The 142,708-nt window shown below is 47.3% G+C and overlaps 2 protein-coding genes and 2 long non-coding RNA genes across 18 annotated transcripts; 2 read left to right on the forward strand and 2 right to left on the reverse strand.

Moving 5' to 3' along the window:
• Positions 1-32,794: 32,794 nt before the first annotated feature.
• On the forward strand, positions 32,795-33,523 carry LOC102528916 (neuroendocrine secretory protein 55). The gene has a single exon (XM_072944489.1). The coding sequence runs from the start codon at positions 32,795-32,797 to the stop codon at positions 33,521-33,523; it is 729 nt and encodes a 242-aa protein (XP_072800590.1).
• Positions 33,434-98,939, forward strand: LOC102533381 (guanine nucleotide-binding protein G(s) subunit alpha). Of its 14 annotated transcripts, XM_072944476.1 has the most exons (14): positions 45,987-47,895; positions 48,117-48,251; positions 84,858-84,930; positions 87,970-88,014; positions 92,172-92,226; positions 92,312-92,431; positions 94,154-94,251; positions 96,912-96,966; positions 97,093-97,166; positions 97,291-97,349; positions 97,455-97,575; positions 97,765-97,895; positions 98,117-98,184; positions 98,434-98,939. In XM_072944476.1, the coding sequence occupies exons 1-14, from the start codon at positions 45,987-45,989 to the stop codon at positions 98,578-98,580; spliced, it is 3,090 nt and encodes a 1,029-aa protein (XP_072800577.1). In that variant the 3' UTR covers positions 98,581-98,939. The 14 variants fall into 14 exon arrangements, with proteins under 14 accessions (XP_072800584.1, XP_072800583.1, XP_072800585.1 ...); XM_072944483.1 differs by lacking the exons at positions 45,987-47,895; positions 48,117-48,251 and adding an exon at positions 33,434-33,565; XM_072944482.1 differs by lacking the exons at positions 45,987-47,895; positions 48,117-48,251 and adding an exon at positions 33,434-33,565 and having other exon boundaries at positions 87,970-88,013; positions 92,168-92,226.
• On the reverse strand, positions 76,536-78,169 carry LOC140687476 (uncharacterized). 2 transcript variants are annotated; one of them, XR_012061860.1, is made up of 2 exons: positions 78,023-78,169; positions 76,536-77,060 (listed from the first exon to the last, which is right to left on the reverse strand). It is a non-coding gene; the product is annotated as an uncharacterized lncRNA (long non-coding RNA). The 2 variants fall into 2 exon arrangements; XR_012061861.1 differs by lacking the exon at positions 78,023-78,169 and adding an exon at positions 77,804-78,012.
• Positions 98,940-109,585: 10,646 nt separating the features above from the next.
• Positions 109,586-111,428, reverse strand: LOC140687477 (uncharacterized). Its single transcript, XR_012061862.1, has 2 exons — positions 111,342-111,428; positions 109,586-110,564 (listed from the first exon to the last, which is right to left on the reverse strand). It is a non-coding gene; the product is annotated as an uncharacterized lncRNA (long non-coding RNA).
• Positions 111,429-142,708: the final 31,280 nt, after the last annotated feature.

Below are 142,708 nucleotides of genomic sequence, written 5' to 3' on the forward strand. Positions count from 1 at the left end.
CCCACACCCTCTCCCCCCAGGCATCTGGCCCCGGCTCCCATGCATGTCAGGACTAAGCCATCCCCATGTGGCCCACACACCCTCCCTGGCACCTCCTCTGCTGCTGCACCGGGCATTGCACTGGGTGAAGAATGACCATAATCCTGTGCCTGGGAACGTGTGTGGGAGGGATCCCTCAGGAACCGTGGACCAGCTGCTCCCCCAGCCCTGCAGGGCAGCCAGAGCACCTTCAGAGTCTGGAGGGTTCTCCCCAGAGTCCAGTCTGCTTCTGGGGCTGACGGCCCAGGGGGGTCGGCAGCCCAGGCCCCAGTACGGCCACCAGTGTGCCCACGCCGGTCGTGGCAGGTGCTGTTGTAGGTGTGGACCAGAACCAAGGATGCCCGTCCCTGTAGAACTCGCCCAGCGAAGTGGCCAGGATTCTGTGATCTTTGACCTACAAGGCCAGCCCTGAGCTCCACGTGGCTCCCTGGCCTTGTCCGTCCTCAAGCCCATTTAGGGGGACCTTGGCTCGCCTGGCCCCACTCCCTCTTCACACCTATCAGGGTGGCTCCCGCCTCTGGAGTCATAACTGGATTTGAGGCTGGTCCCTGGCATTCTTGGTCTCTGTGGTGGGGGCCAAGCCACCAGCTTCTCTGAGCTTCTGTCTGCCCATCGGGGAGAGAGGTGGACACCAGCTGTTCCCTCGTTAGATCTAGTGGGTGCTGGGTGCAGTCAGCCCTCAGCCACGGCACCCCATGGGGGTTACTTGTTTGTTCCCACCGGAGAGCTGCAGGCTCCTTCACACAACATATACTCATGTCCATTCTGTGCCTAGTGGCCTCCAGCACCGTTTCCAGGATTGTCTTAAAAATGCAAAGAGAAACCTTCCAGAAACTTCTCCACAGACCAGCCAGAAACTCTAGTTCTCCAGGAACCTGCCTTTCCCAAACTCAAGCCTAACTCAAAGCGGGGCAGAGGGATTAACTAGGCTTTCTAGAGGAACATACTAACCAGTGGGGGAGATGACCCGCGCTCATGTGCAGGAACCCGGGCTGTCCCCAGCTCCAAATGAGCGGGCACTTTGGGTATTTTGAGGGCAAACCGGAGAGCTGGGGGCCTGTGAGATGCTGCCTCTGTGTAGTAGTGAGCCCACTGGGCACCCTCAGCCCCCTCTGCTGGAATTCCCTTTGCCCAAGGTAGGACAAACCATTCTGAACTTCTTCAGAACCCTTGAAGTGTTCCCGCCATGTGCGTTAGAGCTCACTTACATTTAAATAGCCCGCCAAACCATATTGTCATCTCGTTTGTTAACCAGGTTTTAGAGCTTCTGAGGGGAGGTTTATCCCAGGACCCGTCTCTGGCCCTATCTGTCTACAAGCTCTCTGAGAATGGGCTGCAGGCAAATGTTGATCCAGCCAAATCCTGGAGCTCTTCAGGCTTTCCTCATCAGCTTACGATTTGTGGGTCTTCAGGCATAACTGACATCAGAGAATGGACAACACATTCTGAAACAGAACAGAAAATACATTCTAGGATGGAATAGATAGTGAAGGTCTTCGTCTCTGAACAGAGGTGGGCAGACCCAGCAAAGGAGCAGGGCGAACTTGGGGAGCCTCCCCCACCCACCTAATTATAGGACACCTGGACTTGCTTTTCAGTGTGGTATTTGAAAGCTCACTGCAAATACCTTTTTGGTTTTTTTTTTTTTTAATCTTTCCTTGATCATATCGAGTGAGGGAGTCCAACAGGTCAGGTCTTGAACGTAAAGTGGATTTGCAGAGGAGAAGGGGAGATGCTGTGCAGAGCTGGGCATTCCAAACTCCAGCCCTCAGGGTTCTAGCTCTGTGGTTTGTACACACCTGCAGGCTTAGCTGTGCGCTTATGTACTTAATATTGTTTTGCTCTTGCATTGTTGAAATCAGTTGTTTGAAAGGGAACTTCCACACCACCACAGCGAAGGGAAAAGTCTTTATCACTTGCCACACATAGGAAATATCCCTAAAAACAAGGCCATGCTTACCAGCGCATGACCAACCACGTATCAGCCAGAATTCCCACCGCTTTGCTTGGGGAGGGGCTTCGGGGACAAGAGCTCTGGAAGCAGCTGTGGCCCTCGACTGGAGGGGGTCGTCCGCATGTTCTGATTCGGAAGACACCAAAGGATCACAGAGTTTGTTAGCAAAGCAAAGAATCTCAGAAAACAGTTGCAAAATGGAAAATCCCAAGACCCAGAGAGGGGCCCAGGTGATACAGCGGAGTCTGTTTCACAGGAACTCATCATCCTTCCCCCGGGCAGTGTTTTCCACAGCACATTGGCACGGCGTGGGTGTGGGTGGGGGTGCTGCGTGTGGGGGGGTGCTGCTTTTAAGGAAATTTAATTGTATATACTTACTCCTGAGCACTCATTTCTGGTTCAAAAATCAAAACAGAGAAAAGGGTGTGCAGGGAGGTGTCCTGTGGCCACTCTCTCCGCCCCCGCCCCCGTCCCCCTCTCAGGAACCAGTCCGCCCAGGGACGCACTAGGTATATACGAGCCAATGCACACGTGTCTATTTCTTCCTTTTTTTTTTTTTTTAATAAATACAGATGGCAGCATACTATAAACATTGTTCTCCACCGTGATTCAACAATGCGGTGTGGATGACGCATCTCCTCCCACTATACAGTAAGCCTCCCGGCCTGGTTTTGGCGCTACGTGGTAATTGCAAGGAAGGGATGGGGTTATTTAACCGGTCCTCTATGGCCGGTAGCTACGTTGTTTCCAGTCTGTTGCTATTACCAACCACTCCTCGATGAATAAACCTGTATATTCATCACTGCCAGCCAAAGCCAGGACAGCAGCAGGACAAATTCCTGGCAGTGCAATTAGCATGTCTTTTAGAATGCTGTTTCACAGGTGTTCGCCATGTTCCGGTCCCCGTGGGATGGAGGCCTGGGCCGAGGGGGTCAAGACTGGGGACATGAGCTCCCAAGAGCTGCTTTTTGTTTTCTTCATTTCAAGAAAATACCTCTCCCAGCCTCAGTCTTTAGGGGAATTGGGGGGGGAAAAAAAAAGAGTATCAGTCAATTTGAGCTGCACACCCCCTGACTGGGTTCTTTATGAATTATGGATTTTTAAAAAGACAGGAAGGGAGGTGAGATACTGAATTTCCAAACTGGTTTTATCATACTCAATTTAAAGTTCATCTTCTGACGCTGATTTAGGCGCAGGAGAGCAACGTGCCCGTGGTCCCGCACCTCAGGGCCCCCTCCCAGTCAGCGGTGGGGGGGTGTTTGTGCAAGCTCGGCTTCGCTCTGCGGTCGTTCTGCTGGAGCACAGCCTGCCTGCCCATCAGGATTTGTAGGGAAACCGCAGCCCCCGGCCTCACCACCTCCTAGTGGGACTTGTCCAGAGGACTCAGGGGCTCCCAGACCACCACGGGTCCTGCCTGGGTGAAGGGAGGCCACAAAGGGAAGTCTTTTGAGGATGGAAAACATAGACAGTGACTCAGAAATGCAGCAGATCAGCGTCCTGAGTCGGGAGCCTACGCTATGGCTCTGAGGCCCTCTGGTTAAGGCCACCAGGTGTGCCCAGCCAGTGGCTCTGCACCAGCCGTGATCTTGACACTCCCCCACTGGACCACTTGGCCTTGACTGGAGACCTTTTGGCTTGTCATGACTTGGGGAAGGACGGTGCTTTTAGCATCCCATGGATGGAGGCTGGGGAGATTGCTAGCCATCCTACAGTGTCTCTGCCGCCCCCAGCAGACAATTACCCCACCCCAAATGTCCATAGGGCCCTGGCTGAGAAACCCAGCCTTAGCCCGGCCTTGAGATGAAATCAAAATGACCGGGCTAAATGCTCTCTTTGAAAGGAGGACGCACCTATTTGCCCAGCCTGCAGGTGGGAGGCATGCTGGACCCAGCCCTGGCTCCCAGTCTCTGGCACTTAGGAGACCCTCTCTGAATCCCAGTCTCCTAAATTTCTATGCTGCGAGAAGGTACATATCCCCTCGGAGGGGAAATATATGGGAGAAGCAACATCTCGGTATTCGCAGCAGTTTTCCTCCTCTGAGCTGAGACAGTGCTCTCCTGGACAGCGTTCCTTTATGTTCCTATAATATCATGCAAGAAGGACTGCTCGTCTCACTTTCCAGATAGACGTATTTTCCAGAGAGCTGTTCCTGACAGCTTCTTAGGGAGGGAACTGGATCAGAATCGATAAGTCCTGAATCCCCCTTTTTTTTTTTATTTTTACAAAATGAAAACAGCTCTTTTTCTCTGATTATTAAAATGATACCTGCACCTTGTTCCCTAAAAAATTCAACAGCACAAAAAAACATAAGGAGAAGAAAAATAAAAAATTACCCAAATCCTGTTCACCAAGAGAGAAACACATGCAGATACCTTGGTGCGTGTCTTCGCAGCCCTTCCTCCGCGTGTGAGCACACACGTACACTGTGCGCACACGGGGCCTCTCGACCCAAGCACCTTCGATTGGATTCTGGGCTGGATCACTCCCTGCTGTGGGGGGTCCTGTGCTTTGTGCGATGCTGAGCAGTGCCCCTGGCTTCCACCCATTAGAGGCTATGGCATCTCATCATGACTGAGCTGTGACGACTAAAAATGTCCCCAGACATTACCCCCTCCCCGAGAGGTGGAGGCAAAGCTGCCCCTAGCTGAGAACTATGGAGATAAATGGCATCCTGTATCCATGTTCTATCTGTATCCACCCTAGTGTTTGGAGAGAGAGAAGGGTGAGGCTTATGACTTTTGTGTCCTTTGGTTTTCAGCGTCAGAGTCGGGCATCAACGCCCAGTTCTGGAATTTACAAGGTAAGAGCTCTAGGAAGTCAGCTGACTTCTCTGAGCCTCAGTTTCTGGTCCACGGACGGGGACGGTGATGGCACATTGGTGCCAGGAATGAGCCCGGGAGCCCATCCGGAGACCACGCCCGCTGGGTCCCGCATAGGTTCTGTGCTTCCAGCAGCAGGGACCCCAGGGCGGGAAGGAGGCTGGCCCCCTCCCAGGCAGGAGAGGCAGGCTGCAGGGTGCTTCATGCCAGGCACCGAGGCGAGAGCAGCGGTCAGGGGACTGGCGCAGACGGCGGCGGCGTGAGGTTCTGTTCGTGGGCTTTGTTTCTTAATTCAGTTCTTTTGGGAAGCAGATCAGCACACGTCTGCTTCAATCTAGTATGCTAGTTTTTTTTCTTTTTGTGTAAACGTTGGTTTCTCTTGAGCTTCAGATATTACAAGAAAAAAAAGACAAATGTACCAGATCAGTGGAGGTTTTAAGCAAATTGGTTTAGTCCATTGCCGGGGGAACTGAGGTGGATGAGTCATAATCCTGGGTTTATCGGATTTTTACCAAGAAGCGTGTGGTTTCAACACTGGTGAAAAAGAAGAGGCGGGCAGCCTCATGTTGGACAGGGGAGTCTGGCCCCTGGGCCCACTGACCCACTAAGGGCCAAGTCCACACATAGAAGGGACCCTCCCTTCACCCACCTGCCGGGGTCTTGGCTTATGTTTCCTCATCCATCAGATGATGCTCAGAGACAGACCTGATTCTGTCCCACCCCTCCTTAGAGCACCAGCGCACCCCCTCGCTCTCAGGACGATAAGCAAAGTTCTTTCGGGGCCGCACAAGCCCCGAGCTCTGAGCCCCGCCCGCTCCTCCTCGGCATCGCCCCCAGCTCTCCTGGCCTCCCTTGGGCCCCGCCTGCCCCCGGGGTTCTCTTCTGCAGGCCCTTTGCACCTGCTGTTCCATCCCTCTGCCCGGCCGTGCCTCCCCACCCTCAGCTTTCAGCCCCGCAGCCCCTCCTCAGGGGTGCACCAGCTTGGCTTGGACTTCTGGGATCATCCAGTTCCTGTCTGTCCCCTCTGTTCAGCCACCAGCATCAAGGGGTGGGCCGCATCGAGCTCTGTTCACTATGGTACAGCCAGTGTTTCACACCATGCCCGGGATGGGCAATAGACAAACAGTCCATAGACAAATGGTCCATAAAGCTGGAGGGAGGGAAGGAGGGAAGGAAGGAAGAGGACCCTCCCGTCTTTGAAACGGCGGTTTATTTTTTAACCTTCAACCTCCCACTCCCCCAAAGTCAAGTGGTGCGTAGATATGAGCTCTCCCTGCCCTCTCCCCTCCGCCTCCCATGGGCCCAGGTGAGCATCTCCCATTAGCGGACTGGGGAGCCGAATCCATTAAACCACCTGCGATGGCCTGTGGCCCGTGCCAGGCAGTGCAGGGGAGAAGCCATGACTCAGCGCTTCCCCAGCCCGGGTGACCAAGAGCCCCGCTCCAGCCCTCCCAGGGAGCCGTCCTCACCAGTAATGGAGAAATTATGTGAGGCGTAATTTATAGTAAAAATCAAATGAACATTAATTCTGGTGAGTCACCCATGCAGAAAGGGCACCCGGCGGCTGTGGACGTGGGCTGCAGCTGAGGACGGCCACACGTTTAATCAAAGTGGGGGAGGACCTCGCTGCCGTCGTGGTCCCTGAAGTTTGGGGCGGTGGGGTGTGTACTGGCTTTCAGGCCCCCTCTGTGACCGCAGTCACACGTCCACACCAGCTCCCAAGATGGGAGGGCACTTGGCCAATCACCCATCCAGCTCCCTTATGTTACAGATGAGGACTTAAGACCAGAGGGGGACATCAGACTCAACAGATGTCTGGCCCCCAAAGCACCCCTCCCCCAAGCTCGTCCATCGCTGCCCACGTCCGTCCGGGGTGGGGGGAGCCCCTCTGCGCCCCCCTCAGCAGCCAGGATGTGAGCCCCTCCGGGTTCCTGCACCCCGCTCTCCTCCCCTCCTCTCCAACTGCTACCTGTTCCCTGGCCCAGTGTTGTCACCCCCAAGGGGTGACTCCAATGGCCTCCTCCACTACTTGTGTCCCCACTTCCATGCTGGCAAAGTGCAAACAGATTGTCACTTGTCTGAAACACTTCTATGGCACTTCCTTGCCCCTGCAGTAAAGTCCAAGCTGGGGGCAGGAGTTAGGGGTGTTCTGCAGGGTCAAGGCCTTCCCACTCACTGCCCCTTCCCCCGTGAGCACACTTCCCTTCTACCTAGCCTCCTGGCTACTTCCTTCTCGTTCCACGTACATGCTGCCTCCTCCAAGAAGCCCTCCTTGCTTCTCCTGGCTGGGACCCTTCTATTCACATGGCCAGAGTCTGTCTCAGGCATGAGCTCTGTGCTCCGAGAGGACAGGCCCGTGTCCATCTTGTCCTCCCCCGTGTCCCTGGGGCCCACCGCAGGGCCTGGCCTGCAGTAGGTGCCCACAGGTCTTTCCAGACAGTCTGCAGGGAGGGATGGGGAGTGACAGCCCAGGGAGCTGGTGGAGGCGCTGGGGTGCCTCTGCTCTTCCTCTTCTTCCCCCAGTCTTTCCAGGGCTCTTTCTGGAAGGGAGCTGGCCCTCGCTCCCAGCCACTTGCCCTCCACAGATCTCTGACGGCCCCATCCCACCCCACCGGCCCTGGGCCACATCCTTCCTCCCAGCCCTGGCCTTGGACCACAGGCCCAGACATCGCACTTAGATGTGAAGGATCAGGCCACAGATGGGTCCTGTTCACAGGTAGGTGCGAGTGTCTGGAACATGGCTCATCCTTTTTTTTGAGACCACGTCTTCCCCAGATTCCAGGAACATCCTGACTTTTGAGAAAGTGCAGCACATCGGGGAGGGTGGGGGAGACGTCTAGGGGCAGACAGGGCCTCCCTGGGTCTCCTGCCAACGGTGTGCTCTGAGTTTTCTTCGCCTTGTGGAAACCACGGCCAGCAGCCGGGTAGGCTGGGCCCAACAGCACCTCGGGGCCGGGGGAAGGCTGGCCAGGTACGAGCTGGCCAGGGAGACTCTAGAATGAGAGGTCCCAGCCCGTGGAGGCCAGGCCTTTCCCCTAGGGTGCCCCTAGGGTGTCCTTGGTGTGCACATTGGGAAAATGTGGTGGCTTCCAGGGTGTGAAAACCAGCCACCCCTGCCTTATGCCTCAAACTCAGACCAAATGTCCACCCCCTCACCTGCCCAAGCCCATCTTTGGTCCCAAGGCCCCTGGTGCCTCCTGTACACTGACTTCCTCATTCCTGCCCAGACACCCCTCGTCAGGGACTGTGCTTCACCTCTTCTTTCTGGATGTCGGCTGTGCACCTACTGGGTGCCAGCGCACCTAGGGCTTGGGAGAACCAATGGGCAGGGCAGAGCCCCACCAGGCAGCCTACGTCCTGGCAGAAGAGGAACCCCGAGCCCTGTAAATATGCAAACGTGGCGGGGAGACGGGGCATTGGAGGCTGCGTGGGGCGGGGGCCAGCGTTCTCTCTGCTTTGCTGAGCTCCGCCTAGCCAGGCCCGCTGCCTTTGTTTTTGTTTCTCACGGGGCTGGGCCCCAGCTGCTTACATACGTGTACACCTATGTTTTCAATAAACTTAGTACTTTGCAAGTTTTAGATTTACAGAGCAGTTTCAGGCAGCAGCTTGTGTGCCCAGCACCCGGTTCTCCCATGGTCACACTGCATGCAATTTGTCACAACTAATGAGCCAACACTGATGCATTATTATATTTCTAATTTTTTATTGACGTATAGTTGATATACAGTGTGTTAGTTTCAGGTGTACAGACAGTGATTCAGTTATACATATGCATAAACACATATTTATTCTTTTTCAGATTCTTTTCCACGTTAGGCTATTACAAGATATTGAACACATTTCTCTGTGCTGGGCAACAGGTCCTTGTTTACCTGTTTGACATGGTGTGTATCTGTCAATAACAGACTCCTAATTTATATACCCCCCCCTTCCGCTTTGGTAACCATAAGATTTTTTTCTTTGTCTGTGAGGCTTTTTCTGTTTTTAAGTTCATTGGTCTCATTTTTTTAGACGCCACATGTAAGCATCATGATATTTGCCTTTCTCTGTCTCATTTACTTCACTTAGCATGACCACCCTAGGTGCACCCCTGCTGCTGCAGGTTAGGGTATTATTTCACTCTATTCTGTGGCTGAGTAACATTTCATTGTATATATGCACCACATCTCATTCTTTTTGTCCTCATATCATATTTATTTTTCTTAACTAAAGTATAGTCAATTTACAATGTTGTGTTAGTTTCTAGTGTACAACATAGTGATTCACTTGTATATATAAGTACGTGTATATATGTATATATATATTCCTTTTCATATTCTTTTTTGTTATAGGCTATTATAAGGTATTGAATATACTTCCCTGTGCTATACAGTAGGAACTTATCTATTTTATATACAGTAGTATGTATCTGCAAATCTTGAAGTCCCAGTTTATCCCTTCCCACTCCCTTTCCCCCAGGAGAGCGTAAGTGTGTTTTCTATATCTGTGAGTCTGTTTCTGTTTTGTAAATAAGTTCATTTGTCTCATTTTTTTAGATTCCACATATAAGTGATACCATACGGTCTTTTTCTTTCTCTTTCTGGCTGATTTCACTTAGCATGACGATCTCCAGGTCCACCCATGTCTCTTCTTTTAATGGCCGAGTAGTATTCCATTGTATAAAGACACCACAGCTTCTTTATCCAGTCCTCTGTTCGTGGGCATTTAGGTTTTTTCTGTGTTTTGACTGTTGTGTATAGTACTGCTGTGAACACTGGGGTGCATGTCTTTTTGAACTACAGTTTCCTCTGGATATATGCCCAGGAGTGGGATTCCTGGATCACACGGTAGCTCTATTTTTAGTTTTTTGAGGGCTCTCCAATACTATTTTCCATGATGGCTGCGCCAAACAGTGTAGGAGGGTTCCCTTTTCTCCATACCCCCTCCAGCATTTATCGTTTGTGGACTTTTTAATGGTGACCGTTCTGACCAGTGTGAAGTGGTAATTCATTGTAGTTTTGATTTGCATTTCTCTGATTATCAGCGATACTGAGCATTTTTCCCTGTACCTACTGGTGCTATTTGTATGTCTTCATTGGAGAAATGTTTGTTTAGGTCTTCTGCCCATTTTTTGATTGGGTTGTTTGTTTTTTTGTTACTGAGTTGTATGAGATGCTTGTATGTTCTGGAAATTAAGCCCTTATCAGTTGCTTTGTTTGCAAATATTTACTCCCATTCTGTAAGTTGTCTTTTTGTTTTGTTTATAGTTTCCTTTGCCGTGCAAATGCTTATCAATGTAATTAGGTCCCATTTGTTTGTTTTTGCTTTTGTTTCTATTGCCTCAGTATCAAGGAATGTTCTGCCTCTGTTCTCTTCTAGAAGGTTTATGGAATCTTGTTTTATATTTAATTATTTGAGCCGTTTTGAGTTTACTTTTGTGTATATTGTGAAGGAATATACCACGTCTTTATCCAGTGGTCTGTTGATGGACACTCAGGCTGCTTCCACGTCTTGGCTGTGAATAGCGCTGCTGTGAACACTGGAGTACATGCGTCTTTTCTAACTAGAGTTTTTGTCTTTTCTGGATTTATGCCCAGGAATGGGATTACTTGAACATATATAACTCTATTTTTAGTTTTTCAAGGAACCGCCGTACTATTCTCCATGATACCTTATTATTAAGTGAATTCCACCCATTATTCTGGTCTCACTAGTTTTTATCTGATGCCCCTTTTCTGTTGCAGAATCCCATCCTGGACACCATGTGACACTTAGCTGCTCCCTCTCCTTCGTTCCTCTGGGCCTTGACAGTTTCTCACATATTCTGTTTCCCATGACCATTTTAAGGAATGCTGGTATTTTGTCTGGGTCATGGGTTTGGGGAAAGCCCACGGACATGAAGGCCTTCTCATCACATTCTTTCAGGTCCACACTCATAACGTGGCTCCATCACTGCCGGTGAACCTGGTCCTCGGCTGTGACGTTCACTCTACCTCTTGTCTACACTGGGCTCTAGAAGCAGGTGGCCACGGGCTGCCCAGACGTCAGGGCTGGGAGTCATGGCGCCCCCGTGAACGGGATCTACATGAATTCTTCCAAGTTACTGACACTGGTGTGGTTTCATGGATATTGTACACACTGGATTGGGATCCAGTGCTGCTTGGTTAGTCAGATCGTCCCAGTCTGGGGCACTGGGGCTCTTTCAGTGGCTCCTGTCCTTTGCCCCTGGTTTGTTCTGAGGGCACTTCTTCCCTTTCTGTTGCTGCACCATACTCCAGACTCCCCCTGCAGCCCTTGTCCCAGCCCAGGAATAAGCTCTTCCGCAAGGAGCCTGTTTCCTTTTATTGGAAAATGGTATTAGAAACCAAACTCTGAGTGTGGGGGGTGCTTGCTGCTCCTGGGCGTCGTTGCTCCTCCGCCTTCTTTCCTGGACAGAGCTAGGAAACCAATGCGTGTACATTAGCCCGCGAAGACACACTGGCCATGCAGACATGTGGCCTGGTAGATGCATTAGTCTGTGTAGACGCACTACCCATGTAGATACACTACCCGTGTAGACGTGCTGCTCTGGAACCATTTCTTCATCCATCCATCAGTCTCTATATGAAGCAACCTCTTGAGGGCTGGGCACCAGAGGTCCCCCTCAGGCCACCCCCAGCCTGTTGAGCATCTGCCGCCCCCGTACCTCCTGCCCGTGCCCAGAGTGTCCCATGAATTGTCAAGAAGTGGCTCTGCATTTGTGATAGATGTTTCAACTATTGAAGTGTCTGAATCTTTTTGTTCTGTCCACCCATTTGTCTGCCCATCCACCCACCCACCCAGCCAGCCAGCCATCCACCCACCCATCCGTCCATCCTCCCATCCATCCATCCAGCAATCACTTGAATGCCCATTCTGTTCTTCATGCGCAAGAAAGATAGGCCCTGCTCCTTGGGGTTCAGTGCAGTAGGAAGATGGGCATTAAGAAAACAAGCACATGGTTCCGTGCTGTGATAAATACCATGAAGGAAGAGAGCAAACTGTAATGAGAGAAAGGGCAGTGGGGGCCTGACTTGGTCTCGGGTGGAGGAAGCAGGTGTCAGGGGACCCCCAAAGTATCAACCGTGAGTTAGAAGCAAACTGGGAAGGGCGGATGAGCCCAAATGCACACACACATGCTTCTAGGGTTTGCACAAGTGGAGCAGAGAAAGCTCTACAGGGAATGAACAGAGAGAAAGATGGCCACTTACTCGTTCTACAGATTTATTAGGCACCTACTGTGTGCCCCGCATGGAGACAGAAGCTGGAGAACAGAGCACTCTGCAGAGCGGGCAGCAAACAAGCATCCAGCACAGGGACCTGGATGAGGGGCTTGTGATGCCTGGTGAGGAGGGCTGCACGTTGAGGGGCTTCCTAAAGGTGGGGAGGGCTGGCCAGGCCAAGTGGGCCACCAGGGTGACGGTGAGAAGGCCCCCAGAAGGGGAGGAGCAGGCCCAGGTGCAGGCTGCAGACAGCTGCGGGCCGAAGAACGGCGGGGGCCTCTTGGGGGTGGCAGACGCCCGAGGCCAGAGTTGAGGTGGGCTGTACTCCAGGCGGTGGGAGACACTGCGGCCCGGAGCAGCGGCGCGACCAGGCCGAGCTGGGCGGCCTTTCCCTGTCCCACGTCCTGCCCTGACACAGCCTGTGGGCGCAGCGCTTCTCAGAGCCTTCAGGAAAGCCTCCACCCAACCCTCTGAATCAAGCACAACAGGATTGGGGGGGGCCCTCCGGAAGGGTCCTTCATTGTCACTTCCCACAGGGCTGTGCCTAACGCCCCCTCCCAGCCCCACCCCCCACAGAGGCCGAGGGTGGCCCCAGACCAACATGGATGTCAAGGTGCTGGCACCCCCTCTCTGCACCCTAGCATCTTCCAGGACCATAAACCAAAGAGCCTCCCTCCGCCGCCCTTCCCGCCCCATTCAAGCACGTGCCTGCTTCCCCAGCCCAAAGGCAGCGCCGTCCACTGAGGGAGGGAACAGCCTCTGGACGTGGGCCGGTGGGGTCTTGGCGCAGGCTCGGGGCACGTGAGGGAGAACTCGGTCCCAGCTCTGCTGCGGCCTCACGCGTGACGTGGGCCTGACATTCCATCTTCCGAAGGCTTCTCTGAAAGGATGTCGCTGCCCTGACCTGTGCGCAGGTCAGCCGCCCCAGTTCTCGTCGAAGGCTGCAGATCAGAAAGGCGCTGGCAGCTCACCCCTAAGCAAAGCAGAAGGCGAGGCCTCCGTGGTCACAGGCATCACTGGGGCGGCCGCCTCACGCCCTGTCGCCTGTGCTCTGGCCACGTCCTACCTCGTGGCAGGCCTCCACAACAGGGCCACACGCACGACTGACCCTGGGGAGTCCAGGCTGGCAGGACCGGCCCTTCTGCCTTGACACAATCGCTGCGGCCTGAGGGAGAGAGAGAAAATCGACGAACCAGCCAGAGCTAGGAGAGGAGTCTGTGCGGCCAGGGTGGGAGGGGTGCCAGGGGCTCGGGTGGCTCTGACCCCCAGGGAGACCCCAGGCCCAGGCAGCCAGGCCCGGGGAGGGGGCGCAGGTCCGCACCCGCCTCCACCAAGGCCGCGGCCCTCGCTGGGCTTGTCACTACGCAGCAGCACAAGGTGTTCGCTCTACAGCTGCTCCGCTGCTCATTTTTTACTTTTTATTTTTATTTTTCAAACAGATGGTCTGGAGTATCCTGCTTATCAACTGACATGGCCTGGCAGTAAGCTGGTACAGTAAATCCTTTTGTCTCGGGTGGCGATGGGCGGTGGGTGGCCACCATGAATTAATCAGACCATCTTAAAGAAGCCCAGTGGTGAATCCGAGGTAAGCTGTGACCAGGTATTTCTAAGAGGCACCTTGCTGGGCCTTTATTCAAAGCTGGACGTGACTCAGCCCTGACATTTGCAGATAACGCAATATCGAAGCCCTTCAGAACAGATAGGCTCTGGTGAAGGGCTGAAATCAGTCCCCGCCTCCCAGGACTTTGCTCTCAAATCTCCATTTGCTTAGCAAACGTTTCCCTCAGAAAGCAGGTTTAGACTCCCATCAAGAAGAGGCTGAAGCACTAAGATTTCAAAGCAAGGAGGTGGCATTAATGAGGCTTGATGGTACCACAAAAAGTAGCGTCAGAGCTTCAGAGGGGACGCAGCAGCTGAAGGTTCCAAGGGCACTTGGAAGCAGAAACGCTTGGGGTAGAGAGAAGGAGAAAAGGGGGAAAGGGTTAACAGGATAAACACCCCACACACACATACAAGACACCCCAAGGTCACGCTCGGATGGCTCTTCAACCTGGTGTCCCTCTTCCAATGGCCAAGACAGCCATCAGTGCAACTCAGATTGGTGGGCAATTTTTAGGCTGTTGTCTATTGTCGATTTAAGAGGAGCAGTCATGGATGTGAAAATGTGGCCCCTCTTCGGATGAAGGAGAGCAGGTTGTTAACGAAATGGGGTGGGTCGGGAGCTCCAAGGCCTTCTTCTGCGATGTGAGACAGGTCACCGGCCCAGAGCTGACTCCCTCAGGTCCCTCAGCCGGGCCAGGGCAGGACGCAGGAAGCAGGCTTAGAGGGGACTTCTGTGAAGCCTTCCCATTGGCAGAGGAGGGGGCCCGAGCGGCGGCGCCCCCGCTGACCCCGCAGAGCCGGGAGGGGGTGGGGAGCCTCGCCGTGGCTGGGACGACAGGGCTGGAGGGGAGCCTTGCACTGTCTCTGTACCCACCACACGGACAAGGAGCCCACATGGGTGATGTCACTCACCTGTGACCACGTGGCCAAGTCCAAGAGCAGGTCCAAGAGCTGTCCAGGCGGAGGGCCATGGGAACCCTCGCCCCAGGGATTCTCCTGAGAAAGGGGCACCACCAGTGTCATTACTACAGCTGCGCCACCTAGTGGCGAGGGGCTGGGGCACTTTGTGCCATGGCTCGAGCCCCTGGGAGTGTCAATCACCCAAAAAAAGAGGCCTGGAGGGGCTCCAATGGGCACCTGGGGGTGTCCAGGAGACCCCTTCACGGTAGACCTGCAGTGAGCACCGGGCACCCACCCAGCCCGCCTGGCTGAGCCCCAGGGCCAGCTGCTTCTGCTGGGGGTTGAGTGGCTGGAGAGGTGGCTCCGGGCAGTGACCTCTCCCAAGGATCACTCTCCTCACTGGCCAAAAACCCCAGAAAACCCAGAACACCCTGTCAGGAGGATGGAGATGAGCGGCCCCTCCAGAAGGGCCAGTGGGAGGGAGGGTACTGCCGAGGTCAGGTCACCACGCACCCAGCGTCTGCACACAGCCTGCTGTCCCCACAGCTGGACACCCCGCCACCACTGCTGCCTCGCCCTGGGACTCGCAGGCTTTGGGCCAGGAGGAAGCAGTTCTGAGGACAGGCTGAGCCCCAAAGGGATGAGGAAGGGTCCAGAAGAACTGGGGTCCTCTTCTACACCATCAAGAATAAGGCCTCAGAGGGAAATCCTACCCTAGACAGGCCGCCTCAGGAGGCAGACCCCAGCCACTGCAGCCACGACGGCACGTCAGTCACCTCTGACCCCTGTGACGCACCCATTAGCAGTGCTGCCAACCTCCCAAATCATCTCATCCTCTCCATCCACTGGGATCCAGCCAGGCCTCGCCTGAACCCACTGGGCCCTCCACTGCTCCTTCCTGCCTCCAACAATCTCTCCTCCACTGCAGCAGAGAAACTAGAAGACAGGGTTCAGGCACGGCTCAGACCCCGCACCGCTTCTGCCACCCCCTCCCCATCACTCCCTGCAGCCAGGCTGGCCTCCCGCTGTCCGACAGCCCTCAGTAGGCTCTTCCCACGGCAGGCTCCTGACTCAGCCCAAGCACCAGCTTGGACCCCTCCCTGGGGCCCCCACCCCCATCCACAGGCAGCACTCAGAGGCCGTGGTTTGGAAGGTGGGCTCTGGAGCTTGACCCACCACCTGAGTTCAAATCTGGACTCCACCACTTTCCAGCTGTGTGGCCTTGGGCAAATTGTTTGACCTCTCTGTGCCTCCGTTTCCCTGTGAGGTTACTGTATAGATTAAGTGAATTCATGTATTCACCTAGTGTCTGGGATAGGGCAGGTACCACGAGACAGATCACGTAAAGAAGGAGCAAACACATCAGGAAGAGGGCTTCTCTGTGCCAAGATGGAGTCTGGGGCCCATGGGAGAAGACTCAGTTCTTCAAAAGAGGAGGGAGTTCATGCAGGTGGCCCTGAAGGCCCGGCCACGGTCATGGCTCCTTCCCAGGGGCCGGACAAGCAACAGAGAAGTCCGAGTTGCAGAGGACGAGAAGGAGATTCTGCATAGGAACAGGAATTAACTCAAGGGCTGCCTGCTGCCAGTCAAGGGTCTCAAGGGCCCCTAGAGAATCCTCACCACAGACCCGCCTCCCCTCCCCTCCTTGTGCTGAGGGGCCATGCCCAAGTCTCCGACCTGCCCTGGCCTCCTTGGAGCCTTCCTAAGCCCCATCCAGGCATGGCTGAGAGGCCCAGAGAGGCCCAGAGAGGCTGGCGTTACCACAGTCATGGCCCTAACCCTGCTGCGTTTCTGTTCAGGCCACTAAACGGCTGCAGGGGGAAAACTGGGCCACCCCGCTAGCCCTATGGGCCCGGCCAAGGCCTTGGTGAAGGCTGGCTGCCCCTTCCTGGTCCAGGAGCCCAGGTCTCCCAGACCAATGTCACAGCAAAGTCAAGGAGGCCCCGTCCAGCAGCTCAGACGCTAATTCCGATGGCCCTCGTTCCCTCTGAGATAATAGCTGCGCTTGAGTGCCGGGACAGCGAGTGCCAGGCCCTGCCCAGGGGTGAGGGGCGGGCCAGGTGGCAGCGCGGTGGCAGCGTGGTGGCAGCACGGTGGCAGGTCTGCGGCTCCCCAACAGCGGGCGGCCGCCTCTCGGCTTCTGGGGACTGGCGGGCCCAGACACCTGGAGGTTCCTTCCCATGGGCCAGGAGAAGCCAAATCTCCAAAGCTTTTGCTAAAATCTGCTCACACCTAAACGTTGGCCGCTATCATAAGTCAGAACTAAAAAATAAAATCAAACACTGCCCGTGTCTGGGTGGGATCAGCCCCAGCACCTTCCAACGCCACACGCAAGGGTGTGTCCACAAGTGAGTTTTTGTGTTAACCACAGTGGCGATGCTGAGGGGCCTAACCTCCAGGAGCCTGTCCCTTCCAGGGAGGGGAGGACCTGCCCGGCAGATAAGCGGCCGCCCCAGGGGCACGGGAAGGACAGCGGGGTGCCGAGGCTGGCCAGCAGTTCTGTTCTGCACCAAACCCCAGGGCCTGAGCCACAGGCTGCATCCCCACCCTGTCCCTCTGGGCTGGGGGCTCGGCCCTGCTGACCTCCAACTCCAGACCTGCCCTTGGCGTGGCCCCGGCCCCGGGCACCTGCTCAGAGCCCTCACCTGCCCTCCTGGCCACCCTCCGCACCTCCGGCTCACTCAGGTGGCCCCCCCGTGCCTCCTCATTGGGCTTCACACGCTGGGCTTCTTCCCAGACGCTAATCCTGCCCAGCGCTCCTGACCATCCTAGCCCTCTAAATCCCCCTGCCCCTCGATCCTGCGCCAACTCAGCTTCTACTCGTCCTGTGACATTTAAAAATATCTGTCCAGCCTTGGCATATAGAAACCAATACCCCCAGCTGTTTAAATACCACTGCCTCGCGCGGCCCTCACATGCCTCCACTTCCAGTAGAAGCGTAAGCTGACCCAGCACGCAGGGCCGGCTGAAGCCTCTGCTCCATCCCGCCACTCTGAATTTGGCTCCTTCATCAAGTGTCCTGTCAGCGCAGGCCCGCTCCCCACCCTGCAAGGTGAAGGCAGGCGTGGGCTCAGGGCCTCTGAGCAGCAGGGCAAGGCGCGGGTCGTCTGTGTGCCCGGGACACGGGAGCATGTGTCTGGAGCATGGTGTGGTGTTCGCCACAGCTGTCCCTCTGCTCTCCCAGCTCTGACCCCAATGGGCCCCATGGACCTGCTCTTAATATAGCGCTGAGAGGCCCAGCAGCTGGCTGCGGCAACATCTTTCCACACGAACGGTGACAACTGACATCACACTGACTTGGGTCCTGGATGTTCCAAATGTGCATTCTCCTAGGAAGACCATAGCTGAGGTCTGCCTGGTCACTACAAACACATCCACTTTGCTTTGGGAACGGGGGAAATCGCCAATGATCAACGCGGGAGACTTTAAAAGGGGGCCCGAATGATGGATGGTGGCTTGAAGAGACTCCTGGGGCTCATGAAGTAAGGGGCTACTCCCCCAGCAAGGGTCCCCTGGGTCTGTGCGGTGACTAACTGCTTCGTGGGTAAGAGGAAGGGAGAGCAGGGACCATGACTGTGACTTGCTCTCCCCGGGGCGGGGGATGAGGGCAGCTTCAACAGATCCCAAAGAACTCAGAAAAAGTGGGGGTAAAATGATATGATTTTGGGGATTTAGATGCTTCAAAGGACACCCAGAGAAAAGGTGGGGATGACAGAGGGAAACAGAGTGCAGGGGCTGATGTGCTGGGGCCCTTGGCCTCATCTCACCTCCACGTGCTTGGAAATTTCCCTAACAACAAGTTTAAAAATATACACATGGGAAAAAATATTCAGCAGAAATTTGCTGAGGGCCTAGTGTGTGCTAGAACTCTTCTGGGCACTTGTCGGTTTACACAAAAACAAGAGACAAGAGCAGAGCCCGGCGGCCGGCAGTAGTGGCGTGGCCAGAAATCCATCCCCTTTGGCCACGGCACAGCAGGTCCAAGCCCCACACGCCCTGGATTTGTGTTAAATGTCCCATTCCACTGACCCCTGGAGATAGTCTGAACACATACCTTTAAAATGTAGAATTTAAAATTACTACAAGGAGCCCTGTAACTCCCCAGCCAACCCAAGAAAGCACAGAGCCAATAACCTCACCGCCCAGAACACCCCGCTCCCCTCCTGGCCCGCCTTCTCCACCAGAGGTGAAAAAGACATCCCCGGGCTTCGTCCTGCGCTCGTCGTGAACCTCAGTGTAGCTGCTCGTGTACATCACGGCTCAGTTCTGCGTGCTTCTGAACTTTCGGAAAAGCGTATCCTACCGCCCGTCTGAATACATACTTTTAGGCACAGGCTCTTTTCTGGAAATTTCTAGCAACCAATCAAGGACAGAGAGCATGATGGAAGGCCCACTCCCCCAGCGAATCCCTGGAAAAGCCCCGCATGAGGAAAGGCTGCAGCGGGAGCGGGAGGCGTGCCCGCCAGAAGTGAGTGGCCTGGGCTCGGCCTCTGCTGCGGGGGACAAGGCCCTGCTGAGGCCAAGGGCACGGAGGGTGGGCAGGGAGCATCGCTGATAAGCCTGTTTCTTGGCTGCGTCTGCACACAGAAACATGTGAAGTGATGGCAAATGTCATGGTAAAGGCAGATCAAGACCGGGGGAGTGTATAGTGCAGTGGTAGAGTGCATGCTTAGCATGCACGAGGTCCTGGGTTCAATCCCCAGTACCTCTGTTAAAAAAATAAATAAAACTTATAAGGCAGATCAAGACAACTACATCTGTCGATTTATTATTAGAAGGCAAATAGCAGGGAAAGAAAATACGCCCCAAGTAATTCAGGCCTGTTGGACACCCCAGGCCGCAGCCGGCTGGAGCCGGAGGCCTTGCAGCCACACCTCAGCTAGGAGCGCCTCGCCAGACACTGCGGTCGGAGTCTGACTGGTCCCCTCCGATGGAAAAGAATCAAAGGGAGGAGGACGGGGCTCTGCACATAAAGGGGAACCTGTCGCGGCATCCCCCGGGGCCCACATGAGCATCTCCCCCGGGGGTGCCGAGACGGGGCCCCTCACCATCCGCTGCGGAGGAGGGGCAGCTGGACCAGGTCAAGGTGATGCCCAAGGCAATTCCAAGGGGCCGCACTGTCTGTTTTAAGAGCTACATCTATTTTCTTGTGTATTTAAAACTCCGTAGCTGACGGGGGAGGTCCAGCTCGGGGGCGGAGCGCGTGCCTAGCACGCCCAAGGCCCTGGGTTAGATCCCCAGCACCTCCAGTAAATAAAAAACGATAATAAAAATAAATAAATAATCCTAAGCCCCCCCCCAAAAGCCTCCACAAACATACATAAAAAATACTTAGCTGAGAGCCAAGTGATCCGGGATAATCTTCCTTTAAAACCAAGTTCATTTACGTGAAGAAAACAAGTCAATTCAAAGAGAACTATTAAGCGGCTGTGTGCGGGAGCATGGCAGAACCGTGAGGGCAGCGCAGGAGCACCTCAAGTCTGAACAGAGATGAGCTCCGTATTTCTAAGAGCCAGTAACTTTTTTCCCCCTAATTTCTGTACCTTTTAGCTCAGGAAGTTTTGACTTTATTCTCTGCGTAAAACAGGCCCTTCCGCACCCTAGGCCACCCACCCCCAGCCCAGCCCACGTCCTCCCTGCTCCCTAAGGCCATGTGTTTCCAGGCGCTTCGAAGGCTCTGCCGGCCCAGGGCCCCCGCCGCAGCTGCTGCTGAAGAATGCCCCCAAACATAGGGGCTGCTGGGCTCAGCTCTCTGGTCAGGAACCCCCGGGGAGGTCTCAGGAAAGCTCCCGCCTTCTCTCCTGACTTGGCTCTTTTCCTGGAGTTTCCACGATGCTTCAGAAAGAAGCGCAGCGGCGCAAACGGCCCTCTCCAGGCGGGTGGCTCACCCGCCGTCAAGGTGCCCCACCGGAGACCCTGCCCTCATCACACGGGAGTCCACTCTAAAAGTCCTTGGACATGGGGAGCTACTCTCTTTTAAACATACTAAAAATAATACTTATATGAACGTTAATTGCATTATCTCATTTACTTACATATTTCTAGTGTCATATTACTACTAACAGTATTATTTTTATTATTAAGGAAAAGCCAAGGTGCCCAGACAGCCAGTTTGCCAGCAAAGTCCTGGTTTACCTGCCATCCCAGCATCCCCTCCAGTTAGCACTGCCTTCCACACTCACAGTGTCCCGGCTGGAGGACATATTCTGCGGCAATTCTCGTCACACATCATGACTACCTCGTCTGCGCCTGCGGAGTAGGGCGGGGAGCAGGGGAGGACAGGGACCGCGATTTCCAAGGCTGGGCGGCATTCCTTCAATTGCGGCCATTCCCAACTTAAACCGCCCAGACCCGGGGTTGGAACAACAGGAGGTCTACCACCTGGCTTCAGAACGGTCAAATGATGAGGGAGTGCCGAGCTCTCGGACGGGCACCTGCAGCAGCAGCTTCAATGGTGCTGTTTCTACAAGAGCTCGGTTACCTTCATGAAGAACCAAAAAAAAGCTCTTCAGTTCACACTCAGCCTCTTCTCAGATCTTTCAGTGGTTTTCCCACCACCTGTCTTCACGACAGAGCTCTGAAACGCACTTCACTGAAGTTTACCTTCTATTCTTGACCAGTTGGAGATAAGGATGATGAAGCCAAGGTAACGGCCCCACAGACCCAGCCGCCGGGCTCTCTGCTCCCAGCCTGAGGAGGTCTGGGTGCTGGCAGGGCTCCCGCTCTTGGCCAGAGGAACAGGGTGGTGTAGCGGGTGGGGGACACTCACGTACTGCTGGTGAAGACAAACTGGTGGCCTTGTATCGAAGGGCAGCAGAGCCAAAGCCCCTTGTGTACCTGTGACCCACCTGACATCGACCCGTGAGGAACGCCTGTACACAGGTACACAGAGGCACGAGCCCGGACAGGGGCCAAGCGGGGGAGTGACTGTCAGTGGTCTTCTGTTCACACCACAGACGACAGGTGGCAATTCAGAGGAGCCCAGCAGAGCACATGTGAACCGGCACAGAAGGGTCTCCAAGATACGCAGCCGAGTGAAAAACCATTAACTACTTGTGTTTTTCAAAGAAACATTTTTCTGTGGAAACTGGCCAGTAGTTGAGGTCGGTGGCCGCGGGGGAGGTGAAGATGCAGACAGGCTGGTGGCGGGTCGTGAAAGCAGACCTCGGCCTTAAGCTCTGGTCAGTGCTTTTAACTTCTGATGTAATGTAGCTACTTCCTTGATTCCACGTGTAGTTCTACATTACATTTTTTAAAGTAATGGACGGACAAGCTGATGGTGTGCCCTTGGTCTCATGGAGCAGACACCTTGAGAAAGAGGCTTTCTCTTTCTTGTACCTAATTCCCATATTTTGGGGAAAAACTTTAAGTAGTAAATGGTGCTTTTGGAGTCAGCTGGATTTTTGAATAACTGGCAGAAAAAGCGAGTGTCGCCAAACTATCTTAGCTTCCCCCTCGCCTGAGCCTGTCCTGGCCGCGGGTGGCTCTGCCAGGCCTGGCTGTTCAGGGCAAGGTATGGTTCTATTTCCAGCTCCCCAGACACTCCTGGCCAGCTTCTGCTCTGCTCTTTCTTTAATAAGGAGCCGCAGAATGTCAGTTCTAAAGTGATCAAGAAAAGAATGTGAAGCTGTGAGCTGCCCATTTGGATGCTGACAAAAAATAGATCTGACATCCAGGAGGTGACATCTGAGCCCTTGGCTCAAGTTCTGTGCCTCCACAAAGATTGTCCACTTGGTGGAATGAAAAAGGCACTGATCTGGGACCACAGAAAATTCAGTCTCAGAGATGGTTTGAGCCACTGACTAGCAAGCCCAACCCCTCCTCTGAGCCTCAGTTTCCTCCTCGTACAGTGAAGGAGCCAAGACTCCATCTCCCAAATCCCTTCCAGCTCTGGGATGACCGATCCACAAGGATGTGGGTCAGAAACTCAACTTGGTGTCCCTCCCTTGGACCTTCCTTACTGCTAGACCTTTTCTGCTTCCCCTGAAGCCACCCAGTGACCTCTAGACCCATAACCTCATTCTGCCAGTCGATTCTTCCTCATGCATGGTCCAAAGGCACTTCCAACCCAGCCCTCAGGTGCAGGGCAGGACTCACGGTCGCCTCTCATTCTGCTCACCGCATCGGAACTCACGGTCTCCCGCCCCCCGCCCTCCTCGAGCCCTGTGAAAGGCACTGACTTCATCCAGTCCCGCCTGGCTCTCGCCCACCACCAGCCAAGGCCCCACATCCACCGTGTCACCGGGCCTTGTTAGTCAATCTCAGTAACACTCAAAGCCACTCTCACCACCACCAGTTTTATGTATTTCTAGAACCAACCACTTCCCTAGACCCAGCCACCACCATCTCCATTCCCTTCAAATTCCATCCCCCTACCCTGCGGCCAGAGAGAATTTTGAAGTGGACAACTTGATGATGGAACCGAGTGCCCGTGAGGACAGGGCTCCCAGTGTACCAGACACAATACAGTCTACATTTGGTCGAGGCCCTCCGTGGCAGCCCCTCCAGACTCATCTCGCCCGGTTCTGCTGGCCCTCTGCTGCTGGCATCATCGCTTTCTGCCACAGGGCCTGCGAACACACTATTCCTGCGCCTGGAGAGGTGCCGCTGTCCTCCCCCGCCCCCGGCGCCACAAGCTCATCCTTCAGTTCACAGCTCAAGTGTGCACATATCACTTTCTCAGGAAAGTATTCCCTGACATGCCCCAACCCAGGGCAGCTTCCTTCGCAGTATACTCTGGAAAAAAACCCTTTCTTTTCCAATGCCCTTAGCTCAGATTGTAATGAGAACCTCCTTCATGTGATGATTCATTATTTCCAGATTCCCCCACTGAATGCTCTGAGTGGAGAGACACAGTCTGATTTAGCTCATCCTCACATTCCTGGTGCCTGGCACAACGTATGGCCCATGGCAGGGATCAGCGCACTTCTCGAGATCTAACCATGGCTTCTAAGACCACCAAGAGACGTCAAAAGGCCACTAAGAGATAAAACCCAACTTGACCAGCCTCTCCAACTTATCGTTAGGTTCTTTCTGCCCACTTGGGCTCTTCCCAATCCTCCCCATCACTCTCCTGCTCCTTGGCCTTTACCACCACCGCCACCATCAATGACCACCGCCATCAGTGGAGCTACCATTTTAATAGCTCAGGACCAGTTTGTTTGTGTCCAACCATTGCTAGGCACTTCCTGTTCCTTTCCTCATTTGATCACCTCCACAAGTCTGGAAGGCAGTTTTAAGCCCCAGAAGGGCTTTATTTTGCAATTGCAGAGGCAGGAGACCAGACAGGTAATGCCACTGGGTAGCTATGAAGCAGAAGGAAGCAAAGACGCATGTCCAGGCCCACTGGGCCCGTAACTGGCTTTTCCCCTCTCATCCCAGCCTTTTCGTGAGTTCCTCTCACAGGGTATCATCTTGTTTCCTTTTAAAACCCACCAAAATACTGTCAGAGAAGAGACAGTAAGAGAAAATCCCTTTGAAGAAAAGAAACGCAGTGCAGGTCCCCACATGCATCCGTCTCACTGAGAAAAGGAGCAGACTCCCGTCCCTCACATTCCAGAGAACACGGCGGGCGGCGCACGAGGAACGGGGAGGAAGCCAGAACAGGATGAAAGAAGGAATAAAACACCAGCCTGACTAAGCCGTAAGGCCACCTAGAAGAGTGCCAAAGGATAAACAGACAATTATTTTAAAATAAAAGAAGCCCAGAATTACCAACTATCACAAGACTGGGACGTCCAAAAGGACATGAGTTAGAAGTTTCCGATTTGGGGATTTCAGACGATGCTAAAGCTTCCAGATGGGTGTGGAGTAACAGCCTGGGCTGCCAAACAGCTTAACACGTGAAGTCAAGCTGTTTAAAAAACTAAATAAAAATCAAATTTTAAGAAATCCTTTTAAAATCCTCTAAAACCTTAAAACAAAACAAAAATTCCAAATTACTATCTATTGTCATTGAAAGAGAAATGATGCTGAAATACTAAAAAGCAGGGAGCTTTTACAGCCTCCATATCAAGACAGGTCCCTTCCTGAAATAAATTTAACCTGATGAAAACCCCACGGCATCATCTTTATTTTTCCCATTTCACTGCAAGTTGGCATTTGGCAACCACTGACTTAGCTCAGCCCTCTCCCTTGGGCAGGACTTCCACAGCCTCCACTGAGTCCTCCCACAGCCTCCACTGAGTGTCTGCCTGCCCAGGCTACCAGCTGTCTCATAAACCAACCAATTCCAAAGGTGGCAGAATATGATTTAAAAAAAAACACAAAAATCAATACCATTCAGATAAACACATAATAAACAGCCTGAAAATACAACGAAAAAGGAGGGCTCATCCCCAACTGCAACCAATGTATCAAATACTTGGGAAACATATGATATATATTCACATACCAAACTCCATATATTATATATCTGAATTATATAAAGAAAACTAAATCCTTAATGGGACAAATAGAAACGCCAATAAATGGAGAGTGCATGCTTCTGGATGAAGGCTAAACACAGGGGAAAAAAATTTAAAAAGACAGTATTTCACAACTTAATTTGTAGATTGGATGCAGTTCCACTCTAGGCATCACCAAGGTCATTACAGAACTTGATGAGAATGATTCTTAAATTGTATAGAAAAATAAATGGGCAAAACTATCAGAGAGTTTTGAGATGATATGCAGTTAAGAAGGCTCTGGGGCCAGCAGATCTTAGAACAGAGTATGAAACCATGATCGTTAAAGCTGGAAACCAACCAGAACACTGGGGAGGATGCCACCACTTAACAGAAAGAGCAGGAATGAACCAGCCATCAGCTAAAACCGCACATGACCCACGCTGAGCCACACCAGGCTGAGGACAGACAGATGTTTTTCAAAACCTTCTTGTCTCAGTTGTGAATGGGAAGTTTTGCAGTTTTTTCAGACTAATTAAGCAACATCAGAAAATTGTAAAGTGACAAAGATGGCACTTTCTTGACAATCTGAAAAAGCCTTTCTAATTCCTGTGTATTTTTCTAGTCATCCCAAGTCCTACCACCTCACTCCTGGGCTGCTCAGAGCCCAGAGCACAGTTTGGAATTCATCAGTTTCATCTTGTTCTCTAACTGTGGGGTGAGGGAGAGTGGGGCGAGGGAGGTGCTGGGAGCGGGTGTGCGAGAATCTTCTGGGCTCCCTGGTCAGGAGCCCCAGCCCCCATGCCCGGCAGCCAGCAGGCCCCACGCAGATGTCTTGATGGTCTGGCTCCCTAACTACATGGATTGTTCTCGACGGCAGTTACAACCAAGGTCCTCACTTGCCACGAAGCCAATCAGACCACAATGATCTGGAAACACAAGTCTCCTCTCACTCTTCCTCCTTCCCTCGCAGGTAAAGAGCTGGGAGGGAGGTAACAGCTGTTTTAGAAATTTCTAGACCCTCAAAGGGAAAAACTCCCAATTTAAAATGATTTGTAGTCAAAACAAAAAAACAAAAAACGGATGGAGGTGAGAGGGTCCTAGAGTCATCACTAGCCAAGAATGAGCTTTCATTTCTGACTTGAGAAGACCTGTCCTTTTATTCTCACAGTTGCATGACAACTTCTTTGTTCTGGGCGGTTCGTGTCTGCCCCTGAGCCCTAGTGGGCTCTGCGTTATCCTGGCCCTGGCGGTGACCTGTTCATCATCTGACCCAACATCTCAGGAACCTCATGCACAAGGGAAGAAGGGAGGAGGCCACCTCTGGACACAGGAAGCAGAGGTGGCCGTGGAACTGCTGACTGTGAGCTGTCTTGGAGCATACCCCACCCCTGCCTGGCTGGCTGACAGGTCCCACAGCCTCGGGGAGGGGTGGGCACAGACCCTCACACCTGTGCGGGCAGGAGGGACCATCCCCGCCTGCCTTCTGGAAAAACAAAGCCGAGTGCAAATAACAAACAAATACCTTAGAATCCTCTAAATGCAAAGCAAAGCTACAGTGAATGTGGCTGATTCCCCCAGTTATGAGGATGGACTGATTACACAGCCCAGAGTCATTTGCCTGAAGATAATTGCCTCAATTCTCCACTTCACTTTGCACACATAGAAATAGTCCCAATCTACCAGAGCCTCAGTGACTAGACACGTAAAATTGGTCTAATCATATCTTGAAGAGCTGGAGCTGAAAGGATTTCTATGAACACGAGTCTGAACCATGACACCAGTCAGACTCTCCCTCCAGGCCCGCTGCTACCCTGCTCCCCCACCAAGTCTGAAGGGGTGAGTCAGCCCCTCGGCAGACAAGATCAAAACAACTCGGAGGCCCTCTGTCAGTGCTGGCGGTGGGAGGACAAGGTGGGACGGCCAGGATTGCTGGCCGAGAGGGAAAGCATGAGCTGGAGGACTGTCCCGAGGGCCGAGTCGTCCTCTGCAATCAGCCGTGTTCTCGCCCATGGCCCAGCGTACAGGAGGGGCTGCTGCGCCTGGCACAGGGCACATCTGAGACCAGGATCACCTAGGCTGTGGGCAGCTTTGGACACTGACGTCCCCATGGGCCATGGAAAGCAACAGATAGTCTCAGTGTAAGCTGGGCAGGCTACAGAACCCAGTCCCCATTTCTCCAGGGCAAAGCTAGGCAGATACCAGGGTCCAGACTGTAGACCAGGGGCCACATGAAAGCTGAGAGTTGAGGTCAAAGCGAGAAAGGGAGGCGTCATGCCCGAGGAGGACCTGTATGCCCACGCTCACGCTTTGCCTGAGGGAGGGGCCTTCCAGGTGCTTCCTGTTGGATCGGGAGCCTAGAGATGCTCCTCCCATGACAGAGTAGGTAGGTAGGCAGGCAGGCAGATGTTGGGGTGCTGGGAGAACCTCAGCAGAGCACAGAGCCAAGGGAAAGGAAGGGCCACTCCTGAGAAGACGGCCTCGAGCAGCTCTGTGTGCAGGAACAGGGTCACTTCTGATCCAATCTCCCTTTAGAAATGAAGGGCAAAATGGTGCGTGGTGAGCCCCACAATGGCCTGGACAGAATCCAGCCATGCCAAAAAGATGATTATTTCCCCCTTTTAGTTGCTGCTGGCTCCAGATGGCAGGCCCCCCAAATCACAGAATCAAAAGCTCATGAGTGTCACCGTCTATACTGGTCAGAGCCAGTCGAAACCAGCACAGTCTGAGTAACAGCGCCGCGGTGCCCCAGAGCAATGAGCCAAATGTTTTTCTTTGTACCCAAACCTCTTTAGGGATGGGCAGGAGGGGCAATGCCAAATTCTCAGTGGGGTTGAGCCTTTCTGGCTGATTGTCATAGTCAGGGGTAGGGTGCACTTCAAACTCCCTGAATTCATTTTTACCCAAAGGAAAGTTTGAAAAGCTCTCCATCTCCAAAAATAGTCCCATCCAACAACTGTCCAAAAAATATTTTCAAGAATGATTGTACCCACTTGCCTCATGGAGCAGAATCTATCTTTTATCTTGTGTCTCATCTCAGAAAATGTGTTGGTGTCTCGGGGACCCAGACAATGGCCTGGCAAACTTTTTGAGAACTCGTGTGACTCATCTCATCTCTGTCTCCTCCCGAGGGACTAGAACAGGGCTTTGCACACAGTAGGCATGCAGAAATAGGTGGATTGAAAGCAATCCTCTAATGGGCTATAAAAAAATAAAAGAAAATCTCAAAGTCAGACTAGGTAAAAACCCCAAATTGGTAAAGACATAGTAGAGCTGTCAGTGTTAGCAGATGACATGATGATATATGTAGAAAATCCTAAAGATGCCACCAGAAAACTACAAGAGCTCATCGGTGAATTCGGTAAAGCTGCAGGATACAGAATTAGTACATGGAAATCTGTTGCATTTCTGTACAGAAACAACAAAATATCAGAAAGAGTATAAGAAGCATCAGAAATTAAGGAAGCAATTCCACTTACCATCACATCAAAAAGAATAAAATACCTAGGAATAAACCTACCTAAGGAGGCAAAGGACCTGTACTCTGAAAACTAAGACACTGATGAAACAAATTGAAGACAACACAGATAAAAAGATACTGTGTTCTTGGATTGGAAGAATCAATATTGTTAAAATGGCCATACTACCCAAGGCAATCTACAGATTCAGTGCAATCCCTATCAAACTACCAATGACATTTTTCACAGAACTGGGACAAAAAAAATTAAAAATTTGTATGGAAACACAAAATAGCCAACACAATTCTGAGAAAGAATGGAGCTGGAGGAATCAGGCTCCCTGACTTCAGACTATACTACAAAGCTACATTAGTTCAAAACAGTAAGGTACTGGCATAAAAACAAACATACAGATCAATGGAACAGGAGAGAAAGTCTAGAAATAAACCTGCCCACTTATGATCGGACTAGGTAAAAATCCACCTCTTCCAGGAAAACCACCAGATGAATGCCCTCTGATTGTAACCAGTCAGGCAGCTTCCATCCCCAGGCTATCCACCTGGGTAAGATTTAGTGTGTGGCACCTTTTGGTAACCCCTCTTTTAATATTGGGGAGCATCTCACATTGATGTGCATGTTGTTGGGTGGAAGCAGGAGTTGGCCACCTCTCAATCCCCTCCATCTTCCCACGATGCCTGGAAGAGCGTCTTGGTTACAGAAGTGAGTCAACACACCATTGCTAGATATCCAATTTCATTTTTAATGTCCAAGACAGCTCAGGGAGGGGAGCAAAGAGGCCCAATATAGTTAGTAGACAGATTTGACTAATTTTGTTGCTTCAGCCATTGAGTTGTGGAGCAAAGAGCTGCAGAGCCCTACCCTGGTTACGAGAGCCTCCAGCCACTAGTTCCATCACATACACCTATATGCTCATGTCCTGAAACTGCCCCCCAAACATTCCTTTCTGCCACTGGGCCACTTGCACTTTCAAATGCTTCTAAAATAGAAGTAGCATTGGAAGACCATGTCCATCAATAGAGACCCAGCCCCTCTCCCAAGGCCTCCAGATACCTTCATTGTCTCAGAATCTGACTTGAAAAGAACTTGGTGAGCAGAGTTCCAACTCTAATGGGCTCAGGAGTCCCATGGAAGACATCTCCAATAGGTGGTCATCTGTCCTTTGATTTGACACTGCTTCTGACCAAGAGCCAATCACCTCCTGAAAGCCATTCCATTTCAGAGCCCTAATTGTTAGACTATTCTTCCTTGGGCTGAGCTGAAATCTACCTGTTGTAACTGCCACCCATAGGTTCTAATTTTGCCCTCTCAAGCCACATAAAATACATCTTAATGCCTCTTCCACAGGGCAATCCTTCAAAGGGCTGAAGACAGCAGTCTTCACCATTCATCTAAATAAGAACTTTATTGTGTGACACTCAGACAAACTGGTAGCTGTGCTTTCTTGTCCAACTGGTTTAGGAGCTTCCCTCCAGTGGAGCGCCGCAGGTGATATACGTCCACACATTATTTACCGCAGACAGACAGAGCCCCTTGTTTCTTTGCCCGGTAACAACCCCAGGTTGTCCATCACGCACTTGCTCCTCTTTGAAATTCACTCTGCAGCAAGCACTTTTAAAGTCATGCACATAATGCATTTTAAAGAGCATTTTCTGCACAGAGCCATTTGCTCGGCCTCGGCACTAAGTGTGAGATGGAACAGTATTTCAGGGCAGTCCTCCGGCTCTTGGAGCCGTGTCGAATGTACACCAGGATGTATTTGTAACTATACATGACTCAGGCTCTAAATGCGGTGCTTTGTTAAATGTTCATTTGCTGATTAAAATGCATCTTGCAAAGCAAGAGCATTACTAATGCAGAACCCAGTCCAAAAATATGTATTATGTAATGCACATTTTTTAATAATGCAAGCAATCTCGGTGTATCTGTATTAGTGGACCTGCTTTGGGCTGCCATCTCCACTACAGGCATAAAGCACTCCTTCTGAAAAACGAAGTACTTTCCTGTGTATACTGAAGAATCATAATCTACCTCGCTGCTGACAGCTGGCATTTGTCTCCATTGAAAGGGCATTCACCGGTACCCACATAGTCCTGATTTTTTCCCAGTGTGCCCTAAAAACCATGGGAATGATGTTTTTGTGTTCCCTACCCTGTCCATGGGACTGCGCTGATGGAAAGAAAGAAAGCAGGCAGGTGACTGTGAGCAGACACTTTAGAAATGTCCCCCCTCGGTTGCGGTTGAGAGATCAGGATTTGGGATATACAGTTCCACACGGCCTTGTCCCATGTTCCAGAATAATGTCCACACAGTGAGTGGAGCCATCCAGGCACTTGTGATAATAAAACCCTGTCAGTTTCTCTGGAAAGTGTTAAGAAGGACTTGGAATACAGACGTTTGTCCTTTTATGAAGTTTGCCAAATCAATCCCACTTTATTAAGCCAATCAGTATATTAATGCTATGAACTAACTCCAAAAACACAAGATGCAAGACAGACACAGCCAAGAAGCCAGGTCAGGAACATTCAAGACCATCCACATGCTGAGAAACAGCTGTGGGTGTAGGACGCTTTAGACCCTGGAAGGAGTACCAGCAAGGAAGGCCTGGCGGACCACCTCAGAAGGAAAGGAATTATAAGACGTCACACCTCCTCAAGTTTCCCCCATGTTGACTCAAAGATAAAAACCCCCACCTGTGCAACCTGTTGATCCTTCCATGGATTCTGGGAAGGTGGTTTTGCTGAGTTATACCACCTGTGGACTTGTCACTGTGGTAAAAGGGACACTCCATGTTTAACCAACCCAGACACAGTGGTCAGGTTACAGCTGGAACTCAGGAGATGCCAAAGTACTGTCCTTTCCTGAGCAAGGACCACTCCCGGGATCCCCTACAGGAGGGCACAGAGCTCATTCGATTTTCTAGGGCTAAAAAAGACATGTACCTTTGGGGTTCAACAGCATGATCTAGGGATGTCCAGCTGCCCCCTAACCCTAACACCCTGGTTGTCCCTGTAATTTCCTCCTGTCGAACGCACGCTGGATTACACAATGATGGCGGGTAAGGGGGGATTCTGAGTAGTTTAATGCTCTGATTAACAGCAGATTAATCTTAAATATCCTTTCCTTAATGTACAATTTTCTTCTCTTTTCCCACTCCTCTACCTTTAGCACCTAGAACAGAGTGCTAGGCACTTGATAATTGTTGAATGTACAAACTTTGCTGAAAATCTACTTCTGAAAGGAGATTTGAGCGGTACCCGGTGAGGTTTCCTTGATAGCTGATCGCCCTGAAGTGCCCCCCAGGGGCAGAGAACTGGTTGTACCTACTGAATATTAGCATGGAAAGACTTCGTTAGCGGTTCCAGCTAATTAAAGCGTTTCAGCACATGTTCTCAGCTAGAGCTCAGGGAGGTCCACCGATGGGTTTAGGGAGGTGGAAACCATCACCCCGTCCGTCTGTGGGGGCCCTTCTTAAGGAAGATGCTTATTCGTCCACAAGGTAATTAGGCGATTGAGGCTGCATTGGGGGGGGGGGCTCTCAAATTATAGTCACTGTAACAGATCTGTCAAAGGTGGTTTCGGGATTAATGATTGCTTGGGGTTACTATCCTCAAACTGTTCAGCGCTTGGAAAATGCCCGGAATTGGATCGTCAGTACTGACGTACAGAACCTTCATTCCTCTGGAATATCTGCAATTTCGTGGTTTGCTTTTTAGCTGCTTCGGACTTTCTTCATTTTATCGATAACCTTGGAGAAGGTGGGGAGGGGTACGGACACCACGGAGAACCAACGCCCAGCTGCGCAACTATTCTAACCTGTGGCTGGCTGGCTGGCTTGCTCCTTGGCACCCGCCAGGCCCCCCGCCCCTCGCATCGCCCAAATGATTTCAAACAAGGTTCCCTCCTGCCACCTGCCGGCCCACTAGGGTCTGCGCCTCCGGCTCCGCGCCACCGCGCTGCTCGCGGGGAGACGCCCCCGCCTCCTTACTGCACATGCCCGGCAGAAGTCCGGGCGCGCAACTTTGCAAAACGGTCTCTCCTCGCCTCAGTCTCCTCTTTCCTCTCCCAGGCGAGAGGACCAGCGGAGGCACCTCTCCCGGGTCTTAGACTGCGGAGTCTAAGACTTAGAGGAGCCGAGAGGAGATAGACTTTTCCTCCCCTTTTCCCATCCCCTCTTTTTGCTCAGAGAGGAATGCAGAGGCGCGGAGCTTTAGAAAGTTGAGTGGTCAGGAAGGTAGGTGCTTCCCTTTTCCTCCTCCCACCGAGGTGGGGCTGGGACCTCCGGACCCAGCTTCTTACCTCGCCGGGAGCACCTTTTCCGGCTCCAGCAGCCGATGCATATCGGAGCCACTCTCTGCAGAGCCAGAGGGTGGGTCGGCTTCGCAGTGTGCGCGTGAGAATGGATCGTAGGTCCCGAGCTCAGCAGTGGCGCCGAGCTCGCCACAATTACAACGATCTGTGCCCACCCATAGGCCGCCGGGCAGCCACCGCACTCCTCTGGCTCTCCTGCTCCATTGCGCTCCTCCGCGCCCTTGCCACCTCCAGCGCCCGCGCCCAGCAGCGTGCGGCTGCCCAGCGCCGGAGCTTTCTTAACGCCCACCACCGCTCCGCCGCCCAGGTGTTCCCCGGGCCCCCTGAATCTGACCACGAGCAAGAGGAGGCCGACCTCGAGCTCTCCCTCCCCGAGTGCCTAGAGTACGAGGAAGAGTTTGACTACGAATCAGAGACCGAGACAGAGTCTGAAATCGAGTCCGAGACCGACTTCGAGACCGAACCCGAGACCGCCCCCGCCACTGAGCCTGAGACCGAGCCCGAGGACGAGCGTGGCCCCGTGGTGCCCAAGCGCCCCACCTTCGCCCAATCCCTCACCGAGCGTCTCAACGCTCTGAGGTTGCGGAGCCCCGACGCCTCCCCAAGTCGCGCACAGCCCAGCACTCAGGAGTCCCAGAGACCCGGAGAAGGGGAGGAGACCGAGCCCGAGGACAAGGATCCGAGGGACCCCAAAGAGTCCGAGGAGCCAAAGGAGAAGAAGCAGCAGCGCCGCTGCAAGCCGAAGCAGCCCACCCGCCGCGACCCATCCCCAGAGTCCCCTTCCAAAAGGGGACCTATCCCCATCCGGCGTCACTAATGGAGGACGCGCCCCAGATTCTCCTTGTTTTTCTGGACCCAGGTTGGTTGCCCACCGCTTAACTGGGGAGTCTGGGGTCGGTGTGGGAGCGGCGGGAGAAAGGGAGGGAGAAAGAAAGACAGGTTAAGAGGAAAGCGGGGAGAGAGCGGGCTCCGCTAGCTAGCCCAAAGAGGCGGGGGCCCAAGATGAGCTGGGAAGAGCTCCCCAAATTCTCCCCAAGGCTCCGGCGGGCGCCCCAGTGGCCAAAGGCTCACTGGACAGCGGGGCGCTCCCCGCGTCCTCCTGGAGACAGCCTGAGGTCTCGGAGCCGGTGCCCAGGATGCGCGCCTGAATCCCGGGGCGCCCCAGGTTTCAAGCTGCACACCCCAAAGGCACGGGTAAGTCACTTGCTTTACATGCTTTTTTTCCCTCCTGGAGAAACTAGTCTCTAACTAGTTGCCCTTGGCGGGTGCCAGAAACATGGTTCAGAGGTGTTCGCGCCAACTTTCAGGAAGCGAGAGCCGCCGCGCTGTAACGACACTGTTGCAATGTGCGTAAAGTAACCAGACTGAGACTGAGCAAGAACTCCGGAGACTGCCGGCCTCGGGAAAGCCTCGCGCGCGGTACTTAAGACACTCAGAGCCTGGAGCCCAGGTCCCGTCGCTGCCAATTTGGATCTGCGGGACCTCGGCACCAGTGTCCCCGGCGGCTGTGCGCCAGTCCTGGCCGCCACCACACGTCTCCAGGCGCTCGCGGGGCTGGACACCGCGCCAAAGAGCGTGCGCACCTGCCCGCGGGCCCCAGAGCCGACCTTTCCGAGCCGGCCGGCAGTTTCCCACGAGTCACCCATACTTGGAGGGCAGGCAGAGGAGGTACGGGAGTCTTGTGAGGCTACCAAGGTTGGTGGCGCGAACTTGGTCACGTCGGGCATCGCCAACCTCTTGGCGCAGCTGGTCTGGCGGCGGAGCTCGGTGCAGCTTTGCTAGGAGGTCCCGGGCTGTTTGCGCAAAGGCCTGGGGATGTAAGAGAGAGGCTGAGAGGTCAGCGAGGTGATTGCGAGCGGAAAGGTAAAGCAGAACAAGGTACAGGCTGGAGAGGGAGTTGCGCCTATCATCAGGGAACCCTACAACGCGTCTCCAAAGAGCGCGACACCCGCCGAGCCGGAGAAAAGGTGTTGGATCCGACGCAAGTCCTTGGGCGTGCGGTCGAGAGGGGGCAGGGGCCGGCGGCTTTGGCAGCCGAGGGGAGGGGAGGCGGCGCGCGTCAGCCATTTTCAGCTCAGTTGGAGTTAAGTTTGGAATCTGTAACCTGGAGGTGAAACTGTCCCGGTGCATGGGCACAAATACGGACGCAATCCGGTAACGCATCTTCGGCACGTAGTGTGCCTTTCTTGGCAGTCCTGGGGGGAAAGACTGATTAGCGATATGTATTTACAAAATCGCACCCGATTTGGAAACTGATCTTTTTGGTGCGCGCGCGTCTCGTTTTTGCGCCGGTTTGAGCTATTCTGATGCGAATGATGGGGGGGGGGTGAAGCGTTTGGAGACTTGAAATGAAAAAACGGGTCAGATTCTTAGACTCCTAAGATTGCGGCCGGAAGGAACACACGGGGTCTTCCTTCCAGGACTCTCCCCTAGGAAAGGAGTCGCGGCGCCCCAGAACTTGGTTATGCCGGGATGTGGCGCTGACTAATGGCTGTTGGGTGCCGGTCTGGTCTTCACTAGTAAATTCGGGAAGGGAGCTTCCCTGGGCAGCAGGGGAGTGTCCTGAAGCCTGGAGGCTGCAGAGGACTTGAAGAAGGGTCCAGAGTGACCTGCCTGTGGCTTGAAAGCATGAAACTGCCTAAGTGAAATGGGGGCTCCCCAAAGCTGACATTTCTACTTAGTGTAAAAACAGCGATGCTGTGTTTCCTTCCGTGGCATTAAATGTTTGTTTTTTTTCCCCCCTCTGGTAACGTCTCTGCAGCCTGAGTTCACCCAGTAAAATGCCTCTTGTGAATAAGCAAAAGCAGTCAGGGTGTGGTAGGCTTTTTTGGTATGCTTTCCAGTGTGTGGGCTGCCTTCACAAACTGGGGAGCCTGGGGGACCCGCTTTCCCACAGAGCTAGGTTTTTGCATTAAAGAAATTAGCATGTCGCCTTGTTGCAGGATGAATAAACAAGTTAAAAAAAAAAAAAGTCCTCAGCGCCTAGCCCATACCTCTGCCCCTGAGTCTTGGGCTGTTTTTTAAACAGAAGCCTGTATAGGGAGGGGCTGGCTCTTTTAACTGTAAGAAATAATACCAGGTTAGTTATTGGGGAGGGGGTCCCCATTTAGGAACACACACTTTGCCATCTTTCAGACATTCCTCCAAAAACGACTTGATTGTGAAAACCTGTTAACCACCCACACCCCCTCCCTGACTCCGCTCCCCTCCCCCACCCTCTCCTCCATCCTGGCTGCAGGGTGGGTGGAAGAGCTATTGGGAGCATACCAAACACCTGAGGAATATACCAGCCCTCCTAGGAAAGTGCCTGGGACCTGCCCCAAGGAGAGTGGATTTTGCTACTCAGACCCTGCAAAGCCTCTTTCTACCTAAGGCAATAGTGTTCAGCTGCCTTTCTTTTCCAGGGGCGTTTCTGGCAAGTTCTCCTAGCATTCCCAACTCACTAGTCTCCCAACTAGCCCTTTGTCTTGCCCTGCCCAACTGGGGTGTTAGCATTTGAATGGGTTTACTTTACCCTTCCAGCTTTGGAAATGGCCTCAAAAAAAAAAAAAAAAAAAAAGCAGACCTTGTAATTGACCACTTGGGTGAATTACCATATTTCAGACTGGGAGAGAAAGAGGTAGAGAAGGAGGTGGAGAATGAAGCTAGTTAAGTGTGATGGTATGCTCCAATATTCAGGACTGTTTACTCTGCTACATTGATCATTTGCTTAATAGAAATCTGCTTTTACTTGGACCATTTTAACTAAACTTGTTGAGTTGGAAAATCATGCAGCATGTTCAAATATTGTGTGTTGTCAACAGTCTGGCTTAGGTTTACTTCTGAAGTTTGGCAAACAAAACTTTTCATCTATGTTTATCAGAATTCAAGAAATGGGAATTTGAAAGTTTGGAGTTGTTTTAAGATCATGTTTCTTTAACGCACTAGAAACTGTCCCCTCCCTGGAATTGCTTACCGCCCTTTACTCTTAGCCCTCATTTTTAGCAGCTGTGATAGAAGGTTTAATGAGGAAGAAAGCTGCAACTTCAGTGTTGGGAAGAATGAGGTCTTTTTTTGTTTGTTTAATAACCGGTCTGGATTTTACTTAATTTGTCTGTATTATCACTGATCTTCAAGCAAAGGGAAGCTATTGAGAGGAAACTGAGTAGAAACCATGGTGTTGGGGAAAGTATGTCTCTTAACAGAAAAGTGACCTATCACAAGAAACAAATCACTAGAATCAGATTAAGCTTCCAGGAGCGAGTGAAGTCTCCTCTTAAAATTGCCGGGCAAAGGGGGATAAGAATCTCAAGTTACATCTTTAATCCCCACGCTCCAGAGCAGGGGCAGGAGTCCCTTGTCCTGCTCTGCCAGGTTAACGATGCTGTTTTCTGAGTCCTGATGCCCCAGAGATGGGCAACGGGATCTAAGGAGCTTCCAGCCCTGGTCCTGCCCAGCAGCCTTGGGGCAGACCCAGCACCCTCTGCCTCCGTTAGTTCATGTGGAACATGAAGGAGATGGAGATGGTCCTCCCATCCCTTTCAGCTCCAATGATATGCGGTTAATTAGTTTAAGCAGCCCTGAGTTGTGCAATTTGACTCTCCCAAATGATTTGAATGCTAATGGCTCCAGAAAAGTTCTAAAGTTGATAAAATTGAAGCACCAGTTGTGAAGAAATCTGTTTTGTGTTGATCTGATTTGGTGTTCTCAAATCTGGTTTTGAACTGGGGGCAAAAATGGTTTAGAGGCAGGTTAGAAGATACACAGACAGACAGGTAAGTTAGAAATTACAGAATTCCACTGTGTCCTATTACTCGCCTGAGGAAAAACCTGGCCCTCCTTAAGAGCAGGTATTTAGTGGTTTTCTTAGGTCTGCAGGTGTTTCCCCACCTGCTCTCCCTGATTTCAGCATCAGAAAACAAGCTTTTAGGGGGTTGGGGGAGGGGCACAGCATGGAGCCAACTTCGCCCGGAGCAGCCTGGAGATGCTGGCTGCTTTGGGAGGGAGATGAATGAGTGCCAGCCCCGCTGGTTAACTGACCACAAGTGCTGAATGTGTTACTTGGTAGCACTTTCAAAAGTCCTGATTAGGCTAGACCTGAGGAAATGGCTCAGAGGATGCAGCCAGTTAATAAACTAGTTTTCCCAACCTTTTTTTTTTGGTTTGGTTTTTTCATTCTCATCCCCGCCCAGGAGCTTTTTCAGATTCTTTTTTCTTTAATTGGTCCTCTCCCATGAAATGTTAATGGCACAGATATACAGATGTGCTGTGGTTCTGTTTCTGTACTGCGGGACCTGGCACTAGCTAAGATTTTTTTGCACTCCCCTCAAACCAATTTTGCCTCTCCTGCAAATGCATGAGATAAAGAAAGCAAATGTCTAAAACAAAACAAAAAAAAACTGGCTTATGTCAAATTAAGTGATTAAACATCCCATTTTTGTTTTATATTTTCCTTTGAGGGGTGCTGCATATTACAAGGCTCTATGTTAGGTGAATTTTACTGATGTTTCTCTTTTTTAAATCTCCTGCGGTTTTTGTCCCCCAAAGCCCCTAGTACCAGTGCTGGTGCCTCATTAATGCCAATGGCAGAGAAGCCAGAGGAAACAGCCTAGTAACTTAGTTCTCCCCAGGCCAAGAGTCTGCAGGGCCTGGCCACTGTCACCTGCTGACAGCACTCAGCCAGTAGAGGCCGGACATCTGAGAGGAGCTGGCACCCCCCCTCCAACTCCCTATTCCAGGGTAGAACTGGGGAGACTGCCTTCCTAGCTTCATGTGTGGACGCAGCCAGTTTTCATTCCATGGGCTTATTTCAGGGTGAACACGTTATAAATTAACAGGGGGCACAGCTATCAGAAAGGCAGGGTAAGACTGGGCTCCATGGAGAGAGGGCAGGAGGCAGCTGTGATGTGAGGGGAGATTTGAGGACAAGGGGAAAAGAAGGTTTGGGGGGAGTCAGGGAAATGGCAAGATGCAGGGAGATGAGGACACCTGAGAAGGGAGAAAAAATTGGGAGGTGGGAATCACAAAGCCTATAAACATCAGGGGTAGAGGTTGAAAAAGTAGAGATTTAGGGAGAAAAAGGTTTGGGGGAGACTCTATGGCAGGCCTTAAATACTTGGTGGCAGCAGGGGTGACGTCAGGTCGGCATTAAGAAGAGCATTTTTCACAGCCAGGGATGGCAGTGGACCGCACTGCTGGGCACCTCAGATTAGTCACCGTTACTGGCGCTTTCCCTCCGAGAGTCTCTTACTGGCCTGGCCCAGCAATTTCAATTTCATAGGTGCAGTAGAGTTGTCATACGCATGCCTCAAATGGAAAGATTAAAAACCTAGGAAATCTTGTTTTCTAGTTCACATCCTCAGTCTTGGACTTTGGTTTAGGAAGAGGCCTTGAATCTCAAATCTGAGGGGCTCAGGGCCCAGGATGCTGCCCCGCCCCCCAGCAGACAAATACATTTTTCCTCCCCCCAGGCAAGAGGTGGCTTCTGAGTGCCCGGCTTCTGAGTGCTCTGGCTTACTGGCTTATGTCCTGTCTCAATTAGGCTTCATTAGGAAAATTCGCTCTGGGTAATTGAGGTTGTGTGAGGAGGTGAAATATACCATTCCCCTTAAATTCAAATGACGTTGCCAAGAAGCCCCCAGGGTGCCTGGAATTTCCACCATGAATTACCGACATTTTAAATAGAGTTTCCACTAAAGCCAAATTTATCTTCCAGGATTCCCTTCTGCCATCCCAGCCCCCACTTTTGCCCCCCTCCTAGACCCCTTTCCCGTGGCGCTGTTAATTTTTTCTGCTTGAAATTCTCTGCTGCATCATCAGCCAGCCTGGAGGAGGAATCCACAGTCCCGTGACTGGAGGATGTCTGGACCCACCGTACAAGCGCAGGTGGTCAGGTGCCGGTCTCACGTCTGGCTGCAGCAGAATTGGGCAGCCCTCCCAAGATGAGGGCCACTGAGAACGTCTAGTGAACTGAACGAAGGGTCTGAATTCATGGTGGGGAACCCTTGGCCTCTGGGGGCTTTTTAATCTGAGCAGATCAAGTCTTTCATAAGTCTGGCTGCCACTGTCTTTAACATCAGCCTTGCATCTGCAACTAACGCACATCCACTGGAGGTATTTTCCGTGCAGTTGGCATTTGCCTGAAACAGCTTGGTCACACAGACCCTCCTGCAGACAGCAGTAGGCTGCTGCTGCCTCCACCGGCCAAGGCTGGCAGAGGAGATACTGGGAGGTAAAGGCATGGGTGCAGCAAGGCTTCACAGAACAGTAATTCATTGAACAGCTTCAAAGTCTCATTGCTACTCAGTAGTGCTCAGAAACCATTTGTCACTGGCAGCTGAAGAAATGTAAGCGTTGCCTGAATTCTCTTTCCTGGGTCCTCACCTTTCTGTTTTTGCCTTTTCCTCACAACTGGTGAAAAGATTTCTCCATCTTCTTATTTGGAAGCAACCCACTGACAACTAATGACATGAGGGGGCTGCAGGGAAAGCCCCTGCAAACTGCCTCCCTCCCAGCCCTGGAGAGGGAAAAATCCACCGCCCAGGAAGAGCACTTCCCCCTGATTTCTGCTCCCTTCTCTCCTGCCCACCTCCCCTCCATCTCAGGGACCCTCTTCCACTTTGCTTTCTCTTTCTTGGAAACAGGGATGAGCTAAGAAAGCAAGCTGACAGGCAGCTACTTAAAATTTGGATGGGCCTTGTGCCTTTGGCCATGAGTAAAAATCCCCACATGTAAGTACACTGACGCTCCTTGCTGATTATGCTGTGTGCCAGCATGGAGGCATCAACAGAGCCGTGAGACAGAGTTTGGGAGGCGGGGGGGGGGGGGGGGGGTCATGTCCCTGCAGGTGGCCTTGGTGCCATTCAGAGCGTCAGCAGTGAAGGAAATACCTTTCCATGGGGGTTACCTACTTACAGAAAGCCAGCTAGCTGATCACTACCTGTGGCTCTTGGGCCATTTGGCCTGGACAGGCTGACCTTAGAAATGCCACGTTTGGTGGGGAGAGTGTAGCTAAGTGGCAGAGCGCATGTTTAACATGCACAAGGTCCTGGGTACAATCCCTGTTACCTCTGTTTAAAAAAAAAAAAGAAATGCAGTGTATAACTGAAACATGAATAGTGTTTATCAGTTTAACTGAAACCAGAGCAATGCTTCCCATTCTATTGTTAATGCATCAAGTGTAGAAAATCTGTTCTTTTTAAGTAGCTACATATACAGATTTCAAGGAGCTTTAACCTGGATTCCACCAGCCAGTCCCTCCCTCCTCTCTTGGAGGTATCACCTCACTGCAGCCCCTCCCTGGTGCCCACCCCACTGGGACAGGGTCCAGACCCTGGCCCACAGGTTCACCACTGCTCAGCCTTCCCTCCAGCACCCTGCACCCTCTCCTGCCTTCCTCCTGGGCCGCGTGAACCCATTAGTTAATTTTCCTTCCTCCTTCCTGTTCATGCCTGTAAAATCTCTCTCTCTTTCCCTGATAGAAATCCATCCAGAGTTGAAAATCTATGCCCAAGATACTTTTCAATTCTAAAATTCTGATGGCAGATCCTAAAAGCTGTGCCCTGGTGCAGTGAGGTCCAGGCTAGGCTGCCCACCACCACTGGCCATCTCCATCTGGGTCAAGGCCACATTTTTCTCTTAGCCAACAAGATCAGCAGCCCTGAATTGGCTCACCAGATAGTCCCACCAATCAGGGTGGCCCCCCCAGTCAACCCACCAGTAACCCAACTCTTACCACACTGGGTCCTTGGATCCTTGGGGCCAGGCTACCCAGCTGCCTTTCGAGTGAGTCAGCTCTTCAAACATCTGGCCACACTTCTGGGGTCTTTCAAGTCCCACTGCTGATCTGAGGTAGAGTTTCAGCTCTGACCCCCAGTCACCCAAGTGATTTGGGGTTTTCAGATTCTGGTAGCCAGTCACTACAGGAAATTAACAAGAGTGGACAAAAGGGGAATGCTGGAGTTAAATGCTGGGATATTTTTCTTCCTGGCCCTAATCTATCTTTAAATCTTGGTGATTTCTACTCAAGTCTAAGGGTCCTTTCTCAGCCGAAAGCAGTGGTTTCAACTGGGGGCGATTTTGCCTCCCAGAGGACACTTGACAAAATCTAGAGACATTTTTGGCTGCTGCAACTAAGGGGATGCTACTGGCATCTAGTGGGTGGAGGCTAGATGCTGCTTAGCGCCCTTCAGGGCACAGGGCGGCCACAACCAGGAACACCTGGCCCCAGACGCCAACAGTGCAGAGGCCCAGAGCCCACCACCTAGACCAGACATCCTAACCCATTCTGAAATTCCTCCCTCTAGAGCACTCATGCCCTAGCCCCTCTGCTTTCTCCTGTAATGTCCCCCCTTTTCCTCTCCAGTCCTCCAAGTGTTTGAGATTCTATCACCAAATACGTTTCTCCCCCTGAAGGTTTTATCTGATCTAGTGATTTCACATCCTAATAAGGATGAATGGCACTTTGAATTTACCTTTCTTCTAAACTTCAATCCCATCCTCCTAAATAGGCTGTAAAAGAAATCTCCATCCAGACTGCCCGTCCTTCCTTCCCGTGTCACGTCTAAAACCAAACTGGCTCTGCCACATGCCGACTTCTCCCCAGATCTGCCCCAACATCCCTCACCCATGGATGTCGCATCACCCAGGTGCCAAACTCTGGCTCTTCCACCCTCTGTGCCTAGCACAGAAGTTGCTAGAGGGTCCCCTGGGAGCCGTCTGGAGTCCCCTCCCTCAGCCTTCCTGCTTCCTTCACTGTGGGTGGTTCTCCCTCCCTGAAAGGTCATGACTGGCCACAGCCTCCTTAATTCTTTTCATCAGGCCATCCTCCACACTGCCTCAACTTTTCCTAAAACTAAGCTCAAATCCTCATTTGCAAGACAAAATAACATAACAATAACAGTAACAAAGTTCAACATCTGATCCATTTCCTATCAAGATAGCCTCAGAACTGCTTGCCCTGACATTCCATGGTTTTCTCAGGGAGATCCTACCCAGGGTTTCCTGCCTTTCTCTCCCGGGGCTCCTCCAGGGCCCGGCAAGGTCCCCATTCTCTTTACCCAGCCACGTGTCAGGTTTCCTACTATTGGATCTTTGTTCATCATAGGCCAACATCTCCCACCCCCACCCCCCCTCTTCTGTTCATAGCCAAGACGTCTATCCCTCCACGGAGGCCCCTCTGAAACTCCATTTTCTCCGAGAAGACTTTCAAGGTCCTCCCAATTGGAGGGTTTTTTTTTTCTTTTCTTTTCTTTTTCATGTTGCCTCTGCTCCCCGAAGCAAGATTGCTCTCTACCCCATACTTATTCCGTCAGTGCGTGTGCTCTCCTGGCAAGCAAACAAGATGCCAGAGAGACTGTTTAACAAAGGGGTCCCACAGGCTCACGAGGATGCAGAACAGAAACCCTGTACCCATTCCTAGAGAAACAGTGCTTTGGGAAAGAGCCGAAGTGAAGTGGGCTGCGCGCGAGGCCTGGCGAGAGCAAACCGTCCCTTTGGAGCCCCCATCGCGGCCTCCCTGAGGCTCCAAATCCCGACATCTACTGACCTTCCACTTGGCAGGGCTCAGCATCCCCGGGCCCTCAACTCCTTATCCATCTGGGGCAGCTCCTCTGCATCGGGGGCACTGAGCCCCCTCTCTCCTCAGGGTCTTGGCCCTCTACCTCCAGGCCATGGAAATCCTCCTCGCCTCGCCCCCAGCGGCGGATCCCTGTGTTAGGGGGGGTTTGGCCACCGCCATCAGCGAGAACGAGGGTCGGCCCCTGACAGCCCCGACCCCCCCTTTCAGCCTTTGTGACTTGGGGCATCAGGAAGAGTGCCCCCACGGCATCAGCCAGCCTCGTGGCATCCCAGGCCTGGTCACCATACGCCGCCTACCAACCGCTTTCAACCACCCCAGCAGCACAGCCTCTTAGGGCGTTCCAACGCGGCGCCCCCTATTGGACCTCCCACTCATATCCGTTTTCCGGTCTGACGGCCCCTGCTCATTCGCCAGGCAGCCTTGATTGGCGTGACCCCAGCCCAATGGCTGACCCAGCGCTGGGGTCGGAGGGGATTGAGTTGACTGTGGCGACCCATCTGGACCATTCAGTGGATACCCAAATGGTTGAGCCATCGCGCGTGGCGATAGTTGTCCAAAGTTTGAACCAAAGTTCAGTATTGGCACTTGGAAGTGTGTAGACCCATACAGCTGAGATTATACGCGTTTAGGGGGGCTCCGAATGTTACCCAGGGTCCGATTTTGTCAGCTTCCCTCTGCACAGGGCGGCCACAGGGTTGGGGGATGTGAGGACAATGATGCGCAGTGGCTATGACCCCCTCTTTCTAAGAGCGATGTGTTAAGATTTAATGAGATTGGAGTGTGCGTGCGTAGTTCCCCCGCCTGCGGCTCCTAGACACAGCAAACCAGGCGGTGCGCTCCGTTTGCCGCAGCCCACCCTGTGTAACGCTCATCTCACCACTCCTCCCTGCCCTAAGGCCAGACGACCACCTGCGTCCTGCCCAGCTGCCTTGCACCTAAAAGTGACTCAGGTCCGTGTCATCCACAGCCGAGACAGATCTGATGCCCGTGTCCAGCGTTTTACGTGAACCACAAACAGCAGAATTTTTCCCGGAGCTCAAATCCCTCCGCAGACCCCAAACCCAGAGCAGTGTGTGTGCACGCACCAAGCCCACCCAGATGTGGACATCACTCTCAGCCGGCTCTGAGCCCACCACGCGCTATGGTGACAGGAGCGCAGCCCGGCCACTGCCGGGTTTATAGTCGGGCTTATTGCCGCCTCAGCGGGCTCAAGCTTCGGAAAAGTAAAGCGGCTGCTCTGGGAGACCCATAGCGAGAGGAGAGGGGCTGGACAGGGGGCTGGACAGGGGCTGGAGTGGGGTCGAAGAGGAGCTAGAGGAGCTGACCGACTAACCCTGCAGCCTGTACCTGAGGTAGGGAGCCGCGCACCGCGGCCGCAGCTGCCTGCACGGCACGGTGTGTATCTTTAGGTTCGGTGCGCACGGGGTTGTTCAGTCTCCGAGACCACCCTAAACCGGCCGTAAATATCAACTGAAATTCCATTTAGCCCTTCCCCAGAACAGTAGGGCCCCCCCGAAAGTCTGGGGCCCGCATTCTGAGGGGTCTCCTGTGCGTCCCGCGCCCCTGGTTCCATGCCGCGGCAGCTACCGCTTAGCGAGTCTCCGTAGTACATGAGCAAGACCCTCTTATTCCCCTGTATATATCGTCGTCCCCTTAAATGAGGGTGAACCCTGCCTGTGTCGTGCTAGGCTACTGTGGAGACCCCGAGTGTGGTGGGGATGGGGGACACTGAAGTGCTTTACAGGAGCCAGCCTTGGCAAAACAGCAAAGAAAACCTGCAGAAGACGCAGAAAGTACCCCAATGCGTTTTAAAAACAAATTACGTGCACATCTCGGCTGCCCCTTTGCCCCTCGCCTCCTGTCTGCTCCGCCGGTGGGCTCACGACCACCTGTCGCATTTCCGCGCGCGCTCGCACCCCCTTCTCACGCGCCCAAAGCCTTGGGCTCCAGACTTGGGGCTTGGGATTGGAGGCTGCCCAGGGGTGGGGGCTGCGGCTCTGGTGTTCAGGGGTATTTTGGGGTTATGAAACCCTCCTGCAGTCCCCCCTCCCCCTGAGGAGAATTATTTGGGTATGGGAGGGAGAGTTTCAGCTCCTGCGTTCAAGCAGCCCAGGGCCCACGTCTTGCGTCACGTGTCCCGCAACGCAGGAGAGCTCTCTCTCTGGCCAGGGGAGAAGAGAGGAGAAAGACTCCAAATCAGTCAGGGAGAGGAGTGGAAGGAGCCAAAACGTCCCTGCGAGGCCTGCGCTCATCAGCCCCCTTACCCAAAGTCCGGGGCTCCCGGCGCCTGGAACCGGCTCCAGGAGCCACCTAGGCACCAGGGCCGGCGTCCCCTGGTGGCAGAAGGAGAGCACTACGAGCGATTTTCGGACCGAATCGGCGCGCTCCTCTGATCCAAGCAGGCGGAGTTGGCCTGGAGCTGAGAGAAGAGAGGAGGGGACAAGGACAGGCCAAAGTGGGGAGGCCAGGGGCAACCTGGGGGGATAGAAAGTAGCCAGGAAGGAACCAAGACTCAACCAGCAACAATAGATTTGTTTCTGCCACGGTCTGGGGTTTGAGGCCCTGAACCCCCTGACCTCAGGAGGGTTGGAAAGTGGGATTGGAGAACTTTCTAGCTGATACTTTGATTTTTGTTTTTTTGGAAAATTTTTTTCACCCTAGTTTGGTTGGGTGCTCCGTCTCACGGGGCCCCAAGTTTATTTTAAGAAACCGCCACCGTGTTATGGGCGTGCGCAACTGCCTCGACGGCAATAATATGTCAGGACAACACAATATCCCCCTTGAACTCGGGCAACAGCCCGAGCAACCACCCTTGGAGGCCCCAGGGGCAGCTGCCCCCGGTGCTGGGCCTGGCGCAGCCGAAGAGATGGAGACCGAACCGCCTCACAGCGAGCCCATCACCGTTGAAGTTGAAGGTGAGACCTGTGGACTCCCAGAGGTCTCCAGGCCCAACTTCCAGGGCCTCTGCCAGGCTGTCGAGGAAGCTGGAGCCCATGGAGGCTACAGCCCACCTCCTGAGGAAACCATGCCCTTCGAGGTCGAGCAGTCCAGCATGGGAGACTACTGGCCTACCCTGGAGCACCCTGGAGACACCACTGGGACCTTTGCAGGCCTTGAGGCCTCCAGCCCAGCCATCGTGGAGCCCAGAGCCTTCGGTGAGGCCAGAGAAAGCTTGGGAAGCTACAGCCCTCCGCCCGAAGAAGCTATGCCCTTTGAGCTTGAGCAGCCTGACCAGGGAGGCTGCAGCCAACCTCTCTGCAGCCAACCTCTCTTGCAGGTCTCAGACCTTGCTCCAGGAGGTCCAGGTGCGGGGGTCTTCAGTGCTCCTCCCAAGGAGCCCCGAGCCCGCAGACCTGCAAACGCGGGGTTCAGAGGAGTCTGCAGTCCTCCCCCTGAGGAGGCTATGCCATTTGAGTTTGATGGAGCAGCCTTTGGGGACGACAGCCCACCCCCCGGGCTCCCCCGAGCTATCCCACAAATCGACGGCGGTGGCGGCAGCCAGATCGCGGCAGTCGCGATCCCGAGTGCGGTCCTCATCGCTCCCGCCACGAACGAGCCCCCCCCCTGGGTCCCAGGCATCAGCGGCAGCCCATCCCGAGAGGCTGTCAGACCTCCTCCACGCTTCGCGGGCGACAGCCCCCCGATGGAGATCTCCGGACCCCCGCGCGAGATTGGCAGCACCCCCGTTGGGGTCGACGACGCTCCCGTCAACATGGACAGCCCCCCAATCGCACTTGACGGCCCGCCCATCGAGATCTCTGGAGCCCCAGTTAAGAGAGAGCAAGCAGAGGGAGAGAGACCCCCAACTGAGGGAGAAGAAGCCGAGATGGAAGGAGGCTCAGCCACAGCTTTGGCGGAAGGAGGCAAAGCCCCCGATTCCGGGGACGGAACCCCTGCCTCTCCTGCTGCCGGGGCAGCCTCTAGCGCCCCTGCCTCTCCAGCCGCGGGAGCAGCCCCTGACGCTCCAGCCGCTGGGGCAGCCCCTGCCACCCCTGGCAGTCCAGCCGCCGGGGCAGCCGCTGCCGCCCCGGCCGCTCCTGCCGCCGGGGCAGCCCCTGCCGCTCCGGCCGCCCGAGCGGCCACAGCCGCTCCGGCTGCTTCTGCCGCCCGGGCCGCCCCTGCTGTCCCTGCCTCAGGAGCCCGACCCAAGATCCGGTTCCTTAGACCCCCCAGCCCCGAGATCCAGGCTGCCGATCCGCCTACTCCGCAGCCTCCTCGCGCATATGCCTGGCGGGGCAGGTCCGACCGCAGCTGCGACCGCGACGACGACGAAGTATCAGTCAGCAGCGACAGCGGAGACGAATCCGACGATGGGACCTTCGGATGCCGCCGCTGGTTGCAGTCCAGGCGAAGCCGCCGCCGCCGAAAGCCCCGGCGCAACTTGCTCCGCAACTTCCTTGTCCAGGCCTTCGGAGGCTGCTTCTGCCGATCTGAGAGCCCCCAGTCCAGGGGCTCCACCAGCCCCAAGGTCAAGAAGGTTCCCCTGGCGGAGAAGCGCAGACAGGTCCGCAAGGAAAGCCTGGAGAAGCGCGCCCAGAAGCGCGCAGAGAAGAAACGCAGCAAGCTCATCGACAAGCAACTCCAGAACGAGAAGATGGGCTACATGTGTACGCACCGCCTGCTGCTTCTAGGTAATGCGGCGGACTCTGCCAGTGGGGAGCAGGGCCGCCCGGGGACCCCGGGATGGGGTGGCAGGGCTGCCCGATGGGGCTCAGGGCCTGGTGGCGGGAGGAGGGCGGTCTGGGCAAAGGCGGAAAGAGCCTGCTAGAAAGTTCCAGCGAGGGGCCCTAACTTTGCCCTGGGAGCGGGAGGGTCTGGGGTGGGCTTGGGTGGCGAAGTCTATGCCCTCTAGGGAGAAAAATGGTGCCGGGAAAAGTGGTGCCGTACAACACTGAGGGTCGTTTCCAGCTGGACAAACCAGCGCCAGCGACCGTAAGACGTCCCCGAGTCGTGGGGTGGGGGCCGGCAAGAAAGGCGGGGGCTTCAGGTGAGCCAGGAACTGCTGGGGAGGGGTCTCGGGGTTGCCCAGGCTGGGCTGGCTGGGGCCGTGGTGGGTTGGGGTCACTGGGGAAGGTGCGTCCCCGCCTCGCCTGGCACGGCTGCTTAGACTCAGACAGCTTGTTGTTGGTGTGTGTTGGTGTCCATATTGTGTCCGCCTGTGCATGACATGCTCAAGTGTTCTCCAGTTCCCACCCTGGCACTCCCCAAATTACCCGCCGACTGTGGACTTGTACTGGGGAATGGGCTGTCTTGTGTTTTGCGCCATTGCGCGGGCAAAAACTTTCCGTGTTCGCACACTCCGGTGGTACCTGTGCGCGGGCGCTCTGCAGCCGGCGGCGCTAAAACTGCGGAGAAGGTAGTGGGAGCCCTCGGGCCACCCGCTGGGTGGGGGGAGGGGGCCGCCTCCGGCCGGCCTCCATAACCTGTTTTCTGTCTGTCTTTCTCTCTTTTTTCCCTTTGCGCTAAGCGTTTCCTCACTTCTCATTCGTTCGCCAAACCCTCCCGCCTTAACGGTTGAAAAACCAGACACTCAGGTATCTGGGGCGTCCGGGGCTGCGCGCATCAATTCGGTATTCCACACACACTCGGCTCACCCGGTGTGGGGATGGAGGGAGGAGGGAGGAAAAGAAAAACCCCACCTCACCCGCTGTAGGCAAGCCTGGGTCCAAAACCACAAAGGGCTGGTTCCAGGGCGGTGGGCGTGGCTATGTTGAAAAAACATGAAATCATTTTTTTCCTAGGGAAGAGCCAGAGGTAAGCCAATCATTTGCCCTTTTACAGAATACAGTAGGAGGGGCTTGATTTAAAAAGAGAGGGGTTATGCGTTGGGAGTGGAATGCCCATCTTGTGTTTGAAATGCAATGAAAATAAAACTTTTAAAAAAATGCTTCCAGTGTATTTTAAGTCTGTGAAAAAAAATTTGGGAAAACTGTGAATATCACTTGAGAGACATGTAAATGTTTACATGTGAATTTTTTCAAGCAGCCTTAGCTGGGGGCAAAGAGGCTCAAAGGTAAGATCCTCTCTGCATATGGGCTTGGTTCCAAAAAAATTAAGAAGGTCTTGTACTAATGATCCCACTGGAAGGGTACCTTTGGTGGCCCTGGCCTTCCCCTCCTCCCTTCATCTATGCCCACCTTTCAAGGCCCCTCCTCTCTCCAGGCCCCTCCCACCTCCTCCCCACAGCAAGACCCTCTCCAATATGTCCTTGCCTGGCCTGCCCCAATTCCCCCCTTTCTCATCTCCCCCTTCTCCAGATTCTCCTTAGCTCAAATCTGGGGCTCGACTCCCCTGCCCCATTTAATCAAAGTGGCAGTTAGCAATGGTCTGAATGTGTGGCTTAGGTGACAATTTCCAAAGTGAAACTCCACAATCTTAATTTATTTTGTCCTCTGAGACTTTTCAAGGGATTTCGAGACCACACTTTTTAAGGCTATGCTATCTCTGTTTGCTCAATATTTTACATGTGATGGTTTCTATTAATGGCTTTATGGGCATAACTGTATGCTATTGTGATGTGTGCCTCTCACGATTCAGTTTTAAATGTGATGGCCATTTTATGTATGCCCTCCCAAGGAAATAATGACAGCATCCTTTTCCCAAAAACATACAGAAGGGAGGTAGTTTGACATTTCAGATATCCCAGCTGCATGAAAGGTGTGAGCCTTAAAGGACAGTGCACTGTTTTCCTGCAGACAATTGATTTTTGCCACAACAGTCCCGTTTTAATATTCTAAGCATAGCCCTGTGATGGGGGAGGAGTCACAATTAGGGGCAGACAGGAGAGCCAAGTAACATTGTGCACTTGACTCCTAACTGGCAGGGTCCCTTACTTGCTGGGGCCTCAGTTGCCTCATTTGTGAAATGAAGCTTTCGAGCAGATCTTCACCAAATTCTCCTTTGCTCCACATTGTGAGTCCTCTATTCTGGGGATCTGGGGTCGGGGTAGGGAACACAGTCCACTTGAATCAGGACTGGAGACTTATACCATACAGTATGCAGACACCAACCCTGCAGTAAATAGTTCATGTCTCGGGCCAAGCCTTAAGAAAACTAGAAGTTTCTCTGGCTTACCCTTGTTTTATATCCAGGGGGAAGATTTCACCTTAATTAAAGGAAATTAGCTGGGGTCACCCTGCCATCATTCTGGCTCTCCCCCTAGGTCAGGCACATTCAGACACAGTGTAGACCTTGGGCCCCAGCGAGCACGAACCTGAACTCAGCCAGGTTGCCTGCTGTGGCAGTGCAGTTTGTTGGGGCAGGCTACAATCTGACGAGGCTTCCATTTGCCAAAGTGACAAGAGGTTCCCCACTGGGTCAGCATTGCTGATGGGGGCAAGGGAGAGGAGGAAGGGGGAGACGCAGTTACACTGAAGGCGAGACTTTTCACTAACGTTTTAATCCTAACATCTAAAACAGGACACTCATATATTCCCACCCCTGAAAATGCAGAGCAAATGACCATCCCTTGATATGGTTCCTAGTCTGTGACCTGCAGATTCGTCTGTTGCTTTAAAAATGTGTGTGTGTGTATATACCCTCTCCGTTTTTATTGCCCAAGCAGCTTAACCACATTATAGGGAATCTTAAAAAGGAAAAAGATAGATACTTAGATAATCAATAACATGACTCAAAGTCTAGAATAGCTAAAAAGTTGAAGCCTTTTTCTTACTCAACACTATCTAAGAACAGACCTATTCCCCTGTTTCTCTTGCCTTTTTGAATAATTTTGGAGGCTTAAACATGTTTTAGGAAACCTAATTTGGGTGAGTCCCTCATTTTTTTTAAGAATTGAAGGGGCTGCTAGATTAGAATTTCTTAGTACCTGCTGCATGTATTGAAATTGTGCAGGCAAATGCTGTATATAGTAATGGCTCTTCTGCTATGGCACTTTATTTATACAGTGAGCATCAATTATATGATCATTTATTTATGCCACCAGGTGCAACAGTGATGAATCCACCTCAACCTGCTGCGGTGCACCTCCCCCCCATTCTTTTCTTTTTTTTTTTTTCCAATTCAGCCATTTTTCAGTATTCAGACTGCTTCCACTGAGCCATGGCTGATCAAGCCAAGAATCTCTTCCTTGCCCTTAAAAATCCAATTTCCTATAGATTTTTTTCAAAAAAATAAAAGTTTTTCTATGCAGCTGTGCTAATTTTTATAATTTGCCTACATTATATATATATACATATATATATACACCATGGAAAACTGGTATTAAGCAAAAAAAAAAAAGTGGGGTTTGTCACTTTTTTGTATATTCCTACCCCAACTTCCCCCTCCCCTGGCTTGAAAGGCATAGCCTCACTGCCTTCAGAGTTATTAGTAACCAGTAATAGTAACAATGACACAGAATGACAGCACATTCTTACTGTATTTTCAAAAGCCCTTCATCCAGCCATATTTGTCCTTTGCAACAGCCTTGGGCAATAAAAACTGTGATGGGACCCCATTTCACAGGCAAATAAACCTAAAAGCTCAGGGATTAAATGTCAGGACTTTTGCTCAAAGACTGCAAGGTAAGTGAAGGGAATCAAAAGTTTCTGCTTCAGACAAGACCATGCTTCACCAGCCCTTCAAATGTGGCCATAAGCTATGAAGCATTATTTCCATGGAAAGCATGATCATTGTCACTGTGCTATGTGCTCTTCAAATCCCTCGTCAGATGACAGGTGTCCAGCCGTCTTCTGCTTCCTGAATTACAGCCAGACCCAGACAGATCCCTGGCTATAAATGTCCATTGAGTGTGTGTGAAACGGGAGCCTCCCCATTTCTGGGATACCTGTCATTGCAATGGTGATATTTAGTTTCCACATTTGCTTTAACTCATCTGCCAACACTGCAGTCTTAGTCTATTCGTTGGACTTTTTAAAATGCAGGTATTCTTTAAAGTCTTTTTAAAATCCCCCGGTAGTGTTCTTCAGCGGGGTCTAAAAGCTTTTCTCTTTACTCAGGTTTCCACGTTAAAAAATAATAAGAATAATTTTAAAATACAGTTGCTTTGATGCAGAGCCCACCTCCCCCTGCATTTTTAGTATTAAACTGTAATAGGCTGCTTAGAATCTCCTGGCCTGGATCTAATGACCCTATTAAAATAACTCTTGGTCAATATTCTTCATAGTGATTATATTTTAAAAAGTATCCCTTCCTTTTAGTCAAGGCTAATTCCATCTCAGTGAGAGTCAGTGCATAATCTTAGAAATCACCTTTGACTTTTATGGAGGAATGTTGGTATTAAGCAGAAAACTAAACTTCTTTTTTAGAGAAGGTAACCTGATTAACTAGATTTGAAACCCTCTACACCGGCCATGCGTCTTCTCTTTAGAGTCAATTTCCCCAACTAATAAAACTTACCCCTTGCTCCCAGCAAAATTGTGGCTCTTCACATCCCTCTGCATTAAGCAACTTCTAGGAAGCACATAAATAACAGGAAAATTGTACTGTGTTCCTTGGTTCCTTCAACCTGTGGCAAAGGTAGGGGTCTTCCCAACCCACCTTATGCCTCCTGGGGTTCCTAATGGAAAGTGACATCAACATACCAGTTGTCTTTGTTAAAATCAGATTTCCCAGGAAGTGTGGCAATTTGCAGAACAGAAAGGACAGGGCCCATTGATGGGACAGGGTTCCCACCACCCATTCAAACAACCCAGGAGAGAGGGTATAGCTCAAGTGTGATAGAGCACGTGCTTAGCATGCACGAGGTCCTGGGTTCAATCCCCAGTACCTCCACTAAAAATAAACAAACCTAATTACCTACCTCCCACCAAAATAAAATAATTAAATAATACAATAATAAATAAAATGTTAAAAGAAAAACAGCCCAGGAGGAAACAAAATATACTGGTCAGTCTCCAGCCCAGGTGCCCCCCAATAATTTGGATGCTGAGACTCTGGCCCTGCAAACATTAACCTTAAAAGACTTCACAGAAGTAGACAGAAAGAGTCTTTGCCCCGTGAGATTCCTATTCTGGCTTGCGGTCACCCTGGACTTAAGATCCTCATTTCTTCCGGGAGCAAGAGAAAGAGGGGCAGCTGAAGAATCAGCAAGTCCTAAGTGGCCTCTGTTGAACCGAGGAGGGCTGGTGGGACGCCCCAGACTCCAGCTGGCCCTGGCCAGGGAGCACCCATCCTGCCTGCCTTTCTGTCTCCACGTTTCAGAGTACACTCTCTGTACATGTTTTGTAAATAAAGGTCAAGCAGTAGACCGAGGACACCTTGCCAAAGTTATGATGCTGTGGAGTCGCTCTGAGGTGACGGACAAGATCTTTTTTTACTTGTCCTGAGACAGGGTCACCTACCCCCCCTTGCTGATCCCCCATCCCCACTCCCTCCTTCTCTTTGACTAGCTCTTTTCTATAAATCATCTCAAGACTGTGGTTGAGCCCGGGGGACCTGCGCCCAGATTGCTCTGTGCTTATTACACATGCAAAAAAAAAAAAAAAAAAAGATTGTCTCTAGTTTTCCTTCCCGACAGCCAGATGGTGAAACAGGCCAGCCACTGGGAATGGAAGATGAGGAGACCTCCAAGAATGAGGTAGGGAACAACACACAAAAAGCCACGTTTGAGTTTTCGTGATTGTTGCCTGTCATGCGCAGTTCAGACACAGGATGCTCTGGTCTCTGACAAACAGCAAACGTTTGAAGGTGTCCCCCTTGGCAGTCAGGACTCCTGGCGCAGTTTTACACAGGTGGCACCTGGGGGCTGTCAGTAACTGAGCTGTAACACAGCAGTGAAAAGCAAAGGAGTGTGCCTCTCCCGTATTCCTCAGAAGGAAAGTCCCACGTTGCTTTATAGGGTAATTTATTAAATCTCAGGAGAATTCCTGAGCACTTTGACTCGTGGGGTTCTGCCCACAGAAGTTGAATGTTAGCTTTCACTAAATGCTTCTTAATGATTCAATTTGGGGCGAGGAGAGAGGTGTAACGGTGTAAATTGTTATCCGATCCTGAATTTATTATGAGTCAGTCAGCGATTCTGAAGTTGTCACACATCATTGGTGTGTGGGACAGAGTGAGTGCCTTAAACTTCCTTTCGTGAGTTCATCATGGGAAGCGAAGCCTCTCGCACTCGCTTTCTCAGAAGTGCCAGTCAAGCCTTTGCGAGCTTGGTGCCGGCACTGGGCTCCTTAGAAGGAAATGAGAAAGTGGCAAACGCAGCTCTTGCTTCTCGCCTTCCTTCAAAGCACCACGCAACCTCTCTCCTCCCTCCTATTTGAACAGCTTTGCCTTTGCTCAAACTGACTGCTCATTTTTTTCTAGGGAACCTGCCTTCAGGTAAGTTTGCAGCTGTGGGATTTTTGAAAAGAAAGAATCATTTGTTTCATGACCCACAAAGACTAAAATCAGGCATTGCGCTCTAGTCCAGGACCAGAAAGGACTGCTGGCCCAGGCTGTGCCACAGAAAATAGGAAAAAGTGTCCATCCAGCTCCCCCCGACCTCTGGGACCACAAGCCCATGGCCTCTGTTTCTTTAGCTGTAAAAGTACCCCAGGGCCTCTGTTTCTTTACCTGTCCAGAATAGGTGGGGTTACTTAGAAAGCAAGCGGCTGCTGAAATCACTGGGGCCACTTGGACACACCCTCTTAGTGGAGGCCACTTTCTCTGTGGTTATATTAGGTAGCTCCCAAGTGTCCCAAGGTCCTCAGCAGAAGCCCACTGGGGTCCTCTGTCGCCAGCCCCTCGAGCTTCTTGGCTTTTGTGGGCTTCTGAAATTGTATCATAGAAAGTGTCCATCTTAATTCCCCATAGCCATTCTCTGTGTAGGTCTGTTAGGCCTGCAAGACGCCAAATTAACTGATTAATAAAATCATGTACGTCATTCAGGGGTCCTTCCACCCGCAGCCCCCCACCAATATGAGTTTTTTAAATGCCTGCGTCTAGAAGGGCCTGGAGACGGTGGAGGTGAGCTGGTGTTTCAGGTGGCCACTAGATGGTGAGACGGCACAGGCAGAAGAAAAGGTGTCACATCCACGGGAGGAATGAGCCGGGAAGGAGCCAGCCAGCGACAGCAGGGGAGGGTCCCTGTTCACCCCCACCCCCACCCCGGATTTAATAGGCCCCAAAGCTTTCAACAAACCTAGCCTTTTATTTTTAAGCCGTGACTTCTCCCTTTTGGCTCTGTGCTGAGATTTCAGTATTCTCAGGGGGCTCTGTCTAACACAGGGGTCTTCCGTAGTGGCTCCATTGACATTTTGTCCTGGGGACCATCCTGTGCACTGAGGGATGTATGCAGCAGCTCTGACCTCTACCCACCAGCTGCCAGTACCACGCATATGCACACGCACACACACCCTGTCCACCCCACCCACCACCACATACACATCCAGTGTCCAGCCAAGTGTCCCCTGTGGGGTGGGGCAGAAGTCATCCCCAGTTGAAAACTGCTGCCCCAAAATTAGCAACATCAAATTCTGGGAAAGGGTGGGACCATACAGGCCATAACTTGAACACTTTAAAAAGAAAAGTTACCTCTTGCCTTCAGTTACTAAGAACCAGTCAGAAATATTTATTCCCATGTCTGTGATCCCAAAACTTGGGCAGAATTCATTTCCAAAACTCTCTGAAAAGAAGGTGACCTGAGCAGAATAGAAAAGGGAATTATTCCAGGGAAGCAAATACTGAATTGATCGTTGACTCAGATTAACCAAGTCGGTCCCTTAGCTAATCAGTGGGCCAGGAGAAATCAGGGTCTCAGTGGATTTTAACCTTTAAACAATCCCGTCTACCGCTTAGGGGTTCTTTAGGGGGCCTTTGTGGGGAATTCCGCCTCTGTCTGGTGTGCAGGAATTAATTCACTCTGCACTGTAGAGACTTCTGGCTAAGATATCAAGGACTAGGACTCAGGTGGCTGCTGCTAACACAGCAGCCCCGTTGTGGCCGGGGCCCCACTCCACACGTGTCCCACGAAACACAGTTGGAGCCTGTGACCAGTAGTGTGTGCACACCAGCAACAAGGGTGTGGGCCCCGCGAGCTGGGTCACCTTAGTCCCAGCCCACGGGGAACCAGCCCACTGCATGGCAGTGACCCCTACCCTTTAGCAACTGACATTTCAAGACATGGAGTTAACGTTGTAGGGGTCGGGGGTGGGGGGGTGGTGAGCGGAAGGCAGGCCTCTGAGTGACGTACTGACAAAGTCAAAGAAGATTGTCCAGAAGGAGTAACCTCAGGGCATTTCCCAATCAAGACTGTTGCACTTGGTCTTTGATAAGATGGTTGACGAGGTCCCACCCCCTGCAGAACTCCACAAATGTGTCATAACAGGACTAAATCACTTTATTTAAATAGTGGCCTCATTCCCCCAACTTGCACCTAACCAGCCTCTCCCCAACCAGGGAGTCCTTATGGAGGGAGACTTTACTGCACCTTTATTATGTCCAGAACCTGAAACATGTATATTTTACCCTCTTCTGATCTCCCAACCAAGCTTTCAGATGCTACAGACTCATCAGAGATCCAGTTTTTTTAAATAGGTTTTTTTTCCTTAGAGAATTTAGAATTTGTGCCCTTTAAGTTAACTGCAAAGTCTAAAAGGAAAAGAAAAAACATTCTACTCTCTACTCCAGACAGCTCTATATATTTAAACTTTCCCTTTTACTATTAAGACTACTTAAGGGTTGGAGTGGAAACTCGTAGTGTAATAGATTATATATTGGAAAGGTTAAATTAAAAATATCATTTTTATTGGTTCCAAGTTTAATTAAGCAAAGTGCCCCCTTGCTCAGATCTTCGTATGCAGAATCCTCAAAATTACCCAAGGCATGTTTTTTGAATGTTGGTTTTGACTTTTTGCCTGGGACCAAGTACAACGTCTTTCCAAGGAAATGCTTCGAAGAGTCCAGGCAGAACCCAAAAACGAGTGCCAGACGTTAGGAGAAAAATTTTTTAAAGGTGGATTGCCAGAAAACGAATAGCTGTTTATAATTAAACATTTGATTTCATTTCCTCCTCCTTAGCTGCTGAAAGGGACGCATGTTAGATCATTTTTGTCTCACAAACAGATGGCCAGGGCTGGTTTTAGGATGGACACTTGAAGGGAGGGCGCCCCTTTCCAAATGGGAGTGTTTTGCTGATGGGACGTGGTCACTGAGGAGCGCTCCCAGGGAATCGCTTACCATAGGGCAGCTGGGTGTCTGGAGAGCTTGCGCTGGCTCCCCACCTCACCCTGATTGGGGAGGGGGCGGGCAGAGGAGCCCTAACTTCTCTGGAGGGTTCCAGGATCGTGGAAAGAGAGCACTGGGTAAGCACTAGAGGGGTCTCATTCCTGGGACCTGGGTTGATTCTAGGGCTGTGTTGAAGGATTCCATGAATTTGCCAAGTAACGTGCAGAAAAGGCCAAAGTTTGATTCTTAAAAGTATTGACAAGACCCCATGTTGGGATGATTCTGCCAAGGAGTCCTAGGTCCTGCCGGGGCCAGGGGAGGGGCGGCCCAAGAGAAAGCCAGGGGGCCTCCCTGTGTTCAGCTTTATGTATAAAGAGGTACAGACCCAAGGTGAGGCGCTGGGCAGGGCTTGAGGAAAGGGACTCTAGACGGAGACGTGCACCCCGCTGGCAGGGACAAGTCCAGACCCCTGCAGACACCTTATCATAAGGCTTGAGTTGACAGGTAGCAAACACTTCTCTTTCCTTTTTCTCTCTGGCCCTAAAACCTTGATTCCCTGGAGATCAGCTTTGACTCCCCACAGTGAGGCAGGCTTAAAACTGGGAGTTAATCTTTCATTCCACCAGGAGCAAGGTGAGTGGCCAGGAGGAAGACACCAGGGTTGCCTTCGATGGAGAAACAGGGTCTGACCCGTTCTCCCCAGTGGTCCACACAGCTCAGAACTGGGGAGGCAGAAATCAGTGTCTTAAGGAATCCCCTCATTTCTTTCTTTCTTCCCTTTTTTCTCTCTCTCTTTTTTGAGGTTTTGTTTTGTTTTGTTTAAATAAGATTCTTATCTGGGGGGACGGGATCCTGAGAAAGAAATATCTTTTTTTTTTTTCCTTAAGAGAAAGAGATGAGAACGCCAATTATTTAAGACTGGGAAGCAGAGACAATAAAGTAAAGCAAGGCTGCTCAGGACTGGCTGGCAGATGGCGCTCGGCTTTTACTATTGAGAGCCTGGCTTTTCAAAATTCGCCGAATGCTGGCGCCTGAGGCAGAGCTCAGCAGCCCCCTCCCCGCATCCTCTTGCTCAGGGACGCTCTCCTCACCCCCTCAGGCCCAGGGGGAGTTTTAAAGGGGTTCCAGTCAGACACTAGGTCTCTGAGGACAAATCTCGTCCCTTTTAACTCCTGGTGCTCTGTTGGACCTCGGCCAGCGTGGGAACGCTCTCACACGGGGACCTCCCAGCCCTCCGCCCGCGTGTGCCCTGGGTCTCCTGGGAACCGGTTCTGAGGCCTTGAGCAGATTGCCTCATCTTCTAGGTCCCAGTTTTCCTCCTCTGAAAAATGAGAGGGGTGTCCCTCTCACTTAAAACTTCCTTAAGTCTTTTATGAGCAGTTTTAATAGAACAGGTGTGCCGGCACCCCTTTCCCACCGGCGCGCGCGCGCACGCACGCGCACACCCCTCTTTAAAGTGCCCTTTCCACAATGGCAGACTGTACAGGAAGTCTTAGGCCTGTCCTTTGTCCTCTGCTCTACATAGCTAATGATTCCTGGGTGACTGTCGTTAGGAGAATCTTTGCAGGAACCAAAGGAGAGGGGCACATTCTTTCCTAGCCCAGTCAAGGGCTAGAAGAGAAGTTCAGAGGTGGGCAGAGGTCCCTTTTTCCATCAGGGAAACCCAGGGAGCCCTCCTGGAGGAGGTAGCATTTGAGACAATATGGGAAGATGCAGGGAGGTGAGGGGGTGGAATCTGGGGTGGCTGCTCAGTGCTGTTTTACAGAGACGGTAACTGGCTGAGGGTAAATCCTTATCGTTTTTTCATTCATGAGGGCATCATTGGGTTTCTCAGGGTCTCTAAGATTTGGGGGCTAGTTCTGCTTTTTCTCCTTTACAATTCCTCTCTGCCTCTCAGTGCTACAAACCCGCTGAGCACTGCGGGGCCCTCTTACTGAGAAGAGTCTTCCCTGTCTGAGGATAAGAGCCCCATCCTCCACGTCAGGCTCAGCCCTGGGCTTGGGGCAACGTCACCTCTCTCTTCTCTAGGTCAGGTTTCCAGTGGAGGGGAAGTTGGATCTGATGGGGCCAAGTTCCTTGGTTCCAAAAAGCATAGGCGCCCTTGCCATCCCTCCACGCCTCCCTCCCCTCCCTGCAGCAGAGACGGGCCGCGTGAACTTCCCGGCCAGGGACTTCTCAAGTCAAATCATGGGAACTTACTCCTTTCCTATGAAACTTGCCCCCGTACACCCTTCTTAAATACCCTCTTTCCTCTTCCTCTTTTAGACTTGAAAACTCAAAGGGAACTGAATAAAACTATACTAACTTCAGGCCAACGCTTCCCCCACCCTTCCTGTTAAAATCCTCTTCTTTAAGGTAACAAACTTTATTCCAACATTCTTAAGCTCATAATCTTCGCGGCCTTCTTTGAAAGCCTTTCTTACCTTTTTCCTCCCCACACCTCCCCACGTGTAGCCCTGAGCCTTGGCTGAAGCCGGTTAGCACAGCTCCCCCTCCCGGGGGCAGGGGCTGCTCTGGGTGTTGGGGTCCCCCAGGGCAGGGGGGCTGCCCCTGTTTCTGACACCTTTTCTGGGCCACCAGAGGTCAGCAGAGAGCTCCGAATGGCAGGGAAGCTCACAGGAAGTGGGATCACTTAGAATTTTCTAGATAAAATGTAGGAAGCCTAATGGGAAAAACATGTTTTGGGGGAGTCTCAGGTTGGGGTCTCATCCTATGCTGGGTCCCTGGGAGTTTAGTTTGAACACCAATCCTGCTGTTCTGTGTTTTAGGGGAACAGGGGGCTTCGGTCCATTCACCTGGTAGTTTTCTTTGCCAATTTCTCCCCTCTCAGCAACACACACATCTTTTCCTTCCAGGGGACCAGGCCCTCCTAGACTCAGAGTCTCCCATCTGGGGCCAAACTGCCCACTTTCGCTTCCCACAGGACTGGGAACCTGAGCCCCCTACCTTCCCTGGCCCCTTTCCCTTTTTCTTCCAGAAGTTGTTCTCATTGTTCAAGTGACATTATAATATTACAGGAACTTCCCCCCCACCCCCGCCCTTATCCTGCCAGGAGTTTCTATCTCCTTATCTCCTCCTGTTCTTTACCCAGATGTATGGATGTGTCTAAAGAGGGTACTGATCGTGATGTGCAAAACAATTTCAGGTTTAGCGCCCCACCGCCGCCCCCAGCACACACTGATTCCCTTAGAGCTTTTCCCATGTTCTCCACTGTGTCCTCTCCGCATTCCTTTACGTGCTCAGTCCTTCCCCTGGGGTGGGAAAAGGGGGATCAGGAATCTGAATTCCTTCCTTTCATTCCCCCCCCCCGAAACTTTTGTAAACGAATCTGAAGTTAAGAACAGCTCCCCCAGCCAGCTCTTTATTGTCGAAGGAGAGAGAAAGAAGGTACAAAAGGCGGGAAGGAGAGATACAAATACAGAGATGAAATTAAAAGTTTGAAAAGGAGAGAAAGAAAGAAACAATACTTTTGCTAAATTTAGCTCTAGACACTTGTTGTGGTCCCTGCCCTCTAGGGACTTCTAGTCTGGGAGGGAGAAGGGAGCTTCGGGTTACAAGCGATTAGAGTTGCACCAGGCAGGGGATGGAGAGCAGCCAGCACAGCTGAGGGCCTGGCTGGGCTTGACTGGAGGGCTGGGGAGGCAGGCTCAGGAGTCTAGGCCTGCAGGACATCGCCCCTCCCCACCCATGTGGGTCCTAGGAGCTCACTGAGTAGGGCGGGGCCTGGGGGGCTGGTGGTGCAAGTCGGGGCCGAGACCCCAGCCTCCCTTCCTCTCTGTCCCCCGAGCTCTAACCACTGTCCTCTCTTAGCCCTTTTTTGCTTCCCAGAGTGTTCCTCTCCTGATCCGAAAATGATTGTTCAGGCTTTGTTTTCTTTAAATTAGTAACAAGCCACCTTCTAGCCCAGCCTGACTTTCTGCATGTTTTCCCCAATCCTTAACCCCACTGGGTGGTTTGGTTTGGTTTGAAGAAATCTGGCACATGGTGGACCTTGTGGTCCTTTTAAAAAAAAAATCCAATCTTCATGAGATTTTTCGATAATGACTCCAAACAAAGCGAAGCACATCTTCAGGGTGAAAGCACACGCCCTGCACGTTGCGCGTACGTCTCAGACGCTGAGGAAATCCTCAGGGGTTTATAGGCTGGTGTCCTCGAGCAGTCGGCTCCGGCCAGGCCCGTGTAGGCATTGTGTGCTTTTTTGTCCTTCCTTCCTCCCTTCCTTCCTTTCTTCCTTCCCCACACTTTTGAAAAACAAGTTTTATTCTCCTGGGCACGTTCATTAGAGAGGGGGGGACAGTTCCATGCAGTCAGGAGGGGGAGGGGGCTTCTGTAGCAGGAGACAAGACTGACTGTTCTGTGCTGCGCCCCAAGAGCACATCACACCCAGATGCAAATCTCTCAGGCTGTTAAAAAACCAAAAGAACGGTGCAACACACGAGAGCAGGCTTCGGCTTCCTGGCATTAGCGGGGAAAATATTCCGTCAGCTGCCTCTGTGTCCTGTGCTTTATTCATTCGCGCAAGTGAAAAAACAAAATCAAAGTCTGGTCCTAATTTGTTGTAGTAGGGCCCCATTTTCCCAAGTTTGGGCCTTGAAAAAAAAGAAAAGGCATAGCACACAAGGCAGAAGAGGTTTGCTATGATGCAGTTTTGTTCTCAAGGCTTGACTTCCCTCCACCAGGGAAAGTTCCCACTCTTCCTGAATGCCAAGAGTTAGAAATGTGTTACTAATTGATTGGAGCTAAATTTGTATTGCTTTGAGACATAACAAAAAGGCCAATTAACGGCCCCTGGGGGGACAGACAATTGCTGTCATAGTAGCCAGGAACGGGGACTGGCCACCCCTGTGTTTACAGAATGGGCCTTCTGTGACCTTTAGGAATTGGGGGGAAAGAGGACTGGGACAGTTCTCTGGGGAAAAACAGGAAAGAAAAGGTTGTTGGGAGTGTTTAAGTGGGAATTTAGCATAAAATGACATGCCTCATTGAGGAAAATCGTGATTGCAAGTGAAAACAGTTGTCACGAATTAATTTTTCAAATTTTGGACTATTGGCAGATCTGAGGTTTACCTCATTTGTAGACTGCATCCAACTTGGCAAAGAGCATGGACTCCTGCCCCGTTCTCCGTGCACACGCACCCATTTTCCCTCCCTGATAAGTCACTCCCTCATCTGGGGTTCAATTGGATGCTGAATTGCCCTTGTTCCCTTTTTGCCTTTCCAGTAGCATCTCTCAGCAGGCAGTAGCCGCTTGTGTGTCTGCCCAGCCTCTCAAAAGGATGACATTCTTGCCGGGTTGGTGAGTTTGCCTTCATCTGGGCATTTTCATTTATTCATTCATTCATTCACTCAATCTAGCTGTGTTGAGCACCGGATGTGTGCCCTTCCCTGTGGGGAGGACTAAAGTCTAAGACATCGTGGCTCCCTTTGTTGGTCATACAATCAAAACAACCCCAGGAAGTTAACAACAGTGGGTGACAGTCTCCACTGGGTGATTAACTGGGGAACAGACATGGCAGCTAAGATGGAAGGCTGGTCAAAAAACAGACTTCAGCCAACTTCCATCACTTCCCCAACTTAGTGGAGCAAACTAAATCAGTGCGTCCACAAAATTATTGTTAAGTCTTGATAATGAGCACTGCAGAAAACCCAGAAGGTTCTGCTGGGGTCAAAACAAACAACTGTGTCTAGATATTGGGTGGGCACAACCGTTCAGATTTCCATGCCAGTTCAGGGCTGCGCACGTCTACACCATCGGCAGCAATGCGCCTGAGGCAGGCGCCGCGTGGGTCTCAGAGACGGTGCTCCAGGAAGTGAGGGCCAGGGCCTGCTGGTTGTGCAGAGGGGCGGTCTTGCTCTCAGAAGGGACTCCAGAGGCCTGGGCCGGGGGTGGTGAAGAGAGCTGCTGTGGGCCGCCTCCCTCTCCCTTTTCTGACCTGTCTGGAGCCTTGCTGTGCCTTCTGGGATCTTCTAGGACCCAAAGTTTTCTCGGGGGGTGGCCCCCGTCTCTTCCACCTAGCCTCCGACCCGTGTGTGTGTGGGACTGGTGTTCTGAGGGTGGGATGAGAAAGGGCTGGTAGGTGGCAGCCTGGGGTTCAGATGCGCTGGCTTTCATCTCAGCTCCCGTCCCCCATCTTAGCCTCTGGGCCGGCCTCCGCTGTGGTCCCGTCCTCCATCTTGGCGCCAAGCTCCGGGTCTCCCTCCTGTTCCCTAATGCCAGTAGAGGTACTCGATGTTCAAGTAGTATAACCAGTTACCAGTCACTGTGGAAAGAAAAATGCACTTTAATTCCAGAATTTAATTTCCAACTTTTCCTGTGAAGTAACTTATCTGTTACCCTTGGAAGAGGCATCTTATCTCGGCTTCCTGGAACGGTCAGCACAGGATATGTGATTTTTATAAAGTATGTGTGTGTGTGTGTCTGCAGGATAGGTAGATGGCAAATTTTTATTTTAGCCAGAGGACAAGGGAAGTGCTTTTGTGAAGATGACGGAAGGAACTCCCAGGTGGCAGGGGCTGGTTCGGTTTCATGAGTAAAATTCAGATTTACGGAATTGCTAGGTTGGGGCTTCTTGTTTGTGACGCTTTAATGCTCTTCACCTGAGAGGCACAGGAAGGAATCAATGTGAGTGAAAACCCGTTTTCAGGACATACACCAAAGCTTGTTTACCAGCTCAGGAAAAAAATCAGTTTGCCAAGTCTCTTTGAAAACGCCCTTTCTTACAAGTGGCTGCCTCTGTAAATGAATTAGTTATGTGCAATTACTTCCCCACCACCAGCCTGATGCTCCTCTCTTGAATCCCAGCCTCTGCTAGGATACCTTGAAAACTATGTCCACCCTAAGAGAAATGATTTGAAAGAGATGGGGCCACCAAGGTGCAGAGAATTACAGTGAGCAGACGATGGTACTGCTGGGACGCAGGCCCTGGCTCCACATTCCCCCTTTAAAACACATCGGAAGCAGGGAAGGCAGATTTTGCATGCTGCCGCATTAGGGGGTAAGCCTATGGCGAATCTGAGAAGGGGGGATTTGGCCCTTACCTCCCTGCAGGTGGCTGTGTTCTGTTCAGTTAATCCCATTAACGGGCAAAGGCTTATGGGCTACCCTTAAGGGACATTTGCATTTTAATAAAGAGCTCTCTGAGGCCACTGAAGCTAAGAGTCACATTTAATAGTGGAGTCGAATTCTAACTGGAGGCTGCATGGGGGAAGACAGGGGAGGGGGGCATTTGGGCAGTTGACTCCCCTACCCCAGCTCTGCGTGCCCCCAGTGAAGTGAATTCAGTGAATTGGCTTTCTTCTCCCTCACCCCCCCCCCCACCTTGAGCCCCCAGCCCTCCAGGTACCAGCACAGTCCCTTACTGGGTTCCGCTTGTGGTGGTGGTGGGAGGGAGGGCCCATCCGAGTGGCAGAGTCAGGTTCAGATCGAAGCTTCGGGAGCCTGACTCATTCCGGCTCAGGCTGGTAATAACAAGCCCCGTGTTTTTCTGCAGCATCCAGGGCTCTGACACTGAATAGTCGGGAAATAAAAGATTTGAGGACTATACAGCTGCTTGGCTTTCTTTAAAAAAGGAAAAAAGGAAAGAAAAGAGAAGTCCGTGTTGGGGGGTGGAGGGGGGGTAGAAAGGCTCAAGGGAGCAGGAGGCCAGGCCAGCAATCATGAGCCGCAGAAAGTGGTTTGTTGCTGGGGTGCAGCCCCTGACCAGCCGCCTTGCAGCCCGAGGGAACCGTGGTGCTTCCTGACACTTGGGTTGGTTTCACGCCTGAGCTTGGAGTTACTCCGAGATGCATTAACAGCTAGCAAGGCAGTCGAGGGGGGCCTGGATTGCTGTTTCCACTTCCCAGACTTGAGCCTCCCCGTCCAGAAACCCGGAAGCCTGCCTGTGAAGCTCCCCAGTGAAACTCAAAAGGGGGCCTTCCAAGAGGCATGAGAGTTCGAAAAAGGAAATTCAGCTAATTTTGAAAGCTCCTGACATGTTTCCTTAAAATCTAAGTCATTGAAGGCTGGGATGAATACTATGAATTCCCCACACGGCACATGTTTGGATATATGTCATGATTGCCAGCCACACAGCTCGAAACGGCTAGCAGCCCTGGGTTCCTCTTCTTTTCTTTCTTCTCTTTGTAATCTCCTCCCCTCCTTTTTTTCCCCTGTAAACATGAACGCATTCCCCACGTGAAATGTTGTCTTCAGAAAGTTCTGTGATAGCTCCCAGGACAGGGTGCCGTGTTCACAAAAATGAGAGGAGATGCCCCTGCCGGGTGAGAGCTCTGGGCACCGCGTGGCTGTGACAGGCAGGAGGGTCACCCGGGCCTCGGTGGCACTGGGTGGGGAGGAGGAGGGCATTTAACTCTGCGTGTAAGTTGCAGCTTTATTTCCAACACAAGCACGAAGGCCGCCGAGGGTATTAAATATGCAGCCACGCTTTCCCTCGCAGCGAGGAAGGCGCTTGGATTTTATCTTCCGCCATCCAGACCCATTTGCCTCCCTCCCAGCAGCTTCCTCCCGCCCCAGAGAGGAGTCAGCGGGGAGGATGGCCCCCCGCCCCCCAGGGGGCTGCGCTGCGCGCCGGGACAGCGGCCCGAGACGGGGGGCCTGGCACGGGTCGGGCCGAGGGGGCGCGCGTCCTCTCCGCGGGGTAAGATGGCTCCGAGGCACCGCGCCCGCCGCGGCGCGGAGGCCGGCTCCAGGACGCATCCATCCCCTCCGGCCCTCCCAAGGTTAGGATTCTGCCGAGAACTCTGCTTCCAGCTAAAATTTCCGTCACCAAAGGGGCCTGAATTCAGGCAGAGAAAGGACCACTTGAGCAAATGAGAGGCGAGGGAAGCCGAGGGTCATTTCAACGGCAGCAAAAAAAATCAGCGGTGCCATTTTCCCTGACAGCACTTTAATTATGATGAAAGAACAAGATGTTTTTTGGTTTTGACAGAAGAGGCTGGTGGGGGGTGGGGGGTGGGGGAAGGGGCCTCTGAAAGAGACGTTAGCTAGATGAGCCAGAGAGCACAAAGCCGGCTGTCAGCTCCGGGAGATGAGTGCACTGGGGAGGGAGCGAAGCCCCCTACCCACAGCCCTCGGCCCCTGTGCCAGTCTGGCAGGTCACACCCCGCTGTTTGCAGCCCGGGGTGAGCTGGGGAGAGGAAGGGCCCACAGGGCAGAACTTAGCCAGCTGTGGGGTGCTGGCTACTCCCTTCCCTTCTGCAGGGTGAGCTGTGACTTAAACCCCGAGGCAGGGAGTCGAGCTTGTGTTCTGCTCCACCAGCGTCAGCAGCCGTGGGTTTTCAGTGGTTATGCATCTCACTCTTGAAAACGGTGGTGGTTTTGTTTTGTTTTTTTGTTTGTTTGAAGTCAGGTGCAGGGTCCAAATGGTCCTTCAAGGACTTTGGAGCTGCAGAGAAGCTCAGAGAGAGCCCCGCAGGCCGGGGGCCAATGCTCTGAAGGGCAGAGGCTGTGTTGAAGCTGTGGAAGAGAGTTGGAAAGGCAGGTGTTGACCGGCTTCATTCAGCTCAGGCAAGAATCGGGGGAAGGGCCCCCTTTCCCTTTCCACCCTCCGGGGCTTGTCAGTCATCCCTGCCCTGACCTTAGACATGGAGCCCAAAGGAAGCCCTCGCCCCTGTGGGTCACTGTGACCCCTGAAGGTGGCCCTAGGTTGTGGGCTCGCAGTGTTTAGAGAAAAATAAAAGTGAATTCTAGACTCCCAGCTGATAAGAGCCTTAGCTCTGGGGATCGGGAACGTGAGGCAGGGAGCAGCAACATGCATCGAGGTCCGAGGGTCCCTAGGGATGGAGGGAGCGGGTGGGGGGGGGGACAGAAAGACACAGAAGGTGGCTTACTTCCCACGTTCGGTGCCCCTTCCATTTTAGGACCCTCATGATCTGTGAACAGCAGGTGCAGGCCGCTGGAGCACCTCTAGCACAGAATTACACAGAGCCGGAGGGGTGATCTGATCCTGCTCATCGCGGCCGCTTTCGTGTCCCTGAATTACCCGCTGTCTCTGTTAAAAGTGATGAGGCTGCCTGGCCCCCCCGCCCCCCTCCCGCATCCTTGCAGTAGTAACACCAGCAGGCATTGCTTCCCCCCAAAGGAGGCTCTCTAGGCAACAAGTTCTACCGAACAATTCGCGATTTTAGGGCCTCTTGCTCCCCTCACTGAATTGTCATGCTGCTTGGAGACACTTCTGATTTTGATGGTTATTCACCGGCAGCAGATAATGAAACAGCAGGGACTTAGAGCTTGGTGGTAGGTGGATTACGGACATTTCTGAGTCAAACCACCTTATTTCTTGCCCCTACCAGGAGGATTACCAAGCAAAAGGCAGCATGGGCAGGGTCTTATGGGAGGGGGCGGTGGTCTCGGTGTGCTGAGGCGGTGCTGCAGGGATGTTCTGAGATGCCTCCTTTCTCTGAAACCACTGCAGTGTCCCCATCTGAGCCAAGCCGAAAGGCACATTCTTCATCTAGAGACACAGTGGTTCTGCCTGCTGCAGAGACCGAGGAGCTGTGATCGTGCTGATTTCAATAGACTGGTTGAGGAGAAAACATGAGGGAAGAAAATATGTTTAAGCCTGTTTTCCCTTTTCTGCATAGAAAACAGTAGTAGAAGCTGGCAGTTGGGTCTGCAAGGAGAAGGTTGCATCCTGACTTACGACTATTAGGGTGCTTGAATATTTCAGAGAGATTTTAGTTTGGAGAGGGGAAAAAAAAAAAGACAAATAAGATATGGAAGCTTGCTGAATCCAGGGGTCAGAGCAGCCCACAGTAGGACGCTGTACCTTTTCAGTGTCAGAATAAGGAAAGTGTGCGAGGATTTTGTCCCTTCTCAGAAATCAATAGGCACTTTGAACAGGAAAATATCCCGTTCTTTGAGAAACAGTGAGGTGATCAGTTTATGTCAGGCGGCAGTAATCATAATCCTGTCTGAAGAATTGGTCTCATTTTTCATGTCAGAATGAATATTGGTTGAGATTAGATGGCTTCTTAATTTAGACCATTTACATTTTATAGAGTAGCTAAAAAGGAGGGCTCCAAGCTGCTTTCTGGCAGCAGCAAAGCCAAATAAATAGGAACAATATAACCTTTAAGGAAAAAAAAATCCATTCTTTCTGCTGTGGCTTCGCTCTGGCAAATTCTTAGTCATTTAGCACAACCTGAAAACTCGGCTTTTCCTGCTAGAAAATCATCCTGCTTCCTATCACGGTATGGCTTTTTGTCGCCCCCATATTTCCTCTTCCAGTGACCTTTTTGACATGAGTATTTGTCTTCTTGACACTGAAGCATCCAATCAATATGGTCAAAAGTTCAATCATGAAAAAGCATCTGGTGGTTTTGTCCACAGCCAGCCAGTTGGCCTGACTATTGGAGAGGATCAGCCTTATCCAGCCACCTACCCTGACATCCCAGCCCAAATGCCTTAGATCAACTTATTTTCAGGAATCAGAGGGGAACATACAGACCTAGAAGCCAGGCTCTGAGGTATGGTCTGGGGTGGTTGTGGGGGCATGAATAAGATGTGGACCCTCCTGCTTTCTCTGAAGTCTGCTGCAGAGGAGAGGTGAGGATGCAGTAGCAATCTGGTCCTTACAGGCAGGCACAAAGAAGGAGAACAGCACGGAGGGAAATCTTTATGGCTAGGCTCTGGGCAACATCATAATCAGGGTCAAGATCTGCCTGGCACTTGAGGCCATCTTAGAACGTGGAGGAGGCCGAAGCCACCTACCCTCATTTTGTCTTAGTTTACAACCAGCTCAGTGCAGCCAGTGAAAAATAAGGATGAGAAGTGTTTTTATAGAAAAAGAAAAAAGAAAAAGGGTCATGATTCGGTTTCTTGGAAAAGCGCACCTCTTGCCTCCTCACCGCCACCCAGCCCGCCCCATCCTTTTATCCCAGTCACCAAAACTGGGACCAGATCATCAATCTTTTCTCTTTCTTTTGTGGATAGCTAATTGAGACTCTCTGGGCTGCAGGTTTTCCTGATCTTTCCAGGCACTTAATAGGCAGGCAGGCGGGGGAGGAAGGGGGATGCTCGGAGGGACAGAGGAAGGGGCAGTGGCTCCTAGGCACACCTCCCTTCCGGTCTCGCGTCCCTTGCAGTTCCTTTCTGTTTGCAAACAGCTCAGCCCAAAGCCGAGCATTGCTATCACCCCCAGATGCTGTTCCTATCGATCTTACTCATTTTCCCTCTAGGGTGCAGGCAGGGCAGAGCCCACATGTGCTCAGACCTCAGAAGCCACCCAGCCTTGAACCTTGATTTTTATGTTACCCTCACAGAACCTTGAAAATGTGTTGTCAGTAGTTCTACCACATACCGAGAATTTCAGGGGAAAAAGGGTCAAGAATTGATGACTTACATTATTAGTAGACCTCAGAATTCTCATAATGATAAATCATTGTCACGTTTCTAAAAGGAAAAGAGTGACAGCTGGGTGACTTCACAGACTGATCAGGTATGGGGAGGACAATTAAGCAAGGATTCAATTATTATTAATTAGAGTGATTTTGTTTCCCTGGGGTTTTTGTGCTGCTAGTACTTTTTTTTTTTTTGGTAGATTTGCTGAAATTACTCATATTTTTTCTTTCAAAATCTCTTCAACCTTTGGCATCCATTTTACTTATTTTTAATTTTTTATTGAAGTATAGTCAGTTTACAATGTGTATCAATTTTAAGAATCCGTGTGTGGGTTTGAGTGTGTGTGTGTGAAGAGTTAATTAGGTACATTCATTTATGTTTAGAGGAGGTACCGGGGACTGAACCCAGAGTGCTAAGCACGCACTCTACCACTTGAGCTACATACCCTCTCCCTGGCATCCATTTTAGAAGCTGAGTTTTTGTTGTTCTGTTCTTGAGCCTTTTTCTTTTTTTTACAAACTTCCCCTCTCTGCCTCTGTACCCTCAGTAAATCTAGTGGACATGTTATGCCAGGCTGAGGAAAACGCATTTATTTAACACATTTAAGAATATGCAAGGTAAATGAAATATAAAAGTATCTTATATCTGAGACTGAAATATAAAGTGTCCTTGGGGATCACACAAGTTCGTCCACAGTTTAGTTTTTTCTCTTTTTTTCACATTTTGCATTCAGCTAACTTATGGAAACTCATTAAAATGATGTATTTAGACTAATTACTGATTTAATTAATGTAAAACCATTTAAGAAACTCATGTATAAGGCTGAGAGTGACTTTAAATTATCCTGCTGTGGGGCGCCCCCCTGAGGCATGGGTTAGTAATAACATCATGATAGAAGTTAAGGGTCAGGTAGATTTTTCTAGACTTTGGGATGCTTTTGCTTATGAGTAAATGAAGCATCCATTTAACTTGCAGATTAGATGTTTTGGAGTCCCAACTAAGTTTTATAGTGACTCCCTTTGAAAGGTTCCTTCCTGGTTAGGCTATTTGAAGCACTTCTGTGGAGTCTGATGGTGAAAAAAATCCTGGTACTCAGAAGGGAGAGATTTATCTTTTCAGAATAAGGAAGCAAAAAACCTAACACTGCTTTAAGTTGGTTGATACCTTCAACCATCATCTTAGTGAGAAGCATCCTTCTTGGAACCAGCCCCCGAATTGGGAGATTTGGCAACTTCTGGAGGTGGCTCTCTCTCCATCAGCCATCTGGCACCATCTTGCCAGAAAATAGGGACTTGCGGTCTTCGTGGTCAGCTGGATGGACCAAGGAAAGCTTCGTCTAGGACCCTTCTTGGCTCCTCCCAGGCTTTCTCTCCCTCTGCAGACGGGGACATGCTGTAGGCATTTTGCTCAGGCTGGTCTTTGACACTTCAGAGCTGTCCTCTTGCAGCATGCTGGCGTCACACCAGAGCTCCCGAGCCCCGCTGGCCTTCCTCCACTGTGGCTGACCCCCTGGAAGTTAACTGTCTTCATGGGTGGCTGCGGAGTTCTTATCCCAGGTCAGATGAAGGGGATCAGTGGAACTTCTGCCCCATGGCCCCTACCCGCAAGGTGTTCACGTCTCACATACGTGAAGGGCTAGTTTTCCAGAGTTTTTATTTCTTGGTGTTAGGTCACTGCAACCCAGGGATAAAAATAGGTATAATTAGTATGTTACAGATTAGACTCTGCATTTCTAGCTTTGTGCCACTTCCTCTAGTAATACCAATTTTGGTGACACATTTCCTCGAATCCCAAGCTGGCTTCAATTGCTGAACTCCTCCAAGAGCCGATCATGGGACAGCTCTATTGGCTTTAAAACCTGCAAGGGTCTGGTCCTGATCAGATATCTCAGCTCCCACTGTTTCCTTCCCCTGCCTTCTGAGGTCAGCCTGATTTCTTGTTTTATGTTCAGGGACCAGAGCCTCCTTTCTCCCCCAAGGCTGGTGTTTTTGTTGACGGCTGAGCACACATGGTCTTCTGTGGCAAAAGGCCCTTCCCTGGCTGGCTCCAGAGTCCCCACCAATTAATCAGGGGGAAAAACTTGAGTTAGGCATCACAATTTCAGCCAAGCTGGGCATACATGGAGTACACCTGTCACTTGAGCTGGTGTCCAAAATTCAGCCCTAAGGGTCACAGCTGTGGCATTATTTCAGCATGAGCAATTCAGTATGTAATGTTCCTTAGATAAATAAATCATTCCAAGCTGCTACTGTTCACCTATTAACCCTTAGAGGATTTCATGGCGGGGGCGGGGTGGGGGGCAGTCATTCCATAATTTGCTTGCCCAGCAGGGATAGCACACACTTCTCAATTCTTTTAAAAGACATTTTCTCACATAATGGAGAACAGGGGGCTGCAAACACAGCCTCTTTGAGTTCTGCTGCAGCCGCGGCCTTCCAGGGGGAGAAGTTAGTCTTTCTTTTCATTTCAGTTATATTTTTACCTGCGCAGTTTTTAGACTGCTTTCTACACATTGGCATTCCGTTTCTGCCCTTTTTTCATGGTGGCCTGCCACCATTGGCAAGTCGTAACTTACCATAGGTTCTGGGAGCGGGGGAAGTTCATCGTTCATCAGGATCTTCTCATTTTGCGTAAATACCCTGCCCCAAAGCAGCACGCATTCTAAATGTGCCCTCCCAACAGCCAGCCCTCTCCTGCCCTCCGGGGCTTAATAAATGAATTGTCCATCTGCAGTGAATCCACATAGTCCAGATCGCTTGAAAGCTGAGTTGTCTGCCTTCTGAAAGAAATTGGCTATATTTAGTTTTTTAAAGCAAGCCTGCTTTGTGTTCTTTGTAAAGTCAGCGACATTCTTTCAATTTTTTCAGTGTAATTAGCACAAAAGGAGCCGTAATCTGAGAAGGTAGTGGGGACGGAGAGACAGGAATGTTCAAGAAAGAGACAAGAATGTTCAAGAAAGCGGGCAGAGGCCGCTTTCCCAGTTCAGGGCAGCGTGCAGAGACCCTGGGATGGGGCTCTGGGCAGAGCTGAGATCTGCAGCTCATAAAAAAGTTTCCTTTTCATCTGATCCCCAGGTTGGTTGCAAATGCGTGGTGCTTTGGCTGGATAGTTTTCTCTTCCTCGTAACTTCCAGAGGTTGGTGAATACCTTAGAAAGCCACAGGGCCATCTGGGCTCTGCCGAGTTGAGTGGGCCCCTGACACATGGGGGTGGGGGGGCACTGTGAACCCTGCCAAGTCCTTCATAAACTGCTGAGTGAGGGAGCGGAGGGCACAGCCTCTGGGCTCCCTGGCAAACACTGAATTTGGACCAAACAGAGGCTAAATGGAAAATTGGGGTGGGAGTGAGGGGAGCTGGAGCTCATGTGTAACCACGTGCAAAGGAGGAGGCCACCTTCCTCCTCTGGGAGCCCAGCGTGTGTCCCCCCCTTGAAATAAAAACCCAGGGAAAGAGGTGGAGCAAAACTATAATTATACATTTTTTCAATTTCAATTTAAACATGTGTGGGCAAACACAAAAAGATGAAAAGGTACCTACATTTCTAGATAAATTAAACGTGTGACTAACTAGGTCACATTAATTGCTTCATTCTGGGTTTACCAGCAGCAGATGGAAGCGGGCTTGGAGAGGGGGCTTCAGCTATGAAGGCAAGCGACACCCACAGCCCCGTCATACCTCACTTGTCCCAAACTGAGGCTAGTAACTAACTCCAAGCCTGTCTGGAAACGGTCACCCACATTTAGTGGGTAGGTAAATAAAATAAAAACCCCAAGATGCAAAAGTTGTATTTAGCAGTAGTTTCATTGTACGTATGTATACACAAAGCAGCATTTAATGAAAGGAAATTTATTACCTGATTCATCCAGTGTGTTGAATGCTCTAAACTCTTAATTATATGGGGCTAAATTTGAAAACTTGAATGCAATGGGGGGGGGGACTGAATGTCTTTAAAATCAGAGCAATTAAAGGGCTTTTCTCTATGGAGATCTTATTAGGACTTCGGCGTTCTCTTGATTGCACCAACTTGATTTTTGTTTTGGTTTTTGCTGTTGTTGCTTGTTTAGGAAGATGTTGGATCAAACTGTCCTTTAAATAAGGCATCTTGTAAATGAAAACAACAGTTTGCTGGCTGGTCCCTATTTTTAACTAGTCCTCCCTGCATTATCCCAGCTCCTGGAGGAGTTTCTATCCTCAAGGCCAAATGAACAGTCCTAAGCGAGTCTTTCCCATTACTTTAGTCCTCATGAAATGTTACCCCCTCCCTTCCAAAGCAAGTGAAGTTAAAGATATTTAAATTTAGGAAAATTAACTTCCCTGCTATAGAGTGGTAACGCTTTTACATCATTTCCCCCCAGTTAAGCTTTCCAGTAAGTGGGTCCGCTGGGCTCTGTAGTTGATGTTAGTAAGCCCCTAGTCCAGCTGCTCCACCTAGAGTCTTCTCATGTGTGTCATCTTCTTGAGGGTTAAGCTTTTAAAAGGAACAGAGTAATGTGCATAGTCTCCATTGTTTCCCCCATTTAAGGTAGATGATGGCTTTGTTCAAAGTCTGGGGCTCCTAGGGATGTGGTGAGAAAGGCACTAATGACCTTGGAACTGGGCATCCAGTGAGACCAGGACCCTCCTCTCTTCCATGAGGTCCACCCATCTGGGTCAAGGAAGAGGCACAAAAGCCTCCTTTGCCCTCACATCGCACACGGTGATTACAAGTAGATGTTTGATTGGCATCTCAAAGCCACCAGCTCAAGAAACTGGGTCCAAAACACATTGGCTGATGTGCCCCCACAGTCTGTTTGGATTAGAGTATGTTCTGAATTTAAAACAATTTTGAAATTAGTTGATGGAAATTAAATAGGGAAGTGTCATATGGCCATGTAGTTAATTCTTTAACTTCAAGTCTTCTGAAATGAAGTTTTACTAACGAACATCATGTTTAGTTTGGAATGCAAGTTTAGGATTACTTTCTGGTTGACATTACTAACTAGTGAATATAACAAGAAAAAAAGTGCCCTAGGTGGTCACTACCTTAGAGGTTTGAGAACTGTACGGTCCTAAGTAACGGAACGTGCTCACCAGGGATTAACTGGGACTAGGAAAAGGCTGCTGCTGCTGCTTCCTTTTTTTTTTTTTTTTTTTTTACAAAACCTGCCTTCATCATCTGTACAGCACAGACTTCAAGTCACATTCATTTGCAACCACAATTTCAGTAATTCTGGTTAAGTAAAGAGCAAAATGTGCTCTACAGACAGAAAGCACCATTGAAGTGCTACACATTAGTATTAAAACCTTACAGCTAAGGTTTCTGTTTCAGTGGAAACCTATTTATTGTTTCCTAGGCTATTAAAATAATATTATAATTATGTTTTCTCTGGGCTCTTGGAAAATTATATATTTTCTGGGATCTTACAATGACCCCATCTAAGAAAAGGCCAAGAATACCCTTGTCCAAAAACCGAATTACATCATTAAGTGCAACAATGTTTTCAAGATTCTAAGCTGTAGCAAGTCCCTTGCTTCTAAAAGCAGATGCGGCGTTCTTACTCAGAGGAAAATGCAGACGAGCCAGGGAACACATCCACGCAGAAATACGAAGCTTACAAGACCACAAAATTCAAACCCCGACACGTGAATTCATCCCTTGTTGTAAAATAGGGATTGGAAAAAAAATGCAGCAAGCCCATCCCTTTGAGTAGCATGTGACACCGTCTGCTTAACCAAGTTCAAGTTTGATCGTTAGGTGACCTAGTGTTTTAGGTTAGCGGTGTGTTATTATCCTAACTTGCTGGCTTTGGCATGAAGCAAGTCACCTGAACCAGGGACCGTGTCCTCCGTAGGCATTTTACACCCGGGACATTCTGGCCCTTTGCCTCTCTCTGGAGCTTGAAGTTTCCACGACTTCCATCTCTCCCTGAGCCAAATGAGAGGCCCCTCCATTGGAAAACTCTCTGAGTCTGGACTGTTCCAAGAATTATGCTAATGGATTGCTCTACCTTCCAAGCATAAACCAGGCACTTAAAATGGTAACAACCTATTAAAATAAATTACTAATTCATATGAAAAGGTCACGCATGGTGGCATCCAAGCCTGAAAGACTTTTTTTTTTTTTTTTAATGAAAACTTTTAAGACCTGGGTAGGTCAAATGCGAGACAGAAACCTGTGGACGGTATCAGCTCACCACACCAATTAAGTCAAATCTCATCTTTCACTTTGTGTCGGGTGAACACAGAAAGCCCAAAAGACCACAAACGAGTTTGTGTTTCAGAGCTCTGGGTGTCATTTGCTTGCCTGTAAATCCTTGATTCCACATGCTGTCACTCATTTACAAAGTAAATGCTTTATTTGTCCACGAGTGGTTGGTCATAATACAATATAGGTGAAAACTATGCTTAAAATAATGTTTTTTCAAGGATAGCCTGCCAGGCTAGAAGTTGAAATGACTGAAGCCTGACCATGTTTTATACATTTCTAGGACAATAGTCCTGATTGTGCCTTGCATGGAATATGTCAGTATTTGACATGGGACAGCTTCACTCCTTTCAAAGTTCAGGTGTGCTGTATATCTAAAAGGGGTGAGATGGTAAGCCAGCTCAGGGATTTCCAAGTAAGGAGAGCCTTCATTATATTCAATGTAGTAATGTGTAGCTACTGGCCTAGGTATCAAGGTTGTGTTGGTTACTACTTACTTTGTTCCTCTTAAATACAATGTATTTGCACTTTGCCACATTAGAAGCAGGAAGGAAGATGCTTTTGAACAAATGGAGTGTTAACAAAAGTGTGGGCCCTGTTCCTCCTGGAGTCTTCCTCAGTTTTTTTATAATGACAATTGATTAATCAAAGTCAAACCAAGAGGTTTTTATTTAATAAAAACAGAAAACTAGGGCCGTGTCTTCAACTAGTTTCTAATCTAGTTGGTGAATGACTGAGTCGTCATTTCTTTAAACAGGCAAAGAATCATTGACAGCAAGGCCTTACTGTCCAAGTAGCTAACGAGGACATTCGGGTCTTCAGGGTCAATATTTTCACCGGCTCTCGTTTAGGTGACAGTGGTTCCTCTGAGCTTTTGTCGAAAGATGGTGGTATTTTCATGTGGAAGGAGAGGAGGGCTTATCTGAAGTGTGATTAGGGCCTGGCGTATCTGGATGTGAGGAGGCGCAGGCCAGCACAGCAGCTTTTCAGCAGAGTTCGAGAAAAGCCCAAGGCCCGCAGTGAGGCAAGGTAGCCGGCTGTGAGGGTCTGGCGGGCAGACTTTGCTTCCTGTTGTCAGTTCCAAGTGTTCTCTGGTGATTCTGAGTTGCTCTCTGTTGTCCTTCAGATCCATAAAGAGAGGCGGGGGGGCGGGGGTAGGTAGAAGTGTACCTGATGGGACCAAGAAAAATAATAGGTGACAACTTCATCTGTCACACCTTTTGTTACTTTGAGTGGAACCAACTGAGGGAAAGGGAGGATGTCAGTCATCCTGTTGAACGGGTAACAGTGTCTTTCTATTTTCAAAGAAAACTTAAAACTACACGGACAATTTACTCAAGGCCTCTGAAGGAATCAGTCACCCCATGCCCCTAGGTATGTGACTTGTGTTTCCATTTACAGGTAGGCTCTCTTCCTTTCTTTTTATTCTCACAAACATCTGAAGTTTCACTTACTGTTTTGACGTCAAAGAAAGTTCGAAGTGGGAGAGAGTTCAGGATTACTTTGTGGATTCAGGATGACCAGCAGATGGGTCTGTGACCCACCAAAGGCAGTTGCCATGTCTTAGGTCTATGGGGGGTGCTACTCACACTCACCTGGGAACAAGGTGGGCCACATCGACCAAAATTTTTGTTTGAATTAATGAATGAATGGTACCCAAGCAGATACCCACATGGCTTCAAGCGACTCAACCCAGGTCCCAGGAAAAGTGAGCAGCGGCCGAGTAGCTGAGAACTTAGTGTCACTGCTCCTAACCCAGTGTGCTCTACCTCATCCTCATATGGGACAGGGAAGAGGGGGGACACTTCAAAGGTTTTAAACAGTTCTCAAATTCATGTTCAATAAACTACTTTTCCCTCTGTTCCAGATTATCCACCCCCCCACCCGCGGCACCCAGGCCCTGCCACGGATACCCGGGACTCCCTGGTCCACCACCTCTCCCTCTTGAGAGGACTCCAGGGGCACCGACTCCGCAGCCACGGCCTCCGCGGCCACGGCCACCACCGCTCAGCCGTCCCGCCGCTGGCGCGCGGCCTGCCGCTGGCTTCGCCGAGCAACGCTAGTTTTGCGCTCGCACGACCCTCTCATCGGGAGATGAGGCGTCGCGATTAATTAGGCTCGCCCTCACCTACCTCCACGGGCACGCGCCGCCGGCAGGGAGGGGTGGGTGGCCGTCCCCGCGTGCGCTAACCGGGAAGCTGGAGGTAAGGAGGCGCGCAGCAGGGGTAAGCGCGCCGTCGCACACTTTGCACGCCGCCCAGGGCTACACCACTCACCGAAAATTGGGAGGCAGGTCTGGGAGGCGGGGTCCGGCGCCCACCGTCTTGGGCGCCCCCGTACCCCGCGCCGCTGTGCCCCCCGCGCCCCGCGACCACCCCTTCGTGGCCCCCACACCGGCCGGCACCCCCAGGCTGCGCCGGGGCCCATTTGGACGCGTCCTCGGCGGGCCGATTTTTCGGCTTCCCCTTCGCTTTATAGGGGCCGCCGCGGTGGGTCCGTCCTCTGAAGAGGCTGGGGCGTCATCGGGCTGGTTAGGAGCGCTGCTCTCCGGCGGGGACACTCAGTCGCGTCGGCACCGCGGAGCGGGCTGCGTCAGGTGGCTGGCCCGGCGCGGCGCTCACTCGCTCGCTGGCTCTCTGGCTCCGGGCTGCGTGCGGCTCCGCGGCTGGAGCGAACCCCTGTCCCGGCGCGGGGCGGCGGCGGGCGGCCGGCCGGCAGGCAGGCAGGCAGGCGCTGCCTTGCGTGTGAGTGCACCTCACTCACATGTAAGTCCGGGTGCACCGTGGCCTCCCGCGGAAGTGCGAGTCGCCCGGCGCGGGGCAAGAGCCACGGGGCTGGGACGGGGCAGGGGTGCCCCGGCACTGCCGCCCTGCCCGTGCCTCCCGGGCACCCCCCAATTCTCTCTCTTTTCTCTTCTCCATTGGCGTGCCCAAGAACCTAACCAAGGAGCGCCTGAGGGTAACAGCAAACTCGTGCCATCGCGCCTCTGCACTTTTCTTTTTTGAGTTGACATTTCTCGGTGCTTTTTGATTTCTCGCTGTTGTTGGGTGCTTTTTGGTTTGTTCTCGCCCCTGTTTCGTTTGCTCATCCTTTTTGGCGCTAACTCTTAGGCAGCCAGCCCAGCAGCCCGAAGCCCGGCAGCCGCGTTCCGCGGCCCCGGGGCAGCTCAGCGGGGATCGCAGCCCACTCCCCCGACACGGGGCGCACGGGGTCCGGCCAGCCCGAGGCCGGGGGCAAACAGGGCGCCCGGGCCAGGCGAGAGCCAGGCACGCCGAGGTGGCCGAGCCACCATGCTGAAGATGGCCATGAAGATCAAAGCCCGAGCACTGGAGAGCGAGAGGAGGACGGCGGCGGCTGCGGCCGAGGTGGCTGCCGAAGCTGCGGCGGTGGCTGCAGCGTTGGCCGAGCAGCTCGCGCTGCGGAAGAAAGGGGACGCCGAGAAGCCCCCGAAGAAGCCGGCGCGAGAGGTGCCAGGCGAGGAGTTCCTTACCGAAAAGCAGCGGAAGAAGATCGAGAAGAAGCTGCTGGAGCAGAGAAGAAAAGAGGAGAAGAAGAAGGAGAAGGAGAGGAAGAAATTGGAGAAGATGCAGAAGAAGAAGAAGAAGAAGAAGAAGGTGCCCGAAGCCCGGGAGGGGGCCCGAGGCCGGGCGGCCGCCGCCGCTGCCGCCGCCGCCGCCGCCGACGTGGGCGCCGCGGCGGGCGCCGGAGGGGCCGGCGTGGGCGCCGGCGCCGGGGGCACGAATAAGGTCTGGGTCGAGTGGGACACGGACTCGAGCGACGAGGACGACATCTACGGCGTGCCAGGCTACAGGGACATCGTGTGGGGGCCCGTGATACTGAAGGCCGGCGCGCTGAGCGCCCACCTGCCACTCCTGGCCTTCATGGTCTTCTCAGTACGGAGCCCCTCGTGGGTGCTCGACTTCCTGCTGCAGAAGCGCACGGAGCAGGGCCGAGGCTGCGGCTTCTTTTTCGGGGCGACCTGCTGCTTCCGAATGTTCCTGGGCTGTGCCGCCTTCGCCTACTTGGGCGGCCGAGCCAAGCGCAGAGGCCGCGGGCGCACCGAGGCCTCGGGTGCCTTCGGCTCGGGCCATGGCGCCCGGCGCCGGGGGCGCAACGAGCGGCTCATCTAGTCAGACCCCTCGCCCCCTCCCCCGCCACCGCCACCAGACACCACCATCGCTGTGTAGTGTGGATTTTTATTGAGTATTTGTGTGTGTTTGGACACATTTTCCTTTTCGGTTGCTCTGTCCTTTGGTTCGTGCTCGCCTCGCTTTTTCCACACTCCCTGCTCTCTGGCTCTCTCTGTGTCTCACTCTTCTTTTCGAAAATTTTCCTAAGTCCGGGCTTGGGCTCGCGCTCCCTCCCCTTCCGCCCACCCCGGCCCCTCGGCGGCGCCCGCGGGAGGTTGGGGGGGGCTCGGCCTCGGGGGCCGCTGGGCGACGCGGCCCGGGGGGTGGAGCGTTGGCGTCGTGCGAGGGGTCGTCACTGGCTCGGAGACGCCCCCTCTCCCCCCGCGGCCGGCCCCGCTGGGGCCCGAGCCAGGGGGGAGAGGGGGCGTCTCCCAGGCCTGTCCCGTCCCGGGCCGGACGCGGGAGGAGGGACCCCCCTTCCCGGGTACCCGGGGGGGGCGCCTCCCTCCGCCAGCTCCCGCCCTCCCCGCCGCCGCGGCCGCTGCCGCGGCTGCTCCTCATCCCTCCTCCTCCTCCTCCTCCTTCCACCCCCCTCGCCGCCGCCGCCTCCTCCTCCCTCCGCCTCCCCCCGCCCGCCGCGAAGGTTTTGGGTCGGGGCCGGGGCCGAGGCAATAAGAGCGGCGGCGGCGGCAGCGGCGGCAGCAGCTCCCGCAGCTCCTGCTCTGGTCCGCCTCGGCCCGCGGCGGCCATCAGACCCCTCAGCTTCGGCTCGAGGGGCCGGGAGCCGCGCGCTCTCCTCGGTCAGAGCGACACCACCCTCCCCGCGCGGCCCGTAGTCCGCCCCGCGCGCTCCTCCCCGAGGAGCCGAGCCCGCGCCCGGCCCGCCCGCCCGGCGCTGCCCCGGCCCTCTCGGCCCTCGTGAGGCCGCCCGCGCCCGGCCCCGCCGCCGCCGCAGCCCGGCCGCGCCCCGCGCCCCGCCGCCGCCGCCATGGGCTGCCTCGGAAACAGTAAGACCGAGGACCAGCGCAACGAGGAGAAGGCGCAGCGCGAGGCCAACAAAAAGATCGAGAAGCAGCTGCAGAAGGACAAGCAGGTCTACCGGGCCACGCACCGCCTGCTGCTGCTGGGTAAGGGCGGGGCGGGGGGCGCCGGCCCCGGCCCGGCCCGGGGGCCCCTCGGGGCGCCCCGCAGGCCGCGCGCGCCGAGCCCGCCCCCCGCCCCGGGCGCGCGCTCCCGAGCCCGCCGCCCGCTCGCGGGCTCTGTCTCCGGGGGGCGAGGCCGGAAGGGGGACCCCGGGGCGCCATTCGGCCGGGCGGGGGCTCAAAATGGGGCGTGGGGGCCGTGGAGACGCGGGCGCGGGTCCCCCTCCCCTGGCCCGCCGCTCTCTGCTTCTTTCTCGCCCTCCCTCTCGCTCTTTTCTCTCTCTTTTTCCGCGAGGCCTACACGACGCCAGGGGTTTGGGTGCGTGTTGGGGAGGGGGAGGGGGAGTCCCACAGGGCTCGGGAGACTGCGACAAAAAGAGGGTTTCGGGGACAGGAAATGGGGTGGCGGGCAGACGGGGGGGGACCCGCCTCCGTGGGGTGTGTGATTTGTTGGGAGAGGGCAAGAGAGAAAGGGGCCTGAAGGGGAAGGGGGTGACGCGGGGGGGCGCCGCGGCGGCGGAGGGGGCCTCGCCTAGGGGAGCTTTGGCGGGGGAAGTGGCCGAGGAGAGTGGGGGGAGCGAGTGACATCAGCCCCTCGAAGGGATCGGAGTGGTAAAGGTGGTGCAGCGAGGGGGAGGGGGCGCGGGCGAGTCGTGGCGCCGGAGTCGGGGGGGGGCGGGAAGGAGGGAGCGCGGCGGCCGCTGGGCGCGACTTGGTGCGTTTCGGGCAGGATACACTGTGTGCGCGCGCGGAGCAGACGTGTCCCGGGCCGGGCCGGGCCGTGGGAGGAAGAGAAGGAGAATCAAATAAAATTAAGACCCCCCCACCCCCCAAAAAATGGAGTTAGTACGCTAAGTGCCCAGTGAAGCCAAATGACACGTCATTTTACAGTATGACCTTTTTTTCCCCTTCCAGATATGCAGGCTTTTTGAAAAGCAAAGAGAATTAATTGTAGCAGCTGCTGCACCCCCCCCCCCCGCAGTTACGTTCTCCCCCCATAAACCATTAACACACACACAGACACACACACACACACACACATTTTCCTGTTAGTCGGCCACATTGAGAGTGCTTTGTGAAAAAAGAAAAAAAAAAGACATTCACAAATCAGAACTGGAAAATGACATTTGTCTGTAAATGGCTTCTTGGTCTGGAAATGGCGTGGGTTTTTTTGTTTTTTTTTTTTTTTTGTCCTTTTCAAGGTGGGAGGGGGGATTGAGAGCGCGCTAAGGAAAAGACTTTTTCCAGGTGGAAGGAGATGAGAATACATTAATTAGTTGTTTGTCAAGTGACATTTGGTTGTTTGGTTTTGGGTTTTCTCTTTTGATTGCGGTTTCTCCTCTCTGGCAAAAAAAAAAGGCGTGGGGGGTTGTTAACTATAAGGAGATGGCTTTTCCCCCTTTTTTCTTCAAGGTGCTGCTTTGGGGAAAATAAATAAATAAAAGAAACAAAAGAAATCGTTGAAATGACCAGAAGAATAACACAAGCACTAATTAGTATGGAAGTTTTCCACTTCCTTAGTAACTTGGCTATCTGAGTTAATTTGTCAATTTGCTAGGTTAAGACCTGGTTCATGGTCACATTTCAGCAAAACAGTGTCATTATAAGGAATAAAAGGTAAAGAGCTGATTTTTCTTTGTGGTGTCATCTGGTATGCTTTTTTTTTTTTTTTTTTGGATGGGACACATCTTTGTCCAGATTTATGTAAAGCAGAAAATTAAGTGAAAATAAATCTTTGGTGTTCATGCATTTGCGATTGCAATAATTAAATGGTACATATGTTGAGGTGTCGAAAGCTTCTAAAGGTAGAATCATGCTTTGTGAATATTTATATGCATATAATTTGATTTCAAAGCATAAGCCTAGAAAAGTCTAGAATCTTTACTAGAACACAATCTTGCTAACTGAATACTAATTTAAAACATGTGATGCTACTGGTACCTTAAATTTCTAACACCTTTGCACAGTAATCACAAAGTCTCCACTTAATTTGAGACTGTTACTCTAAACTCATTTTGCATCACCAGGCTAACCCTCCCCAGGTGTCCTAGTCTATATGACTACATTTTGTCATCATTTATTGATGCTCTCTGGCACAAGGGTCTGCCACCCAAACCCAGTGCCACACAAAATTTGCATTTTTAAATTGTGGTTCTCACAAATAATGCAACCTCCCCCCAAAAAAGGAAACATAATGATGCCCAGAATCCTCTTTTTAATTCACCTTAATTTAATGACATAACAGTTCAGTGAACTGCAGTACCACAAAAGATCTTGCAGTAATTTTTCAGCTCAATTCTCTCATTTCATAAATGTGGAAACTGAGGCACAGTTACGTGTGTGCCTGCAGAAAAGCTGTCGCCCACTTTAACACTTCTGAAATAAAGATAATGGAGATTCTGATTAATACTGCATATTCTCATGGAATCTCTTAATAGTGCATTTAATATTTTAATTTATGAGTTAGGCTCATTAAGATAGAGTGTTTGCTTTGAAATCAATGTTTCTGTGGAAACTGATTTTAACTTTTTACAGATATTGATTACAGCCTTGTGAAAAGGCAAAAGGAGGAGGAATGCTTTGCTCTCTGGGCACTAAAAGTAATTAGTAAAATTAAAAGTGAAAAAGAGGACTAAAAAACCAAACAGGTTTGTGTGGGAGGAGGGCAAAAAATTATTCACTCAGGATTCTTTGTTGGAGAGAGAATCCACTTGCATAAAAAAGAAAATGAGAAACTCGCAATCCTCCTCCTAGCTTGGTAGAACTGTGTTTTTTCCATAAAATATACTTTTTTTTTTTAACACATGAAAGGTGATTTTCTTTTCGTTGGAATCTTTGAAAATTAAGTGGTTTCCAGGAATATCCTTCCTTGTGATTAAAGTCTTGTCCTTTTATTGCTTCTTACAGTTGCTGCATGTTAATGTGGTTGTTCTCAAGTACTGTATTTGACATTTAAATGTGTTTTTCAAGAAGATGACAGAAAATTGATGGTCTTCCACCCTCCACCCCGCCCCCATGGTGGTATCCAGAGTTTCTCTTTAGAAACATAAATTTTGCAGGAAAGAGGGGGAGGGTGGAGAATGGATAAAATGTAATATTGTGAGGTTTAGGGGTTGATTATTTTTAACCCCTGAAAGAAACCTGCAGAGAAAGAAGGTGCGTTGAGAAACCGCTTAGAAGGGGGTTGCTGCGTCAGTACGTGATCTGGGGGAGACTGCAGTGCCTGGACGTTGTGAATCCTGGGGTATTTTAACCATGCAACATCTGACAAACAATGAATTATGTGGCTTATATACATGAATGTGTACATTCTACCAGTGAACACATTTCAAAGATCCAGTCTCACAGTTTTAACTTCAGTGTTCTTACCCCCTCCATGGCAAAACTGCGTCATTCTTTCTTTGCCCCTTGCCCACTCCACAAAATTTAAAACAACCAAAAGGAAAAAAAAATCACCTAAAAATAGCAAAACCTTTAATTCTTGTTTGTTGTACTGATGGTGAAATACTTCAGGTAGACACACAGTTGGATGTTTATTTCATTTTCTCTGCGTCGAAACATCAAGGAAAATTGCAAATCTGTTATTTTGCTTGTTTTTTGCGTGTTGCTTCTATGGAGAAAACAGTCCTATCTCTCCCTGCCCAAAGTGTGTAAAATGCCTCCTTCTTAACCTGAGACTTACTTTCATTTTCTAGGTGCTGGAGAATCTGGTAAAAGCACCATTGTGAAGCAAATGAGGATCCTGCATGTTAATGGGTTTAATGGAGAGTAAGTGTCAAATCTGTGCCAAGGGCACAGTCAGAGTAATACATTTTATACTAACCTTTAGGAAGTTTAGGTAGGTTTTGGGGCTGGGCAGCCAATTTCCACGTAATTTTTTCAGCCTACATAATAGGAAAGCCAGGGAAGAGCTCTTCAAGGGTTTTTTCCCTCTCCCTCCCTTTACTCTTGGGTGCAGCAACAAAGATTAATAATAATAATAATAAAGCATTGGTGTTCTTGTTGGCCCTGTGACAGACAGGTCTGCGGCAGGCCTGCTGGCAGACTTGGAGCAGTGGGTCGCTGTGGCCCCCACCCTTTGCCTGGCGACCTTGACCTCTGCAGAGTCAGTCCCCCGCAGATTTCAGCGCAGTGCACCAGTGCAGGATGTTTTAAACTATTAGGGAAACACTGTTTCAATAATACTCTCACATAAAACCAAGTTGCAAGAGTCAGCCCTTGTTAATAATTCGTCATCCCCCTACCCTTTGGAATTAACATCATGGGCACATCATTGTTTCCCTTTTTAAAAATCAATCTTGCCTAAAGAAAAGGAAAAGGAGATATTTAAATGATGGAAAGGCTGGAAGTTGGGCACTTCCGGTCAGCTCCCGGGGCAGTTTTGCCTTTGAAAAGTCCTTCCAGGCATCTGGGTATAAGACAACGTAACAATACCGCAGTGGGAATAAAGAAGAAAAGAGCGCAGATGTGAGGATGTGAAAGACAGGGAGGGTCGTATGTGCCTGGAAGAACGCAAATGAGGGGGCAGACGCCGATCGCCCGAGACCCCAGGGGGGCTTTTCTGTCGCCCTATGGAAGGGTCCGGTTACCGGCCTGTTTTCCCTGGTGGGAGAGCAGTTAACCTGACTAGATTACAAACACTTGAAGGCAGTAGTTTGCAGGTACTAGCTGGTCAGTCATTGTCTTTCCCTTTGTGAAACCTGGGTTCAGTTTGAAAATGTACCCCTCTGTTGAATTCCCCTCTAGTTTCAAAAGGGGAGATGGAGTCAAGGCGGCACAGTGTAATTCAGTATGCACCAAAAAAAAAAAACACCACCACCAATTAAAAACAACAAAAAACAAGCAGTTAACAGTCACCTACTATGCACTAAGCACCAGGGAAAAGAAAGGAATTTTATCACCTTTCAGAGGTAAAAGAACTGCGCAGAAGGCAGCTCTTTATGGAAAATTCTAGAATTTCTTAGATCAAATAATTGGAGGGGGCCCGGTGGAGAAAAGGATGACAGCAGCTTTTTAAGCTTTAAAATTCAGAGGGATGGCTGGTTTACTAATTTTATGAACAGCTCTCCTGATGAGTTACCAATATGCACATACGTGCCGTTAATTAAATGTCACATTCAGTTGTCACAAGCCGATTCTGACATTCTTAATTTCTGACACACCCTTCAATAAAGCCCTGCCACCAGAGTTTGCCGTCGGTCAATAAAAACTAAAAGCCTGAAATAGACGTCAAGCTATGATTTTGTGATTTAAAGAAAAATCATGCATAATGTCTCCCCCTGCAACTTGCCGGGGGCACTTCTTCACAAGGCTACTTAAGCAAAAATAATTTGACCATGTACCCTCTAGATAAATATTTTGATTAAAACTGGACGTGGCTCGCATTTTTAAAAGGATGCAGCAGTCACTGTTTACCTTAGCCGGAGTCCAACAGAAGACAGGACATCCTTGAAATAATTCACTTAAAAGTTTTATTACTCTACAGATTGCCCTAAAATTTTTTAGTTTTTTAGAGAAAGAATTCACCCCCTAAAGTGAGCCAGTTGGTAATGCAGACGAGGCATTTAAACCAGAACTTCTCTTTTCTGTTTTCTTTCAAAAAGAGGAAGTGACATTCCCAGTTTGCCTGCTTTGTAGAGGAAGCCATAGGTAATCTCCGAGGATGTTAAATTTAGCCCATGAAAGTGACATGCAGGGAAATTCTTCATGTGGGTCTAGAAACCTTATTTTTATCTTGTCCAACTGAGCCTCCTTTTTTCTTTTTCCTTGCTGCGGTATTGAACAAAAGTTCACTTCTTCACTAGGAATTCCCTGTGACAGAGGGACATCCATCCACGAAAGGGTGTTTTGTGTGGTGCAGGGTCTTTCCCTCCTTGCTCCGTAAATGTGCGCTTTGTCCGGGCTGGGCTGAGCTATTAAATCTGCCTTAACCATCCGCACTGCTGTGCCGAGTACATTTTCAGAGTAACCTGTAATATTAATCTGACCTTCAGAAACACCGAGGTCAAATGCAGGTTTTCCTAACGCAATGCTAACTCTCTTCCTTACATTTGGGGAAAAAAAAAGAGACATTAACATTGGTTGAGCTAATAAGCTAATCAGTTACAAAACCACGGAGACACATACCTTAAGCCATCCTGCCCCTCCCACATTCAAGGAGGAATTCCTACCAGTCGTGAAGATCGGGTTTTGAGTAGGGGGGTTTGCAGGAGGGGGAGTGGATTTGGTGGTGGTGGGTTTTACTTTTATTTTTTGCTGCCTCACAGTCCAGACGTGCTCTGAATTGATGACAAATTTATGGGGAACAGCTATATAAAAATAAAAACATCTTCTAGGTGGTTTCCCCAAATACAAGAAGGGAGGAGATTAATACTGCACCAGGAAATCATAGGCAAAACCCCATTATCTGTGCCTTTGTGTGTTCAGATACAACATGGTGAAGGTTGAGGTCTGGGACAATCAGGGGCCTTATGCGCTGCTATATTCTCAAAAGAACTATGATATAAATCATGACTTTAGCTCCCTAATGCATGCACATTTAGTGAAAGCACAAGAAAATAATTATCCGTCCCTTCTGTACCCGACTGGAGTCCCCAGAGGGCTCTGCTAATACTGCAGCAGAGGGGTGGAATTCTTCCCTTCACGGCCCGCAGTCTCGGGAGACATTCCAACTGAGCCAGAAAGGCGACCTAAGAATGAATGGGAGGATGGCGGTCCTTGGTTTAGGAATGTGGCGAGGCTGTGTGGGGTTTTTGTGAAATTGCGGTGCCTTGCAGATTAGGTGAGCTTTCAATCTCTCTTTAAAAGGGGCGGCGAAGAGGACCCGCAGGCTGCAAGGAGCAACAGCGATGGGTAGGCACATTCAAAAACAGAAAAACTTTTTAACATACACACAACACGAAGATCATACTGAGAAACTGAGGACACAGAGACCGGGGAAGGAAACCAAAGTCATTTCAGGGCCATCAGCCATCTTGGTATATACGTTTGCAAACAACACAGAAACAATTTCTTAATGTTTCAGAGCAAGTAAAGTGCAAAACCTTTTTTTTTTTTTTTTTTTTTTTGCCATCCTTAAAGTGTAATTAGATCCAGCTGGGGGGAAAGTTACAGATTTCAGCATTAGACGATCAGGTTAGGATTTCGAGAATTGATGTTTTTCCATATGGTTTCTGTCTTCCCCTCCACCGCCCCTCCAGCTCTCCCTTTGAATCGGCTACTTGTTTTTTAAAACTATCTACTAAATTCCATCCATCCAGTGGTTGGTCTGTTTTTAAGTATTCAGACCTCTTTGGAAAAAAAATTTTTTTTTACCTCTATTAAAATACGTGGTGCCGCACCATCCTAATTTTGGAAAGAAAAAACCCTGGCACCTTGAGGAGGGAGGTCATTGTTGAGAATGATCTCGAAAAGCCTCTGGTCTTTTAAAAACTGTCATTTATTTTAATCTAAGGCACTTTACATTAGCAAGTGGATAGGAAATTAATGATGGCGTCCATGTTTTTTTTTTCCATTCACCATCATTTTTTTCCCTTCACTTCCTGCATCTGCACGCCCGTCACACACGCACACACACCTACACACACGCGTGCTAGGTAGCCCACTCGGGCGCTGCTTGCGTATTCAGCATGCGGTGCTGGAGCAGCTATTTCTCCTGAGAACTGGCAGAGCCGACTGACCTAGCCTAGGGCATCTCAAAGAAATAGCTTCTGTGGCCTGGGCTGGGAGGGGCAAAGGATATTGGGGGGTCGGGACAAAGTGACTGACACATGTTTTGTTCATCTGTTTTTTTTAGAATATATTATCCCTAGATGGTGGCTTCAGTTTCTCATCTTCCCGGCCATGTCCTATCACACTTTGCATGCTGGAATTGCCCGTCTTAGGAACTTCTAATAAGAATACTATTCTGTTGTGGGGGGGAGGGGGGATGGGGCCCCACTACCTAACCTCTAAAGTTAACTGAAAAAAACAAAAAAACAAAAAAAATAAAAACAAACCAAAAAAAAGCAAAAACAAAAAAAAAGAAATCCCTAATTGACAAAAATGTAGTGGAACAACCATCAAAGGCATCTATGTAACAGTTTACTGTACCAAAAGTTTGAGACACAAGCCCTTATTGAACAACCTACTGTGTGCTAGTGTGCTGTGCTCGACCCCCGTGCTAGACCTACTAACACCTACTAACAGCCTGCTCTTCTATCTGTGACTCTGTTTTACAATTAAACATCAGTATTAACATAAGCGATAAATAAAAATTCTCTGCATGTTTCAGCAATCCCCGTATCTTGCGTCTGTCTTCTGTCTTTCTTCTTTTGTCTGTCTTTTCCCACACAAAAAAGCACGAAGATAAAAAGGCACAGAACTTAGTACTCTGTAGTCCTCCCCTAACACTCAGCCCAATGGGGGTGGGGGACGTAGCTCTTAAAATTCAAACCCAACCCCAACATACAGAGCAGCCCTAGTCTCTATACGTGGGGGGTGGAGGGTACAATATCCTGAACACTTCCAGCCCCCATTTTTCAATCCATCAGAATTATTAAGTATTTGGAGACGTCTCAGGAATTTTCCCTGGATTTCACCATCAACGTCAAATTCATTAAGCGATAGTAGAAATTATGATAAACCTGCCAGCCCCCAGTATAATATCTCCATCTACATAGTAATTGCTTCAATGGAGGAATTTTATGTTTTAGTATTACACGCCCGAATTAGATTTTAGACTTCTATTCTAGCTGTTTTATACTTGATATACTCCTACACCTATTCACGTCCGTAGATGAATACTGAATACGTTCTCAAAATATCCGTATTGAAGACTGGAAGTTTTCCAATTATCATACTACTACTTAGACCAAAATATCAAACTGAATGAAAGAACCTGGTTTCTGGAAATAACTTCTCTTTCTGGGTGTTCATTTGGGTATTAAATACCCGGACGTATCTAATTTTAACTATTGTGGGACCTTAAAAGCAAAGGTTAATGGCGCTCGTTACCATGGAAACGGAGCCTGTTTTTAATGAATGGAGTGGATCTGTCCTATGGGGTTTTAAATTTGAATTTATGAGTGAACATAAGGGGCAAACCACGTCCTTTTAAAATTCCAGCGTCTGAATAACTTATGTAGACCTGGGCAAGGTCCAAACGTCATTCCTAACTTCAGAAACCAGCTTCGATTCTGCACGTACGAAGCAGAACAGTTGCACAGAGGGGCGGGGCTCGAGCCCTGCAGCCAGAGGGCGGTTGCATTGAGAGTCTGGGGGCGCGAGTCCCACACTCCTGGTTTGCAGCTCACCCACGCCGGGAGCTCTCCTGACCCCCGCAGCACCTAAACGGGTGAGGGGATTCCCGGTGCCGTCTGACGTCCCCCACCCCAAAATACACGCAGCTGATGAGAATAGCACCTCCGAACGAGCTCCTGATTCCGCTAGGAAAGGATCCTGGGTCTCAGAGGTCCAGTGAACAGGAGGGTTGACCCGGGAAAAGCGATGAAATGAGACCATTCAGAAAACGAGGGCCCACCCCTCAGTAAATAACTATGCAAATACTAATTTTGAAAGGATTAGATGGAAAGACCAGGTTCTTTTAAGAGGGGGTGGAGCTGTAGCAGGCGAGCACGTGACATCCCCCCACGCTGTACCCCAACCTGGAGATGGAGAGCCACCTGCTCTACTTCCCCGCACTGACCGCCCTGCCGGCGGTGCTTGCCGTTAACCCCGCCCCGCGTGTCATCTGCATTCGTGTCCAGTCCTGTTCTACCCCCCAAGGGGTGACGTGTTTAATTTCTACCTCCATTCCACGAGTCTTGGTGAATCAACCGAGGGAATACTTCAAAACTGGGGATCTTGAGAGATCTTTAAAACTCACAGCAAGGAAAACATAAGCTCTGTCCCTTCTGCCTCTGTCGCTTGGACTCTCCCTGTCTCAGCCTCAGTGTCCTTGTCTTGTGAGGACAGCACCTTCTGTCACGTCCCGGGCCTAATACACAGTCGTCGCGTCCTCCTGTGGGCTCACCGCCCCCCTCCCTCGGAAACCAAGAGGTGACGTCTGGACAATGGATGTGGCGGGATTTATACCCCAAGCAAGAGGCCCTCTCTCAACCCTAAAAACACAAACTCAGAAATCTTCCCTGGCCTGCCCCTGATGAAGGACAGTTTCTGAGAGACACAGGTTAAAAAAAAAAGTCAGGGGACCCCAGAGCTGAAGGGTGTGGCCTTTACTTATGTAAATCAATCCTCACAGCCGTCCTGTACCTCCCAGTCAAACTCAAAGTCAGAAAGCAGCCAAACCTCTAACCCCTGCTTAACGCGACGTAGGCCACACCCACCCCACCCCCAGCAGCCCTCTCCCTAAGTCCCAGATCATAAAGACTCGGGGGGGGGGGGGGCAGAATCTTAGCTTACTCATGTCCAGGGACGAGCGCATGCTAACGTTAACTAGGAGTGTCAGCCATTGCTGCTGTCTGCAGTGACAGACCCGCAGGAACTATTTAAATACCATGAGCAGAGGTGAAAAGCCGTCCGATCTGTAGTCGGCACCACCACCTGCACTCATGGGCTCCCTAATACCAAGCCAGGGACTGGGGCAGCCCCAGGGCACACCGTGAACCTCCTTGCCAAGCCCTGACAACCACACACTCCCCCCCCCACCCCCACGCAGGTCGCTGACAAGGGCCTCCAAGAACCTTTTAGGAAGCGATGAGGGCTTCCAGAGAAGGGCCGCGCATCTGAATAGTAAGTGCACCCGGCCTGACTTCTGGTACAGTAGCCTTGATCATTACCTAGATGCCAATGGTGACCTGCCCCAGTTGGGGGTGTGTCCTCAGGACACAATCTGGGAGGTTATCATTTGAAACCACCCTTATTCAGGAACCTCCAACCTCTGCACAGATCTGAGCCCACAGCTCCTTCAAGAACAGAATACTATTTTAGTTGGAATATCGTGATTGAAGCGACACTGTTAGTCTATATGATGCAATATGATTCTTTTTTTCTTTTCAATCCCACTGTAGTGAGAAGGCCACCAAAGTGCAGGACATCAAAAACAACCTGAAGGAGGCCATTGAAGTACGTGCTTGGTCTTTTGAGTCATTCTTTGAGCCTCCCTTTCCCACAGTGCTGCCCCCTGACTGCTTTACTCCGTCGTTTTCAGACCATCGTGGCCGCCATGAGCAACCTGGTGCCCCCCGTGGAGCTGGCCAACCCGGAGAACCAGTTCAGAGTGGACTACATTCTGAGCGTGATGAACGTGCCTGACTTTGACTTCCCTCCCGTAAGCTAACCCCAAGCCCCCTGCCCTACACAAATAACCCTCAAGGACACCCCCTAGACCTGAGTCGAAGCCACACTTTGCAGCAAAACACATATCCATGATACTGACCATCAGGGAAAAGTTAACCCCATAAGAGTCCTTATCATTTAAACAAGTAATCATCATCTTTATCATCATCATTAGGGCTTTGGTCAAGATGGATGAGCCAGATTCTATCACCCCTTGGTAAATCTTGGCTCACCCATCCCCACAAGTAAACATCAAAGCTCAGTACCACAATTTTTACTTTATTAGACTATGTTTCTAAAAGGGAAAAAGTCTCAAGTTATGGCAGCCTTAATTATTCTCTCCTACATATCTCACGACAAACAGAGCTGCTAATACGCATGGCACACAAAGGCTAATTGTCCAGCGAGCTGAGTCTCCTCAGATACCAAGAAAATCAGAAATGAAGTGCCAGCTCTGAGTCTAACAAGTGGAAGGCATTCTCACGTTAAACGACTTGCCGTTTAATCTTTACCAAAGTTTTTCTAAAATCAGCCCTTGCCTTGGGCCAAAAGAAGTCAGAGAAAAGACTCCACCTAATTGATAACTCAGGTGGTGTCTTCCGCAGGCCCTGGAGGGTGTGCAGGGCACTGTTTACAAAGATCTGTCTGCTCCATAAAGAACTATTTTTAGGGAACACAAAGCCGCCCAGGGCCCAGGCATATATGTTTCGACCCCTTTGTGGAGGAAGAATAGTTCGTGAGAGAGGAACGGGAAACAAGATGGGAAAAGGAGAGAGTTTATAAGGCCCAGAAGGAAAAGACTTGTCTACAGCGAAAACAATGCGTTATTGTTGCCCTTTGTCAGGCCTTCGTGGGAATTTGTGTTTGTATATTTTAAATGGGTTTGGCTGCAAACTTCTGCTAGCAAGGAAGTAGCATTAATCAGTACAGCTAGGTAGATTTTTTTTTTAAACAGAAAAAATTTCGATATTTCTGCTAGGAGGAGAAAAAAAAGGGCAGCCTATTAAAAACCCCCCAGGACAGCGAGCCCTCCTTACTCCTCCTGTTAGCTGACTTGACGTTCTGCCTACTCTCCATCCTTCCCTCGCTGAATTCACGTTACAGGGAAAAACCTCTTTCCTGGTAAGGGGAGATTGCCCTGCATAATTAGGAATGTTCTCACATTCAGATGAAATGTGAATCGTGACCTCCTGCAATTTAAAACACACACAGGGCCCATTTGCTCTTTTGATTCTTCCTGTGACAACCATTCCCAAAATGACAGGCACGAACGAGGCCAAGTTTGCCACCAATTCCCAACCATCATGTATTTTGGTAAAATCCACATTTTCCTGGAAGGAAATTTCCCACATCTTCACAAATGGAAATAATCCTGTTTTCATGACATCAAATCGTTTATCGACCCGTCCTCCTAATTAGCCTGTGGTCTTCCTCTATAAGCAATGGTGCGAAGAAACAAAGTTATTCAATAGTTTACTCTGACCCTGCCCACACCCCCAAAAAGACAGGAGGACAAGTACCCAAGACCACTAATGCGCAGCTGGGTTGGGTATTTTGAATACATTAAGCACCTTGAACGCAAGTCCTTTACGATCATTGATTCCTTAATTTGGCCCCAAATTGGGAATCACCTAGTGTCAGTCCCATAGTGAACTGCGGTCCCACTGGACTTGGTGGAGCTCTGTCTTTAAACCTCTCTCGGGTTCACTTTCAGGAATTCTACGAGCATGCCAAGGCGCTGTGGGAGGATGAGGGCGTGCGCGCCTGCTACGAGCGCTCCAACGAGTACCAGCTGATTGACTGCGCCCAGTAGTAAGTCACTTCACCTCCGCATCCGTGCACAGAATATGTGCACGGAGGAGATAATTCAAAACCTCCACTTCGCTTTTCCAGTTACTTGCAAATGAGTTCCTTTCATAGAAGCCAGCCAGTTATTCCCACCTGCAGTTAGAAAGTTCTAGTCTGATTAATTTGTTTTATAAAGCCCTTAATTGCACTTTTTAGTGCAGTGACATTATTTTATATAAACAATGAGTGCCTTTTAGAGCAAAATGATAATTACTTGCAATAAAGTGATGCTCAAAATTAATTAACTTGAAGTAATTAATTGAATTGACCTCTGAGCATTTAGGAAGATAGGGCAGCTCTCACACTTTGGATGATGTAGAAATATTATATTTTATTGCTGTAATTCAAAAACATAACAAAGAGGAGAAGTGAGGACAAAAAGATGCCTCCCCACCCCTGGTGGCTGATACTTGCTTCGCTGTTTCTGCTGCCAGGTGAGTGACCACAGTAGCTGCTGGAATCCGGCATTTCTAGTTCACCTGGAGTTGGGTGTTGTGTCGAACTCCATTTCCTCTCCGCATTTATCATTGACACTGGGCCTTAACTCAAGGGTGCCTCCTCCCCTGGGGTCCTTGCTCTGTCCCTTCACAGACTCTCTTCCAGTGGACGTGATAACACACAGCTGGGAAGCTGCCTTTTAAACAGTTTATGACCTTCCTTATCCTGTACATAATACAGCAAATACATGATGTGCAGAGCCATAAAAAATTTTAAAGATACCGTTTGTTTGTTGATGCTGCACAAGTGTACTAAGTGGTCTCAGTTACGATATTCTGAAGTTGCGCTGTCTTTCATGAGCCCAGGGGTGGGGGTAGGGGGAAAGCAATAGATACTTGTGAGGTCCCAGCCTCACTGATGTAAGTAACTGAAATGCAGGAAACAGTTTTGCTATTGAAAATATTAAGTAACCAGGAACAAGGTACCAGGCTGGCCCGCAGAAAGTTGAAATGGCATTACTGAGAACCCCGTGCCTGGGGAACTGATTGTGAAAACCGCTTGAATAAACAGTGGGGAGGAAGAGGTAGCAGCTCTCAAACAGCAAACAGAAAGCAAGCTCCCCACACTCACGTTATCTGCACATCACAATGCTCCTGTGAGGGTCTGTGAAACCTATCAATTTATCTTTCCCGGGCCCCGCTTTCCCATAGGAAGTGCATTTGATTATTTTCAACTGTCACATACATAGTTATTTCATGGTTTCCACATACAAGCAAATTTGTGTATTTTTTCAACGAACAGAAAAACAGTCCATCTTGGCCAGTCCCTGTGACCCCAGCCCCCACCCCTTCTTCAACAAAGTCCCTGATTTTCTCAAAAGTTTGAGCTTAAAGCTGGAAGTGCTAATTATAGTAACGCAGAACAAATGGAAATCCTGGAATTGTTTGCCTTTTGTATTTTGGATCCAAGTCAGAAGCACAGGTACCAGATGAGGAGGGTTTAACTGTGGTAGCTTTGAGTGCTCTGGAAAGGGGCAGGGTGGAACAACGTTGTTAATTAACAGTTTTGCCAGCTTTTTTGTTTGTTTAATCTCACACCATTTAAAAGTTTCTTTTTTAAAACAACATTGAATTACTCCTACAACTTTATCTGAAAGTGGCAGCATTTGCACAGTTTATGGAAAGTTTTAAGGAAACTCCAAGAAAAAGAGAACAGAGTTTGAATCTTTTAAAATGTCTTCCCCAGCCAGATGATTAAAACGGCCCTGCCCCTGCAGTGACCAGCCCCTCTCGGGTTTAACTGTCTTTATGGTACAGTTGAGGTGCTGGTACCTTGCCCATTTCTTAAGGTGCCTATTTTCATTTGTGGAGCTGGGCTTTGGCTGGCCCCACGCCAGATGTCTCTCTCACAAGATTTGGTGCTGATGATCTATTTATAGAACTGTGGTTCTGTTGCCATGGCAACGTGCTGGAGGCCAGGGCGGCTGGGGAGCTATTTCTGGACTGGTGCTGTAATGTAAGACTGATTGGGCAAGTTAGTATATCCTCTAAGCCAGACTAACTAAACTGGTAAAAAGGAAGGAGAAAAGAAAAAAAAAACTTATAGAATTTCTTTAAATAGACTTTTCTCTCTTTGTGATTTTTTTGTTCTGGTAGCCCACTTTAAAACAATTCTAAGCCCCCTTCCCCCCACCAGAAAAGCTGGTTTTAACACTAACTTTCCATATTAATTAAATTAGTCCAATCTTTTCCTAAGTTATTTCCAAAGTTATTTTTCCTAAGGTGGGTCTCGTCCAGCAACACAAGTTACTTTTGCTTGGGGAACAGGGCTGTGGAGAGGGGAGGGGACAACACTGCTTTTCCCTGTAAAGCTCTCTGCGCACCGAGGCCAGCCCCGCAGGCCCCGAGCGCCTGGACTGTGTGCGCTCCCTGCAAGAGTAAGGGCTTGTACCCTGGACGGCCGTGAGGGTTTTTAAAAACTCAGTTTCGTATCTGGACTGTTGTATTTCATGGACCAAGCAGAACGGAAGGGAATTTTGTGTCTGTTTCCTGTTCAGTGTGGTGAGGGCCAAAAGGGCCCCTTCTTAAAAGTAGAAGGAAGGGATACCCTTTCTGAGCAACTCAGACAATCCAGGGAGCAAACTGGCATGAGTGTGTGGTCACCCTGTGTCCTTCTTTTCCTCCCAGCTTCCTGGACAAGATTGACGTCATCAAGCAGGCTGACTATGTGCCCAGCGACCAGGTATGCACACACAGAGGACCCGAGCCCTCTTTCCAAGCTAGTCAAGATTTCCACTCCAGATTGGTGATTATGAACAACAGTTTGGTTGGTTTTGGTGAGATCTGTTGACCGAGGGCTTTGTTTTAGGATCTGCTCCGCTGCCGTGTCCTGACTTCTGGAATCTTTGAGACCAAGTTCCAGGTGGACAAAGTCAACTTCCAGTAAGTAAATGGGTTCCTTTTTTCAAAACAAAACAAAACCAGATCTTGTGACTTCCCACTGGCAGTGAGGGTGACGGACCAGTGTTAGCCCTTGCAGTAACCAGGTGTTCCTTCTCTCCTGCAGCATGTTTGACGTGGGTGGCCAGCGTGACGAACGCCGCAAATGGATCCAATGCTTCAATGGTACGGAAGCCCTGGGTGTCTCTGCACTTCGAGGACATTTTGCTTTTTTAATCGTTAAGGACCATTTTCACTTCTAACATGTAATGCTTTTGCTTTCTTGTGAAGATGTGACTGCCATCATCTTCGTGGTTGCCAGCAGCAGCTACAACATGGTCATTCGGGAGGACAATCAGACCAACCGCCTGCAGGAGGCTCTGAACCTCTTCAAGAGCATCTGGAACAACAGGTTTGTGCAGTGACACCCCCCCCCCCCGTTTGCCCCCTACACACAAACACACACCCCTCTCATGGCCCTACATATTTGCACTGTTCATAGAAGAGAATCTTGTGCCAGTCCTTGTGCAACCATCTCAAACCCCTTGCAGGAAGAATGCTTTCTTTTCCTGGGCATTAACCCTGTGTCCCTCTTTGCTAGATGGCTGCGCACCATCTCTGTGATTCTGTTCCTCAACAAGCAAGATCTGCTGGCTGAGAAAGTCCTTGCGGGAAAATCGAAGATTGAGGACTACTTTCCAGAATTTGCTCGCTACACTACTCCTGAGGATGGTATGTACAGCCTTCTGCAGTTGATCGGTGCTCACTGGTCTTACGGAATCATGCATATGTTAAAAGTTTCTGCTCTGAATTTCAAAAAACCACCTAAATGAGCAGCTCCAGGAACAGAACCCTCTTCCCCACCACCACACTATAGGAGGTCTGCAGGGGGAGCCAAAAGAAAAAAGCTCATTTTAATGACTTAAATAACAAAATTTTTACATTCTTTGCAGCGACTCCCGAGCCCGGAGAGGACCCACGCGTGACCCGGGCCAAGTACTTCATTCGAGATGAATTTCTGGTGAGTAGGGACTCTGTCTCTCTCTTTGCCTAGTCTGTTCTCTTACCCTTAGGGGTGTAAATTTACTTAATTCTAAACTGGAGGAGTAAACTATCCAGTTCCTCGGTTAGCCTCTGTGCCCCTTTGGTCGGGTTGTTTTAACATACAAAGGCACGAACTGGGGGGCAGCCTTTGTTAGATGGGGCCGCCGGCGACAGGGGAAGGCACTGCACACAGCACTGACCGCCCCCCCTTCCGTTGGCCCCACAGAGAATCAGCACTGCGAGTGGAGATGGGCGCCACTACTGCTACCCTCACTTCACCTGCGCTGTGGACACAGAGAACATCCGCCGTGTGTTCAACGACTGCCGTGACATCATCCAGCGCATGCACCTCCGTCAGTATGAGCTGCTCTAAGAAGGGAACCTCCAAATTTAATTAAGGCCTTAAGCACAATTAATTAAAAGTAAAACGTAATTGTACACGCGGTTGATCACCCACCATAGGGCATGATTAACAGAGCCACCTGTCCTTTCCCCACGGCGATCTTGCGGAACCCCCTGTACCCTTCAGCTTGCTTAGATATTCCAAATTTAGAAAGCTTAAGGCGGCCTACAGAAAAAGAAAAAAAGGCCACAAACGTTCCCTCTCTCTTTAAGTAAATGAAATAACAGCAGCAAACAGAAATAAATAAATGAAATAAATGAAACAAATGGAATAAATATTGTGTTGTGCAGCATTAAAAAAATCAAAATAAAAATTAAATGTGAGCAAAAGATGTGACTCCTGAGAATTATTTGCGGTTTCGAGAAGACACCCATTGTTCAGGTTTTTGACTGCATCATAAGTTGGTAGGCCCCCATGTTGAGGTAACAAGGCCCCAGGGTTTTAAGCAAGTATAAAAATCTTGCCACTCATGTTTTTTATTGACCTAATCTTTGGGTTTCTGAAAAATTTCCAGACAATACAAAATGTCCACCCTGTCCTGCTCCCGAAACCGTGCACCATAGAAAAATCACTAAGCCCCATCCACAAATCCTATGCTTTGATCATTGCTGCCCTAACCAAAGATCCGACCAATGCGTACCCTTACATACTGTCACACAGTGTGCCTGTTCACCCAGAGTATCCCCAAGGTATGTGTAGATTTTTGGCTTTCTGTTCATCTTTAAGATGGGGACTCAATTAGGTGGGAGGAATTTAGGAACGTAGTTTCAAATCAGGAAAAGTGGAGTTATTCAAGAAATGGTACATGATGTGTACACAGATCAAATCATCACATTGTATACTTTAAATATCTTATAATTTTGTCCACGATATCTCAGTAAAGCTGGGGATGGGGGAGGGGCAGGGAGAAACTGGTACAAAGCTACCAAATTAAAAAGATGGTGTAGAGATTTGGGGAAAATTTTCAGTGGGTTACCTACCTCATTCCATACCCAAATGAACTAAATATGGGCCAATAACATAGGATTAAATATAAAATAATACTTCAAAAATGGCCATTTTTACAATTTAAATCTTGGTTCTAGAAGACCTCTCTAAGCATGACCTAAGATCCAAAAAACAGAGGGTGGGGGAGGACTATACAAAACTCAAAATCACATATAAAACAATATGAATGAGGGTGAGGGTGGAGCCTAGGGAAAAATCTAACAAAGGGTTAATTTCTCTAATAAGCAAAGAGTTCTTCACAATAAATAAGCAAGGTACATGAACATGCATTTTTTTAAAAGGTACAAATAACACTGGGGAAACTATGCAACCTCACTCATAATTAAGTAAAATTCAAATAAAACAATCCACCACTGTTGGGGTAAGGGGTGGCCATCCGCACTTGGGGGCCCCACATCAAACTCTAAATCCTTACTGGATAGTGGCTGGACCTGAGGTCCACTTGGACTCCCTAGTCCTTCACCCCCAGGCTCATCCCTTAAGCTTGTGACCACTCATGGTGTGGCTCCCTGGAGGGGTGGGAGAGATCAGCTTGCCTCTACCACTGACCACTGCATCCTTTGAAACTGGCCCCATGGGACATCAATCAAGTTGATTCTATAATTCAGGCCAAAAATCTACTTCCTGTTCTATTTCCCAGATTAAATTAATCTCAGCCAATTAATCCTCAAGCATAGACATGAGCAAAACACGCCCCGCAGAGGGCAGAAAAAGTAGCAAATTCTCCATCTCCAAAAACCTTCCCGAAGCTTCCTATATAACATCCATTTTGACAAAAATTGTGCTTACTAGGCACATTTAGTTACAAAACAACACTCAAAAAGCCCCTTCAATCAACATAAGACCCCCCCCAAACAAATGCAAGACCTACATGAGTGCTTGCTGTGTAAATACAGCCCAAGGACCAGCCCCCAAATTCCCATAACCCCCGGAAATACTCCCAATGAACAACTCACTAAAATCCGGGCAACGACCACCAGACCACACAAAGGGCTAACGGAAAACAGAGGTTTGACACCAGTCCCAGGATGGCCGCCTGTCCACCCTGCGCGCACGGAAATTCTGGAACCTTCTCTGAGCGATCCAGGAAGGTGGTGGCCGCGTAGCCGTCAAAATTAGACAACAAATTCTCAGCCCGCAGACTGTTCACACGGGGGACAGGACTCCCCAGAACCGCCCTCGCTCTCTGCCGCTCAGAGCCGGCAGCCTTCGCGGCCACGTCTCAGGGAAGGCAGGCGAGGCCACGGCCCCCGCCACCTGCTCCGCGCAGCCCTCGCCGCCACGCGGCCCGCGGGCCAGCAGGGCCCAGGGGGCCACGGGCGTCGGAGGCCGTGGCCCGCGCCCCCAGCGGGAAAGCCTGCGTGGCTCCGCGGGATTCCGTGGCCGGGGGGCCGGGGGGCAGTGAGCGGGTGGCGCGGCGGGAGGGGCCCCGGGCCTCGGAGAAGGGCGCCGGCCGCAGCCCTGCCCTCCCGCAGCTCGGAGGCTGGCGCCGGCTCACCTCCGGCCACTCCGGTCTGTTTGCGGGCCCCTTCTCGTCCACAGGATTCGTCTCTTCTAATAAAATATTTTCATTTCCATTTTCCCTTTGACCCAGTACCAAAGGTAACTTTTAGAGGGCTATTTCAAAGTCTGAATTCTAGGACCGGGGGACGATATAGCTCAGTGGCAGAGTGCATGCTTAGCATGCCTGCGGTCCTGGGTTGGGTCCCCAGTGCCTCCATTAATAGGTAAATAAGCCTGATTACCTCTCCTCCCAAAATAAAAGAATAAATAAAACTGCCACTTTAAAAATAAAATTTTAAAAATGATTAAAAAATTAAATTCTAGAATCTTCAGAAATCCAAAAAAATTTATGAATTTCATCTATTTGATTACAAAAAAGCAATTCGTTTTTAAATTTTTAGCAGAATTTTACATCTCTATTCAAATGCAAAACAACTTATATTTTTCTGAAGGTAACAATTTGTGCCACACTTCGTAAAGATGTATAGGCCAAACATTACAAATAACTATTCTTTCATCTATAGAGATTTAAAACTTTAATAATAATAGTAATAATAAACTACCAAGCCCCTTGATGAGGCATACTATGAAAAAGGCCTAGAATTGGGCAGAATTTTTACCCACCTTCACTTTAATTTAAATGTAGGCAAAATTATACCAAAAGAAACGGCCGCTGCGCACAGCCTTTCTATGTCAAATGACATTCTCTTACCATAATGGTTTCTTGGACATTTTTGGTCGTCTTTTTGTTCAACAAATCTATAGAGAATACGAATCTATGCCAACCACTGGGAATTCTGTTCTCATGGGGTTTATATTCTATCAGGGAAGACATACCTTTACCAAATAAATAATCAAAAGAATTACAGATGATGACAAGGTCTCTGGGCTGACAAACAGTATGGGAGTGGTTGGGAACAAGAGCTACGTGGGGAGGGATTCCACTTTAAATGGAATGAATAGCCTGGAAGGGCCTCTCGGAGGAGGTGACTTTTCCAATGGGAATGCAAAGGATGAGAAGGAGCTAGTCATTTAAGTATGAGTAGCCAACATCACAATTCTTTATTAATATTGATTATTAAAACATTATAGTTAACTCAGAGCACTTTACCATGTGCCAGGCACTGTCCCAGGCCCTTGTATGTGGATTCTCTCATTTAATCCTTTTGAAACCATAGGAGGATACACCCTATCATGTTACCAGATGTACCCAACCTGTATCCCACTATCCAAACATGAAAAAGGTAAACTGTATCTAAAACACTGTGAATAATTTATGCAATGCTTTTAACCATGGTTACACTAAAAAGGCCATGCAATAAGTGCTTCATCTGAGGAATTGCTATCCAGATTCCTAATTTAGAGTTGGGGAATTTGACATTGCTACAGTAATTTTCCTGTGGTTAAACATTTATACACTGGGAACAGCTAGAGTTTTCTGGATTTGCCTATCTTATTCTTTATTTCAGCTGGGAATGTATTCAGCTGCAAATAACAGAACCTTGACTTGCAGTGGCTCAGAGACTTCTGTCTCTCACTTACCAAGAATTCTGGAGGTAGGTGGTTCCTGGTGTTATTTTAACAGCTCAACAACGGCAGGGCCAATGCTGCCACAATTCTCTTGGGTTCTCTTTGGTTGCAGAACGGCATTATGTCTTAGTCCAAGGCACAAAGAAAAGACAGCCCAGCCAACTCTTTCATGAGGAATGTAAATACGTTGTAGATGCTCTTCCATTCTCTCCACCGTGGGACATACGCATAGACACCTGGATGGTTACGTGGCTAGATAAATAGCTAGCGAGCTAGACAGACAGACAGAAAAGTGTCTGTTCAATAACACTGTTATACACACACGGATTTATAATTATTTGTTGCATGGACCTTGATGGAGCATCTAGAGTGATACACCCAGTACCCATAGTTTTTAAGGATTAAAGAAGGTAACAGGGAAAAAGCTTTCAAGTTATGAGACTAATTTGCATAATTCTATGTAAATCAGTTTGAAAGCCTACACAAAATAGGTAATTGTCCAGGAAAATATTGTTTATCAAAACTGACCCCACCGGAGACAGAAAATCTAAGCAGACCAGTTAACACAGGACAAAAGAAAAAGAGAAAGGAAAAACAGAGCCTAGTTAGAAAGCACCAGGACTAAAGGGGTCCAGGTTCTTGGGAGGGAAGTTGGCGAGTGAAGAACACAGGAGGGAGGCTTCTGGGGCACCAGTGTCTGTTTTTTGATCTAAATGCTGATGAAACAAATGTATTTCATTTGGGAAAATTCATTGAACTGTACATCTATGATTTGTGCAGTTTTCAGTAGGTATATTATATTAACATTTTTTTAATTAATGAGAAAAAGGAAAAAGGCACAAGACCTAGGTAGTTCTCTAGGGGACTTCTACTAAACCTTCAAAAGTCAAATAATTCCAACATTACTTAAATTATTCCAGCATATAGCCAAAGGAAGATTTCAAAATTATTTTTATGAAGTATAACATGATTCTAAAATATGCCAAAGATTACATCTGAAAATAAAATTACAGACCAATGTCTTTTATGAATAGCACTGTGAGAATCTTAAAATATACACAAGCAGAATCCAATATTAGATTTAAAAAATACATCATGCCTAAGTGAGATTTATTCTGTGAATTCAGAGTTGGTTCAATATTAGCAAAACAGTAATATTTGCCAAAACATATTACCCATTTATATTTTTAAAAAATTCAATAAAACACTGATTAATAGATGCTTCCTTAATATGATGAGTCAATGTAGCTAATATTTATGTAATATATTATTTTATTATATATATATATATATTTGATATATATAAAATAAATTTTTCTCCAAAACCCAACATTTTAGTTAATGAGAAACATCTAAAACTTTCCCACTAATGTCAGGAATGAGAATCAAAAAAGACAAGGATTCCTCACATTGCCATACTATTTATCGTTGTGTTGAACGTATAAGCCAATTCCATTAGAGAAAAGAAAGCAATCACACATCTGAGAATTGGAAAGAGAGAAGTGTAACTATTATTTATCAAAAATGACTTAATTAAATATCATAACTCCCCCCCCCCAAATTCATAGAAAAGTAATTACTAAAAAATGAGAATTTATAAAGAGTAGATTTATAAGACCAACATGCAAAAATCAATAGCCTTTCAAAAACTGATTTTCTTTCTGGATGTTCTATAGAACAGCTGACGTGAACAACACAGCAGATCACAAAGCCGCACAGGCCATCCAGATACATGTACAACTTTCTGCTGAACAAAAGCATACACGTTATCCTCAAATGCACAAGAACTATTCTCCAGGATAAATGACCTGTTAGGTCACAAAACAAGTCAACAAACTTAAGATGATCAAAATCATTCCAAATATTTTTCCCAACCAAAATGGGATGAAACGAGAAATCAAAACAGTAAGTGAGAAAAGTCACAAATATGTGGGAACTACACAACATATCCTTGGATAACTATTGAGTCAAAGAGGAAATTAAAAGGGAATTTTAAAAGTATCTTGAGATAAACAAAAATGAAAATACAAGCCAAAACTTATGGGATGCAGCAAAAGCAGTACTAAGAGGGATATTTATAATGATAAATACCTTCATTTAAAAAAAGGAAAGATCTCAAATAACAATATAACGTTGCATTTCAAAGAACTAGAAAAAGAACAAACTATGCCTAAAGTTAGCAAAAGGAAGGAAATAATAAAGATTAGAGCAGAAATAAATCATATAGAAAATAGAAGAACAATAGGAGAAAAACTATTGTTGATTTTTTGAAAAATCAAAAAATTTTTATTTTTGAAGTTTTTTTTTGAAAACATAAGCAAAACCAACAAACCCTTAGGTAGACTAAGAAAAAAAAAGAGAAGATTCAAATTTTAAAAATCAGAAATGAAACAGGAGCATCACTACAGTTGCATCAGAAAAAAATTTTAAAACATCAAAGCATTATTATGAACAATTGTATGCCAACAAATGAGGATACCTAGATGAAATAGAAAAATTCATAGAAACATACAACCTGCCAAAACTAAATCAAGAAGAAACAGAAATCCTGAATGGACTAATAACAAATTAGGAGATTGAATTAGGAATCAAACCCTTCCCAACAAAGAAAAGCCCAGGATTAGATGGCTGCATGGATGACTTCTACCAGATATTCAAAGAATTAATACTAATTCTTCTTAAATGTTTCCAAAATTATAGAAGAGGGAAAACTTCCAAGCTCATTTTATGAGGCCAGAATTACCCTGATATCAAAGCCAGATGAAGATACCATAAGCAAAGAAAACTATAGAGCAATATTCCTGATGAACATAGACGTAAGACTCCTCAATAAAATACTAACAAACCAAATTTAATGACACATTAAAAAGATCATATACCATGACCAGTGGGATTTATCTCTAGGATGCAAGGATGGCTCAACGTGTGCAAATCAATCAATGTGATACACCATATTAATAGAATAAAGGATAAAAATCACATGATTGTCTCAATTGATGTAGAAAACTATTTGGCAAAGTTCAACATCCATTCATGATAAAAACTCTCAACAAAATCAGTATGGAAGAAACTTAACACAATAAGGTCATATGTGAAAATCCCATAGCTAACACCATAATCAGTAGGGAAAACTGAATGCTTTTCCTGTAAGCTTCAGTACAAAGGAAGGATGCTCATTCTCACCTCTTTTGTTCAGCACAGTACTGGGTGTTGTAGCCAGAGCAATTAGACAAGAAAAAAAAAAAGAAAGGCATCCAGATTGGAGAGGAAGAAGTAAAATTAGCTCTGTTTGCACATGACATGATTATATGTGTAGAAAACTCTCAAGAGTCAACAACAAACAAACAAAAATGTTAGAACTAATAAATGATTTCAGTAAAGTTGCAGAATAAAAAAATCAACATATAAAAATGAGTTGCAGTTATATAAGCAAACAACAGGTTATCCAAAAAGGAAGTTAAGAAAACAATTCCATCACAATAGCAAGAAAAAGAATAAAATACTTAGAAATAAACTTAACCAAAGAGGTGAAAGACTGGTATACTAAAAATTAAAAAACACTGATGAAGGAAATTAAAGAAAACACAGGTGAATGGAAAGACATTCTATGTTCATGGATTGGACGACTATTGCCAAAATGTCCATACTGCCCAAAATGATCTATAGATTCAATGCAATCTCTATCAAAATCTCAAAGGCATTCTTTACAGAAATAGAAAAAAAATTCTAAAATTAACATGGAAAAACAGAAGATTCCAAATAGCCAAAATAATCTTGAACAAGAAGAATAAAGCTGGAGGCATCACACTTCCTTATTTTAAAATATATTACCAAGCTACAGTAATCAAAACAGTATGGTACTGGCATAAAAATGGATATAAGGAGCAATGGAGCAGAATAGAGAGCCCAGAAGTGAATCTACACATCTATGGTCAATTGACTTTTGACAAGAGTACCAATGAGAAAAGGAGAGTCTCTTGATTAAATGGTACAGGGAAAACGAGATCTCCACATGCAGAAGAAGGAAAGTGGACTCATCTCATGCTGTACACAAAAACCAACTCAAAATGAATTAAAGACTTAAATGTAAGACCTGAAGCCATAAAACTAACATAAGAAAACATAAGGAAAATGCTTTTGACATTAATCTGGGTGATAATGTTTTTGGATATGAAGCACAGGCAACAAAAGCAAAAATAGACAAGTGGGATTACATTAAGTCCAAAAACATCAGCACAGCGACAACCAACCAACTTGAGTGAAAAGGCAACCTCTGGGATGGGAGAATATATGTGCAAACCATGTGTCTGATAAGGGGTTAAAATCTAAAATATGCAAGGAACTCCCACAACTCAAGAGCAAAAAACAAAAAATCAAATAACCTGATTTTAAAATAGGCAAAGGATACGAATAGATATTTCTCAAAAGAAGACACACAAATGGCCGATAGATACGTGAAAAGGCATTCAGCATCACTAATTATCAGGCAAATGCAAATCTAATTACAATGAGGCACCGCCTCGCACTTACTAGAAAGCCTGTTATCAAAGAAGCAAAATACAAAATATCGGTGAGGATGTGGAGAACAGGGAAGCCTGGCACGTTGTTGGTGGGATGTAAATTGGTACAGCCATAACGGAAAACAGTTGGAGTTTTCTCCAAAAAAAATTAAAAATAGAATGACCTTATGATCCAGCAATCCTACTTCTGGGTATTTGCCAGAGGAAATGTAGTCAGTATCTTGACATCTCTGCTTTCCCATGTTTATTGCTGTATTCATCACAATTGCCAAAGACAGGGAAATCATCTAAATCTGTCTATGGACAAATGAATAATGAAAATACTGCATATATATACATACATATATAAATACATACACACACACACACACACACACACAATGGAAAATTATTCAGCCTTAAAAACAAAGTAAATTTTGCCATTTATGATAATATGGATGAACCTGGATGGCATGCTAAATGAAGCAAGCCCGACACAGAAAGACAAATACTGTATGATCTCACTTACATGTGGTATTTAACAGAGTCAGGCTCATAGTAGCAGAGAATAGAATGGCGGTTGGGGCGAGGGCCAGGGGTTGTCCAGGAAGTAAAGTTTCAGTTCATCAAATGAGTAAGTTTGGAGACTGGATGTATAGTAACGTAACTGTAGTTAATACTGTGCTTTATACTTGAAATTAGCTGAGAGTAGATCTTATATGTTCTCATCACAAAGAAAAAAAGAAAGAAAATGGTAATTATGTGAGGTGATGGTTACCCTGATCGTGGTGATCATTTCGCAATTACACATATATTACACATGTATTAAAACAGGTCATATACATGTTTATACCTATATTAAAATATCAAGCTGTACAACTTAAAGATACACATTTTTATTGTCAATCACACCTCAGTAAAGATCGGGGAAATCAATTAGCATGTAAAAGGTAAAACAATAAAGTTTTTAAGAAAAAGCACAGTAAACTAGTGGTTGGATAGGGCCCACACATTGCATTTAGTTTGTGACTCTTAAATTGCATTTAATTTGCAGGTTCCTCTCTTTCTCTTTTTTGCACCCCTTAATTGTTGAGGGAACTGGGTTGTTTGTCCCTTAGAGTTTTCCACATTTTAGATTTTGCTGATTGCATCCCCAATGTATAGACCTATTTGGAATTCTTATTTGAACAAACCAACTACTCCTAAAAAGTATGAAATTAGGGAACTTTGAACCATAACTGGATATTTGACAATATTTTTAAAATAAGTGTTCACTTTTTTATGCATGACAGGGGAAGTAGAGTTATCCTTTAGGGAATTTTAATCTTTTAAGGGTACCCACTGAAACAAAATAATCTGATGTCCCAAAATAATCTTAATGGGGTGGGGGGCAAGGGTAGGAGCCGGAGCAGCTGTGTGCTGGTAACTGCGTAACAACAGGCTCCTCCAGCACAGAGGTGGGGGGAGAGGGAAGGCTTGATTTCTAGTATTTGCCAGTTTCCATGATGCAAGTACTCCCATCACGGTTGGTTCCAGACTCCCATGGAGCTGGGAAGAGAATCAGTTCTTGGCAGACAGAGCCAGCTGGCTCCAGCGCGTCACTGATAGAGGCAAAGGCAAAACAATACTGACTGAGTTGGTCCTTGTGGAACCTGGATGATGAGTCCCTGGGGGTTCATTGTTCTATTCTAATTTATTAAAATGAGATGCAATTGACATATAACATTGTATTAGTTTTAGGTGTACAACATCATAATTTGCTATATGTATATATTCCAAAATGACGATCACAGTGGCTTGTGGCGGAGTCCCCATGACAACATTTTTCTGATGGCTCTCAAGATTGTAATGTCTTCGGCTCCTTAAGTTTGATGAACCTTTCCATGGAGTCTCGTTCAGGTAACTCGGTGCTACAATTTTTTCCTTATTTTCAAACCAAAAACTTTTTTAGTACCCATATCACAAATAGATTGGCCACTAAAAACCAGGAGATCAAAGACATAGAGGCTTCTAAAAACAAAAAGTAGTAAAAGGTGAAGAAGCAATCAGACTGCTGGTAGAGAAAGTTTAAAGGAAAAATTCAAGTTTTCCCGCCTTCTCCTTCTCTTCTTCTGAAATAGCCAGAATAATTCTTATTTGTCCCTAGGAACAAGAATCCAAGGCAGAAGTGAATGCATTTCACAAAAGAGGCCTTTCCTTAATTAGTAACTGGAAATCTAAAAATCAGCAGGTACTACAGGTTAAATTCAAAATGACAGTACATGGTAACAAAGCATTAAACCTTTACCCATAAAATTATAGCTCATTGCACAATCGACAAATTACCCCATATGGAATTCCATAATTGCTTCCATCCCAAACTATAAACATTTCCATTGTCTTCATACAGAGGTTCAAATATAAGAATTTCAGCAATAAATTAAGGTAATAGTAGCTTATCATTTGCCTTAAAGCTTTTATTTTTATTAAGTAGGAAGAGCAGCGCAGACACCAAGAAGTCCTCAGAATGTGCCTGGGCTGAGTTCAGCTGATCAAGGCTCCGCCCTAGATGAAACCGTTGTGTGTTGAAAGTAAAAGCTGTCTTCTTTTTCTATATCAGAAAGGACTTATTTTACACCTACATGCCTCCCATAAAAACTTAACCTGAAAGTCACTTTTTTTTCCCCAGTTAGGGGTTTTGAATTCAGACATAGAATTAACGCATCTGATCAAGACAAAGGCTTGTCCAGGTATAACTCAGTCCACCTTCTGAGACTCAGACGTTCACTGTAAGAGTTTAAATTCAGTGAGTTTTGAGAGTCTGCTTCTGTCCAGGTCCTCAAAATAAGCAGTTCAGACAGATTTTTCCTTTGCATCACACTGCGGGCTTGGGTTTGTCAAAGGTGGTTCAACCACTTGGTAACATTTAGAAGAATGTTGTCCTGTTGCCCTGGCTTCTGGGTTGGTTTGGTTCTTCCCAAAATGATCCTGATACGTTGTCTCCTGACCCTGATGCTTGACATACTTCTTTACAAAGTAAGAGATGAGCTGAATCATAGCAAACAGGATCCAGACCACGGCAAGAGGGTTTAGGGAAGGAATGCAAAGGATGCGCATCGTGAAATTGGCCAGTTTGACTCTCAGTGGATCAAAAGAGAAGACACCTTCAGCAAGTCCGTGGGGACTGAAAAGGCATTTGGGAGCATTAGGTCCCTTCTTAGTTTTTGTTGTTGTTGTTGTTGTTAAGGCCTTGGCAGACTAGAAATGAAAGGATGCTTAATGTCCTTGTGTGTGTGAACGGATCCAATGGCCAGAAGTACTCTCAACATTCATGAAGTCAGGAACAACAACACAGTCTACTCGCATCGCTGTCATTTAATTTGGCTCCAAAAGTTGCACTTCCAGTCCAATTAGACAAAATAATGGTGACAATAACTGGAATTAAAAACGTGAGGAAGTAGAAGGTAACACTGTTATCATGTGTGGAGGATATGACTGTACAGCTTAGGAAAACCCCCAAAAGATGTACTAAGCATACTGGAATATCAGCTTAACACACACCGAGCACAGGCACGAGCATCTTAAGGCTCAGCTACTATGCAACTGCACCAGCACAAGCCGGCGCTGACGGGTGCTTGCCGGGCGCCGGGCGCCGCCTGGCACTTTGCTGCTTATAAACTACGCAGCTGCAGCAACAAAATTTCATACCTGCTGGGTGCTTATTCTGGGCTAGGCCTTGTCAAAACAATGCTCTTGAAAGCTGTAAGAAACTTTAAATCCTACTTGAGTTATGTTATATTATAGATTATTAACAACATATGCTATCATTACATATGTGTATATAATATAGTTTATATAATCACACATATATGTGAAATATTATATATTAATTTATGCATGGTTTATATTATACTATGCTACATTATAAATTTTATTTTATTATAGACTATTAGTAATGGTTATCTTTTATAGTACTACATATTTATATTTATATATAACATATCATATGTTATCATTTAAAGTGATGTTACCTATTAAATTACATATGATTTATTACACTATATATTATATACATTATACTATCATCTAGATTAACATGTATTAGTATATTACTATTTATTTATATATCTCATATATTATAATTAATGTGTATAATGGGATATAATACTACATGTTAATTATACACAATTAAATTAGATTATGCTCCATTACATTGTTTTAAATCCCACCATCTGTAGAGGCTGAAGCTGAGGCACAGGGAGATACCACGTGCCTGGCTGTGAGGCAGGTAACCCGGAGACCTGGAACCCCAACCCCACCCTGGTTCCAGAATGCCCGCTCTTAACTGCCGCGCTCCCCACCCTCTCTGGAGATGTCTGAGAGCTCCACTGACTGCGGGAAGCTTTGCCTGCTGGGCCCCCTCCCCACCTGGAAAGGAAACAGAAATGGATCTGCCGAGATGAGCGTGTCCATGTGTGTCTGTGTGTGATTTTAAAATTCCGGATGGGCCTATTCCCCCAGCTACGGTGGACTGAAGGAGGAATGGCACGTGGTGACCACGCAGGGTCCCTGCTGGCTGGGCATACAAAGGAGAGGCGATGCCATCAGATTTCTTCCCTGAGGGGTGTGAGGGCAGAACCACGTTGAAGACGCCAGCTGGTGGTGGGGGCTGGAGAAGAGGCATCACAGGGAACCCACGTGGGGGCAACTGGACCACTTTGGAGCTGAACTTGTAACCAAGAGCACATTGGAGGAGCCCGAAAGCTGAGATGGGTGAATGAAGCTGATGGGGAGGTAAGCAAAGGAGCTGTGAGAAGACTGCAGAGGACCTCCAAGATAACGGAGATCAAACAGCTTCTGGTTCTTCCTGGCTGCCCAGTTCCAAGTCCTCTGTGACGGCCTCGTCTCCACACTTGGAGCCCCTGCAGCCACCACTCAACTGACCCACCCCTGACACATACACACACACACACACACAGTGATTACTTTGAGCAAGTCTCCATTTCTTGCAATAATTATATCTACCCTAAAAAATCACCCAGTGCAAAAAGTGCAGAATAAACGGACTCAGAGTCTACAGCATATATATTCTAACAGTAACCACTTATGAAGAAAAGGCCCCAATCAAACAGCAAGAAAATTCATAAAATACTGAAGAATAAATGTAACAAGGGCAGAATTTTATTAGCTGAAAACCATAATTTTACTGAAATACATACAGGAAATTTTGAGACAATGAAAAATGAAATCACTCCTTATGTTTGGCTAGGACGACTCTGCATTTAAAAATGACAATTTTCTTTAACCTCTAAACTGAATACAACGTCAGAGTACCCCTCTCTTTTGAAAGTGGCAAAATTAGGTTATCGTTCACCTGGAAAAATAAATCATATGAAAGAAAAGCCAAGGAAATGCTGAGAATGGAGGTGGTTGACAGAAGACTGGCCCTACCAGATATTAAACATATTCTAAATACTGTAAACATAAAATAAATAGAGCATGGGAACAAAACAGGCAGTCTGGACACAGGCCCAAGTGTATGGAAATCTAGTATGTAATCAAAGTGGCATTTGAATATACTGGTCAGGATTCATTTGGTTAAATGTAACAGAAACGCAACATGAGATAGCTTCACAAAAGGGGAATCTAATGGAGATTCTTAACACTCTGGAAAGATTGAGGGTGGATATCTGCATCTTGGATTTATTCTCCCAAAATTTTCCTTTTTTCTCCCAGATGGTGACAACCCTATTACCTGGCTCTTTCAACCTCACCATCCAAAGTGGACTGAGAAACAAGCAACGGGCCTCTGGCGTGCTTTTTTTTTTTTTTAAATTGAAGTATAGCCAGTTACAATGTGCCAATTTCTGGTGTACAGCACAATGTTCCAGTCATGCAGATACATACATATATTTGTTTTCATATTCTTTTTCATTAAAGGTTATTACAAGATATCGAATATGGAGTGCTTCCATTTGTATGGCTGTGCGGGTGTGTGGGCTGGGCTGTCTGCACTTACGCACACCCAGTCCCTTGCTGGGTGGGACCAAGGCAGGGGAGAAAGAAAGAGAAAGACGCTGACCCGGAAACTCCATTTGTGCCCTTACTTTGGGCCCATTTTATGTTAGAAGGCAGGAAAATTCATGTCATTCTCTTTATCAAAAATCGGGCCTACCATTGCTCTTAGCATGATGTCCCTAACCCTTAACCTGGTTCTCAAAAGCTTTGAATCATCCACATTAGGAAAATAGAAAAAGAAAAGGAAATTAAAGTGACCAAGGTGGGAGAGTATAGCTCAAATGGTAGAGTGCTTGCTTAGCATACACAAGGTGCTGGGTTCAATCCCCCATACCTCCTATAAAAATAAATAGATAAGTAAACCTAATTACCTCCCCCCCAAAAATGTTTTTAAAAAGAAATGAAATTGAAAATAGAAAATCAGTAGAGAAAATTATGACGCCAATGCTGGTTCTTCAAAAAGATTCATAAAATTGACAAGGACTTCACTATAGATTCTGTAGACATTAAAATGGGAAGAAGGGAATAGTATTAACTATTTGATAATGATGAAATGGACCAATTCCTTGAAAGATACAATGTACCAAAACTCATGCAAGAAGAAATAGACAATTTGAATGAGCCTAAAATCTATCAAAGAAGTTGAATCCACAATTTATAACTTTCCAAAATAGAAAATAATAGCCTGAGATGGGTTCACTAGTAAATTCACTAAATCTTCAGGGAAGAAATGATATTGATTCTCTACAGTCTCTTTCAGGGGCTAGAAGCAGAGGGAATTCTTCCTAACTCATTCTGTGAGGCCAGCATTACCCTAATATAAAACCAGACAAAGACATTATGAGAAAACTACAGACCCACATCTCTCATGAACATAGGTGCAAAAATCTTCAATGAATATTAGCACATTAAATCCCAATGATGTATAAGAGCATTATACACCATGACCTAGTGGGATTTATCATAGTCATGCAAGGAAGGCTTGTTCATCATTCAGAAATCATTAATTAGTGTGCTCCATCACATCAACAGTCTAAAAAAGAAAATCATATGATCAGATGCAGAGAAAGCACTTGTGAAAATCAGACACCCATTCATGATAACAACTCTTAGTAAGCTGCGGGGGGTGGGGTGCAGGTAGGGGTGGTGGTGGTTAGGGTACAGCTCAGCGGCAGAGCACGTGCTTAGCATGCCCAAGGTCCTGGGTTCAATCCCCAGTACCTCCGTTAGAAAAATAAATAAAATAAAAATAAATAAACCTAATTATGTCCTCCCACCAAAGCAAAACAAAACACCTCTTAGTAAGCTAGGAACAGAGGGAGTCTTCCTCAACATCGTAAAGAACATCTGCAAACCCCCACCACTGACATCATGTTTAATGGTGAGAAACTCAAAGATTAGGTACAGGGGAAGGGTGTCTCCTCTCACCCTTGCTTTTCAACATTGCCCTGGAATTTCTAGATAATGCAATAAGACCAGATAAATAAAAAGGTGTACAGATTGGGAAGGAAGAAATGAAAGTGTCTTTGTTTGCAAACGACATGATCATCTATGGAGGAAATCCAAAAGAACTGACAAAAAAATTCCTAGAGATAATAGGCGAATATAGCAACTTTGCAGGATTCACTTTTAAAATACAAAAGAAATGGCTTTCCTGTATACCAGCAATGGACAGATGGAAACTGATTTTTTAAAAAACACCATTTACATTAGCACCCCCAAAATGAAATACTTAGGTATAAGTCTAACAAAATACACAAAAAATCTATATGAGGAAACTATGACACTCTGATGATTGAAATTAAAGAACTAAATAAATGGAGAGATAGTCCACATTAAGAAGACTTAATATTGTCAGGTTGTCAATTTCTCCCAACTTGATCTACAGATTCATTGCAATCCAAAGAAAACTTCAGGGATTATTTTGTGAATATCAACATAGTGATTCTAAAATGCATATAAAAGACCTAGAATAGCCAACACAATATTGAAGGAGAAGAACAAAGCTGGAGGACTGATGCTGCCCAGCTTTAAGACTTACTATAAAGTGACTGACAAGGACTTAATTTCCAGAATATGCAAACAGCTCATTCAGCTAATAACAAGAAACAAACAACCCAATCCCAAAATGGGCAGAATACTAAACAAGCATTCTGCATTGAAGACATACAGATGGCCAACAGACACATGAAAAAAATGCTCAATATTGCTAATTATCAGAGAAATGCAAATCAAAACTACAATGACGTATCACCTCACACCAGTCAGAATGGCCATCATTCAAAAGCCCACAAATGATAAATGCTGGAGAGGCTGTGGAGAAAAGGGAGCCCTCCTGCACTGTTGGTGGGAATGCAGTCTGGTGCAGCAACTGTGGAAAACAGTATGGAAGTTCCTTAAAAAACTAAAAATAAAGCTACCATATGATCCAGCAATCCCACTCCTAGGCATGTATCAGGAGGGAACTCTGATTTGAAAAGATAATCTTTTTGAATTAATTCTTATTTTGTGGTTGGCTTTATTCCTTTGATAACTATGTAAGTTTAAAAAGCTAAAGCTCTAAATATTCTTAGAAACTGAACAGTACATATATGTAATTTTTAAAAAATATGTGCAGGATATTGTGTATATGTATTTACATGCAATATATTGTATATGTACAGTCAAATTGTAACAATTCTACCTTATAAAACTGAAAAATAAAAAAAAGAAAAGATACATGCACCCCAATGTTCATAGCAGCACTATTGACAATAGCCAAGATATGGAAGCAACTTAAATGTCCATGGACAGATTACTGGATAAAGAAGTTGTGGTATATTTATACAAGAGAATACTACTTGGCCATGAAAAAGAATAAGATAATGCCATTTGCAGCAACATGGATGGACCTGGAGATTGTTATTCTAAGTGAAGTAAATCATAAAGAGAAAGAAAAATACCATATGATATTACTCATATGTGCAATCTAAAAAAATGAGACAAATGAACTTATTTACAAAATAGAAACAGACTCACAGACATAGAAAACAAACTTGTGGTTACCAGGTGGAAAAGGGGTGAGGAGGGATAAATGGGAGTTTGAGATTTGCAGATATCAACTGCTATATATAAAACAGATAAACAGCAAGGTCCCACTGTAGAACACATGGAACTCAATTCAATATCTTGTAATAGCCTATAATGAAAAAGAATGTGAAAAGGAATATATATATATATATGAATCACTATGCTGTACACCAGAAATTAATACATTGTAAACTGACTATACTTCAATTTTTTTAATTTAGGAAAAAAATTAAGACAGTGACAGATTCAATAAATAAATAAGTAAGTAAGTATCCAAAAATAAGATTCCTTAACATAACTGTCAAGTTCCCTTGAGTTTGTAGGTCCCCCTTCATCTCCGCTTTTTCTTTCTCGAAACAGGTTATTTCCCACAGTCTGGATTTGCTGAGTTCCTGAGAGGTGGTTTAGCATGCTCCTCAGTCCTCTGTATTTCTTGTGAACTCAGAGTTGACGAGAGGCCTTATGAGATTCAGATTTGATTTTGTTGGCTGGAAGACTTCCTAGGTGATGCTGTGTTAATTTCACTAGGAAAAATACATCTTGTTTTCTCTTTTTATTGAGAGCACCATTGACATTCAATGTGTACATTCATTAATTCATCGGCGGCTGAAATATGGTCAAAAACTGATAGTAACATTCCTTTTCCATGTATTAGCAGGAATTCATCTTTAAAAAGAAAACTTCCTCTTACCTACTTTTTGGTCACCCAGATATACAGCATGTGTAGGACAGGCAAGGTAAGTGCTCGATTCTCTATCTTTATTTCCTAGTTTTCCAAATAATATCTTCATCCTCTAGCATCCTTCAACTGTGACCCATTCGGTTTCTGTTTTAGTCATCATCATCATTAATTCTAACCTACTTAGCATCATATGAACATTTTTTCCCAAAGAAATTAAAGACTTTACTCTAAAGGAAAACTTGGGTGATTATTTCCAAGTATCTCACCGACGAGCCCAGGGAAAGAAAAAAAGACTTTTGTGGCATCTTGAGAGCAGGATCCTGCCCTCTTGGATGATGCAGCAAGTGGCTTTCAGGGCCGTGAAACAAAATCTTCTTCCTCCTCTTCTATTTTCTTAACCATTTTAAGTTCAGTGGCATTAAATATATTCATAACATGTGCAACTACCACACATCTCAATACCTCTTTTTACTTTTAAAATCAAAACTTTATACCCTTTAAACAATAGCTCCCCAGTCCATCTCCCCAGCCTCTGGCATTCACCATTCTATGTCTGACTCCATGATTTTGACTATAAACTCTGGTAACTATAGTTACTATACTAACTCATAAACTATAAGTAACTCATGTAAAGGGAATCCTACAGTACTTGTCTTTTTGTGACAGGCTTATTGCAGTTAGCATAATTTCCTCAAGGCTTAGCCATGTTGTACCCTGTGTCAGAATGTCTTTCTTTATGTTTCTGTTGCTGTTGTTTTGGGGTGGGGGAAGGTAATTAGGTTTATTTATTTATTTCTTTTGGGGGAGGTACTGGGAAGTGAGCCCTGGACCTTGTGCACGCTAAGCATGCACTCTACCACTGAGCTATACCCTCCCCCGGAGAACATTCTCTTTTAAAAGGCAGAATAATATTCCATTGTATGTATATATACCACATTGTGCTTAGCCATTCACCCATTGATGGACACTTGGGTTGCTTCTCCGTTTCAGTGATCATGAATAATGCTGCTACAAACACGGGTGTAAAAATATCTCTTCGAGACCCTGGCTTTCAATTCTTTGGGTTTATACCCAGAAATGGAGTTACGAATAATATGTGATTTTATTTTTAATTTTTTGAGGAACTGCTCTACTGTCTTCCACAGTGGCTGTGCCATTTTATAGTTCCATCAACAGTGCACAAGGGTTTCAATTCTCCATTTCCTCACCAATATTTGATATTTTCTGTTTGTTTGGTTTTTATGTAACTATGTAACTACGTGTGTGTGTGTGTGTGTGTGTGTGTGTGTGTGTGTGTGTAGTTGTCATCCTAATGAGTATGAGGTGGCATCCCATTGTAGTTTCTGGCTTTTTTCTTTTTTCTTTTTTTTTTGGTTCTCACTGTAGTTTTGATTTGCATTTCCAGAATGATCAGTGACGTTGAGCATCTTTTCATGAGCTTTTTGGCAATTTTTAGATCTTTTGAGAAATGTCTATTCAAGTCCTTTGTTTTTTAATGAGTTTTTTTGTTGTTGTTGTTGAATTTTAGGAGTTCTTAGCATATTCATCTCTTACTGACTTGCAAATATCTTCTATTTTGTAGATTACCATTTTACTCTGTTGATATTGTCTTCTGGTGCACAAAATTTTTAAATTTCCAGGAAGTCCCATTTTTCTATATTTATCTTTTGTTGCCACTGCCTTTGGTTCTGATCCAAGAAATCATTGCCAAATCCAGTGTTGTGAAGCTTTTGCCCTATGTTTTCATCTAAGATTTTTATAGCTTTGGGTCTTACATCTTATATACATTAGGCCTTTGATCCATTTTGAGTTAATTTTTACATGGTGTTAGGTAAGGATCCAACTTCATTCTTTTGCATGCGGACATTCAGTTTGGCCAGCACCGTTTGTTAAAAACACTGTCCTTTCCAACCGTTGACTTGTCTTGACACCCTTATCAAAATTCACTTGACCATATATTCATGGGTTATTTTAGGTCTTTCTAGTCTATTCCATTGGTCTATATGTCTATCTGCATGCTAGTCACAGCATTAGCAAACACTGTTTTGATTACTGTAGTTTTGTAATGAGTTTTGAAATCAAATAGTATTAAGTCCTCCAGCTTTGTTCTTCTTTTACAGAACTATTTTGGCTGTTCAGGGTTCTTTGAGATTCCATATGAATTTTAGGGTGGGCTTTTCTATTGCTGTAAAAGTAGAAATTTCTTATTTAATTTTAATAGAGATTCCATTGAGTCTGTAGATTGCTTTGGATGGTATTGACGTCTTAACATTATTAAGTCTTCCAACTCATGAAGATGGACTTCATTTCCACTTATTGATGTCTTCTTTAATTTCTTTCAGCAATGTTGCAGCATTTTCATTGTACACATCTAACCTTCTTGATTAATTTCTAAATTTTTGATGCTATTATAAATGGAATTGATTTTGTAATTTCCTTTTCAGATTGACCATTGTTAGTACATAGAAACCCAACTGATTTTTGCACATGGACTTTATGTCCTGCTACTTTGCTGAATTTATTTATTAGTTCTAACAGGGTTTTTTTGTGTGTATAATCTTTAGGGTTTTCTACATATAAGATCATATAATCTGGGAACAGAAATAATTAGACTTCTTCCTTCCCAATTTGGATGCCTTTTATTTCTGCTTCTCACCTGATTGCTCTGGCGAAAATTTACAGCACCATGTTGAATAGAAGTGGCAAAAGTAGGCGCCTTGCTTTGTCCCTGGTTCTAGAGGAAAATCTGTCTTTCACCATTGAATATGATGTTAACTATGGATTTTTCATATTTGGCTTTTATTATATTGCGGTAGTTACCTTTTATTCCTAGTTTGTTGAATTTTTTTTATCATAAAAAGGTGTTGAGTTTGGTCAAATGCTTTTTCTGCATCAATTGCCATGTGCCTGTGGGTTTCTCTCCACCTTCATATTCCTGTGTGGTATGTTACATCGGTGTCTTATTTGTTTTTTGGTTTTTTAGGAGGGAGATAATTAGGTTTATTTATTTATTTTTGATGGAGGGACTGGGGATTGAATGCAGGGCCTCATACAGGCTAAGCACGCGCTCTGCCACTTGAGCTGTGCCCTCTCCCTACATCAGCTTCTTTTGTGGTTGTGTCTTTATCTGGCTTTGGCATCAGGGTAATGCTTGCCTCATAGAATGAGCTAGAAAGTGTTCCCTATTCTTCAGTTTTGGGGAAAGGTCTGAGAAAGGTATTGGTTCTCCTTTTAATATTTGGTAGAATTCACCAGTGAAGCCATCAAGTCCGGGGCTTTTTTTTTGTTAGATTTGTGATTACTGATCCAGTCTCATTACTAGTCATAAATCTATGCAGATTTTCTATTTCTTTACGGTTTAGTCCTGATGGGTTTGGTATTTTTAGGAATTTGTCCATTTCATTTAGGTTATCCGACTTGCCGGCATGCTAGTTTTTATAGTAATTTCTTATCATCTTTTTATTTCTGTAGTACTGCTAGTGGTGTTCCCCACTTTCATTTCTGGTTTTAGTAATTTGAGTCTTCTTTTTCTTAATCCATGTAGCTAAATGTTTGTCAATTTTGATTTTTTTCAAATAACCAACATTTGGTTTCATTCATTTTCTCTATTGTTTTTCTCTTCTCTATTTTATCTCTGCTCTAATCTTTGTTCTTTCTTTTCTCTGCTAGCTTTTAGTTTAGTTTGGTCTTTTTTTAGTTCCTTGAGTTGTAAATTTAGGTTGTTAATTTGAAATATTCTTGTTTTTTAGTGTGTTTATAGCTATAAATTTCCCCATTAATACTGCTTTCACTGCATCCTATAACTTTGGGTTTGTGGTATTTTTGTTTTCATTCATCACTAAGTATTTTCATTTTCTTTGTGATTTTCTCCTGGATCCATTGCTTAAGAATATTTATTTGCACAAATGTATGAATTTTCCAGTTTTCCTTCTGTTGGTGATGTCTAATTTTGTCCTGTTGTGGTTGGCAAAGATACTTTGTATAATATCTGTCTTTTGAACTCTACTGAGATTTAACTTGTGGCCTAATATATGGTCTATCTTGGAAAATGCCCCATGTGTCCTTGAGCAGAATATGTATGCTGTTGTTGGGTGGAGTGTTGTATAGATCTGTTAATTTCATCTGCTCTAATATGTAAACTTTTTAAGAAAGCATCTGATAGTAAATATTTTAAGTTCTGTGGTTGAGGGGCAAACTCAATGTAGATCTTATATAACAAGAGAGGAAACAAACCTCACACAATTTTAACTGATGAAATTCAAAATATAGTAAGTATAATTTTTGTTACAAAGGTCTACTAATGAGAAGAATGGAATACTTTTAGGGGGATCACATTTGCCTCATTGGTGATCAGAGTTACTGCCCCCTAAAGTCAAAATCAAATGCAGATACTCATCTATAAATGCTGATCTGTGGCAAGACTTTGTTTTCCATCTTTGGAAATGCCTCTCCCTACAGACAGATACGGCCGAAACCGCTATCAGTCCCAGGCACGTGATTTTAATTGAGCATAGTCATCACATACATATAGAATTCTTTAACAGTCTTCTCTTGATACTTTCTTGTATCATGTCATTCCATTACAGATTAATCACTTCCAATTCAAGGTTGTGTGGAAGCTGCTCAGTCGCAGAGTTAAATGGATTTTTAAGTATGTAGCTATCCTTTGAGCTTACATCAAAGTCTAAAAAACACCACTTGAACTATAGTTTGAACTCAAACTAAATGTACTGTGTATTTTTGGGGAAATGGAGATCTTAACTCTTTTTTCAACTGTGAAGCACAAGAAGTATATAAAGCAACTTGACATTACTTATGATTCAAAACAGTATCAGTTAGTAAAGTTGAAATGACTTTACCATAATGTAAGTTTTACATATAAGCACCATATTGACTTAAATTTTTTTTTTTTTTTTGGTGAGAGAGAGGTAATTAGGTTTATTTATTTATTTCAATGGAGTTACTGAGGAATTGAACCCAGGACCTTGTGCATCCCACTGAGCTATACCATCCCCACCTATATTGACTTTTAATATTGGTTTGAATCCATTAAAAAAATTTTCAGTCCACAGCAAAATTTCCAAAGCCATTCAGTATTTTATAATAGTGGTTGAAGGTGGTTCTTCTTGTTCAGAAAAGTTTCAATCTTGGTCCAGAGCTCAAAAACTCTTGATAAAACTCTGTCCCCACTGACAGACCTTCAAATTTCTGCTTTAGCACAATGAAAATATCCCTCTTATATTTCTGACAAAATTTCATAGAATTGATGTTTACATCCACAAAAGCCGATAAAGTTCACTATAAACACTACTGGTTCAAAAATACATAATAGACACAGATATTTTCCTCAAAGTCCTTGCTGATAAATATTACAGTGAATTACTACAGATTTAAACACCTTACATTTTCACAAGCTTTGCGTGTTTGTCCAGCCCAGCTAATTGCTGCTCCACACATATTTTTCTCCAGTTTTATTAAGAAATAGATGACATACAAACTGTACAAGTTTAAGGCATGCACATGATGGTTTGATTTACATATATTGTCAAATGATTACCACAATAATTCAGCTAATAGCCACTTCTCATACAGATGCAATAAAAAGGAAAAAAAAAGGGAAAAGGGAAAGAATTCTCCTTGTGATGAGAACTCTAAGGATTTACTCTTAACAATTTCCCTACGTATTGTGCATCAGTATTCGCCCAGTCGTGCTGTACGTTACACCCCTGGTACATCACACCCCTGGTACATTACACCCCTGGTACTTGCTTATCTTACAGCTGGAAGCTTCTACCATGTAATGCACACATTTTAACATCTTCACTTTTAAACATCTTATTTCATTCTGCTTATGATTGTACTGAATTCCTGTTTTCCCAACATCTTTAAAAATATCTCACTGGTAGGAGTTCAACGCAGACTATTCATAGGGGCTAATACCTTAGTCACTTCTAACTTAGCATTGTCTCCTCAAAAACACCAACTGATTAGTAACATCGGCCCTGTGAAGTTGTTCCCAGTGTCCTGAATTCCTTAAGCTACTATTAGCAATACAAGGCTAATATTCTTTTAAAAAAATATTTATTTATTTATTTACATTGTTTTGGGGGTAAGGGGATGTAATCAGGTTTATTTTTACTTATTTATTTTTAATGGAGGTACTGGGGATGGAACCCAGGACCTCATGCATGCTAAGCACACGCTCTACGACTGAGCTATACCCTCCTCCCAAGGTCTTAAACACGTTCCTTTTTTTTTCCTGGACACATTTATTTAGCTGTTGTAATCAAATACCATTTAATTAACTTACCATTGATAAATGGCTTTCTTTCTTGGCTAACAAATGAGCCACTTGCCAACTTATTTTAGTAGCAGATTCTTTTTCATTTTTTATTTGTGTGAAGAAATTCTGTCATGATAAAATATCATTTAAAATGTTCTCATTTCTCTGGCCACACTTCCACATGATTTGGGGAGACTCTGCTGAACGCTGAGTCCGGCCCTGTTGACATGTCCTGCAGTCTTTAAGCACAGCTTCCTGTCATCACACAATAAACACAACATCTTGCCATGTAATTTGATCACAGAATCCACACTGTATTATGCCTTTACATGCATGACATCCACAGTCTGTTTTTGTCTTTTCTTGTTTTGACAGAAAGGAAATGCACTGGTAGCTTTTTTTTTTTTAAGTCACAGTATGGTAGTACGTGTGCTGCTCAAAACGCCATTGAATTCTGTAACTGTGTATAACTGCCATTTGCATTGTTTCCAGCAGCGGGGTGAAACCAGGAGAGCACCGCGTACAGTCCCCGCCACAGTTACTCACCTTTGCTTCAGCAGCAGGAAAACACCCACAGGAAATACGTAAACAAATGAGCGTGGCTGTGAACCAACACAAGTTTACGGACATGGAAATGTGAATTTCAAAGAATTTTCATGCGCTACAAAAGTCTTCTTTTATTGTTTGCAACCATTTAAAAGTGTAAAAACTGAGGGGAGGGTATAGCTCAGTGGTAGAGTGCATGCCTAGCATGCATACGGTCCTGGGTCCAATCCCCAGTATCGCCATTAAAAATAAATAAACAAATAAATATAGTTCAATAAAAAGAATGCAAACTAGGTAATTAAAAATATAAAGACAACTTAGCTCATGGGTCACACAGAAATAGGAAGCAGGTCAGATTTTGTGCACAGGACACAGCTACCAAGCTCTGCTGTCATGCCAACAAATGTAATTTTTATTTTTTAAAGTTCTAATGAATTATTTGTACAGATAAACTTCAACATGACCTAACGAGGAAGAACTTAGAGAAGGGCAGAGAGTATGAAATCTCCCTTCTACCTTGGCCACTGGCTCCTGATTTCCCTCCCCAGCAGCAACGAGTGTTGCTAGTTTCTCATATAATGTCCTGGGGCTATTCTGTCCAGTCACAAGCAATTACATACACGTGTTTACATAAAAGGTAACTCACATACCCTATTTCCCACCCTCTAACATGGCTATAAACAAAGATGGACAGTCACAAGTGTTGGCAAGGATGTGGAGAAACTGAAACCCTCCCACATTGCTTGTGGGAAGGTAAAATGGTGCAGGTGCTTTGAAAGACAGACGGGCAGTTTCTCTAAAAGTTAAACACAGTTACTACACCGCCCAGCAATTCTACTCCTAGATGCATAAGCCTAAGAGAAATAAAAACACAGTCACACAAAAATGTACACCCAAGTGTTCGTAGCAGCATTATTCATAATAGCCCCAAAGTAGGAACAACTCAAATATCCACTGACAGATGAGTAGATAAACAAAATGTGGTATATCCATATAATGGAATATTATTGCATCATGAAAGGAATAAAGTTACAATGTCACTTATATGTGGAATCTTAAAAAAAAAAAAAGGAAAGATACAAATTTTATTTACAAACCAGAAATAGACTCACAAACATAGAAAACAAACTGGTTAGCAGTGGGTAAAGCAGTGGGTAGGGATGGGTTAGGAATTTGGGATTAATCGATACACACTACTATATATAAAATAGATAAATAACAAGGACCTACTGCCTAGCACAGGGAACTGCATATATTCAATTCCTTGTAATGAGCTGTAATATAAAAGAATCTGAAAAATATATATATGTATGTATAACTGAGTTGCTTTATTGAACACCTGAAACTAACATTGTAAATTGACTACACCTCAATAAAGACGAAGAATTTTAAAAATAAGAAATGAAGTACTGATACATGCCACAACATGGCTGAACCTTGACACTACGAAGCCAAGGGAAAGAAGCCAGTCACCAAAGGCCACATATTACATGAGTCCATTTATACAGAAAGTTCATAATAGGCAAATACACAGAGACAGAAAATTAGTGGTTGTCAGGGACTGGAGGGGGGAGGAAGGGCAGTGACTGCTAACGGGGGCCGGGTTTCTTCTTGGGGAGATGACAATGTTCTGGTGTACAACCTGGTGACTCTACTAAACACCACTGTGCGCTTTAAAAAGGTGAATTATATAGCGTGAGAATCGTGTCTCCATAAAATAAGGTAACATATCATGCACACACCTTGCCTTTTTCCCTTAACATTACCCAGAGGCCAATTTAAAGGGGTTGAGGAACACAGAACAGTGAAAGAGTGGTTGCTTCTGCCGGCGCCGGCAAACTTAGCCAGCAGCCCAAATCTCAAAACGCTTGCCTCAGGGAAGGGATCGAATCTCAGAGCCTTTCTACCACGATGTTCAAAGACCTCTGACCTGGTTCTGAGTAGGCCTAAGAAAACCACACCGAACCACTGAAAACCGAATCATCTGAGACTGACCCGACGGCTGGCAGAATTCACACAGTCGAGTTCAGGGTCTACAGTACGTTTCACTGAAGGTTGCAGCCGTGGTTGAGAGAGCAAGCCTGACTAGCTGGAAACAGAAACATCCAGGGAGAGTCTGGGAGGCCCCAGGCCCCGTCATCCTGAAACACTCTTCTCACTGGGTCTCTCCCCACCTTCCAGGAAAGGCCGCCATTTCTCTCGCTCCTCCTACCTCAAACGTTTGCTTGGCTGCGGACCAGCATCCCAACCCAGTGTGGCCTGGCGGTGAAGTGCAGAGCCAGGACGGGAGAGATGATTCCGCTGTGAAAGAAGAGCAGGCATTTGCTGATGTGCCTGGGCAGACACCTTGGGTGCATCTGTGAGAATGAAGCTGGGGTGCTCGGGCATGGAAGGCGGGCTTTGCCTTTCCATTGGAATGCAGTTATGGATTTGGGTGCATTCCTCCAGGAGGCAGGACGCCTGCTTTAGCAATTTGCTGGGTTTTGTTTTGTTTAATAAGCTCTGTTCAGAGGATTTTTTTTTTTGGTCTTTTCTTTCGAGGGGGGGTAGTTATGTTTGTTTATTTTTTTAATGGAGGAGCCCAGGACGCTGTGCGTGCTAAGCGTGTACTCTGCCACTGAGCTCTACCACCCCGCAGCCGTTCACCGTTTCGGCTAATGTTCTGAACGCTGCTCTGTGCAAAGTGACATGGGAAGGCCAGTAACACTTTGGCATAAAGTAGAGGAAAGAATTCCAAGACTTCAGGGGACAGGAATGCTGAATTGGGACCATCCTCTCCTTCCCACTCACCTAGGGCCACCCCCCACCCATGTCTCCCATGAGGCCTAGAAAGACAACATTTACCTTTGCCTCGAGGAATGGTTTGGTGAGGAAGAAGCCAGTCATTTAAAAAGGGGTTTTAGTTCTCCTAGACAGGAGAACTAAATGCCGCTGCTGGGGGCTGCAACTGGCCTCCCGGATCAATTGCAGTGGGGACGGGAGGAGCCAAGCATGGCTGCTCCAGGTGAGCACTGTTACCTGCCAGAAGCTACGTGGACCTGGTTATCGTAACAGGCAACAGGGCAGCATGTTTATTTAACTCCACAAAATGGTGTGGTGCCCAGATCTTAGCTGTGGTTAATTAATTATAGGGTTCTCCGGCATTAAAGTGACAGATGACTCTTTTTTTTCCCCATAAAGTCAGTCCAGGCCTAATGAGAACAGGCACAACTTAAGAAAGTCAACGAAGTCAAGACACAAGAGCACCACGGCCCTTTATGTGTCTCAGTGCAGGGCCACTCTGCTGATGGGGCGTCTCCAGGCCAGACTCACATCGATGTCAGGCGGCCTTGAGACCTAGAGAAGCATCAGGGCAAATTGTCGGTCTTCTTCCTCACATTCCCCAGAGAGAAGTGCGCCCCAGGAGAACAGACACACCCAAATCTTTGGTCTACTCGGTCCTCACTCCGAGTTAGTGCTAATTCCCGGGATCCCATGAACCCTGATCGTCTCCGGCGTCGGGCATTTGGAGCGAGGACGATGAGGAGCCAGAGATAAAAGGAGTTAAGCTCAGGTGCACCTACGGCAGGCTCCTCCCAAGGCTGTCTTCTGTCCAGGTGCAAGCAGCTGGGATGGATCTCCTCCGTGTCAGGCAGAGCCCTTGACTGGCTTACCCGAGGCACGGAGTAGGCAGGGCCAAGAGGAAGACACTGGAACTTCTTCTCTCCAGGACAGCAACCAAAAGCAATATTGCCTCTCAGAGAAGAATACAGATTCTTATAACCATCAAAATATTCGGAAGGGGTGTGCTCGCTGGTTCCTATGACATCCTCACCGAATGCACAGTCCAGCCCCTGCCCAAGATGTCACTGAATTAACACAAACTTAATCAGGTGGCTTCTCCTGGCTGGACAGATCCAACACAGTGTCTGGAGACTGGTGTGCACTTTAATTTAGCAGGGGCATCAGATGTTTTCTTCATTCCTTTACCATCCTTCCTCAAAGCCCTCTCTCATCCCGGGACTTATGCGGGTCCTACAGAACAATTCGCACAACACTAGCTGGTCAGCGACACTGACAGCATCACGTTTGATAGACCAGGAAGGTAAGGAGTAATACCCGCCCCGAGGATTTATTTTTTATGGCTTTTCTGCACCAAGAGATCCTTGGAGGGGTAGACATGTGTTCGTCCGTTATCCAGCGCGTTGGTTCCCGCAGCCGGAGGAGTGCTATTCAGACCTAAGCAAAAGCACATGTATCTTACGCAGAGACTCTGGGCATGCAGCTGTGTTTCAACTGGTTGTGTCGTTGCGTTATCTTCTTTTGGAAAATAAGTGAGATTTTAGGGTTATTTAGCAGATGCACAGGGAGGATTTTTTAAGCCTTACGCACATGGGGATTATGAGCACGTGTCTGTGCACACACCCCTGTGTGCACGCACACGTGAAAGCCAAGGAGTGGACGGCAGCCAGCATTTACGGGCTTGCCCTGGCCAGCGCCGCAGTGCCCTGAGGGAGCAGTTATCCTCGAGTCTAGTCATATGATGCCGAACGGGATGCCAGTCGGAGGGCCTTGCTCTCGTGGCCACAGAACGGGGCAAATGACTCAGGCCAATCTTAATTCGTTATTGGCAGGAACATTTTAAGTGGCAAGACACAGAAAACCCAAAGAACATGGCTTTTGAATGAAGAAAACCTAAGTGGCATTGATCGGATAGTCCACGCGACAAGAGAAGAGCACGCATTTTTTCAAGTACACGTGGAGCATTCACCAAGCTAGACCCTGCTGTGGGAAATAAAGCCAAGCTCGATGCACTGAAAGGAACTGGAATCACACAAAGTGTATCTGCTGACCACAAAGGAATTAAACTAGAAATCAAGAACAAAGGGTATCTGAAATAGCCTCAAATATCTGGAAATTAAACAACACACTTCTAAATAACCCCTGGGTCAGGGAAGAGTCTCAAGGGCAGTTAAAAATATTTGGAATTACATAAGAATGAACACATAGCTAATCAAAAGTTGTAGGATGAAGGTAAAGCAGTGCCTAGAGAAAAAAAATCATAGCATTAAATACTTATGTTAGGAAAGAGGAGAGGTATCAAACCAGTGATCTGCAGAAACCAATGAAACTGAAAAACAGAAAAATTATAGAGAAAACCAAACCTCAGATTAATAAAATTTATAAATCTCTTGCCTTATTATGGAAAAAGAAGAGAAGACATAGATTACAAATATTAACAAGAATGAAAGATTTTACACTGTAGATCTTAGCTATTAAAAGGATATGGTAATATTTTAAACATACCTATGAATTTGACAAATTAGATGCAATGGACAAATTCCCTAAAAGATACAAACTTCCTAAGCGCACGAAAGGGGAGATAAATGATATTCCTATTATCTTATAAGCAGATATTCTCATATATAATATCATAGTTTAAAATCTTCCCCCCCCCAAGCCCCAAATCAAACCAGACCAAAAATCCAGTCCTAGAGGGCTTCGGTGGTGAATTCCACCAAACATTTAAGGAAGAAATAATACAAATTCTCACAAAATCTTCCAGAAAATGGAAGAGAAGAATTTGCTTTCCGATTCATTTTTGAGGCCATTACCCAACATCAAAACCTGAAATAAATATCAAAAGACAAAGTAACTGTCCGACCACTATCCATCATGAACATAAAGACAAAAATTGTCAACAAAATATTAGAAAATTGAGTCCAGCAATAAGAAAAATAAAAAAGAATAGAAATATCATGAAAACGTGGAATAGATTATCCTGGGGATGCAAAACTCTTTCAATTTTAAGAATCAATTAATGTTACACCTGTAGCTTATATAATAGTGGCATTTTAATGAAAAATAAACTATCAATTAGTGTAATTTAATAAAGCAAAGAAAACCCAAATGAGCATCTCAGTGATGCAAGCAAATAAAAAAAAAAAAGAAAAAGAAACAAGAAAATTGAAAGCATTTGACAGAATCCAACATTAATTTATGATAAAAACTTCCCATAAGGTAGGAATAGAATGAACTTCCTCCCCTGAATCAAAGGCAATTATAAAAAAACCAACAACTAACATTATGTTTAACTGGGAAAGACTGAGAGCTTTCTCCTAAAATCAAGAACAATGCAAGGATGTTGACTGTTACCACTTCTATTTTGCACCACCCTGGACGCCCTGGCCGATGGAATAAAGAACAAGAAAGAACATTACAGAGATTGGTAATTAAACAGATAAAGCTCTTGAGTCACAGTTGACATGATTGTCTAGGTAGAAGATACAAACGATCCTACTGTTAAAAAGCTTCTAGAACCAATAAATGCATTCAGCAAGGTCCCAGTGTACCAGCTCAAGTCAATCAATTACATTTCAACTCACCAACGAGAAACAATTACAAGCGGAAAATTTTAAAGTACCACATAAAAGGGCACGAAAAATCGTGAAATATGTAGGCTAGAATCCAACAAAATATGCTCGAGATCTGCACACTGAAAAATACCAAACGTTGATGAAAGAAAGGAAACAAGGCCTAAGTAAGTGGAGAAAGATTTTCGTATACAAGAGTTAGAAGACCCAATAGTATTCAGGTGTAAATTCCACCAGAATTGCCTATGAATTCAGTCAAATCCCAATCAAAATCCTAGAAAGATTTTTGTACAAATATACAAGCTGATTCCAAAAATATGTTTGTCAAAGTAAATGAACGCTCAGTGCCAAAACAATTTTTAAAAGAAAAAAATGAGCCTCCCCGTTTCTGGCCTGGCATATAAGGAGCTCAGAAGTCACCACTCCTTCCTAACAAGTGAAAAACCGAACAAACTGAAACACGAGCACATCTCAGATCCATCAGGGAAACGGGATCCCAGGGCAGACCGCAGTCCCCCGTCTCCCACCCCCACATAGAGATGCACGGCAGAAGGAATCACAGCCTACTGGTGCAGGGACCTCCAGGTCACCGCACCGAGGAGGTGAAGTCCGGGCCGGACAACCTGAACTTTTGATTTGAGGAATTGCTGGAGGCTCCGTGTGGACAACTGTGAGAGTTAAAAACTTCAGGAGGACCCAGTGATAAGAGAACCTCCATGCTTTTCTGGTTTTTGCCTCCAGGAACTTTACCTGGCCCTCACTGTGACTAGCAACGTTCCCTCCTGCCTCCTGGGAGGGAGAGAGGCGAGGAGCCAGGTTTAAACACCCCAGAGATTCTGTTCTTAATAAGTCATGCCCCTAGGAGAAACTGCTCTACCAGAGCCAGCCTAGCAGCGTTTGATCCGGCATCATCTACTTGCCGCAAGGGAAATGCCCAACTCCAGCCCCCTCTCACCATCCCAACCCACCTGAGGCAGGAATAAAAAAAAAGCAGCAGTTCCCAGTCCATGGGCCCAGGCTCCCCCGAAGGTTGAGGCCAGACCTACGACTAAGGAGCCCTTACTTTACCCCCACATCTTACCTCAGCATTACTAAAGAAACTGCGTAAGTCCTTTTTACCTGATACGTCACCTCCATCTTTCAACAAAAAGTTTGAAGGCATGGTAAAGGCAAAAAATGCAATGTAAGGAGACAGAGCAGACATCAGAATCAGACTCAGAGATGGCAGGGGAGACTGCATGCACGAACACAAGGATAATGTAAGCAGAGAGATGAAAATTCTGAGAAAGAATAAAAAAGAAGTGCTTGAGATTTGGGGAAAAAAACCCCACAATAGCAGAGAGGAAGAATGCTTTTGATGGAATCATCAGTGCACTGGACACAGCTGAGGAAATAATCTCTGCACTTGGGGACATGACGATACAAACTTCCAAAACTGAAAAGCAAAGAGATAAAAAAAAATCAGAATACCCAAGAACTGTGAGACAGCTATGGAAGGTGAGACATAATCCTTAATGGAAGAGCCAGAAGGAGAAGAAAGAAAGGAACAGAAGAAATGTTTGAAAAAATGATGACAACAATTTCCCCAAATTAACATGAGACACCAAAGCCATGTCCAGAAAGTCAGAGAACACCAGGCAGGATAAACGCCAAACAAACAAACAAACAGACAGACAAACAGCCGCAACAAAACCGCAGGCGTACTGTAGCGAACCTAAAGAAAATCAAAAAGGAAGAAAAAAAATGGAAAAAAGCCAGAGGAATGGAACCACCTCATCTGCAGAGGAGCAAAGGCAAGAATTTTATCCACTTTCTTCTCAGAAACCATGCAAGCAAGAAGAGAGTGGAATCAAATACTTAAAGGGCTCAGAGGAAAAAACCTACCAACCTAGAATTCTCTGTCTGAGAAGTTATCCTTCAAAAATGAAGGAGAAAAGAAGACTTTCTCAGAAAAACAAAAATTAAGGGTACTTGTTACTAGTAGACCTGCCTTGCAAGAAATGTGCAAAGTTCTTTAGAGAGAAGCAATATAATGTAGGTCAGAAACTTGGACACACTTATAGAATCAAAATCCCAGGAATTCACTTTGTAGCTATTGACAAACTGACTCCAAAGTTCATGAGAGGAAAGACCCGGCAGAGCCAACTGATTATTGAAGGAGGTAAGTAAGCTGAGGACTGACATTATCCCACTTCACGAAGACTTACTATAAAGCTATACTGATCATGGTAGTGTGATATTGGCAAGAGAATGACAAATGAAGCAATGGGAAAGAACAAACAGCCCAGAAAGAGATCCATATAAACATGTGAACTGATTTTTGACAAAGGATCAAAGGCAATATAATGGAGAAAAGATAGTGTTTTTAACAACTGGTGCTGAGACAACTGGACATCTGAGTGCAAAAAAAAAAAAATTAACCTAGACACAAACTTTACACCCTTCACAACAATTAACTCAAAATGGATCATAGACCTCAATGTAAAACACAAAACCATAAAATTTCTAGAAGACAGCATAAGAGAAAATTCAGATCACCTGGAGTTTGGTGATGACTTTTTAGATAAAACATCAAAGGCACAATTCATGAAACAACTAACTGATTATCTGGACTTCATTAAAATTAAACATTTCTGCTGTACAGTAGACAGTGTCAAGAGAATAAAAAGACAAGCCACAGACTGGAAGAAAACATCTGCAAAAAAAACGCTTCTGATAAAGACTGTTATCCAAAATGTACAAACAACTCTTAAAACTCAATAATAAGTCAACAAAACAAAAGCCCAGTTAAAAATCGGGCCAATGGCTTTAGTAAAGCCACCTCAGTAACGAAAATACAGAGGTGGCAAATAAGCATATGAAAAGATGCTCCACATCATATGTCGTCAGAGAAATGTAAGCTCAGGCAGCAATGAGATAACACTACACACTTGTTAGGATGGCTCCCCAACACGGACAACATCGAACGCTGGTGGGATTGTGGAGCGACGGGAACTATCATCAGCTGCTGGTGGGAATGTTAAGTGATACAGCCACTTTGGAAGACGGTACGGTGGTTTCTCACTAAACTAAATATACTCTTACCGTACAACTCAGCAACCAAATTTCTTGTTATTTACTCAAAGGAGCTGAAAACTTATGTCCACACAAAAACCCATACACAGATGTGTATAGTAGCTTTATCAACAATTGCCAACATTTGGAAGCAACCAAGATGTCCTTCAGTAGATAAATGGATAAATAATCTGAGGTACATTGACACAATTGAATATATTCAGTGCTAAAAATAAATGAGCTATCCAGCCACAAAAACAAAAAACAAAAAACACGGAGGAGACTTAAGTGGGCATTACTAAGTGTAAGAAGCCAGTATGAAAAGGCTACATATTGTATAATTCCAAGTATATGACATACTGGAAAAAGGCAAAACCATGGAGACAGTAAAAAGAGCAGTAGCTCTCAGGGGCTGGGGAGGATGGAGAGACGATTGGGTAGAGCCCAAATGACATTTAGTGAAGGTGCTATGTATGATACTGGAAAGGCGGATATGTAATTATAACTTTGCCCAAACTTACAGAGTACACAACAGCAAGAGGCAACCTAAGGTAAACTATGGGCCTTGGACAATAATGATGTGTCAATGAAGGACCATCAATTTTAATTTTCACTTCAGTGGGGGATGTTGATATCAGGGGAGTCTATGCAGATGAGGAAGCAGGAAGCACATGAGAAATCTCTGTGCTTCCCTTTCAATTTTGCTGGGAACCTAAAAAATACATTCTATTTGAAAAAAAAAAGATAGTGATTAAAAAAAAAAAGAGGAACTTCAGTGGCCAGGTAATGAAAAGCCCTATAGACATGTACGGAGACCGGATCTTCTGGCTCTTATCCTCAGAGCGCTAGGAAGTGGCTGCTGGGTGTTTGTATTGGCTTCCTACGGCTCTGTAACAAAGTACCATAAGCCGGGGACTTAAAACAAGAGAAATTCATCCTCTCATAGTTCTGGAGGCCGAAAGTCCGAAATCAAGGTGTCAGTAGTCCTGTGCCTTTTTTGAAGGCTCCAGGATTTTTTTTTTTTTTTTTTTGTCTCTTCCAACGCCACCTGGCTCCAGTACTCCTTGGCTGTGTCTGCTGAGGAATTCCTCCAATCTCTGCCTCTGTCTTCACACAGCCTTCTGCTCAGTATCTCGTAAGAACACCTGTCATTGGATTTAGGGCCCACCCAGATAATCCAGGATGATCTCCTGGATTAAGTTAAGATCCTTAACTTAGTTACCTCTGCAAAGACCTCTTTGCAAATAAGGTCACATTTACATTCCAGGGATTAGGACATGGACATAGCTTTTGGGGGACCCCCATTCAACCTACTGGGATGTTAAGGCACTTAAACTACATCCATCGGGTTGCTGCATTAGTCAAGGCTCTTTAGGTGACATTTGAAACCTACTCTGGTTAAACAAAGCCAAAAAGGGAGTGGGGGAAAGAGAGTTATTGGAATATCACTGGAAAGGTCACAAAATTGAAAGGAAAGTGAGCAAGCTGGCCTTAGAGAGGTCTGTGGTGACTTTAAGGAACTCATCAGTGAGAAGTCACGGATTATGCTTTAGGTCAGGGGTTGGCAAATATTTTCTGTAAATGATCAGATTGCCAATATTTTCAGCTTTGCAAGCTGGACAGTCTCCGTTGCAACTAGTCAGCCCTGCTGTTTGTGAAGGCGGCCACACACAGGACGGGATAAAGGGGCACGGCTGCTGCCCAATATTTATTCCGTGTTTATTTATAAAATTTTCTAACTTAGTTTCACAAACAGGGGAGGGTCCAATTAGTCTACTGTGGGTCATCTGCTCACAGTATAGTGATGGATGCACCCACCAAGACCAGAGGAAGTGCTGAAGAAATTACTGCCCACAGGAAGATCAAGATGCTCCTACCAAATTGACAGGGGAAGATGTTTCTTTCCCGGTACCCTAGTGTCTATACCAGTGAATGAGTGTAGGGATGGGTCAGGCATGGAGGACCCATACGAACAAGAACCATGGCCACGGTTGTGGCTCCCGTGAAGCTCACCATCACACTGGGACAGGCGTCCATTAAAGAAGTGTACCATGACTGTCCAGTAACAGCGGAGACACATACGCCAAAGGAGAGAACATACATTGACAACAGGCTTAATTTCCAGAATATATAAATAGATCATACAACTTAATAATTAAAAAAAAACCAAACAACTCAATCCAAAAATTGGCAGAAGACCTAAACAAGCAGTTCTCCAATGAAGACATACAAATGGCCAATAGATGAAAAAAATGCTCAATATCACTAATTATCAGAGAAATGCAAATCAAAACTACAGTGATGTATCACCTCACACCAGTCAGAATGGCCATGATTAAAAAGTCCATAAACAATAAATGCTGGAGAGGGTGTGGAGAAAAGGGGAACCCTCCTACACTGTTGATGGAAAATGTAGTTTGGTTCAGCCATTATGGAAAACAGTATGGAGATGCCTCAAAAGGCTAAAAATAGACTTACCATATGATCCAGCAATCCCACTCTTGGGCACATATCCAGGGGCAACTTTAATTCAAAAGATACATGCACCCCAATGTTCATAGCAGCACAATTTACAATAGCCAAGACATGGAAACAACCTAAAAGTCCATTGACAGGTGACTGGATAAAGAAGTTGTGGTATATTTATACAATGGAATACTACCCAGCCATAAAAAGAATAAAATAATGCCATTTGCAGCAACACAGATGGAGCTGGAGATTGTCACTCTTAAGTGAAGTCAGCCAGAAAGAGAAAGAAAAATACCGTATGATATCACTTATATGTGGAATCTAAAAAAAGACAAACTATTTACAAAACAGAAAGAGACACAAAGACATAGAAAACAAACTTATAGTTACCAGGGGGAAAGGAGGTGGGAAGGGATAAATTGGGAGTTTAAGATTTGCAGATACTAAGTACTATATATAAAATAGATAAACAAGTTTAGACTGTCCAGCACAGGGAACTATATTCAATACCTTGTAGTAACCTATAATGAAAAAGAACATGAAAATTAATATATGCATGTGTATGTATGACTGAACTGTTATGCTGTACACCTGAAATTGACACAACATTGTAAACCAATTATACTTCAATTAAAAAAAGAAAAGCTGTTGGCAGGTGGCTTCAGGTCTTTCCATATGGGTTTCTCCATCGACGGCTTGAGTGTCCTCACATGGCAGCCAGCTTTCCCCAGAGTGAGTGACTGACCCAGGAGGGCAAGGAAGAAGCTGCAATGCCTTTCACTACCTAGTCTCCAAAATCACACATCACCACTTCTGCTTTATTCTATGCACTAGAATCCAGTCACCAAGTATAGCTCACACTCAAAGATTTCAACTTTCTTCCATTAATCTCACCTTTACAAAGTTTTCACCCTGCACTTAGAGTGTCCATTGATGAGACCATATGCAGAGATATGTCCTCTATTCCATTAATGTATTGTGTTGCATTAGTTTATTTTTTTGATGTTAAAACAACCTGGCATTCCTGGAATAAATTCCACTTGGTTACAAAATACAATCCTTTATTATATGTTTCTGGATTTGGTATAGTTTCTTCTTTGCCTCATTTTTTTTTAATGGAGGTGCTGGGGACTGAACCCAGGACCTCATGCATGCTAAGCATGTGCTCTACCCCTGAGCTCTACCCCCTACTCTTTGCCTAACTTCTTGAAGGGGGAGATTAGGTTATTGGTTTGAGACCTTTCTCCTTTTCCATCATAGGTATTTATTTACCGCCATACATTTCCCTTTAAGTTTTAGGCTTGTCTAGGTTTCTTTTTGTTGTGGGTCTCTATTTTAATTCTTTTCTGAGCAGAAAACTTACTTTGTCTGATTTCAATCGTTAAAAGTTTATGTCTTAGGGGGAGGGTATAGCTCAAGTGGTAGAGTTATCAAGGCCCTGGGTTCAATCCCCGGTACTGCCATTAGATAGATAGATAGATAGATGAACCTGATTACCTCCCTTCCTCCCCCAATAATAATAAAATAAATAAAAATTTTTAAAAAAGAAGTCTGAGTCTTGTTTGTGGTCCAGCTGATGGTCTACCCTGGAGAATGTTCCACGGGCTCTTGAGAAGAATGTGTATTCTTTAGCTTGTAGGTGTTTTCCAAAAACGTCAGGTCAAGTAGGTTGATAGTGTTGTTCAAGTCTTCTACGTCCTTGATGATTTTTTTTTATTGTGATAAAAGCACATAACATAAAATGTACTATCTTGCCTATTTTTAAGTGCACAGTTCAATAATATTAAGTATATTTACATTGTTAAGATATAGGTCTCCAGAACTTTTTCATTTTGCAAACCTGAAACTCTATACCCATTACAAAACAACGCCCTTTATCCCCGCACCCTAGCCCCTGGTAACCATCATTCTACTTTCTGCTTCTATGAATTCAATTGCTTTAGATACCGCATATAAGTGGAGTTAGACAGTATTTGTCTTTTTGTGACAGGCTTACGTCGCTGAACATGATGTCCTCAAGGTTCATCCATGTTGCAGCCTGTGGTAAGAGTTCCTTCCTTATTAAGGCGGAATACTAGTCCACTGTAGTGCAGACCGCATTTTGTTTATCCAGTCGTCCGCCAGTGACCACTCGGGTTGCTTCCACCTTTGTTCTTTCCTGTTGTGAATAAGGCTGCTATGAACATGAATGTACAAGAGTCTCTTTGAGACCCTGCTTTCAATTCTTTTGGGTATATCCTCAGAAGTAGAATTGCTGGATCCTATGGTAATCCTATTTTTAATTTCTTGAGGAACCGCCATAATATTTTCCATGGCCGTTGCTCCATTTTACAATCCTATCCTTGCTGACTTTTTCTGTCCAGATGTTTATCAATTGTCAAGAACGAGTTACTGAATTTTCCAACAATTACTGAGTTGTCTATTTTTCCTTTCAACTCAGTCAATCTTTCCTTCACTTACTTTGGATTGAGCAACAGAGATTGACACGTACATAGACATTTGCAGCTGTTACCTCCAACTCATGTATTGACCCATCGATCATTATGATTTACCTTTGAATCTTGAAGTCTCTTTGTCTGATATTGATAAAGAAATGCCAGCTCTCTTGTGGTTACTGTTTGCATGGTATATCTTTTTTTCTGTTCTTTTGATTTCAACCTACTTGTGTCTTTGACTCTACGGTGTTTCTGCTACAGAGAGCACACAGTTGGGTCTTGCTTTTTGATCCAGTCTGACAGTCTCTGCCTTTGGAGTTTATATGGTCTATGTATGTGTAAGGACATTCCTGACATGATTGGATTTCTGCATGTCCTTTTGCTCTTTGTTTGCTATTTGTCATATGTCTATTTCTCCATTATTGCCTTATGTTAAATATGTTTTCATGCAGTACTTTATCTGTTGATTTTTCACTTTTTAAAGTTACTTTATTAGTGGTTGCTATCAGGGATTACAATATGCATCTTAATTTAGCACAATCTGCTTCAAAATAATATTCAGCTAATTTCAGTAAAATATGGAAACTTTGCTCCAGTATGTCTCATCTCCACCCCACCCCTATTCTTTGTGCTGTTAGAAACCCAACCATACGGTGATACAATTATTGCTCTGACCAACTGTATGTATTTCTTAAAAGCAAGAGAAGACATGGAATCTATTTATAGAATCTTTTGTATTTACCATTTCTGGCATTCATTTCTTTTTGTGAATTTAAGTTACTGTCTAGTGTTAATTTCAGCTTGAAGAATTTCCTTTAGTGTTGCTCATAAGGCAGGCCTGCTAGCAACAGTTTCTTTCAGTCTTTGTTTATCTGAGAATGGATTTATTTCACCTTCATTTTTAATATTTGCTGGATGGAGAACTCTGGTTTGACTGTCTTATTTCAGCATTTTGAGTATGTCATTCTGCTGCCTTTAGTCACCATTATTTCTGATGAGATGTCAGCCATTAACCCTATTTCCTTTGTTGCTTCCAAGAAGAGGAGCTTACAAGGCAAAAATGTCACAGATCCATGCTGCTCTCACCTGAAGTTTGGCAATTTTCATTAATAAATGCTTCTCTGTTTGTTGAAAGCCTTTGGTCAATTTGCACAGGGCTGCAATGGCTATTTTTGATGGTTTTGTGCGGCTTTATGGGGGCAGAATTTGCTGACCTCACTCTGCCTTCATGCCAGATATAAGAAAATGGTTTGTTTTTCTTTCAGGTGACATGGAAGCCATGGAGGGGTGTCAAACAGAGGAGGGACAGCATCTGATTTATGTTTTAAAAGATCACTCTGGATACTTGTATTCATTAATTTTTGCTGCATGAGAAATGATCCCAAATTGACTGGCTTAAAACAACACACATTTATTACCTTACTGTCTCTGTAGGACAGAAATTGGGAAGCAGCTTAGCTTGGTGTTTCAGATGCAAGATTTCTCACAACGCTGCAGTCAAGAAGTCAACTGGGATTTGACTGGGAGTGGCACATCCACTTCCAAGGTCACCTCCTTGGCTGGTGTAGGTGGTCTCAGTTCCTCACCACCTGGCTGTATCCGTAGGGCTACCCACACCCTGGTGTCCGTCTTCCTTCAGAATGAGCCAAAGGATGGTGTGACCAAGATGAAAGTCACAGTGTCTTTTTTTTTTAATTGAAGTACAGTTGATTTACAATGTTATGTTATATTAATTTCAGCTGTACAGCAAAGTGATTCAGTTGTGTATATTATATATATATGTACATATATATATATATATTATTTTCCATATTCTTTTCCATTATAGGTTATTACAAGATATTGAATGTAGGTCCCTGTGCTGTACAGTAGGTCCTTGTTGTTTATCTGTTTTGTATATAGCAGTGTGTATCTGTTAATCCTAAACTCCTGATTTATCCCTCTCCCCCTTACTTTCCCCCTTTGGTAACCATAAGTTTGTTTTCTATGCCTGTGAGTCTATTTCTGTTTCATAAATGAGTTCATTTATATCATTTGTTTTAGATTCCACATATAAATGATATCATATGGTATTTATCTTTCTATGTCTGACTTACTTCACTTAGTATGATAATCTCTAGGCCCATCCATGTTGCTGCAAATGGTATTACTCATTCTTTTTATGGCTGAATAGTATTCCATTGTAGATACATACAACGTCTTCTTTATCCAGTCATCTGTCAATGGACATTTAGGTTGCTTCCATGTCTTGGCTGTTGTAAATAGTGCTGCTGTGAACACTGAGGTGCATATATCTTTACGGATTAGAGTTTTCATCTTTTCTGGATTTATGCCCAGGAGTGGGATTGCTGGATCCTATGTTGTCTATTTTTAGTGTTTCAAGGAACCCCATACTGTTTTTCACAGTGGCTGCACCAATTTACATTTGCACCAACAGTGTAGGAGGGCTCCCTTTTCTCCACATGATCTCCAGCATTAATTATTTGTAGACCATTTCATGATGGCCATTCTGACTGGTGTGAGGTGATAACCTCATTGTAGTTTTGATTTGCATTCCTCGGAGTGTGTTTTTATGACCTACCTTGTGAAATCTCACACTGACTCTGCTCTATTCCAGTCATTAAAATGGAATAACTGAGTTCGGCCCACCTCTTGAAGAGAGGAGTATTAAAAAAGTTTGTGATGGCAAGTGAGTCACTTTGGAGAATCAGAAAGGAAATTAAGGGATGGAAACTGTATGCCCTCTAAATCCTTATATGCGCTACTGCCAGCTTATTCTCCTCATATTAAAGTTTGTTCATGGGATTCTCCTGCTCAAAAACCATCATAGTTTTCCAGTGCCTGTGCTCTGTAGGAGAAAGATTAAACCCTTTCACATGTAATTCAAGACATTCCATGATGGCGCAGAACTTTCCCGTCTTCTCTCCCACTGCCCTTTTCTCTTTCCTGTGATCAACCAAACCGAGTCACTCCTTACTCCTCATAACTTTCCCTCTTGTTTTTCTCCTGCAAATGCCCTTCCCACCAATCTCAACATCTCAAATGCTGCCTAGCCCACTGGTATCTGCTGAAAAGCCTTTTCTCTCAAGAAACAGTGCCTAACCATCTCAGCCAGAAATAAAATCTTCCTTTTCTGAATGTCAGGAAAACTTTATCAGAACTTCTCTCATAGCAGATGTCATTTTCAGCCTCGTGCTGAAATGATCCATTCATGTGCCATCTCTCTCCTACTGGACTTTCAGTTTCTTGATGGCCTGGGTCACATTTACCTTGGCCACCTGGCATCCTCTGTGGCAAGTCACCTTGGATCTAGAAGTTCAATAAGTCTTTGTTCATTTTACTTGCCTCAGGAGGACACGAATAATAGCAAAAAACAGGGTGGGGTGTGCAATCTTTAGATTCTTTGTGATCAAATGATTCAGCAAAATTAAAAAAGAAAAAACATTGTGGATGTTAGCAGAATGGACTGTCATAGAGCAAGGGCAGAAATAGAGAGGTTATTTTGAAGCTCTTGGAGTATCTAGGTGAAAGTTAGAGAACACCTGGACCAAGATGGTGGCGGTGAGATGGGGAGAAGTGGAGAGATTTGAGGTAGGTTTTTGAAGTAGAGCTGATACAGGATTCGCCTTTGGATTGGATGTGGAGGGGGGAACAGAAATTAAGGATGACTTGCAGGTGCTTGATACTGGTAATTGGAGCTGGTGGCTCCACATCCTGAGAGCGGAAGAAGGCAGAAGCACTGTATTTGGGGTGATCACGGGGATGCTGAGATGCTCATGGGGAAACCTAACGGTGAGATCAAGGTAGATACACAAGTCTGGAGATCAGAGAAGACACAAGGGCTAGTGGAACGAATTTGAGAGTTTTCAGTGTATTGACGGCTTTAAAGATGGGGGATGAATGAGGTCCCTTAGGGAGGGAGCGGGAAAGGCAAGAGTCCAAGTCTCTGTGCTGAGGCTCTGCCGTCTCTAGAGATCACATAGGTTGAAGACAGAGAAGTGTTCTTTAGAGGTAGAAGGAAGGATGGCATCGGCAGGAGACTGGAGACAGAGAGGAGTGGGCTGAGACATGAATAGAAGATGAAGAATTTAAATATGTGTTTATTACACTGGTACCGATAAGACCCTTCAAACTCTGTCTGCCCGGACTCCTAAGCATCTCCCAGCTGTATTCCCTCCATTCCCCCGCCTGCCTCAATCTCAGTTACTGTCGAGTCTCACCTGGACTTCTCATCAACACATCCTAACTGGTCTCCCAACCTCTGCTGTGCTCCCTTCAGAGCCTTTCTCTATGGCAGCCAGGATGACCTCTGAAAACCCTACATCTGACCGTGCCACGCTTGTGTTTAGAAGCTTTCAGTGGCTACCCATTATCCTGGCTCAAAGGATAAAGTCCAAACTACTTGCAAATTTCTAGGCTATCTGGCTCCTGCCTATCTCTCTGGTATATCGCCTTCCCTACCCCCCTCCCCATTTCATCTCCGCTCTCCAGTCATTTTCTTTTACCGTCCCCTTTTCTTTACTGTGACCTATTCTCTTCAACCTCCAGGTTCAGGTCTGAAGTCTCAGATTAAACATCATTTCCCTAGAAAGGCTTTTCCTTGCGCTGTCTCTGAGGTCAAGCCCCCTCCCCTCTGCCCTTCCCTTAACATCGGACGTGGCTTTTCTTTT

The sequence above is a fragment of the Vicugna pacos genome, chromosome 19 (assembly GCF_048564905.1).
Source record: "Vicugna pacos chromosome 19, VicPac4, whole genome shotgun sequence".
NCBI classification, from domain to species: domain Eukaryota; kingdom Metazoa; phylum Chordata; class Mammalia; order Artiodactyla; family Camelidae; genus Vicugna; species Vicugna pacos.

Coding starts and splice junctions, on each gene's coding strand:
- LOC102528916 (XM_072944489.1), top strand. CDS start 32,795: ATGGATCGTAGGTCCCGAGCTCAGCAGTGGCGCCGAGCTCGCCACAAT.
- LOC102533381 (XM_072944476.1), top strand. CDS start 45,987: ATGGGCGTGCGCAACTGCCTCGACGGCAATAATATGTCAGGACAACAC. Junction 88,015..92,171: donor GCAAGGAGCAACAGCGATGG/GTAGGCACATTC, acceptor ATCCCACTGTAG/TGAGAAGGCCACCAAAGTGC. Junction 92,432..94,153: donor CTGACTTTGACTTCCCTCCC/GTAAGCTAACCC, acceptor GTTCACTTTCAG/GAATTCTACGAGCATGCCAA.